The sequence below is a fragment of the Callithrix jacchus genome, chromosome 3 (assembly GCF_049354715.1).
Source record: "Callithrix jacchus isolate 240 chromosome 3, calJac240_pri, whole genome shotgun sequence".
NCBI classification, from domain to species: Eukaryota; Metazoa; Chordata; class Mammalia; order Primates; family Cebidae; genus Callithrix; species Callithrix jacchus.
Genome location: NC_133504.1, coordinates 60,979,277 through 61,123,455, shown reverse-complemented (window position 1 = coordinate 61,123,455; position 144,179 = coordinate 60,979,277). Strand labels below are relative to the sequence as shown.

At 34.8% G+C, this 144,179-nt stretch overlaps 1 long non-coding RNA gene across 1 annotated transcript; it reads left to right on the top strand.

Moving 5' to 3' along the window:
• The first annotated feature begins 43,178 nt into the window (after window positions 1-43,178).
• On the top strand, window positions 43,179-120,793 carry LOC144581865 (uncharacterized). The gene is made up of 3 exons (XR_013533282.1): window positions 43,179-43,509; window positions 113,143-113,191; window positions 118,696-120,793. It is a non-coding gene; the product is annotated as an uncharacterized LOC144581865 (long non-coding RNA).
• Window positions 120,794-144,179: the final 23,386 nt, after the last annotated feature.

Sequence of the window (144,179 nt, the reverse complement as noted above, 5' to 3'; positions counted from 1 at the left end):
CATGCAAACACATTTTAATAGTTCCAGTATTTCATATATAAATGTATTTACCTACAGGAACTTGAAAAGTTTCTTTGCTAATATGAAGAAAATATTTACACAATATTTTTTGTCATTTCATCCTTATGTTTTGTCATTAAATTTAGCAATTAAATTCATTTATTAAGAAGTTTTTATTTCAGGAAGCCCACAGTATTTGACAAGGCATGCAATATTCTTCACTTCCGCTTTTGAAACTGTGAAGTATATTGATCCACTCCAGTAAGTTCAATGAGAATGTCAGGACTTGTTATACATTGTCTACACCAGTTAAAGTTTGGCCAGAACAATAGAAACAACCTCAGGAATCGCAAGGAGGAGGAATTTCATTTTAAGTCCTGGAGGTTTACAAATCCACTGGGGAAACTGGGGAAGCAGGAGACAGTGAGTTGGTGATGAGTGTTCAATAAATCAGTAAGTAGGAATCACGCAAAACTAGTGATGGTAACAATGACTTTCTGCGGCACCTCAGTGGCTGTTTCTCAGAAGGAAAGTAAAATGATACTAGGACAATGTGACATTAACCACCTGACAAAACCAGGTCTGCTTCCCACCAGGACTGAAATAAATAAAAATGGCCTCGTGTTGTCTTCCTCTGTTCGCATTTCACAAAATGTGTCCCACCAGCAGAAGTGAATCTGAGAACCCAAAACATGTAATTCCCAGGTTTAGCATCCATTGCACAGGAAAGACCCACAGGGTGAAATGAGGCCAAGTGGCTAAGAGAGAAGCTAGCGCTGTCCAACCTTTTGGCTACTATGTGTCTGTCTAGTCCTTCTACATTTATGAACTTTTCAGAAATAGCAGCCAGATAGATGCTTCTACCTAATATAACAGGAATAACTCCTGTAAAAATACTGAGGTACTCACCCTTTTCATCTGCAAATAAAAAAACCACTTTTTTTTTAATTTCTAAAAGATACTCTTTTTTTTTTTTTCGGTTTGGCCTAATACACCTTTGATATTCTACGCAATGAAGAATAAATTATGAGATTAACCACTCAAAGCTCACCTTATAAAATATAACAGTATAGAAAAATGAAGAAGAAAAGTAGAATTTGGTTTATTAAAACAAATTCAGAAAATATGGACAGCTGCTATGATCTTCAATTTCTTCCACTTTTCATAAGACCATTTATAAATTCTTATACTACATTGTTCATCACATTGTGCCTGCAATTAGCACTTCAAGAAGTTACAAGTTTTCCTTACTTCTCCCATGTTTTACTTATTTCTTTTCCTGATTTATATGTCAATGGGGTTAATGAAATATTTTTCTTTTAGACACTCTTACTATCTATCATAACCCTATTTCCCTTCCTTCCTTCCTTCCTTCCTCCCTTCCCTTCCCTTTCCTTCCTTCCTTCCTTCCTTCCTCCCTCCCTCTCTCTCTTTCTCTCTTTCTCTTTCTTTCTTTCTTTCTTTCTTTCTTTCTTTCTTTCTTTCTTTCTTTCTTTCTTTCTTTCTTTTCTTCTTCTCTTTCTCTCCTTCTTTCTATTTCAGATATTACAAACCTTTCTTTCTTATTTTAGGTTTTGCAAAGATAATGGTGCACACAAGCTTTTAATGTGTTTCTTTCTCTTTCATTTCCTTCTTTCCTTCTCCCTCCTTCCCTTCCTTCCTTTCTCCCTCCCCTCCCCTGCCCTCTCCTCCTTCCTTCCTCTTTCTTCCTTCTATTTTTCTTTTTTCTTTCTTCCTTTTTCTTTCTTCTGTCTCTCATTCAAGAACATATGAACACTTTTATGTTGTATTTTTTCAAAAACTTGTATTCAGTTTTTCTTAAGTATTTTAATCTTTGTTATATTAACATTATTTGAGTGTTTTCTTGTTTAATTAAAATTAAAAATATAGCTTCACAAACAGTTGTAGAAAATGGTCCTGTGATAACTGGCTAGCCATATGCAGAAGAATGAAAGTGGACCACTAATGTATTAGTTCATTCTCACACTGCTATGAAGAAATACCCAAGACTGGGTACTTTACAAAGGAAAGAGTTTTAATTGAATCACCGTTCAGCAGGGCTGGGGAGGCCACAGGAAAGTTACAATCACAGGGAAAGGGGAACAAACATGTCTTTCTTCACATGACTGCAGCAAGAAGTGCATGACAACTGGCGGGGGGCGGGGGGGGGGGCCCCTTATAAAACCATTAGGTCTCATGAGAACTTACTACCAGAAGAACAACATGAAAGGAACTGCCTCAATTATTCAATGACCTCCTACCAGTTACTTCCCACAACATGTGGGGATTATGGGAGCTACAATTCAAGGTAAATTTTGGGTGGAAACACAACCAAATCATGTCATCTCACTCCTAGCCCCTCCAAAATCTCATGTCCTCATCTTTAAAAACAAAATTATGCCTTCCCAACAGTCCCTCAAAATTTTAACTTGATCCGGCTTTAACACAAAAGTCCAAATCCAAAGTTTTGTCTGAAACAAGGCAAGTTTCTTCTGCCTATTCCTCTGTAAAATCAAAGGTAAATTAGTTTGTTCTGAGATACAGTGGGGATACAGGCATTGGGTAAATACACCCATTCCAATTGAGAGAAATTGGGAAAAACAAATGGACTACAGGCCGCATGCATGTTTAAAATCTAAAAGGGCAGTAATTAAACCTTACCATTCCAAAATGATCCAGTGTGATTCCATGTGTCACATCCAGGTCATGCTGATGCAAGAGGTGGGCCCCTCATACCTTGGGCAACTCTGCCCCATGGCTTTGCAGGGTACAGCCCCTGTCCCAGCTACATTCACGGCCTGGTGGTGAGTGTCTGCAGCTTTTCCAGGTGCATGGTGCAAGTTGTCATTGGATCTACCACTCTGGAGTCTGGAGGACAGTGGCCCTCTTCTTTTTCATAGATCCACTACACAGTGCCCCAGTGGGGACTCTTTGTAGGGCCTCCAACAAAGAGATGGAGCACATCTCGTCTTTGCTGCTCTAGCAGAGGTTCTCCAGGAAGCAAAATTCTGCCTGGACATCCAGGCATTTCTATACATCCTCTGAAATCTAGATGGAGGTTCCCAAATCTGAATTCTTGACTTCTGTGCACCTGCAGGCTCAATACCAAGTGGAAGCTGCCGAGCTACCAAGCTTTGCATTCTTTGAAACCATGACCTGAGCTATACCTTGGCCCTTGTAGACATGGCTAGAGTGACTGAGACATAGGACACAAAGTCCCTAGGCTGTACACAGCAAAAACACTCTAGGCCTGGCCCACAAAACCATTTTTTTCCTCAGGATCTGGACCTGTGATAAGAGGGACAGCTGCAAAGGTCTCTGAAGACATTTTTCTCAATTGCGTTGGTGATTAACATTCAGCTTCTTGTTACTTATGCAAATTAAATTCATACACTGTTTATATGTCATTGTGCTTGTAATTAGCACTTTGATAAATTACAATTTTTTTTAACTTTCCTTACTAAGATTTACTCATTTTTTTCTGTTTTGTATTTCAAATTGGGTTAATAGAATAATTTTTAGGCAATCTTAAGATCTATCATAAACCTTTCTCTCCCTCTCTTTCTTTCTTTTTTTCTTATTTTAGGTATTGCAAACCTTTCTTTCCTATTTTAGATTTTGCAAAGAAAATGTACAAACACATTTTAATGTGTTTCTTTTTTTATATTTCCTTTTCTTATTTATTATCTTCCTTCCTTCCTTCCTTCCTTCCTTCCTTATTCCTTTATCCCTCCCTTCTTCCTTTCCTTCCTCCCATTTTTTTCTTTCTGTCTTTTTTTCTTGTTACCTGTTTCTCTCTCATTCAAGAACATATAAAAACATTGCATAGTATTTTTTTCAAAAATTCATATTTGATTTTTCTTAGGTATTTTAATCTTTGTTATATTAACTTTATTTGAGAGTTTTCCTTTTTAATCCACAGTTAAGATCATTGCAGATTCATATACAGATCCAAAAAATGGTGCTGGGATAACTAGCCATATGCAGAAAAATATAATTGAACCTTTAAATTTCTCCATATAGAAAAGTTAACTGAATAGACTACAGATTTTAATGTGAGTCCCCAAACTATGAAAATGCTGGAGGGAAAACCTGGGAAATATTATTCTGGACTTGAGTTTTGGCAAAATTTTATGAGTAAGCCCCCAAGAGCAATTGCAACAAAAATAAAAACTGATATGTGTGATCCAACTATGGAGCTTCTGTACAGCAAAAGAAACTGCCAACAGAGTAGACAGACAACCTAAAAAATGGGAGAAAATATTCATGAACCATGCATGAAACCAAGATTTAATGTCCAGAATCTATGAGAAACTTAATAAACAAAAAATAAAATAAAATGAAAAAAATCCATTACAAAATGGTAAAAGGACATGAACAGACACTTTTCAAAAGAAGACCTACATTCAGCCAACAAATATATAAAAAATGCTCAACATCAATAATCTTTAGAGAAATGCAATTTAATGCCACAATGAGAAAACCAACTGCACCAGCCAGAAAGATTATTAATGAAAATTTTAAAAACAATAGATATTTGGGAGATTGCAGAGAAAAGAGAGCATTTACAGCCTTTTAGTGAGAAGGCAAATTAGTTCAGCCACTATGAGAAGCAGTTCAGAGATTTCTCAAAGAACTGAAAACAGAACTACAATTTGACCCAACAACCCCACTATTGGGTATCCACCTGAAGGAAAATAAATTGTTCTTCCAAAAAGACACATGCACTGGTATGTTTATCACAGCACTGTTGGAAAAAGCAGCAAAGGAAAAAGGACTTACAGAGTGCCTACGTTAATGGGTTATGAATAACATATAAACAAGGAACAACAGACTCCATAAGGCCACAGGAGGCCTCTGAGGAGGAAGGCCTCTCCATGCCTCATGTTCCAGTGCAGGGTGACCTTGGCTCTGTTGCGATAAACATTGTACTCAAGGACGTAAAACCCTTTCATAGCACTATGACGTAGCCAGACTTGTAGGCTCCTTGCAAGGCCTGTGTTCCATCAGCTGTACATAAATAAGCTAAAGATAACCACATGTTCTTGTTCTGTGAAACTCCCAAACCACCACTGTTGTGAATTGTTAGGATGATACACCAGTTCCGGCTCACTGATTCACTTCTGGCTCACTGATTCACTCCACCATCACTCCACCCCTACCCTGTAGATCAAAGTGATTGTAATCAATAAATAGTGTGGATGATCAGAGCTTGGGACCTTCACTGCCTCCTCCAAAGTAATAAAGTGATGGCCCCCTGGTCCCACTGTCTCTCTTAAACTGTCTTTTTCTCATTCCTTTGTTACCACTGAACTTGAGGTACCCATGGGTGATGTAGGGCTGGCACCCAATGTGGGGCTCATGGATCCCTACATTCTGGCACCCAGTGTTCTCTGATCTACTTACTTTACTTATAAACACAGGAATTCAGTTATCTATAATTGAAACTCTGTTATTCATACTTGATTTCTGCCTTTTTCACTGTTTTCCGACTTCATAATCTTCTGTGAATTCTGTCTAAAATTCTAAAACCTATTTTCTGACTATTAACTCTGATTGTTATGTATATTGGCTCTACTCTGTATCTCTTTTCAATTTTATAATGTTTTGATGTTACTTATGTGGTAATCTCTATTTGCATTTCACTTGTCCCCACATGAATAGTTTGAGTTATGACTTCTTAATGGAATACATACTGACATGCAAATCCAGCTGTTATCAGTAAGGTTATTCTAACTTCCACTGTTTCTTTAGAGGTAGGAGACTTAAAGGAAATGCTTCTGTTTTGTATGAACTATCCTATACCTAGAGGGTTCTGGATTTTTCTAGCACAAGGTTGGGTTTTTAATATAAAGTTAACTGTACTATGTTTCCTCCTTTATTATTTTTGTTTCATTGTTACTCTTGTTGATTTTATTAAGATTGTAAGGTATGAGACTTTTCAAGACTTTATTTATTCAATTATGCAGACATATTTTCTGTTAAGGCATATTATGGGATTTGTTATATATTATACATATATGCAATACAGATTATAATTTGTAAGCATGTTTACAAAATACAGGAAATGAATAACAAACACTGAAATGCTCATATATGTTTAACTATATGTCATTATCTCTGCATACAAATTTATGAAGTTATAAATTGTGTGCAGAGATGAACTGACAGACTGAAATACTGACATTATAATAAGACCCTTTCAATAGAGTCAACTAATGTGTTTCTAAATGTGTAATTAAATAGTATAGAGTTCTGTTCTCCAAATCTTGAATCCAGAAAAATAAACTGTATGAAGATGGTGGGAGGTAACAAAGGAATGTATTCTCTTCCCAGGTTCACAAGGGTGTGTAGTTTCAAAGGCACGAACTTCCCAGCACCATACCTCAATCTCCAACTCTCCATCCAGGGACTAGAGGTCTTTGTTTAAACTTTCACGTGTGTGGGAAAATAATCAGTCACTCCAGTGGAAGTTTAAAGGAACTCCTTTCATAGGAAGAAAAATTTGAATGGGGTGGGAATTCCTCCCAGGTTAAAAGTCTCCATCCCCTACAGCTGAGCAGACTCCATGTCTGGATCTCCTTCTACAACCTCATGGAAGCTTCTCTTTCTCTTTTCTATTTCTGTCTCTTTTTTTATCTCTCTGCCTTAATAAATCACTTTCTGCAAAACTCTTTGGGGTCTAATATTTACTTAATCATTCACTGTACCTGGTGTCATCCCCTCTCCCATTCTTGGGTAAGTGAGGGACCAAGGGCCTGGAAGAACACATCCTCTTGGGGGAGCTAAACCTCCCCAGGTTCCAGAACCCTGTCTCAGTAATACAGAGGAGGAAATGAAAAGACTCTGTCGATGTTTAGTAACTTTTGTAAACACTGAAACAAGTGAGATTTTGACTTTTTATAAAGAATAGTTAGAAAGAAAAACATAACTCCATGCTAGTGTATTTTTTTACAGCCTGGAGAAACTTTTCTATTTGCATTTTATTATCTACTTGTATTATCAGGGAGAATGTTCCTTTAGTCTTTAAAAGGGAATGTTAAATGCAGTTTTTCTCAAGAGAACCACATCTCATGTTCCTTAGGAGTACCCTGAATAACATATTTGATAAGGAAAAAGAATTTTTCCATGTTGCTTTTATTTCTTCACAAACATGTACTTCAATTTCCAGTTTAGAATCTTCTCCGAACAATTCAAGCTAGCCATAGTCAATATGTGTAAATATATTTAAAAACGTCATCAGAAAATAAAGCAACAAAATAGCTTTTTCAATTCAGTGTTCCAAAGGCTTTCCATTTTTGACAGTGAAGTATTTTGAGTATTCCAGTAATTTTATTTTTATAGAAGAAATTTTATACTTTTAAAAACTTCACTCTTTAAGTTTTGTTGTTTTTTTTTAATCATCAGAGAAGAGAAAGATGATGGAGTAGGACAATCCAGTGATCATTTCTCCAGAGAAACATCAATTTGAATAACTAATAACTCACAAAATAACCTTCATAAGAGCTATGGAAACCAGGTGAGAGACCACAGTACCTGGGTGCAGCAAAACAATAAGAAAAGACACATTAGATGGGGTAGGAAGGACAGTTTAAACATTTCCATGTCACCACTCCCCTAACACCAGGCAGCATAGCAGAGTGAGTGATACCTTCTATTTGGCAGAAAAAGAAGGAAGTGAGCTCAAGACTTTGCTGTGAACCCCAACACTGGGCCTGCCACATTCAAATTCAGCACTAGGACAACACCTATGGCCCCACTACTAGGTACATATCCAAAGAAAATAAAATGAGTATATAGAAGAGCTATCTGTACCCCCAAGTTTATTGCATTGCCATTCATAATAGCAAAGACTTGGAAGCAACCTTAGTGTCCATCAACAGATGAATGGACAAAGAAACCGTGGTACCTATTATACTTCATAAGATCACATTACACGCAGCATATGGATATAATTTTATCTGTCAATAAAAACATTAATTAAAAATGAATTTTGAAAACTTATTTTCCATAGTCCAGAGCCACTGAAGTCAGCCCCGTGGTGGTCTGGGCCTGAGCTCCAGTCTGTCACACAAGCCGAAAGCTTGGAGCTCTATGATCCCATTGGTACCAGAGAAGGTCTAGAGGCTCAGTTTGAGAGATCAGACCTGGAATATATGCACAATGTAATATTATTCAGCATAAAAAGAAAGAAAATCTGTCATTTGTGACAACATAGATTAATCTGGAGGACACTAGTTCAGTATTTAGTAAACCTAACTAATTTTGCTAGCTTGTGATGAAGATCACTAAGGGAAAGTGTTTGTATGAACATAAAATAGAGTTCCAAAAGGGGAGGTAAAAATGATAATAAATTGTATATTGACATTCAGTAAAAAATGAAAATAATAAATTATATATTGGCACTCAGTAAGAAATGAAAATAATAGCACATTAATTTGCAAGTCTTAGTTTTCTCTAAGATAGCTTACTATCATGCTAACATGTATAACTTTTACAGTTAAAAAATTCATAAACTGTACTTTATCTCACAAAGAGGTTAATGAAAAAAATCACTCAATGTAAAATGAAACTATTCAGTGTCGACTAATGTGTAAAAACTGAGTATTGAAGTATTATTTAATTATAAAGTTATATTTTCAACACTTCTGTTAGATATTAGTTTCTGTTGTCACTATTATAAATAAATCTTTTAACTTTATATTCTAGAAGTATGGCTTGATAGATATTCAGAGAGTTGGTAAGAAAATAAAAGCGTCAAATTTTAGCAACATCAACAAAGCTTCAGTTTATTTCAGGACATAAGTAAACCACAGCAAATGCCAAACTTTATCTGGTGGCTCAGAGGTTTACGCTTGTTTGTTTCTGCTTTTTTTTTTTTATGTTTTATTTCAATATAATTTCAAAGTTACAGAAAAATTGCAAGACCTTGCTTAGTGTCATAATTGCTTAGGGTCTACGACAAAAAAAAATAGAGATTAACTCAAGCCCAAGATAAAGTGCTGCAATCAAGAGATGTGCAGAACCCCAAGATGTATGAGCCCGCTGCCAGCGTAACAGGACATACTCTTGTATAGTAAACGTTTTTTGTATTAGTGGAAGGCGTACACTCTAAAATAACAATACAAAGTATTTCATAGTAAATAATAAACCAGTAACTTAGTTATTAATTCTCACTGTCATGTATGACACACTGTATACTTCTATATGACTGGCAGCACAGTAGGTTGTCTACCCCATCACTCCAAACATGTGAGTAGTGCCTTACCTGACGATGTTGTGACAGCTATAATATCACTAGGTAGCAGGAATTTTTCAGCTCCATTATATTTCATGAGACCACCCTCATATATGTGGTTAGTCATTGACTGCAACATCCTGTGCACTGCATGACTGTATTTGTTTTTATTATACTTTATGTTCTGAGGTACATGTGCAGAACCTGCAGGGTTGTTACATAGGTATACACATGCCATGGCAGTTTGCTGCATCCATTCCCCCATCATATACATTAGGTATTTCTCCTAATCTTAGCCCTCCCCAAAACCCTCACCCCCTGCTATCCCTCCCATAGCCCACCCAGCCCCTGACAGACCCCAGTGAGTGAAGTTTCCCTCCCTGTGTCCATGTGTTCTCAGGGTTTCACACCCACATATGAGTGAGAACATGCAGCGTTTGGTTTTCTGTTCTTGTGTCAGTTTGCTGAGAATGATGGTTTTCAGCTTCATCCATGTCTCTGCAGAGGACATGAACTCATCCTTTTTTATGGCTGCATAGTATCCCATGGCATATATGTGCCACATTTTCTTTATCCAGTCCATCTTTGATGGGCATTTGGGTTGGTTCCAAAACAGTGCCTTAATAAACATTTGTCTGCATGTGTCTTTATAGCTGAATATTTTATAATCCTTTGGGTATATACCTAGTAATGGGATTGCTGGGTCAAATGGTATGTCTATTTCCAGATCCTTGAGGAAAGGCCACACTGTCTTCTACAATGGTTGAACTAATTTACGCTCCCATCAACAGTGTAAAAGTGTTCCTACTTCTCCACATCCTCTCCAGTATCTGTCTCCAGATTTTTTCATGATTACCATTCTAACTGGCATGAGATGGTATCTCAATGTGGTTTTGATTTGCATTTCTCTAATGACCAGTGATGATGAGCTTTTTTTTTTTCTTATGTTTGTTGGCTGCACAGATGTCTTTTTTGGAGAAGTGTCTGTTCATATCCTTTGTCCACTTTTTGATGGGGTTGTCTTTTTCTTGTAAATTTGTTTAAATTGTTTGTAGATTCTGGTTATTAGCCCCTTGTCAGATAAGTAGATTGCAACATTTTTTTCAAAAAGTTTTCTTATGCCCTTTTCCAGATTTACAGATTGTTTACATTTTAGCCCATTTTCTTTATCATTCTATCTTATGGATTTATCAATCTTTACATTTATCTGAATTGTTACATAAAATTATTACTAATGAACATTGAGAGCAAGGTGTAGGTAACACAACTGTTTAATTTGAAATACTTCAATATGTTCTTTCCAAAATATTCTTATGTAAAATCACAGAACAATTAAAATCAGCAAAATAATATTTATACAACTCTATTGTCTAACCTACAGTTTATTAAATGAGGTGAAATTTAGTATTAAAAAAGCTATAAGGCTAGTAATTTTTTTAAAGCAGGCTTTAGATTGTGACTATCTACAAACCAAACATCCAAGTACCTATGACCATAAAGCATAATTATCTGATAAAATAAATACAAACATGATAATGGTAGAATATTTTAATTTACTTTTTTCAGATAATGACAAGGTAACTAAAACATAGCAAGACAAAACAAATACAAAAACTCACACATATACAAAGCAGAAAATATGGAAGAGCTATAAAAATTAAAACATAGAGGTAATTACTTCCATATAAAATTTGGATTCTGAAATCAAGAATGACGTTCTGTTTAGGATCTATGAAACATAACTAAAATTGGGCCAAAAATAAATTAAAAACACATGATACAAAAGTAGACATGATACAAATACTATTTTCTCATTATTATGCAAGAAAAAAATAAGATCCAAAAATAAAATGCAGAAAAAGAACTACAAGAAAATCTATAATAAACTTACTTTTCTAATTGTGTACCAATATAATTAGGCAATCAAGCTCATTATTTTCCCTGAAAATATAATTGGGTAAACTCTATTCTGGAGTTGAGAAATAATATACATAATAATATACATGTTGCTGTGTAGAGAATAATCAGAAAAATTTGATTGCCAGTTATTCCCTAAAAAATTCTAGGCAGCCTCAGACAGCTTCATACAGCTTCATACGCATTCCAACAGAATCATTAAGAACAGATAATTCCAACCCTACTTAAACTATTTCAAAGCATACAGCAATTAGTTTGATGCTTGAGGAATGATGGTGCTGTACCTGACCTGGTTTGACTAGCTACTAGTAATCCAGGTCAAAATATTTTTCACCTCTCCCTCGTTATCCCATTTTCTGTTAATCCACTCATAACTTAATATTTCTCCAATTAGTCCAAATCCATTCAACAAATTCCAATCCTCTTTGAAACTTATTAGCAAAAATTTTAAGTTAGATCCAGTTTTTTAATAATACGTATCAAATCATTCTATTTGTGGAAGCTCCCATAAACCCTCTACTGTAAGCTCTGCCTGACCATGAAATGAGATTTATCCTTCTTTTGTTTTGGGATCTAATAGACATTACTTTTTTCCTCTTTATTGTGCTGGATATAAAGATCCTATCGCATTATATTTGGATTTGTATTGGTTTATCAGCACCTATAAAGCCAACATTTCCAATTTTCTAGTGCACTTCTAATGAGCTTTTCTAGTGCACTTTTAAAAGAGCACTTGTCTATGGGGTTAAAATAAGAAGAAAGTATTTTGTATATTTTTTATGAGACAGTATTTGCATGATAAGACTTTGTCAGTGTGTTTAGAAATGTTACATGGTTTTTTGGAATAATTTCTGTAACATAATTCAGAAAATGAAGTATACTGTTTCAAAAATGTTTAGTTTTTTGGTTTTTTTTTTTTTCCCTTAGAGAATACTAAATACTGTGTCGAAAACTAATCAGCATCTGGCAGTAACTAGTGACGAATAATGGTCATTTAGTGTGGTAATGAATTCTTCATCAATGATTCTACAGTTGAGACTTAAAATTTGCCATAACAAATATTGCTTTTACTTGAAATGTACTCAGTATGGACGCTGCTGTCAATAGTATTAATATTATCATATAGCAACTACTCTCATTTTTTTATGCTTGCTTAATTAAAAAACAAATAATAAGAGTCATAGAATTAGAAAATTGCAACAGATGAGCAGGCACATCTAGTGAGAAATATACCCAAGATCTTAGCCAATTAAACCTCTCTTGAAAGGAAGACTCAAAAGAGAAATTACACTCCTTTAAGAAAATAAGAAGGTTCTGGGACCACAAATTTATTCTCGCTACCTTTACAAGTAGAATTATTTGGAAGCCTTAGGGTTTTTTGAGTCACAGGCCAGCACAGTCCTTTGGTTTACTGATCAGAATTTGACACACAAAGGTTATAAATTTGGGCACCATCTCATAACTAACTACATTGTAAAACTAAGCTAGATTTTAAAATAAGAGTTTAACACAGATTTCCAATAACTTTTTGAAATAGTAGCTTTCAGTAACCCATTCATGTTTCCACTACATCACGAATGCTTTTGTTCCCCGTATGCATCTACCCTGCCAAGTTATATTATTGACTAATTTACAAAATGTAGCTTGTGATCAATATGTTTGCTGTACATATGTTTTGGGTAAGACTTAACTAATCTGGGTCTTTATTCTTCAGTAATTAACACATACAATTTCATTTGCAGTACATTGCATGGAATGAGTCTATATTAAAAGTTAAATTTATGTTCTTAGAAATAACAAATTGTCAATACATTCTTAAATAATAGGTAAATATGGAAAAGACTTTTTAGATTATGTTTTGTATGTAATGTATGTTTTATAGGCAAAGCATTAAGCATATGCTATTTCAAAAAGAGATTATTAGATATTAAAAAAATATTTTAAAAAAAATAAATTTAACATGTAAAAGACAGACGTAACTCTATTCTGCTTTTGCCTGAATCTATGCAACCAAATTGATTATTGAGTTTTGAACAGAGAAAGAAATTGAGTAGGGATGCTTTGTACATTTTGTTTCTAAGAAATATTTTTCAATCAACATAATACATATCAAAAGTTAAGATTTAGTATTTGTTTTCTAGGTATCATCTCTAGTTAATTCTTTTTCACTAAAGGAATTGAAGTTGTTATTTATAGCAATATTTTGATATCAAATTTGGTTCTAAAATGTTCTCTTTACTGAAATCACAATAAAGATACACAGTAACGTATATTTTATTTCTGATTTTTTTTCTTACTCTATTTGCTATTATTGTTTCTCCACACAAATGTTTTGCTTCTGAAAGCCAAAGTCAGACTTCTGCTTTTCTAGACTTCCTGGTAAGTGGAATAGGCAGTCATTGACATCAAGATCAATTTAGAATGCCTGAAAAGAGTTTTATCCGAATTAACTTAAAAAGGAAACCATGTTACCTTCTAAAATTAGGATGTTTGAAAACTTTAAAAAAAGTTTTCAACATTAATATGTCCTTAAGAATATATTTATCAAGTTGCTACATTACATTAAAAATTATAATGAAGTAACTTTTTATTTTTTAAAGAATCAGATATGGAATGCTGTATTTTTCTGTATACTGTCAGATAGTTTGCAGCCTACTAATACTTCCACTTCAAGGTGAGGCTATCTAAATCTATAATGTCTCAGTTTTCCGTTCTGTGATTCTGTCTGATAAGGGTGCATATATCAATAAATTATACTTATTCACATATGGAAACTTACTGTGCTTTTGATAGATACCCAGCAACGGAGAGAACAACAACAAAAAAAAACTTGACAGTTAACTTACTTGTATCTTCAGCCAAATAGTCTGTCTGTAGATCAAAGTATTCTTTATAGATTCATTATATAATTATTTCACCCAAGAGATAGTCCCAAAATAACTCTATGTGCTTTATAGCTATAGCATAAACTGAGTTATTTTGTGTTATTTGAATATGATGGATATGAATATAAAATGAATTAAAGTATTATTGATAATAATTATTCTATGTAGTTTACATGGCATAAAATTAAACATGTTAATCACCATTCACTCAAAATAATTTTAAAAATCAAGTAATTCCTGAAAAATTTACATTAAAAGATGTTGTAAATGTGGAGTAATATCCTATCATCAACTTAGAAATTCCTCAAATTTTCATTAAAAAAATATCACCTTTTTAGAGAAGAAAAAATTCCAGAAAAATACATACACAGAAGCATAATAACCATCGACTAGAGTCAACAAAAAGATATTTCTTTTTTATTACCTGCCAGATTTTTTCTAAAGTTGTATTTTTCTTCCAGGCTGAATTTTTCTATGAAAATGTTTGTTTATTTCCTCTTCTGAGTAAATTAGGAAGCAAGTTCCCTGGCTTAAAATCTGAAGCAACCTTATCAAACTTAGACATTATATTTCTGAATGCCAAAGGGCTATTTCAGTGCTTGCACACAAGAAATAAAATTTGAGGAAGAAATGGGGTAAGTACACAAATATCTCTGAGAAATATTTTTCAAAAGTTAAAATAACAAAAATAAAACTAAACTCATTTGTATTCAAAATGTACATCAAAATAACAGATTAGAGATATTTTATTTTCTTAACATAGAAGCTAATCAGGAGGGTCCTGGAATTGGTGGCAGTAGTGGACTGCCTGGGGCAGCCACTGCCAAGATGCCTGCTGCAGGAGTAAAGGTGCGGTTGGGCTGCAGGCTCCACAGAGCCAATGGGAGCCAGAAGTAGGCAGGAATCTCTCCCACACACACCCGCGGCAGCTGCAGCCTCTCAACCACAGCTGCAGACCAAGGCGTCTCCGAACCACTGGGAGACGCCCTGCCCCCAAAGGCTTGGAGGTGTCTATTCCCGCTGCCTTGCCTCTCCCTGGTTCCAGTGCCTGTTCCTGGGTACTGTCACTCTAGTTGTATGTACACCTGCTCAGGACAGCACTGATATGCCAGCCTCCTCCTGCCTTGGTATCCTCTGGACTCTGGACACCAACAAGCATAGGAGTGAGGCAAATGGGATGCTGAGGGCAGCTTGGCACTGGCCTGCAGGTGCTCCTCAGCATAAACAGCCTGAGTGCCAAGAACAGCAGCAAGAAGAAGACAGGCTCTCAGGTGGAAATTGGTGGGTCTCCCGTGAGGCCTCACCTTCAAGCTGGGGAAGGCCTGAAGCCTAGCACCCAGGCTGCCAGTCCCTCTGACCTGAGTGGGAACTTGGTGCTTTTTCCCAGCCTGCCCATGGCCACCCATGGACCAATCAGAGCATACTTCCTCCCCTCTGAAAACATAAAAACCCCAGACTCAGCCAGACTCAAGGAGATGACAGGATGACATGCCTGCAGAGAGAAGCTGCCAACTCCAGGGTCTTCTCTGTGCTAAATGCTGAACACTTGTTGGGACATCCTGCCTGTGAAGAGGAGCTACCTAATTTGGGTCTCCTCTGAGCCATTCAATCACTCAATAAAGCTGCTCTTCACCTTGCTCACCTTCCAATTGTCTGCATACATCATTATTCCTTGACACAGGACAAGAACTTTGGACCTGCTGAACGGTGGGGCTAAAAGAGCGATAACACAAACAAGGCTGAAACATGCCCCTTGCTCGCCACATTGCAGGTGACAAGAAGGAGAGAAGAAAGAAGGAGAAAAGAGGCCAGGCATGGTGGCTCAAGCCTGTAATCCCAGCACTTTGGGAGGCCAAGGCAGGCTGATCATGAGGTCAAGAGATCGAGACCATCCTGGCCAACATGGAGAAACCCTGTCTCTACTAAAAATACAAAAATTAGCTGGGCATGGTAGTGTGTGCCTGTAGCTCCAGCTACTCAGGAGGCTGAGGCAGGAAAATTGCTTGAATCTGGGAGGCAGAGGTTGCCATGAGCTGAGATTGCACCACTGCATTCCAGTCTGGTGACAGAGTGAGACTCCATTAAAAAAAAAAAAAAGAAGAAGAAGGAGAAAAGAGCTGTATCCCTTCAGGGAGCCCAAATCTAGAATCTCCCCAAGCCAGGGCTGTGACACCCTCTTTTGGGTTCCTGGTATCTCCAAACTTCCAGGCATCCCCATGTTCCCTGGTGCTAGCCATGGAGCTACTTGTGGCGTGCCTTATCCAGCTGCTGCCTCACAGGGGTCCAGCACCCATTCTGGCTCCTGGAGCTGCCCACATCACCACAGCCAGAGTGCCTTCCTGTGCACAGTGGCCAGACTCCTTGCTTGCTTGTTCACAAACCCCTGGCTGCTCCTCTCACCCTTGGCAGGCATGAGATCCAGTCCTGTAGCATAAGCCAAGTGTAGCCTGCCAGTCTGAGTGGACAGAACAAGCCAATGGGCCCAAGCATAACTCAGGCAAAGGCACACAGAGGTTTCTAGCCAGAGAAGCATCATCCCAAAAATGCCAAGACAGAATGATTCAAATAGTTAACAACTGTCTGATAAAAGTAAATGTCACAAGATATTTTATATCAGGAACAAATTAGCTATTGAGAAATATTGGAAGAATGGTAAATTATCAGTAAAATTTATGGTAAAATATAGATATTTTCCCCCTACAATAATCTATATTTTTCTATCTTAAATTTTCCATTACTACCCTTGGATCCCCAGCTCATCAGTGTCATTGATGTAGTATATAAGGATCTATTACATGTTAGAAATAAGAGAACACAAAAGGTTTCATGCAGTAAGCATTGTTTTGTTTTGTTTTTTTTTTCTTTTTTTTTTTAATGGGCTCTTAGCCTACCATGGCCTACTGAAGAGCTTCTAAAACCAGGAAAATAATACCAGTTAAAACCGGGTAAATCTAAACCAGTTTAGATTTACTTTGAAAAAGTCAACAATAGTTATCAAACAGTAAAATTAAGATTATGCATAATACCAAAGAAGTTAAAATAGTAATCTATCAAGAATTACTTTCTATTAATTTATGATAAACATATTTCTAAAATGTAATCATATTAATATTTCTTAATGTTTGACCCAGCAATCCCATTACTGAGTATATATCCAAAGGATTATAAATTGTTCTATTATAAGGACACATGCACACAAATGTTCATTGCAACACTGTTTACAATAGCAAAGACCTGGCACCAACCCAAATGCCCATCGATGATAGACTGGACAGGAAAAATGTGGCACATATACACCACAGAATATTATGCAGCCATCAAAAATGGTGAGTTCGTGTCCTTTGTAGGGACATGGATGAATCTGGAGAACATCATTCTCAGCAAACAGACACAAGAACAGAAAAATCAAACACCGCATGTTCTCACTCACAGGCGGGTGTTGAACAATGAGAACACATGGACACAGGGAAGGGAACATCACACACTGGGGTCTGTTGGGGGGAAATAGGGGAGGGACAGCAGGGGGTGGGGAGTTGGGGAGAGATAGCATGGGGAGAAATGCCAGTTACAGGTGAAGGGGAGGAAGGCAGCAAATCACACTGCCATGTGTGCACCTATGCAACAATCTTTCATGTTCTTCACATGTACCCCAAAACCTAAAAGCAAAATGTATATATATATTTCTTAAGAATAACATTTTATTTATACATCGTATATATAATAGGTATTAGTTTTTTTTTTTAACAATATAGCATCTCAAAGATGCTATATTCACAGAAAGACGATTTTCTTTGTGGCCTCTATACTGAAAGCAACTTAATCATTTGATGAGTGAATAGTGTATGAGTTATTTTCCATAAGTGATGTAGAAAACAACTAATAATATGATTCTAAATATCTCACCTGGAACCATCTTGTAATAATAACTAGGCATTGCATCTTGAGAAATTGAGAAATATGTATTTTTCAAAGTCACATTTTTAAAAATGTGATATAAAAACAACACTAATATGCTTTTCCACATAAAGAATTTATACAGGAATAATTAAAAGAATTGGCAAAATTCTGGACCAAGCAAGACTATGCAAATAAATTAGAAAAATATGGGATTCTTTTAAGCTAGATTGACATCAACATGCTAATGACTGTGTTCTGATTTCTAGAGATTTTATTATAATTTGAATCCTCAATTTGGGTCCTTTTAAGCCAAGGATGCTAAAACATTTTGTTTAATAGCACAAACTCTCTAAGAAGACCTCTCAGGTTTATCTCCCACATCTTTCACATGTCAATTATGTGCTTATGCACAAGTTACCTAAATTTTCTGTGCCTCAAACAATGGACCAAGAAAGTTAATTCTAATGCAATACTTTAAAATTCAATATCAAAAAATGGATCAATAAAGTTAATCCTAAAGCAACAATTTAAAATTCAACACTAAAACAAATCAATTACATTATTTCAATGACGTTGTCTTTCTATTATAAGCCATAATAGTTCTTTGATCATTGAAGAGGATGATGCATTCTTACTGATAAATTTAGCCAGATTATGTAACAAAAGGAAGGAGAACTAAATTTTTCTAGGAAATATGAGGCATACTTTAAGTAATATATTTAATTTGCTCTTTCAAAATCTCTGTAAGATAGATAATCATAATTGTAATATTAAAATTGTGTATCTCAAGTACTATTTATGGACTCCTTGATGTATTAGACTTCACTAAGGGAAGTCTAGTATGCACAACAAATAATTGATCTTAATTAAATTAATCAAAATTAATTAAGTGATTAAATTTAATTGATTTTAATTAATTTAAATAATTAAATATTATTGCATTAAATATGTTATAATACACATTATGCATTATTATATAATATTCTTACAACAAATAATTAAATATATATTATTATTTACATTTTAAGGGTAGGAAACAGTGCTTCAATGAGTTTTCATTGTTTTTTGATGCTAGTTCAATGGTAGGACATGAATCAAAGATTCCAAACTCTTTAGATTTGGATGCAAAGCACCCCACACTGTGCTTTTGAAGAAGATCAGGTTGTCTTGCTCAAGAATGAACAGCTTGACAATTCCAGAGTTGAAGCTAATATACCTCATTCCACATGTGGAATCATAGTTTCATAGAACAATAAAATCAATCAATTATTTTATGTAACTACGTAAAGAAATTAAGGAATAAAATAAAAGGCAGTATGTTAGTATTATTTAAATATGAGAAAATAATTTTCATTCATCACTTTCTGTTTATATCTACAATTATTTTTACAAAATTAGCCATGTTCCAAGATATGCCTTTGAAATATGTATACATAAACTATAAAGACTTTGTCACAAATTAAGGTAAAATAAGAATTATAGACACAGGCAAAAAATAAGCATTATTTTGCCTGTTTAAAAAAACACTGTTAATTGTGTCTATAATTCTATCAGTCTTTGTGTTCTAGTCTTGCTGAAGCAAAAGACAATTTATTTTTTCAAAAGAGATCCAAGAAAGAAGAAAGAAGGCAGGGAAGCGATATTACTTAATACAGCAGTTCTTTTATGAGAGAGAAAATATCTTTTCAATCAGTCTCTAGTCTTCCAGGATTGACAATAATGTATCCACTCGCTGTGATCTTTTCACTGATGCTTTTCAATTCTCTCATTTTTTATAAAGCATCTGAATTGTTTTTTCTTTCTCCTTTACATTCTATTCTTTTTATTTAAAATGATTTTAAGTTTTAAATTTTAGCTACTTTTCATGTTGTTTTATATATGTTATGATGTGTTTTGGATCCTCTTAATCTATTATCTCTGATTTAGGATAGTGTAACAAACTTAATCTATTATCTCTGATTTAGGATAGTGTAACAAACTTTGTCTGTGTTTCTCAAAATTTTATGTGTTGAAACCTTAATTCCAGGTTGATATGCTGAGGTGGGACTTTGGGGAGGAAATTAGAGCGTGAGGGTAGAGCCCTCATAAATTGGGTTAGTGAGTGCTCTTTGCTAAATCTTTGTGCTTAAAAGAGGGTAAGGTACTTATTTTCTGCATGTGTAGGAAAAGTACTAGGTTAAGAGCAGCTGTCTGATCTATTGAGCTATTTCTAAATTCATTGTCAAGCATTCTTAACTTTGTGGGTGCTCAATGTTAGACATGTACAGCTTTGCAAAGGGAAGAGGGAGTAAATTATTCAGCAGTTTGATTTCAAGGCAGCCATTCACTCAAGTTCTCTGACTCCAGTCTGTCCAACCCTGAATCCACATTTCAGACCAACTAACCTGAATCTACATTTTCAGCACCAAGTAACTTGCAGACTGTTGTTTTAAATCATTTTTTGTTTCCCTTGCAATAACTAATCAATAAAAATGTTTAACAAAATCTTCAATGAATGTATGTATTCCAATATTAATATAAATGACTGGCTTTTCCCAGAATGCAAAATCTTTTGAAAGCAAAACTTCTTTGGATTTGAGCAAATCAAAAACCTATTTGAAGGATGCCCACCAGAAACATAGCCATAAATCAATCAAATATGAAATTAGCAGACATGAACTTGTTAGGAGAGAAAATCTGCAAAGGGCATGCACATCCCTGAACATCCTCCAGTGTTCCAGACTGCATGGCTTATATGTTTCCCTGTATTGAGCAGTTTCTGTAGCTACACTGACAAATAAGTAGATCAAGGCAAATACAGTATGTGACTGCCATACTTACTTTATGGAAGTGGAAGTTGGAAAAAGTGACTGGGCAGGGTTGCTGTTAATGAGCATGTTTCCTGCTTGCTCAAAAAGTGCTAGGCCCTTCATCTTGGGTGCCAGAAAAATAATGCACACGACAGCATCTGCAGCTGTATACTAATTTTAAGTTATGTCACCTGATCAGCTATAGGAATCCACTTTTATGAAGAAGAATTGAGGCATGCAGCTTCAACTGAGCTCCCAGAAAATACACAGATGCAGCCAACACTATCTTGCTAGCCTGTGAGTGAAACACCTGGACTGGCTTCTGTGCAGTTTTACTAATCCCAATTTGACTGCTCTAGCTAACAACACTTAGAGCATACAAAGCTGTCCCTGTTCAGCCCTATTAGCTTCCACATTTTAAGCAAATAAGTGATTTTTTTATTAAGCCACTAAATATTGGAATTTCTTTTTGCTTTAATTAAATTTTATTTTAAGGTAAGTGTATATTCATATACAATTCTAAGAAACAATGCAGAGATCTCGTGTATACTTAACTCAATTTCCTCCAGTGGTAAAAATAATTGCTAAAACTGTAGCACTATGACAGCCAGTAGATCCACAATGATGGAGGCAAAATAGAGAACATTTCCATCGTTACAAAAATCCTTTGTGTAAAACGTTTAGAGTCACATACACCTCTCTCTTTGAATGCTATTGCTGACTTTTAACAACCACCAACCTCTTCTCTATTTTTATAATTTTGTCATCTCAAGAATGTTATATAACGAAATCATACAGAATCCAACATTTTAGAATTGACTTTTTTCATACAGCATAATAATCTGGGCACTTAAGTTATTTTGTGTTTCGATAGTTGGCACTGTATACTGCTGAGTAGTATTTCATGGTGCGGGTGTTCCAAAGTTTTTAAACTATTCAACAGTTGGAGGATAGTCGCATTAATTTCAGTTTTAGTCTCTTTAGTACAGATTTTGTGGTAAATATAAATTTTCATTTTTCTGGCATGAAGGTGCAAGAGTAAAATTCCTGGGTTATATGGAGCTGCTTTTTAATTTTACAAGAAACTGGTAAAAATTTTTAGTCATTCTCTATTCCCATCAGCAATGTGAATGATCAGTTTCTTTACATCCTCGTATCTTTTGGTTATCAAATCATTTTTAGGATTTTAAATAGGTATGTTAAAGGGTGAAATCTCATTGTGTTTGTAATTTATGTTTCTCTAATGTCTAATTATGTTCAACATTTTTTTAATATGGTAAATTGCCATCTGTATGTACTCTAAGTGAAATATATTTTCATATATTCATTATCTAATTATATTTTTTGACCTGTAAAGTTTGAGACTGCTTTATATATAGTAGATATATGTATTTATCAGATATGTGGTTTGAAAATACTTTCCATCATTCTGTAGCCTTTTCTTCCATCTTAACAGAGTTTTTGTGAACCAAAATTATTTCAGTGTTGATAAAGTCAAATTTATAAATATTTTATAGGTTATGGTTTTACTGTTATTAACTCTTCATATAGTCCTATGTCCTGAGTATTTTTTCCAATTTTTAATTAATTTTGACATTTATGCTTTATACTTTTTATAAATAATGCATTTTGGATTGGTTTTGTTATGTTTATTTAAGTTGAGAGTTTTTCTGTTTGTTTCTTTCTATTTATTAATTTTTCTTGTCTTCTTTTTTGTTTGCTTTTTGTCACTGTTGTTATTTTGACTTACGGATGCCCAATTTTTGTACTACTGTTTGTTGGGAACAATGTCATTTTTTTCATTGAGTTTCTTTTCAACTTTGTCAAAAAATTAGTTGGGCATATTTCTGTGCATCTGCTTCTGGATTCTCCATTGTTTTACACTGATCTTTGCTTACATACCTCTGTTAACACTACAGCATTTTGAGTAGACATACTTTAAATTTTAAAACTGAGCAAACTGATTTTTTCCACTTTGTTATTATTTTACAAAATTGTTTTATGCATTTTAATTTCCTTGTATTTTTCATTTACTCTTCAGAATAATCCTCTTTTTATCTTGATGGACTTTTGATAGAAATTTGAGTAAAACCGAATTTCCCAGTTTTATTTTAAGTTTTCTAAATGTGTGTGTTCTTAATAATTATATCTGTGACTCATTAGCCATATTCAACTGAGCACCTTAAATCCTTTTCATCTGTTCTTTTTTCCAATTTCTGGAACACATAGGTCTCCTATCCTCTAAGTTTTATTTATTTCCACCTATCATCGTCATCTTTTTGGGTATTGTACTATGATGTCTAATAATTCACATGTTTAGACAAAGTAATTTGAGATATTGTACTCCAATATACAAGTTACTTGAGGAATTGTACATCATAATACAATTGTGCATCATAGTACAAATAATCAACACAAAAGTTGAAATAAATAAGGGAATTTAGTGTATATCATACATGTTTTTCAGTTTTTTTATTTGATTATTTCTCCAGTTGAGAAATTTAGTTATTTTTCTAAAAATTTGTTTTAATTGCCAATTATAATATATCAAAGTACTTTCAATTAAATGTACAAAACTAAGATATTAGAAAAGTGTGAAGAAGTTAAAAAAATACTATTATAGTGTTAAAATTTATTAATTCTCTCTAAATATTGGACATATCTTGAAGGCAAAAGAAGACAAAAATGTAGAGGAAGTCAATATTATGTCCCAAAATTTATATATGCACATACATCTTTTTAAATGACCGTGAGATATAAACAAAATTTATTATACAGTTAGAGTACTAAAGAAATGTTAACATTATATTTTAAAGTAGAGATTTTTCTAGAAATTAATTCAGATTATTCTTCCCAAATAAAATTACAAAATTTTAAATTTACCAAAAAATTTTAACTATTTTAAAAGTAAGAAATATTCCAAAATGTGTTTTGTATTAATGAAAATTAAAAAGGAAATAATAAGCTTTCTAGAAACAATAATTAATAGAACAGTTACTTACAAAAAACATGGAGTACAGAAAAACCCTTTCATAAAAAATTTGTAACTCCATAAAAATTTCTAACATCTTTTATATCTTCTTTATTAAGAAATATATAAATAAACTCATCCTGAAAAATTAGAAAAGTCACAGGAAAGTAACTGAATAATCAACTAAGAGAAACAAATGTAACAGTAAAATAAATGTAATATAAAATGAATAAAGTTAAAAATAAAATATAAAATAAAACAATAGCAATAATACAATTTAAATTTGTTCTTTGAAAATAAATTTTAAAAGACAAACTGTTCAAGCATGTACTTAAGATAAAGGAAACTGGACGAGAAAACAAACATCTAAATTTTGTGTGAATAAAAGCTGTACAAAAAAATAAAATAAGAAAATACAGAAACTATCCAACCAGAAAGCTTAAGAAAGACTTCATCATCACAACTGACTCATACAGGAAAAGTATGCTGAAAACACCAATTAGAAGAGAAGATATTGGATGGCAGTAAAATATCCACTCTAAAAAATCAAATTGGATAAAATTAGTCAAGCTATTTTTTAACCAGATTAATTAATAATTCAAATGTCACTTCACACCAAAGTAAATAATGGAATCCTCACCAATATTTTATGGAGCTGAAATGAGCTGAAACCCAAACTCCAGGAAATAGTGCATGTAACATAATCAGCACAGACTAATCTCATTTATGAATGTACATGCAAAAAAAATGTGCTAAACATATTAATGACACATTTTAGCAAAATCATATATATATACATGTACATGCTAAATGTGTTCCCTATCAAATATCCAGAGGTACAAATACTATCAATATAATATTTTACCTCAACGATTCATAGACAGAATTATTGATACTACCAATAGATGGTAACACATAATTTTATAAATATAGACTGTATTCTCACATAAACTCTAAGTAAAATGGAATAGATGGAAAGTAATTGAATGATTATGTTCTACTAAACAACTGCATGTAATATTCTGAATACTGAAACAATGAAAAAATTTCCAGCAAATCAGAAACCCGACAGGGCTACCTACTACTACAATTTGTATTTGAAATTGTTTTGGAATTTCTAAAAACATAAACTTCTGGAAGAAGAGAGAAAAATTATGCTTCAGATAGTATAGTTATACATTCAGGAATTCTAAGAGACTCAAATTAAAAAATATTATTTAACTTATAGAACTAATAACAAGATTGATTTTGTTTGATGAAATTTAAATTTAAAAATATTAATAAATGTTCTCAATTCTATTTGTAGGATAATATAAATGCTTCTATTAACTTCAGCAGCAGAAATATAATTATAACTTTAAGACGAAGTGAATTACTTCATACAAAGGAACTAAGAAAATCTTGCTGAATCATAGGAGGAATATCAGTCTTTATAACTATGGGTATTGCAGATTATACATAAGAGAGGAGGAAGGGGGAAGACATGTAATTAAATGACTTAAGCAATTAAGTTTCTCATATTTTATACACAAATCTTTAATCTGAACATTTAAGGGTGTCTGATGACTCACTAAATTTCCTTACAACCATTGCTGTTCACACTTCTTCCAACAGCAATAAATAAAGATGACAATTTCTGTCACTTAAGACTACCCACTATAGCTAATGTCATAAATCAGACACACCACTAAGTTCAGAGACTATGCCTCCATGAATGGGACCAGTGATTTCACAAATTAATACTTTATTCTTAGAGGAGATATCGACAGCAATACTAAATTTTAAAAGGATAGATTCAGACATCTCCCTGGACAAACAACAGGATGCTCCCCCAACCACTGGCCTTTGGAACAAGTTACCTATTACAGGTCGTACAGCCAAAACTATGTGTCGGTGCCCATTCAACTTCTCATAAAGAAAAATTTCAAAGATCCTGGTCCAGTGTTTTTCCTGTTTGGAGGTCCCTTCCTCTAGTATCTCCAGGAACATTTCTGTCTTTGGCCTTGTATCAGACTTTTTGCAAATTATAGTAACTATATCACTAACTTTGTACAAGATATACTCTGGGCAGAAAAAAAAAAGAAAAAAAACTAAGGACAAGTACTCTTTGTAAGTATTTAACTAAAAGCTATTCACAAAACCACTCATCTAACTATACCCTAAAAGTAAATCCTATATTAAGATGTATCTATTCCCATGGTTTGTTCACTAAGATGACACCATATTTCTTGATCAATATATCTATATTTAACATATTAAGTGTACCACAGTAACAATTTTTTTGATGATTATATTTTACAGCAATTTCAGAAATATAGAAAAAATGTGCATGCAGGGAACAAAATGTTTCCTTCCTCTTCTACTCACAGTTACTATTATTATTAATGTTTTGTATTAGTGTAATACATTGGTGTGATAATTTGTACCACTATTAATAGTAACATTAATTGAAGTCCATAGCTGACATTAGGGTTTACTCTCTATGCTATGGGTTTTGACAAATGTCTAATATGAATAGACCATAACAGTATCATAGTGACTAGTTTCACTGCCCTAAAAAAACTCATTATCCCCCCTCCATATTTCTCTTCCCTATCCCTTAAACTCTGGTAACTACTGATATATTTGTACTTTCTCTATAGCTGTGTCCTTTTTCAGAATGTCATATAGATTTAATCATACAGTATGGAGTCTTTTAGACTGGCTTCTTTCACTTAGCAACATGCACCTAAGGTTCCTTCATTTCTTTTCATGACCTGATAGTTCATTTCTGTTTATCTTTGAACAATACTCCATTTTGGAAATGTTTATCTACTCACTTATTGAAGAATATTTAGTTGCTTCCGGTTTGGGCAATTATGATTACAACTGCTATAAACATTTACTTGTAGTGTTGGAATTCACTTGGGGTGCCTGGAAAAATATTACAGAGAATATTTATAGAAAAATATAAATTATAGTCTCAAACATTTTGGAAGGCTGAAAAGTTTTACTGGGACAGGCTGAAGGTGGCCAGCTTGTCCATTAATTTAGGGAGAAGATAGGGCCAATAAGAGGCCTTTCCCAGTTAAGTCTGTTTACCCTACAACTCTTTGTCTCTAGTTTGTTTACTCATGTTAACTTTGTTCTGTATAGCCCTTTGAGGGGGAGATCAAAGGAGAATTATCTGTTAATAAAGTTTTCTCTGGGCTAAGAACCTGAAGCTTTTATCATTTATAAAACCCCTCTTTTAACCACGTTAATTATCCACAAGGGTGTTAACTTAGAATCCCTGTTGTAAAATATTGAGGGAATAAAAGTGTGGATGGACAGAGGGTCTGGGTCAATTGGTTGCATTTTGCCCTCTAAAAGCAGCCAACAGCCATCCCTAGCCCACTTGTATCACTGAAATGATGTGAGAGTGCATTCACTCGTCGTCATTGAGTCAGGGTCTGCAGGTCAGACTTCTGTAGGTGGTGACCGACATTTCATTGCAGGTTTTTGTAGAGTTATAAATTTTCAACTTATTTATGTAAATATCTAGAAATGTGAATCCTCTATTGAAAGCCTGTGTTTAGCTTTGTAAGAAACTGCCAAACTATCTTCTAAATTGGTTGTTTAATTTTGCCTTCCCATACTGATGAATGAAAGTTCCCATCACTTCTTACCCAAATTCAGAAAAGACTCAACTTGGAAAACCACAACAAATAGGAGAAACTCTAGAGTCAAGACCATGTTTCAGCAAAAAAATGAGGATGATGGAAAGGATAACCAACAATCACTTCATGATTAAGTCATGCATTAGGGAAGTGTCTTTAGTTATCCAGCTGAGCACTGCATTTTGGAAATATAAACTAAGTACAAACTAAGCAATAAGTTGAAAGACTTGGAAAAGGTTATTAGCTCTGTATATTGGAAAGAGAGCAGAAAAAAATGCTGAATTTAACACAACTTTACAAGTAAAATGTTCATAAACATGTACAGTTAATTTTTCTGAAAAAGAAGCATTCACTGATTTCTTTGTATTTTATTGAGTATAAATATCTAACACTACATCATGAATCTAAATGAAGCAACAGAAGCGTGACAAATGGTACATTTTCTTGCATTTAAAAATGCATCTGTATTTCTCTCATTTATTTAGGACATTTTGGAAATATAATACCCATTTTAGCAGTAATACTATGGACACAGACAAATTGAATAAACTTTCAATTGAATAAGCAATAATGTCCTGGAACAGAAATGCAAGATGATACTGTAATCATTCCTTGCAATTACTAATAGTCTCTGCAAATTATATTAACCTGCACCTTATTAGAAGACTCAAAAGTATACTCTATCAAATAAAATTCATATACAGTCTATTATATACCTGCTAGAAATATTTTTGTTAAAATTGATCATTTATGCCTATAATGACTATTGATAGTTAAACATAGAAAAGAGTATGGCTAAGGTTAACAACTAATAGTTAAGTTTATCATGAATTGATAACCTTGTGACTTGAAAAAATAGCTTACCATCAAAAGAGTGTAGGTAGAATCTTCGTTAATAAGAAAAATCAATATTTAAGGAAATATTCATCTTTGTTTCCTTTTTAGTAGATTTTATCTACCTTCAATATCTTTTGAACCAATAAACAATGATTTATTCTTGGAGTTCCCAATATAAAATCAAATAAATAAGTTTATTTGTACTCATTAGGAAAATTTTAACATTATATTGATGCTGCTGGATAGCAGTTTAATACTACTAAGAATGAACTGCCGTATTTAAGTAGCAGGTAGGAAATTAAGGCAGAAGAGTTTAAATTCACAATTGAAAGGTAAATGAGCGAAAGTTTGCAAATCACTAAAGTTTTAATTTCCTTTTAAATATATCTCAGTTTAAGTCTTCTAGATTTCAGTGAGTTTCAATTTAATGTGGTATATGTTGAAATAATGAGATTTATAGAAGAGTTGTATTATCATTTTTAATAGTTATGCTGAAATTATATTCTCGTATGTAACTGTATCTAGTTAAGCATTTAAATGGTGAACCAAATGAACTACTTGGTTCTCAGAATAGATGACAGTTCATAAATCACTTATTACAATTTCAAAGTAGCAAACAGAAGTTAACGTCCTTTCAAACTAAGCAATAAGTTGAAAGACTTGATAAAGGTTATTGGCTCTGCATATTGGAAAGAGAGCAGAAAAAAAAAAGAATTGTGAATTTAATGCAATTTTACAAGTAAAATTGTCATAAGCAAGTACAGTGAAGTTTTATGATAAAATGCATTCACTGATTCGTCTTTGTATTTTATGGGGTATAAATAATATTTAACACTACATCAAGAATCTAAACTGAACCACAAGAAGTGTGACAAATGGCACATATTCTTGCATTTCAAATTGCATCTGTATTTCTCTACTTTGTTTAGAACATGAAACCACTGATATACTGGGCAGCACATGAGTCATCTAATGGGAACTCCACAAAATTTGGAGGTTATTATATATAGCTACATTTTTGGGAATATATTTATTTTTTCTTTCATCCCCTGTACCTACAGTTTATGAGCTATTCTCCCATTTACATCCATCAGTTGTTTACATCAACTGTTGTCTTTATTTATTTATTTTGAGATGGAGTCTTGCTCTGTAGCCCAGGCTGAAGTGCAGTGGTGTGATCTTGGCTCAATGCAACCTCAGCCTTGTGGGTTCAAGCAATTCTCCTACCTCAGCCTCCAGAGTAGCTGGGACTATGGTCATGTGCCACTACACTTGGATTAATTTTTTGTGGTTTAGTAGAGATGGCATTTCACCATGTTAGCCAGGATGGTCTCAATCTCCTGACTTTGTGATCCACCCACCTTGGCCTCTCAAAATGGTGGGACTACTACTGTGAACCACCATGCCTGGCCTGCTATTTTTAAAAAGCATTATTGATTAAATGAAGGCATAAATTTATGCTGTAAGCTTAGCCTATTGACAGAGGATGATTAATGTGGATTAGAAAATATTAACTATAGAGCATAAGTGAGGGGTTGTAGAAGTAAGACTGATGATCTTCAACCATCCTTCTTACACATCCTGGAGCCCCTTGGCCCCTGGTGAAAATTCCTTACTGAGAAGCTACAACCCTGATCAAAGCCCTCACCACTTCATTGGCTTGGGCTACTGACGCAGCCTTCTGACTAACCTATCCACAATATTTACTTTTTAGTGATTCTACAGACTGCAAAATATGTTTTTAAAGCTGAATATTTAAAAAAATAAATAGATTATCTGATAATGAAATAGATAGCAACACAATAATAGTGCAAGACTTCACTACTCCACTGACAATATGTGACAGCTCATCAAGACAGAAAGTCAATAGTAAAACAATGCACTTACACTATACACTAGAGCAAATAGACTTGACAGATATTCATGGAACGTTCTACCCAACAGCTGCAGAATATACATTCTTTTCTTTAGCACATGAAACATTTTATAAGATCAACCATATAAAAGGCCACAAAACAATCTTAATAAATTTAAGAAATTCTAAATCATATTAAGTATCCTCTGAGAGTACAGTGGAATAAAACTGAGAATTAACTCCAAAGGAAACTCCCAAAAGTATTCAAATGCACAGCAATTAAATAATCTGCTCTTGAATGATTTTGGGTGAACTATGAAACCAAGATGGAAATTTTAAAATGTTATGAACTGAATTATAATAGTGCACGAACCTCTGAGATACAACCAAAGTGGTGCTAGGAGGAAATTTCATGGCATTAAATGCCTACTCAAAAAGTCTGAAAGACCACAAATAAACACCTAAGGTCACCCCTCAGGAACTAGAGAAAAAAGAACAAATTGAACTTAAACCCAGCACAAGAAACGAAGTAACAAAGATTAGAGCAGAACTAAATTAAATTGAAACAAACACTGAAAATAAGTGAAACAAAAGCTATTTTTTGTAAAGATAAACAAAACTGATAGAGTATTTGTGAAATTAACCGAGAAAAGCAGAGAGAAGGTCCAAATAAGCTCAATTAGAAAATAAATGGAAGTTATTACAACAAATACCACATAAATATAAAAGATTATTCAAGGGTACTAGGAATGCCTTTATGCACATAAGCTAGAAAATCTAAGAGGAGATGGATAAATTCCTAAAAATATATAGTCCTCCTAGATTGAATCAGGAATAAATAGAATATCTGAATAGACCAATAACAAGTAAATAACGACAAATAAAGAAAATCCCAATAAAAATAAATCCAGGATTATATGGATTTATAGCTGAATTCTATCAGACATTTAAAGGGAAATTGGTACCAATCCTGTTGAAACTATTACAAAAAGAAGAAAGAGAGAGAAAGAGAGAATAGTTTCTAAATTATGAAGTCAGTATCACTATAATAACAAAACACAAAAGGACATAATAGAAAAAGAAAACTAGAGACCGATATTCCTGATGAAAATAGATATAAAAAATCCTAAATAAAAACTAGCTAACTAAATCCAACAACTATCAAATAGATAATATAGCATGGGCAATTGGGTCTCACACCAAGGAGGCAGAAATGTTTTAATATACACAAGACAACAAATGTGATCTTCACATAAACATAATTAAAAACAAAAATTACATGATCATCTCAAATGTTGCAGAAAAAGCATTTTACAAAATCCAGCATTTCTTTGTAATAAAAACCTCAGCAAAATTGGCATAGAAGAGACATATCTCATGGTAGCTGTGACAAGCCCACAGCCAAAATCATACGAAATGGGGAAAAGTTGAAAGAATTCCCCTGGAAAATTGGAACAAGACAAGGTTCCCACTTTCACCACTTCTAATCAACATAGTACTGAAAGTCTTAGCAGAGAAATCAAACAAGAGAAAGAAAATAAATGGCATCCAAATTGGTAAAGTGGAAGTCAATCTGTCACTGTTTGCCAATGGTATAATTATATACCAAGAAAACCCTAAAGACTCAACCAATAAAATTCTAGATCTAATAAATTAATTCATTAAAGTCTTAATATACAAAGTTAATGTACACAAATCAGAAGCACTGATATATGCCAATAAAGACCAAACTGAGAATCAAATCAAGAACTCAATCCCTTTTATACAGCAGCCAAAAAATAAAATACTTAGAAATATACCTAACCAAGGAACTGAAAGATCTCTACAAAGAAAACTACAAAACATTGATGAATGAAATCATAGATAACACACACACAAATGGCAACACATTCCATGTTTATGGAGGGATAGAATCGATATTGTGAAAATGACCATACTGTCAAAAGCAATCTACACATTTAATGTAATTTTCATCAAAATACTACTGTAACCACGTTTTGGGATGCACAGGGGAGGCACAGCTCCCCAGAGAGAATGTTGTAGGTTCTTGGTCTCTCACCCTCTCAAGAATGAGAGAGGGAACCATGGCAGGTGTGTGGTACACTGGTATTGATTTTATATACCCAAAAAAAGTGTTGCAGAAAAGTGTTTATTTAGAGAGATAGAGACAGGGGAAGAAGAGAGAAAGCTTCCATTAAAAGGGTGGAAGGGGACTCCACAGGGAAAATCCAGGAGAAAGAAAGACATATTCCACAAGAGAGTTTGTGGAAGGGGATACAAAGATGGAATCCAAAGGGGTGTGAAGGAATGGGACTTTTAACCTGGGAGGAACCCCCACTTTCTCCAAGATCTCTGGCCAATGAAAGGAGTTTCTTAGAACTTCCCCTCGAGTGACTGAATTTTTGATCCTTCCTGGGTCTTGGAAAATTAAAACAGAGAAGTTAAATCTCCCAGATGGAGAGAGATGGGAGAGGGCATGGTGCTAGGAAGTCTTGTTCTTAAAACTACGCCCCCTTGTGGACCCAGAGAGAGAACACATTCCCTCAGTATTAACATTTTTCACAGAACTAGAAAAAAAAAATTCCTAAAATTCATGTAGAACCAAAAATGATCCCACACTGCCAAAGCACAGCTAAGCAAAAGAATAAATCTGGAGGCATCTCATTTCTGGATATAGTTTGGCTCTGTCCCCACCTAAATCTTATGTCAAATTGTACTTCCCAGGCTTGGAGGAGGGGCGTAGTGGGAAGTGATTGAATCATGGGAACTGACTTCGTCCTTGCTGTTCTGGTAATATCGTTCTTACAACATCTGGTTGTTTGAAAGTGTGTAACACCTCCTCTTTCACTCTCTCTCTTCTGCTTCACCATGTTTGAATGGTGCTTTCTTCTACAACTTTGGCTATGATTGCAAGTTTCCTAAGGCCTCCACTGCCATGCATCCTGTAGAGCTTTTGGAATGATAAGGCAATTAAATGTTTTTTCTTCATAAATTACCCAGCCTCACGTATGTCTTTATAGCAGTGTGAGAACAATCTAATACAAAAAATTGGTACTAGGAATTAGGGCATTGCTATAAAGACACCTGAAAATGTGGAAGCAACTTTGGAACTGGGTAACATGCAAAGGTTGGAAAAGTTCTAACAAGTCTAAGAAGAAAAGAGAAAGATGAGGAAAAGTTTTGAACTTCCTAGAGACTTGTTGAATGGTTGTGACCAAGAGGTTGGTAGTGATATGGACAGTGAATTCTAGGCTGAGGTAGTCTCAGATGAAGATGAGAAACTTATTGGAAATTGAAGTAAAAGGTCAGACTTGCTATGCTTTGGCAAAGAGACAGTGGCATGTTGTTCCTGCTCTAGAGATCTCTAACTTTGAGCTTGAGAGACATGATTTATGGTATCTAGCAAAAACTAAAATAAAATAAAATTCTAAGCAGCAAAGCATTCAAGAAATGTCCTGTCTGCTTCTAAATTCCTATGATCATTTTTATAAACAAAGAAACAAACTGAAACTATAACTTATATTTTAAAGGGAGGAAGAGCATAACAGTTGGGAAAATTTGCAGACTGACCATGTGGAAGAAAAGAAAAACTCATTTTCTGGAGAAGAATTCAAGACTAGAAATTTGCATGAGTAAATAAGAGTGGAATGTTAATAGCCAAGACAATGAGGAAAATGCCTCCTGAGCATTACGGAGACCTTTGCAACAGCCCCTTCTGTCATAGGCCTTTAAGTCTAGGAGGGAAAAATAGACCAGGCCCAGGGACATGGCACTCTGCATCCCAAGTGCTTAAACTCCAACTGTGGCTGGAAGAGGCCAAGATATGTCTTAGACCACTGTTCCAGAGAATGAAAGCCATCAGAAGTCTTAGTAGCTTCCACATGGTTTTGGGTCTGCAGGTGGGCAGAGTGCAAGAGTTGAGGCATGGGATAATCTGTCTAGATTATAGAAGATGTATGGAAATGCCTGGTGGTCCATACAGAAGTCTGCTACAGTTGTCCATAATGGACAATTTCTGCTAGGTCAGTGCAGATGGAAAATGTGGGGTTGGAGACCACACACAGTCCCTACTGGGGTCCTATCCAGTGGAGCTGTGAGAAGAGGGCCACCATCCTCACACAGCAGAGCCGCAGACAACTTGAACCATGTGTCAGGAAAAGTTGCAGGCACTCATTGCCAGCCTATGAAGGCAGCTGTGAGGTCTGTACCCTGCAGAGCCACAGGAGCAGAGCGACCCAAGGCCTTGGGAGCTCACCTTTGCATTAGTGTGTCTTGGATGTAACACATGGAGTCCCAGGATTTTATTTTGGAGCTTTAAGATTTATTGGCTGCCCTGCTGGGTTTTGGACTTGCATGAGGCTTGTAGCACCTTAGTTTTGGCTGGTTGGTTTCTCACTCTTGGAATGGGTTTATTTACCTAATACTTCTACCCTCGTTGTATCCAGAAGTAACTAACTTGCTTTTTATTTTACGGGGTTATAGGTAGATGGTCTTGCTTTGTCTTAGATAAGACTTTGGGCTTGGAATTTTGAATTAATGCTTGAGAGTTAAGACTTTGGGGGACTGCTGGTAAGGCATGATTGTGCTTTGAAATGTGAGAAGACATGAGATTCTGGAGGATCCAGTACAGAATAATATGGTTTGGCTATGTGTTTCTACCCAAACCTGATGTAGAATTGCAATTCACAGTGTTAGAGGAGGGGCATGGTGAGAGGTGATTGAATCATGAAGGCAGACTGCCCCCTTGGCTGTTCTAATGATAGAGTTCTCGTGAGACTTGGTTGTTTGAAAGTTTGTAGCACCTCCTCCTTCACTTTCTCTCTTCTCCTCTATCAATTGATCATAGGAAACTCCACATTAATTAAACCTCTCTTCTTTATAAATTACCCAGTCTCAGATATGTCTTTATGGCACTGTGAGTATTGATTAAAACATTTCTCAACTTCAGACCATCCTACCAGGTTGTATTTACCAAAACAGCATGGTACTGTTATAAAAATAGGCACATAGCCCAATGGAACAGAATAGAGAACCCTGACATAAAGCCAAATACTTACCACTAACTGATATTTGACAAAACAAACAAAAACATAAAGTCGAGAAAGGACACTCTATTCAACAAATAATGCTGAGATAATTGGCATGCCACATGTAGAAGATTGAAACTGGATCCTCATCTCTCACTTTATAAAAAAAATCAACTCAAGATTGATCAAAGACTTAAATGTAAGACCTGAAACCATAAAACCTCCTGAAGGTAACACTGGGAAAACTTTTCTAGACATTGGCTCAGGCAAAGAGTTCATGAGCAAGAACCCAAAAGCAAAGGCAACAAAAACAACAATAAATAGAAGGTACCTAATTAAACTAAAAAGCGTATGCATATCAAAAGAAATAATTAGCAGAATAAACAGACAACCAACAGTAGTGGGAGAAAATATTTACAAACTTTGCGTCTGACAAAGGACTAATATGCAGAATCTACAAGGAACTCAAATCAACCACAAAAAAACTAATAATCCCTTCAAAAAGTTGGCTAAAGACATCAATAGACAGTTCTCGCAAGATTTACAAATGACCAACAAACATCTGAAAAATAATCAACATTGCTAATTATGAGGGAAATGCAAAATAAAACCGGAATGAGATGCCACCTTACTTCTGTAAGAATGGGCATAATTAAAAAATCAAAAATAATAAATGTTGACATGGATATGGTGTAAAAGGAGCACTTTTATACTGCTGCTGTGAGTATAAACTAGTACAACCACTACAGAAAACAGTATAGAGAATTCTAAAAAAAAAAAAAACATAAATTAGAGCTACCATTTGATCCAGCAACCCCATTACTGGGTATCTACCCCAAAGAAAAGAAGTAATTATATGAAAAAGACACTTGCACATGCATGTTTATAGCAGCACAATTCACAATTGCAAAAATACGGAACCAATATAAATGCTCATCAAATAACAAGTGAATAAAGAAAATGTGATATATATGTGATATATGTGTATGTGTGTGTGTGTGTGTGTGTGTGTGTATATATATATATATATATATATAAAATGTGGAATACTACTCAGCCATATAAAGGAACAAAATAATGGCATTTGTAACAACCTGGGTTGAGTTGCAAATCTTTATTCTAAGTGAAGCAACCCATGAATGAAAAACTCTATATGGTATGTTCTTACTTTTAAATCTGACCTAAGCTATGAGGATGCATATTATAAGAAGTATATATTGGTATTCAGGATTCAGAAGGAAGGGTGAAGGTGGGTTGAGGGATAGTAGAGTACACACTGAGTACAGTTTACACTGTTAGTGTGACAGGTGCACCAAAACCATAGGGGAAAAAAAAAAAAAACACTAACGAACTTATTCATGCAACCAAAAACTACCTGTTCCTCAAAATCTATTGAAGTAAAATAAAATAAAAATTATGCCAGTATTTTTCAAAAGATGCATCTATTATTTATGTTGCATATAAATGTTCATTATGAATTCTTCTCATTTTCAGTACTTACAAAATCTCAATTCAATTATTTTATTTTATTTTACTTTTGAGACAGGGTCTTGCTCTGTCATCCAAGCTGGAGTGCAGTGGTGTGATCTTGGCTCACTGCAACCTCTACTTCCCACATTTAGGTGATTCTCCTGACTCAGCTTCCCAAGTAGCTAGAATTACAGGCACAAACCACCAGGTCCAGCTAATTTCTGTATTTTTAGTAGAGACAGAGTTTTGCAGTGTTGACCAGGCTGCTCTCAAACTCTTAAACTCAAGTTGTCTGCCCACCTCGGTCTCTCAAAGTGCTGGAATTACAGGCATGAGCCATTGTGCTGGCCTAAATTTAATTTTGATTGAAATGAGGGGTTCTTTTTACTTTTATATAGCAAGTACGCTAATTTCTCAAGCTTACTTCTAAAATCTTAAGAACTTGATTTATGAATGTCTAGTCATCTTCTACATTAGAATCAAATTTGCTATGGAAAATGAATTTTGGTAGTTAGTTTCTATAGAACTCCAAAACTTCTTTCACACCAATGTGTATATGCGTATTTCTATTTGATTTAATCTTTATACAAGTTTTCAAAAATTTATTGTGTGGGATATAATCATTTATATAAACTGTTTCAAATAAATTGTCAACAATTATACAAATAAAAATTACAACCTTAATTTCTTTGAAACAAGATGATTTCCATATTTCTATTTATATTAATTGATTTACTCTGGAATTTAATATCACATATTCTCTCTACATTTCCAAGTCAACATGGTATACTTCTCAGTATTTATTTATGTATGATTTGAAGGCCCTGCACTGAATTCCATTGGCTTGTCTCAACCTTACTTCAGTTTTCAAGCTCAATTAACTAATAATTTTTATAGTCTTATTAACCAATTTATTTTTCCTGAAATTAATTAGTACAATGTAAGCAGAAATAATATTTCTAATACTTTTTTTATTAAATACTTTTGAAGGAATTAATTTCATCCATGTCGACTTTTTTCAAAACTTCTCTAGATAGGCTCTCTGTATCCTTTATACAAGCTATCCCTCTATACCTGCTCATCCATATAAGCAAATTCATGTTAAACTTCGAGGTTCAACCTAACATTCATGCATTCCATTAGGCATATCTTTCATAAGCATGACAATCATTTATTTCTATTAGAAGAACATATAATCATATTTGCATATTGGTATTCCGATCTCTTTTTAATTATATGCATTTTATTTTCTCCTATTGCATTTTTCCTGGTATATTTTTTTGTCCACAAGGCTACATCTTGCTCATCTTTCATGGCATTGATTATAAATTGCCTTTAATTCCGCATAAGGTTAGGTTAGGTGACTTCTCTTTGTAATTGCAAATCACTCTCTGGATATTTCTCTTGTTGCATTTGTAATGATTTATAATAGTCTATTTACTGGTTTATCTTCCCCACCAGAATGAATTTTCTAACCACTGGGTACATGGTACTATTTTTTGTTGTGTTGAGCCTGCTACTCCATATGCATTAAACAAATGTGTGCTAAATAAAGTGATCTGTGAAAATTTCTTGTGTATCCATAGCAAAGTAAAAAGAATATGCTCTTGATAAACTAAGATAATATAAAGATATGAGTTTTGGAGTAAGTTATCTTGTGGTAGAAATCTGACTCTGCTACTTACAAAGTGTGTTACCTTTGGCAAATATACAAAACATTGTTATCATCATTCTTATCATCTTCAGTATGCAAGTTATTCTATTTACTCCAATTTTTATAAGATTATGGAATAGTACAAGTAAAATGCCTGTGCAGTCTAACAAACTTATAATAATTACAACCTGGGAGAAAATTCTAAGTATTTACATCCAATCCAAACTGAATTAATACAGATAAGACAGGAGTTTATATGGGAAGTATATCGTATTTTTCAATAGAGGGGTGGGAAAAAAGAATTTCACAACATGTAACCCCTGAGTCTAAAGTAAAAGTTGACATTAATAAAATAATTTCAAAACTTGTTGTACTTATTCATCAATATGCATCAAATATGGATCATGGTAACAGGATCTGTGTTATGTCATAGAGAATGGGGTGGGGGTAAGGGTAGGAAAGACTCATTTAACTCACTAAGGTAACAATCTTTCCAAGATAGCCAATAAATAATTGCCCAGATTGTAATTTAGACATAAGTATGTTTAAACATAACAATATGATGAGAAGGACACAACTTTATAATGTAAGAAAAACAGATGGTTGAGCCTAGTCAGAGGAGGCCTGGAGATCCTTCCTAGTGCAGCTTAAGTTGAGATTTCTTTTTTTTTTTTTTTTTTTTTTTTTGAGACAGTTTTGCTCTCATTACCCAGGCTGGAGTGCAATGGTGCAATCTCAGCTCATGACAACCTCCACCTCCTGGGTTCAAGCAATTCTCCTGCCTCAGTCACCCGAGTAGCTGGAACTACAGGCTCGCTCCACCATGCTCAGCAAATTTTTGTATTTTTAATAGAGATGGTGTTTCACCATGTTGACCAGGATGGTCTCGATCTCTTGACCTCGTGATCCACCAGCCTTAGCCTCCCAAAGTGCTGGGATTATAGGCGTGAGCCACTGGGAACGGCCTGAAGTTGAGATTAAGTGAGGAGCACTGGCTAGGTGAAAGGAGAGAATGGCCTGTGGGTAGTGCAAACTACACACAAAGACAACACTAACCTATAGATTGCAATTCCCCAAACTTTTGAGGTCCTTTCTGAAAATTGTCTGAATTCTTGGGACTACTGGGGGACTATAGGGCCTCTCCAGTGGTGGTACATATGAGCCCTTCTGTGTGCTTCTTCTCTTGAGTTCTCACTGACCTTCTTGGTCATGGGTCAACTAGATGTCCTAAGGAACTCTGGATCTTTCTCCTATGGAAGACACAGTGGCTTGTGGCTTCTCCAGTTTCCAGAAGGACAGCCTTGTGAGGAAATTACTCCTTTGGCACGTACAGAATTTCTTGCACAGGATGTGCGGCAATAAGCAACAGAATGGTGCTGACCAACTGACATGAGGTACCTCAAATCATGTATATAGATGAGAGTATCATAAAAAATATTTCCCTGGCTCAGCACTTCCTGGGGACAGCCCTGTGTTGAGGAGGTAGATAGCTTAGTGAATTGGAGGAAGAAAAAACAAGTCAGGATGTAAAATTAAAATGATTCGTACTATATAAACATATTAGGGGTTGAATATTATTTACATACATCTGTTATTTTATTTTTTTCTGATGGACTAAGTTAAAGTGTCCTTAAATTGATTCAAAGCTTACATAATTTTCACAAGAAGTTAAATATAAAATTTTACATCTATAAATGCTAAAATAGATGTCAAAATACCCACATTTGTTCAACACTGAAAAAAACCAAACTTTTATAATCTTGTAAATCTTTATTAAAAATGTACTGAGATGAGTTTAATTAAATGAAAATGTGTTGTAAAAGAAACATGTTTTAAATTGAAGCAATTTAAAATAACCAAGAAGACCTTACTTATACCCTTGGCTTGAGTAAACTTTAGAAAGATTTCTTCCTGATACTAGGCACCTGATCACCCTTTTCTTAAAGGATTTATTTTAGAAATCTTGTCATTGTAAATTCTTTCTGTCTTTCAAAAATATAAATCTTCACCCAGCTTTTTGCCAGTTTCACAATCTAGGAATGTACTTTTTGGAGACGGAGTTTCTTTCTTGTTACCCAGGTTGGAATGCAATGGCGCAATCTCAGCTCACCGCAACCTCCGCCTCCTGGGTTCAGGCAATTCTCCTGCCTCAGCATCCTGAGTAGCTGGGATTACAAGCACGCGCCACCGTGCCCCCCGCTAATTTTTTGTATTTTTAGTAGAGACGGGGTTTCACCATGTTGACCAGGATGGTCTCTATCTCTTGACCTCTTTGAAAATTAAAAAACAAAAATAATAGCGATACTATCTCAGTTTCTGTAGCAGGGTAGAGGCCTAATATCAGCGGGCACCTGGATTCAAGTTGTAAAACTACCTCCTGTTATACAGATAATGAGAAAATTAACTTTTGTATTGGCTAAAGCCAATAAGCAAACACAGATGGCCAATGATCTTCCTCTCACACCAGCCTTTAAAATCTCTACTGCCTTTGGCTGAGTCAGAGTTGAGTTCAGACTTACTTCTGGCCTCTGTTTTTTTGTTGCAATAAACTTAAGTAAGGGTTCCCTTGCCTAATTAATGTTATTCAGTGCAATATTTATTTTGAAAGAAAAGATGGCATTTTGTGAACTTTTATTTTTCAGGAGTACAGTGTTGAAGGCCCAAATTGGGCAATTTCAGTCACCAATGAGTATGTGTTCATATTTTATTCAGTTAATTTGACACTCACCTAGGAGACTTTCTTTTTATTTTGAAAATTAGTTTAACTCTCAAAAAATTAACAGTTTTTACCTAATTTCTTATCCTGTTTTGTTATCTGTTTTCCAAAGAAGAGACAGATAGATAAATTCATATGTAAATACACTAAATACACTCATAAATAGATAAGCAATGAATGCAATCTGCCATTTATATGAATGTTCGTTGTCAGCGTGTCTGGGGCACAGTGCCTTTCATGGTGTAAATTTCAAAATTATACTTTCCAGAAGTACAAAACATGTTGATAATAAATATATGGCCCTTATAATTTTACATTTTGGTAGCAGTTTCCTTTCTGAAGACATTACCCCTTTATGAATTCATATGTTATTTATTGCTTCTAATTTTATATTTTTATAGACATTGTTGAGGTGAACATGCATATATTTGGAAACAGTGTGTGAACGCTAATTATTAGTTGTAAGTTGACCTCAATTTCAGAGACATATTATTTTTAACTTTAAAATCTCCAGGGTGCAGTTCTGTTTATAAGGCTTGGACACTCTGAGTATTTTTGTGTTTTGGTAGCATATGGCTTAAGATATGAGGGTTGTGTGTTGTTTCCCCAACTTTTCAGGTTTTTAAATCTTATAATTGAGCATAAAATGTTAATAAAAATAAAACAACCTATCTTTATATCTTTTTTCTTATTCCATAAAATTAATTGTCCTTTCATTACTCCTATCTCCATTCTTCTACACCTGGATTTCCAAAAAAAAAAAAAAAGGGGGAAATTTGGAGGATTTGGGGTAGAGAAATATTAACATAGGTGTGCAAATTTTATTTGCACATTAAGTAGGACATAACAAGTATATATAACAAGGGAATATAAATACATGTTGAATCTCTTGAAGGCATTTATTTTTTATATTTAAAATTAAATTCTCAAAGAGTGATTATTACAAACATAATTTGGCCAACATAAATTATTTTCATAGAAAGTAATTCTTGGAAAATTTTTTAAATTTAAAGATTGTATAAAGTATAATTTTTCAACAAAGATTAAAATGATGAAATGCGTGTTTTGTTTAATTGGGCATTTTTTTGAAATATTAAAATAAAAAACATTAAAATTTATTTACTATCAAGGGTTGAGTTATATTTGCATAACATAAACTATTAGAACAATCTTTATATGCTCATGTATATGCTGCCAGAGCTCATGGGACTTTAGCCAGGATTGTACTGCTGGGGTCAGCTGTTCTCAACACTTTAAAGAGAAATTTATTCAAAGAACTCTGTTGTACATTTCTAAGAGAGCAGTAGAAATTATTTCATTTGGCTCTAGAGTAAATGTTATTGTTCAGAACAATAGAAAGACCAGGTAACTGTAATGTCTGTCTTCAGGTACTAGAATCTCAAGTGATTCTTCAATATCAGCTGCCATTATGTTATGCCTGGTCGATCAAATTGCCATACCCCTGGCTTTTTTTATTGTAAACCCAGTTCCAACGTAAGGAGCCAAAGTGTAGGCAAATCGATGTGAATCATCACTTTCAAAAGTAAAGAAAAACAATTAATACATGTTATTCTTTGTTTTGCTTCACTATTTCAGAGTATAAAATGTGGAAATATAGAAAACTTCCTTAACAAACATAAAAATGTTAATTATTTGGCATGTTAAATAAACTACATTTCAAATCCTAGGGTCTGATCATACTTCATTCAATCCTTGAATGTATGTTCATTTTAATTATAATTTTATGAGCTAGTTTTCATGGTTGAAAAAATTCGACATACTTTTTTGATTATCCATTTTTAACCTGATAACATATAAATTATTATACAAAAAATTACAGATACATTCTATTTACCTTTGCATTAAAGTGTTGTTGGTTCTGTGACATGGTAAAAGCCCCATAAAACTGCATACCTCAACCATACCTAGGCTTTCTGTTGAAACTGCTCTCTGTAACCCTAATGTGACAGGCAAGGAGTCCAAATCCATGCCATCTTGTCCCCTGTGACTTGTAATAAGTAATGAAGGTCTGTGATTTCCACCCTACCCAGACAATGTGTAAACAAATGCTAATCTTGACTTTTGTGAACCACTTAAGTAACAATCAGAATGTCAAAAGTCCCCTGGCCCTAAGAATGGCTGGAGCCTCTCACCCTCATCTCCACCCAGGAGGTGGTTTACAGAATCCACTAGCCCTCTGAAAGTCTGAAACCCCTCATCCCCACCCCCGCCCCTCACCCTCATTTCTGGTGGTTTTTACAGATATAAAAGGTCTTGACACCCTCCTATCAGGGCTGCAGGTTGGAGAGACCTGAGTCCTCTGTGGCCGCGGGCAATAAAGAGCCTGCAATTTGGCATACTTTTGTCTTGGTGTTGACCTTCTATGCTCGAGCCAGTAGAACATTTTGGAGGTCCCACTGTGAGTTATCTTCATCCATCACCAGACAAAAGCCATCTCAGAGTCTCGCCCCGGTGGCTACTCTCACCTTGGGGACCTATAGGGGAGGCCCCCCCTTAGATGCTCCAGAGCCCTAGAGTTCCAGCCCCATGGAGGATGAGTCACTACCTGGTGGACACTCACCAAAAATTCCTCAGGGTACCAGGAACCTCTGGAGGTAAGTCAGGTCTGGGGACTGGTCCATCTGTGGGGGGGCCTGAGTCAGGGGACTGGATGCGGTCATTGCAACTCTGACCAGGCAAGCCTACTATGAGGTATCACTAGAGGTTCAGGTTGCCTCAATGTAGGCTCAGGTTGCCTCACGGGAGGCTCGGGTTGCCTCACCGGAAGCTCGTGTTGCCCTTCTGGAGGCTCAGGTTACCTTGATGGATGCTCAGGTAATTTAGTTTTCAGTTGTTTTCCATAACTTCAGTGTGAGTGAGAGAGTGAGTGTGTATATATGTTGTCCCATGGCTGGAAGGCTACAGGGCTTGTGAGGGCCTTCACCAGCAGTTCCACGGGGATGTCATAAGGCATAACAGTGATTCATCTCAGGAAAATTCTGAAGTAACCAGGCCCGAGGTTTATGCATGCACATCTTAGCCAAGACACTCGGAAACATCCCTCTGGGGACATGGCTGGACAGGCATCAGACTGGTCTCCCATCTTGGGGGCACCCATCCCTTGTCTGTCAATCCTATACGTGGTTCTGTCTTTACTGTAGATTCACCAGTTTTGTTAGACTCCTGTTGGCTGATATACAGTGGTTTAGACCTATCACTCTTGAGGTGGATGTATTCTCCATTGGCTAAGTGACCATTGACTTCATGGAACTCTAATTGAATTTACACCCCTGGAAATACTTCTGTTCTCTTTCCTTTTCCTCTTCTTATTCTATTATTGAGGCCTCATTCTTCCTTTTTCTCATGTCCAAGAGAAAATTCTGTCCCCGACGAATTGGGTGTAGTTTTTTTCTCTGTCTTAGGGAATCAAACTTTAAATAAGAAACTACCAGCCCTCTTTGCCTGTTTAGGGTAAAAAAGGAGTAATTGTCTCTTCTGTCAAAAGAAACAGAGATAGGGAGGGAAAGAGGAGAGAGGACAAGAAAATAGGGGAGGGGAAGAGGAGAGAGGAGACAGAGAAGAGAAAGAGAGTAGACAGAGAAGAGAGAGAAAGAGAGAAAGTAGATAGAGAGAGAGCGGAGAGAGGACAAGAAAGTAAGAGTGGTGAAGAAGAGAGAAGAGACAGGGAAAAGAGAGAGAGAGCAGACAGAGAAGAGAGGAGAAAGAGAGGAGAGAGGAGACAGAGACAAAGGGAAAAGAAAAAAAAGAGAGCAGACAGAGAAGAGAGGATAAAGAGAGGAGACAGACACAAAGGGAAAAGAGAGAGAGCAGACAGAGAAGAGAGGAGAAAGAGAGGAGAGAGGAGACAGAGACAAAGGGAAAAGAAGTGAAAAAGAGAGAGAGCAAGAGGAGAGAGAGACAGGGAGAGTGGAATTCAATGCTTTTTAGGGTCCCTGTGTCAAGGCGACCAAAAGCTGCAGGGGCGGGGAACTAGAAGCTGGCCCAGTGGCTGGGAGCTCAGTGCTAAACTGACATAAAAGGCGTTTTTATCTTTCTCTGCCGGCCGCCAGCCCCACCCAGCTTTCAGGCAGGTCAGACTGCCTCAGGATGCAGTATCTGCATCCAAAATATGGCTTTAAAAAAAGCCAAATGTGGGTGAAGGGGAGGAAGGCAGCAAAACACACTGCCATGTGTGTACCTATGCAACTATCTTGCATGTTCTGCACATGTACCTCAAAACCTAAAATGCAATTAAAAAAAAAAAAAAAAAAGGAAAAGCTTTGTAACTCTTTGTAATGCAAGTGACCTGTTAGCACAGTAGTTAAGGTATAGAACCTGCAACTGCAAGGTTGTTGGTTCAAATCCTCAGTGAAGCCAGTCTTAAATTAGTAAAATCTCTTGTGGGAAATTCAAAAGCTGAAGGAAAAACCAAATGGGGTTGTCTAGCTCCCGGCCTCATATCCCCCTCCAATGCAAGATGACCAACTTCAAGTTTGGGTTTTCAGGACAATATGGGTTAAAATTAACCCCTGGAGAATTCTGCTCTTTATCTAAACTATAATGGCTGTCTTTTGGAATTGGGTGGCCTGACACTGGGATCTACGACTCAAAAAAAAAAAAAAGAAAAAGAAAAAGAAAAAGAAAAAGAAAAAGAAATTACCCAGGCTGTATGGAAAATGATTGCAGGAACTCCTGGACATCCCGACTAGTTTTCATATATTAAACAATGGTTGGATTAAGTCCAACAACCCCCCTTCACCCTGCCGGGGTTGAAACACTTCATAAAACAGGTTAGACTTCAGGTCATGTTAGCCAGCCCAAAGAAAGCCCCTTCTGGGCCAGCCATTCTCCGCACCACAGAGGAGGATTAGGAATTACTTCCACCCTACTCAAGGCACTCTGAACCAGGGCCTCAGCAACCCCCTGGACAGTACTAGTAACCAAACCTTGTCCCCCCTGCACACCCACAGCGGGGCTCCACACTCACCAGTGTGGAGGAGAAGGCAATTGGGATCGCCTATTCTTTGTTCACATTCCCTTCTTGTCAAGTGAGTTATACAACTGGAAGGTGATAGAAATTAAAGACAGGGCCAAAACACCAAGTGCTGGGAAAAGCTGCCAGGCTGCACCCAAAATTGGCACGCAGCACCCATGATGTGGCAAAGGGGATTTTTATGGCCTGCAAGCTGGCAGATTCATCCAGTGTGAGAGGCTGTGCAGGAGGGGAGGTGCTTGGGAACTGCTGAGTTTAATAGTTCCTGGGAGGGATTTATGCGGGCGGGGGGGGGGGGGTAGTCGAGGGTAACTGCTAAGATGGCAAGAGGGGGAGGGTTAAAAACCTGCTAAGATGAAAAGTTCTCCAGGAGGGGATCATGCTGAGAGGCTGGGGGAACTTAAGGCCATGGCTGTGGCGGGGTTTTACAATGGAGTAAATTCTGTCGGAAAGCTCAACATCCCCCATTTTCTGAGAAGCCCCAGGCTTTGAAAGTGCTCTTAAAATCTGTACTTCAGACTCATCACTCCACTTGGGACGACTGCCAACATTTATTACTGATTCTGTTCACCACAGAGGAAAGAGGCAGAATTAGACAAAAAGCCCTGCAAGCCATCATAAGTCCAGGGCAAGAAACAGTAGGAAAAAAAAAAAAACAAAACAAAAAAACAAAAACAGGACTGAATTAAAAAGATTTTTCCCTCTACCCAAACCCAATGGGACCCCAACACCTTGGGAGGTCACGAGGCTCTGAACACATTTCACCAGTATCTTTTAGAGGGGGTTGGGGGCAGCCCACAAGCCCACTAACCTCTCCAAGGTAGGGACTGTAACTCAGAGTCCACAGAAGTCGCCGGCTGTCTTCCTTGAGCGTCTACAAGACACTTACCGCACCTACACTCCTTTTGACCCTGAGGCTCTAGAAAATCAGTGGACCATCAATCTGGCTTTTGTTTCCCAGTCAGCCCCAGATATTACAAAAAAGTTACAGAAGTTACAGAGATTCCAAAAAATAAATTTAACCCAATTGCTAGAAATTGCCCAGAATGTTTTTAATAACAGGGATACTCCTGGAACGGTACAAAAAAAAAAAAAAAAAAAAAAAAAAGGTTACTAAGGCAGTAATAGCAGCACTTCAGAAGACACAAGTCATTTCACGAGGGCAGGGGACCTTATAAATTGGGCCCTGTGGTCTCTGGCCCCATTAGGAAGAAATCAATGTGTGTACTGTAAAGAAGAGAAACATTAGAAAGAATAGGTGCCCCAAGAGAAGAGGAGTAATGGCTCAGAAAAAGCCACTGAGGGCTATCCTCAATTTAGATGGTCAGAATTGATGGGGCTGGGGCTCTTACTTACTAAGCCCCCATGAGCCCAGGGTTACTTTAAGAGTTGGGGACAAACCTGTCAGCTTCTTAGTCAACACCGGGTTGGCCCACTAGGTCCTTAGCCTCTAGGACCACTATCCTATAAAAAACAATTATCCAGGGGGCTACAGGAAAAACCAAAACAAGCCCTTGGAACACCAACTGACTCATTGATCTGGGTAATGGCACCATCACCAACTCCTTCTTAGTCATTCCAGGGTGTCCGTGTCCACTGCTAGGATGGGACTTACTTCACAAACTTCAAGCAAATATTTCTTTCTGTGAGAGTCAGGCTTACCTCTCAAGTCCTCCTCCCTTGGCATTAGGGCCACCTCAGCAAATCCTCATCACCTGTTCTCTGTCAGATGAGTATCTCTTGCAGGAAGCTCTATCCTCAGAGGCAGATTAATCACCAATATCAGATCTCCTCCACCAGTTCCAAAAGAATGTACCCGAAGTATGGGCTGAGACAAATTCCCCAGGCTTGGCAAGTCGCCATACCCTAGTCATGGTCCAGCTATTGGCAACGGCAACTCCAGTCCAGGTACGACAATATCCCATGAGCCAGGAAGCCAGACGGGGAATTGCTCCACATATAACCAGACTCCTAAAAGGAGGAATCCTTACTACCTGTAAGTCCCCCTGGAATACCCACTTGCTCCCCGTCTTAAAACCAGGCACAAAGGACTATTGGCCTGTACAGGACTTAAGGGAGGTAAACAAATGAAAGGAAACTTTCAAATCTGTATAACCTCCTAAGTCTTGGGCCCAGAACGCCACCATTACACTGTCTTGGATCTCAAGGATGCATTCTTTTGAATTCTATTGGCCCCTGTTAGCCAGCCCATATTTGCTTTTGAATGGACTGACCCCAATACTGGGGTCTCAGGGCAACTCAGTTGGACAACACTGCCTCAGGGGTTCAAAAACTCCCCTACTCTGTTTGATGAGGCATTAGCCAAGATCTTGCCACCTTCTGAGCTGAGTTCCCCGAGCATACTGTATTCCAATATGTGGATGACTTACTCTTGGCTACAAAAACCGAGGAGGCCTGTAAAGAGACCACCCAGTCATTATTAAAGAACCTACAGACTTTGGATTACTGGGTCTTAGCTAAAAAGGCCAAACTCTGCCAACCAAAAGTTACTTACCTGGGCTATATCATAGAGAAGGGCAACTGGGCACTGGCACCAGCCGAGTCCAAGTGGTGCTGCAAATACCCACCCCCATCATGAAATGCCAAGTTTGAGAATTCCTTGGTGTAGTAGGGTACTGCAGGCTATGGATTTGGGGATTCTCTGAGATAGCCAAGCCCCTGTATGCCTGCACTGGAGGAAATCAGCCCTTGACATGGACAGAGATAGAGCAACAGGCTTTTGACAAGCTCAAGACTGCCCTAACTATGGCCCCAGCCTTGGCCTTGCCAGATGTCTCTAAACTCTTCCGGTTGTTTGTGCATGAAAACCAGGGAGTCCTGAGGGGGTGCTCACCCAGATGTTGGGACCATGGTCCCAGCCAGTCACCTGCCTTTCAAAAAGTCTTGATCCCATAGCCCCTGGGTGGCCAACTTGTCTGAGGTCGGTGGCAGCTACAGCTCTGTTAGTCAAGGAGGCCGACAAACTAACCTTGAGAGAGGAGTTAAACTTAGTAGCACCCTACGCAGTGGAGTCACTACTCCGTGGAGCTCTGGGAAAATGGATGTCAAATGCCCACATAGTTCAATATCATGCCTTACTTTTGGACCAGCCCCACATAAAGTTTTTAAAGGCTACAGTTTCAAACCCCGCCATGCTGCTACCTGACAGTCAGCTGGAAGAGCCCATACACGACTGTCAGCAAACGATGGACATCATCCACGCGGCTCCACCAGACCTCACTGATGTCCCCCTGCAGAACCCAGAGGAGGTACTGTATACGGATGGCAGCAGTTTCATGGTCGATGGAGTCGGGTATGCCGGGGCAGCTGTGGTCACCCTAGAGCGAGTTGTCTGGGCCCAGCCTCTTCCGCATGAAACCTCGGCCCAAAAGCAGAACTCATTCCTCTGACAAAGGCCTTAGACTGGGCAGAGGTAAAGACTGTTAACATCTACCCAGATAGCCGGTATGCCTTTGCTAAGGCTCATGTACATGCCGCCATTTATAAAAAAGGAAGACTACTTACCTCAGAGGGAAAAACCATCAAAAATGAAGAAGAAATCCTAGCCCTACTAAAGGCTATTTGAAAGCCCAAGGCAGTGGCATGAATGCACTGCAAAGGACACCAGAAGGGGGATTCACCAGAAGCAAGGGGAAATAGGGCGGCTGACCTGCAAGCCAGACAGGCAGCCTCGGGGCCAGTAAAACCTCTGCCTCTTCTTGTAACTCTGTCTGCCCCAACACTGCCCCCTACCCCTACATACTCACCTGATGAAGAAAACTTTGCTAAAGAAGAAGGGGGCACACAAGATTCCACAGGATGATGGATTATGCAGGACACAAGGATTGTAGTTCCCAAGGCTCTAGGATGGGCCCTAGTTAAGGACACACACCGGGGCACTCACTTAGGACAGACCAAACTAACTGAGCTGCTAAAAGCCAAATACTACCTTCCCCACTTTCATGAACTTATCAAGAAAATTACTACAGTGTGATGTATGTGCCCGAGTAAATCTGGGAGGGAACAGGTCTAGCCAGGTAGGAGTAAGACTCAGAGGGACTAGCCCTGGGGAGCACTGGGAAGTAGATTTTGCTGAAATAAAACCCCCAACAGATTGGCATAAATACCTCCTGGTGTTTATAGATACGTTCTCTGGATGGGTTGAAGCCTTCCCCACTAGGTCCGAGACTGTCTTGGTAGTCACACACACAAAAAAACTATTACAGGACTTTGTTCCTCGGTTTGGCCTCCCTCTAATGCTGGGATTGAACAATGGGCCCACCTTTACTGCACAGATTTCTTAGGGCCTAGCCAAGGCCCTGGATATATCCTGGAAATTACACTGTGTCTCTCATCCCCAGAGTTCAGGGCAAGTCGAACGAATGAACCGGACCTTAAAAGAAACCCTGACAAAGTTTATCTTAGAGACCGTTGAAAACTGGGTCAGCCTGCTTCCTTCTGTCCTCCTTCGTGTCCGATGCATACCCTATCAGAAAGCCTTCTCCAATATTGCAATCATGTTTGGTAGGCCCCCTCCCATACTCCCCAGACCTGCTTTCTTCAGTTCTTACAGGTGCTTCAGTCTGTTCAATCCCAGATACACCAGCTCATTAAGGACACCTGTCCCACCCCACTGGACCTTGCAGACCAGCCAACGCACCCCTTCCAGCCCGGAGACTCTATCCATGTTAAAAGATTCGCTACCTCTGGCCTCACTCCCCTTTGGAAGGGACCCTACACAGTTATCCTGACCACACCCACCACACTCAAGGTAGATGTACTAATGGCCTGGATTTATCACACCTACATCAAGACTGCCCCACCCAAAGGACAATGGAGCATCAAACACTCATCCCCATTCACTAAAGCTAAGACTGGTGCACTCCTCGAGGTCACCACTCTTGCCACCCTAATCCATGCTGTAAATCCCTATAGCAAACCCTCCTAGAACCCACCTACTATCAGTGGGTCATCACTGAGGACTCCACTGGAAAAATATGTTAGTTCCTTAACTGGGAAGGGATTCACCTTAGTCAATTTAACCCTGGAGTACATTACAAAGAACCGCATTGCCTTCTCCCTAGACGTCTGTGCCCTCCTGGGCCCCAATGTAAATTTCAGAACAAGTGGAGGTGTAGCTGGCTGTGGCAGTTTAGGGGCAGAGGAACAACTCCAGACCAAGGGGTTTTATCTGTGCCCAGGATCCACCCCACAAAAAAAGATAGAACTGTGGAGACTTAAATGAATTATTTTGCCCCCATTGGGGTTGTGAAACTATCTCCACTGTATCAGGGTACACCAAAAACAAAGACTAATGATATTAAGGTCTCAATAGGAGCCCTTAGAACCAACAAACAATATGAACCTGTTGGAGAAATCAATGATTTAATTCCTGTAAATAAAACAAAGGGGGAGTGTGACATGATAAAAGCCCCATAAAACTGCATACCTCAACCATACCTAGGCTTTCTGTTGAAACTGCTCTCTGTAACCCTAATGTGACAGGCAAGCAGTCCAAACCCATGCCATCTTGGCCCCTGCAACTTGCAATAAGTAATTAAGGTCTGTGATTTCCACCCTACCCAGACGATGTGTAAACAAATGCTTATCTTGACTTTTGTGAACTAGTTAAGTAACAATCAGAATGTCAAAAGTCCCCTGGCCCTCAGAATGTCCGGAGCCCCTCACCCTCATCTCTGCCCTGGAGGTGATTTACAGAATCCACTGGCACTCGGAATGTCTGAAGTCCCTCACCCCCACTCCTGAGGTGGTTTTATGAGTATAAAGTATCTTGACACACTCCTTTAGGGGCCACGGGTTGGAGAGGTGCGAGTCCTCCATGGCCACTGGCAATAAAGAGCCTGCAATTTGGCATACTTTTGTCTTGGTGTTGACTTTCTATGCTCAGCCCAGTACAATAGTTCCATTAATGGTACTAATCGAGCAACATTGTCAGTGGGAAAGAAATACAATCAATCTTGTTGTTAAAGTCTTCAATCCTAGAATTGTAAGAGATGAAAGAAAAATCTGAACGGAAAACTCGATAAACTAGAGGAAGCTGGCCGTTTTGGTGGAAGTCACATTGTTTTTTAAATGCTCAGGTTCAAATTTAATTTGATTTAGAATGAGACTAGAAATCTGATGTATGGAAGGTAGTTTTACTTTTGTTAAACAATAGTCATGCATTTTTTTGAAAGGATGAAACATTAAAAGATCCTAGATAAAATATTTAGATGATATGTAACTTTTGTTCTGACTCTTTGAATGACCAACATATTTTTACCCACTCTATCATCTCACATATTGAGAACTAAGTGCATAGTATTTCAGTTTTCTCTGAATTTGCGATACAATATTTATTTGAATTTCCAAAACTAAAGCTTAGATTTATGCATATTTTGAAGTCTTAAAAATGGGATGTATGCATTTAAGAGAAAGTCACATATTTTCCATTATATGGAGCATGACCCTTGCATTAACTATATACATTTTTCAATAATCAAAGCCACACATCTACACAAATCCAAGCAGAAAGATGAAACTTCACTGTTGGTAATTATCATAATGTCCTCTGTATAATTTTATAAAAGCCGTATGAGCAGTAATGCTGTATGTTTTCCTTAATTAGCTCTCAACTGATGATCATATTTTCAGGCAACATGTTTGGTATTATATGCCATTCAATCTCAAAACATAGGCAAACATGTAATAAATTATTTATTGGTATTACCTTATATGAAAAAGTAATATTAATGTTTCTGAGGGAATGTGTTCTCTTTCCCAGTCCACCAGGGGGCGTAGTTTTAAGAGCAAGAATTTTCCAGCACTATGTTCCCTCCCATCTCTCTCCATCCAGGAGATTTAATGGTTTATGTTTGAATTTAGTGGGTGCTGGAAGAAACTAAGAGTCAATCATCCCAGTGGAAGTTTAAAGGAACTCCTTTCATTGGCCAGAAGAACTTGGGAAGGTGGGAATTTCTCCCAGGATAAATTCCCCTGCTCCTTCACCCACAGTGGATTTCCAGCTCTCTGGAATCCCCTCCCAGATGGTGGGAACTCCCTTTCTCCTCTGGGATTTCCCCTCTGGAATCCCCTTCCACACTCTTTGTGGAACTCTTTCTTTTATTCTCCTTTTCTTCTCTGTTCTCTACCTAAATAAAATCACCTTTCTGCAACACTTCTTGGGTCTGATATTTACTTTCATAAGCACATGGCACACTGCAGTGGTCCCATTGCTTATTCTTTAAGAGATTGGAGGCCAAGGACCCTCAGCATTCTCCCGGGGGGAACTGTGCCTCACCAGTAACTAAGAAAAAACCTGGTTACATTTCCATGTTTTACTGCCACCCTGATATTGTTTGGCTATGTCCCCACCCAAATCTTATCTTGAATTGTAGCTCTCATAATTCCCATGTGTCCTGGAAGGAATCTGGTGGGAGATAATTGCATCATGGGGGTGGGTTGTTTCCTAGGCTGTTCTTGTGATAGTACGTAAGTCTCATGAGAGCTGAAGGTTTTATAAAGGGGAGTTCCCCTACACAAGCTCTCTTGCCTGCTGCCATGCAAAATGTGCCTTTGCTTCTTGTTTATTTTCCACCATGACTGTGAGGCCTCCCCGGACATGCTGAACTGTGAGAACATTAAACCTCTTTCCTTCATAAATTACCCAGTCTCGGGTATATCTTTACTAGCAGTGTGAGACTAGACTAAAGTCAACTCTCTCTCTCTCTCTCCCTTTCTCATCCTATATATATATATATATGTACACACACACACTTAAATGCAATTAAAGGTCTATGCCAAGTACTCTTGAGTTGTCTCTTATTGAAACATAAAAGTATACAATTCAGTATTTTGAAGACATTCTTTAGTACCAAATTTTTCTTTTCAGATATAGTAAATAAAAATAATATTCTCAGTGATTCTACTTATTTTAAATAAGTTAGCATTTATCATCTTTAATCAATTACTTTCAAAGTTTCAGTATTTTAGAGAAAATATTGGTTTTCTTTGTTTTAAATGGTAACATTTTATTTGTACATGTAATAAAACATTCACATAAAAATATGTAACATTTCAAATGATTTAAATTATTAAAAACAGAATCACCTATGGTATATTATCCTACTTTTGTCATATCTTTGTTTTTTTAAGTAGAGACAGAAGAGAATAGTACTGTTGGGCTTGACTCTGTATTTTGAAGCCACATGAGTCTACATGAGATTATGGCAGTCCATGATGTCAGATATAGATTAATAAGTAAAATCATTTTACTCATTGAATAAGACAGGTGAAGAAACCAACCAATTGAAGTATAATTAATGTATTCTTTTTGGGTTTCTCAAAAAATTAGCATTTACTCTCAACATTTTTCTCATATTTGCCATGCATATATACACACAAACAGGTTAAAATTTTGATATTTCAATGACATTTAAATGAAAATGTATTAATAACCAGCAATGTCATGCTACCCTACATATGAATTGGTTTCTACCTAATCTTTTTACATATATATTTCTCTCTATACACACACACACACACACACACACACACACACACACACACATATAGGTTAACATTTTGATATTTCAAAGGCATTTAAACGGAAGCGTATTAATGACCAGCAATGTCTCAATAGCTTGGAATATGAATTGCTTTCTATCTTATCTTTCTCCATAGTAACTAAGCTAATCTTCCCAAGTAATGATAGCAAATTATGACTATAAACAGTGTAACTTCAGGATTGGGAGAGAGGTCTAAGTCCAACCTCTGCCAACCACATCCATTCTGTGTCCTGGAACAGGGCTTAGTTTGCCTCTTCCAGATCTCTTTGATTATGCAATACCCTGCAATGCCTTCTTCACTTAACAGAACTTCTGTAATCCTTTCCTGGTCTTTCTAAATAAAGAAATAACAAAACCAATATATTTATTCTTTCTGTATTCCTAGAGCAGATGTTAACAATTATACATATTTGAAATTTATTTAAAACTAGCAGTAATAGTGTGTGCATATATTATTATGTAACCTCACTTAAAATGTAAAGTCCGAAGGATGAGAAGCGTGGCTTCTATTTCAACACCTATGGAGCTTTCCACTATTATGTATGACATAGTATTGTCACAAGAAAAAGATTGTCAATCATTCAGTCTAAAATTTGCAAGATCTGCACGTGTACCCCAGAACTTAAAGTATAATAAAAAAACGAAGTTACCAATGAATAATGTTATGGAAAAAATGAGTGATATATTGCATAGTAAAAAGGGTCATAAAATAGTTTCTATAATATATTCATGTTTTGTTAAAAATGAATATATATATATATATATACACACACATAGATGAGAGACTGTGTACATATTAAACTATTAACAGTGGCTAGTGTGAAAAGATTAGCATAAAGTTTTATTTTCTTCTTTGTAATTTTTTTGGACTATCTAAATTTTCCTAAATGATCATGTATTTTTGAATAAAAATTTCTTTACACAAGATAAAATAAATTAAATCATCCTTTTAAAAAAGTGTGGGAAAGAAATATGGCAGAAGCAATCAGTAGATACGCTGTGGGTTGCCAATTCTTGCTTTCAGATTTTTTCTTTGTTCTCATGGAGGCATTGTAGGATAATGTGCACTTCATCTATTGATTGAAAATGCATCTTATTTTGAAGGAATAACTTGTTGGACAGGAATCATTTATGTCTATGCAGTCATGCATCAATTGTACCGCTCTTGTTTAAGTTATTTATTGTGAATTAGAATTATGATTAATCTCTTCCTAAATGTTTTTTATGTACAACTATTCCCTTGCCACTTGCAAAAGCCTATGTTTTAACTTCGAAACACCTAAGAGAAGGCAGATTACAATAGTGTTGTTAGGTTTTTACTAATATTGAAAAATAATATAATTGTCAACATGTGGCACATTAGAAGAAAAATACATTTAGACTGCATATGTGACTCACTTACATGCTTTTCCCTTCAGCTTTTGGTCTACTCCTCTCATATTTCTTGTTGTTATACCTGTTGAGATTTGTATTGTGGAGAGGAAGTTTCCTTCTCCACAGCTACCTTTGGTCAATAGAAATGTATCCAACAAAGCATTAATTCTATTCTCAAAAGAGAACCACTCATGAACTTTCATGGATACAATGAGTCACTAATTATCATTAAGAATGCAGAGAATGAGGCAATGCCATGGGCCTTGACAGACATATAAGCTACCTATTCCAGAACAAAATAATAGTGATAATATGGATAATAATAACAATAAATCTGATAATTGCACATTCTTAAATTTTTATAATTGTGTATCTTAGAAACTGATCATTGCATATGTTTAGTGAAATATATGATATAGACACAAATATTCAAAAGCCAGCAGTATGTATGGTCCCAAATCTGCCACTAGAACACACATCCCACTATTTTCAAGTGCTCTTTTTTAATAATTTAATGCACACTGAAAATTATAAAACTTTGCTTGTAGCTTATGTGATAATCACAAGCTGCTTGAAGAAAATACTTTTAGGGGACTGAATAAATAAATTGTGACATCACCATGCAAAGTAATATTACACAGTGATGAAGATGAATGAACTCAAGTCATGGGTATCAACAAAAATGAGTTTTACAAAAATAATGTTAAACAAAATGCAATTTGCAAAAGTATACTGAGAGTACACTTAAGTTACGTCATTCTTATGAAGTTTGAAACCATGTAAAATAATAGTAAATATTGCTTAGACACATACCTATAGTAGATATATGTAAAATGTCTATACACTAGCTGTTCATTGTCTACACATTAGCTGGACATGAGTGATGATAAATCTCAAACTCAGCAGAGGGGTTCTTGCTGAGAGCAAAGGGTGAAGTACATTTGAGGAAAAGTATACAGAGGGCTTTTAATTTATGGGTAATATTTTAATTCTACAGTTGGTTGGTGAGTGAGATAGAAATTATGATTTTATTTGTATACCTTTCTATATGACTCAATTATGCTGTAATAAAATTCTGAATTAAAAATTAAATAAAATTTGATTTTACAAATAAAATTAAGAATATAGATATTAAGTGACTGACTCAAGACACATCAGTAATGCAAAAACAATGAGCATTAGTATTATGAACAGAAATCTGGCTCTCAATACAGTTTTATTTTTTGAAGTGCACTCCACTGATTGATATTGCTTAACAGATATAATAGAATAAGCTATTGGCTTGAATTAATTCAGATCTCCTCATCTAATTTTTTGTTATATAATGTGAACATTTCTCAAGGAGATTGTTCTCTTTAAATTTGGTTGATATATATATATATCTATTTTTGCATTTAGAGAGTTCTGGTACTTGAAGGACCCAACTTAATATTACTTACCTTTTACATTTTTAGTATCACCTTGCCATTCGGATAATAGAAAACTATTCATGTATATTATTCTCTTACTTTTCTCTTTTTATTTTTCATTTTAATTATTCTATAATAAAATCATTTTGATTTATGGTGTCAAATTAAATAACGTATGTTCCAGATATTAAAATAATTTCTGTAGTCATTGACTCAGTATCTAGTTATTGGATAATTACTTTCTCCCCCATTTAAAGACTCTTAAATTTTTTTCAATAAATTAATATGCATTTGATTTTCAGAGTTATTATATTCTGTTCCAGTGATCTTTTCACCTAATATGTTTCTATAATTAAAATTTTAAAGTTATGAAAACTTATATTTTACTATAAGTTTAAAATTGCAATGCACTAGCATGATGGCCACATATTTGAGTTTAAGAGATTAACAAATCCCAGAAATTAGTTATGATAAATCAGAAAATGTTATAAAAATTCTCAAATATACACTTTCTTTAATCTTTCCAAGTAGAAAGAGTAGCTACTGAATTTAGAAATTTACCCTTGGAATTATTGACAAACCTTCAGGTAGACAATTTATTATTTTGAGAATTTTTTTCTGATAATTATGTACATAATTAAGTGTATCTTTAGATAACTGATCCTCCTTATTAACTACTTTCTCCCTCTTCATCTTGCATTCTAAGGGAACAGGGAGTGGCTCTCACTGTTGCTAGTAATACAAGGCAACTATTCCAGTTTTTCTATTATCCATGTGTTGTAACATTCCTTCTAAGGGTTAGGATGGTCACAGAAAAAGTTTTTCTGACCTATACTCATGTAAGTACTATCCTATAGTAATATTTTTGCTGCAGCTATTATTCAAAATTCTCACTTCAAATGTAATTCTTCTTACAATACATTGTCTATTTTTCCATTCTATTTGCCTTTTTCTGGAAGTCAAAATCAATAGGTAGCTACGTTTTTATAGTTGGATGAAAGTTCACAAAAGCCATATGCTTGCTCATTCACAACATCATTTTAATATATTAAATGTAGACATAACCCTGCAAAAAACAATTTTTAAAAATCTATATTTTTCAATGTTATATTTGCCTTTATCATATTATAATAAACATCTTGAACTTTTTCTGATTTTCAAAATTGCTAAACCTGGGTCTTTGTAAGTGTTCATCCTTATAAAAAAATTGCAAAGGCAATAGATGGGACACTACTTTTTTAATTTCTTATTTAATTCTATGTTTACTAACTTTAATGCTCTATTTCGTAAATAATAGCAATATTGGTTTTTGTGTCAAAGCTACTTTTCACTCTGTAGTGAATTGAAAATAAATGTAGATTTGTTTATAAGGAAGCTTGTATATTAGATATTTTACATATATTTATTAATTTAGTAATCAAACTAAATTTTTATGTCCATTTCTAATTGCAACTTTGAAAGTCAAAATTGTTTTGTGACTTATCTAGATGTAACGACTACGATTTTGAAAAGTCAAGATCTAAACCTAAGTTGGTCTAGCTTCAAATTCACTTAACTTCATATCACATTATAGGGATTTTAGCTGATGCTATGTTTCACAGTTTTAAATTTTCTTAATTTTACCCATGAGTTTTAGACATCAAATGGACTATCATGACCAGATAAAAGATTAAAATCAGAGGAAATCTGAATGAATAAGGATGGCAAATATATTCTATTTTTCAAAGATATTCTGCCTTGATTTTGAGTAATTTGGTTATGACAATTTTGATACCAATTTTGGCAAGATTATAGGTTAATGTTTTCCATTAAAACCTTTTGGCCGGGCGCGGTGGCTCAAGCCTGTAATCCCAGCACTTTGGGAGGCCGAGGCGGGTGGATCACGAGGTCAGGAGATCGAGACCATCCTGGTCAACATGGTGAAACCCCGTCTCTACTAAAAATTACAAAAAATTAGCTGGGCATGGTGGCGCGTGCCTGTAATCCCAGGTACTTGGGAGGCTGAGGCAGGAGAATTGCCTGAACCCAGGGGGCGGAGGTTGCGGTGAGCCGAGATTGCGCCATTGCACTCCAGCCTGGGTAACAAGAGCGAAACTCCGTCTCAAAAAAAAAAAAAAAAAAAAAAAAAAAAACCTTTTTATGTGATGTAAGTAATAAGATTTTCAGCCCACGGTAACAGTTGTTCTTGAAACTACTTATACGTAACTTTTGAATTTTACTTTTCTAATGGCCTATTCTTATTAATATAGAAAAGATAAAGTTTCCCTATCCTAAATTAGGACAAGCTTCTCTTTCAGTTAATCCTCAGAACAAAACTGTATTTAGAATGTTGGCCTATACTTTTCTTTATAAAATTAACAGAAATTTTATTCAGGCGTATACTGCTCCAAGAGTGAGTATTTTAAGATGTACAAATTCTCTGTATGTAAAATACTTCATAAAGTAGGTAATTAATGCCTTCTACCTATATATGTTACAATATATCTCAAAATCCAGAATCAAAACAGGAAAGGAAGGATGTAACAAGAAGAGAGATTTTGTGTAACAACCTTAAAACTCCGTGTTCAGTTGTTTTCCCTCCACACCTTTGTTATTATTTTCAAACCAGTTTAAATAATACGGGGGAAAAAGTCTTGCTATATATTTTATTGCTTTAAATAGTTGATATTAACAAAATAAGAATTCATAAAACAAGTCTTCATAGTTTGTATGATGTTTACAATTTCCAGAATTTATCACTCCTTATTCTAGATCCAAATTTCCATCTGGTATTTTTCTTCTGATTTTATTTATTTTTATTTTAATTTTTCTTATTTTTAACTTCTGTGGTTATGTAGTAGGTATATATATTTGTGGGGTACATGAGATGTTTTGATACAGAAATATAATGTGAAATAAACACATCATGGAGAATGGGGTATCTATCCCCTCAAATATTTGTCCTTTGCATTGCAAACAATTCAATTATGCTTTTTAAGTTATTTTAAAACATACAATTAAGTAATTATCAACTATATTTACCCTGTTGTGCCATCAAGTAGTAAGTTTTATTCATTTTTTCTAATTTTTTACTCTTCCTTTTTTAGTGGATGTCTGCTAGTAATGAATGATTTCATATTTTGCATTTCTAAAATACATGTTTCATGTTTGAAAAATATTTTTCTGGATTAAGAACTTTTGTTTCAGTGTTTTAAATCGTTGCTCCATTGTGCTACACCTTGTGTTACTTCTGATGAAAAATCTGATTTCTGAATGCATAATGTCATTTTCTCTGTTTAATTTTTAAATTTCGTATTTTCATTGTTTGTTTAAAGCAATTTAATCATGATGTGACATATTGTCATTTTATTTATATTTTTTGAATGGGGTAGTTTGCAGTATTGGTGAGCTACTTGAAAATGTGAGTTTACAGTTATCAAATTTTATAAATGTTGGCTATTATATCTTCAATATTTCTTCTCTCTTTTTTTCTACTCATCTTTTGAGAAAATACTGTTATATTGGCTGGTTTCAATTACCCTACAGTTCACTGATGCTTTCATTTCTATTTTTAATTGTTTATTCCTTTTATTTGCATTATTTCTATTTCTGTGACCTCAAGTTTACTTATCTATTTTTCCACAATGTCTAGTCTTTCATAAGTCCCACCCAGTGTATTTTTTTCAACCATTGTAATTTTATTCTTCATATCTTTTATTTTATATCTTCTATACTTCTACTTAATATGATTCATTTAGTTTCTGAATATATAGAATATAGTCATATATTTTTATATCTATGAATACTTTCATCTAAACCATTTCTTCAAATGGTTTTTACTGAATCACTTTTTATCATTACACCTTGTATTTTCTTTCTTATTTTTGATTAGATGCTAGTAATTGTAAATTTTACCTTGTTAGGTGGAAGATAGCTTTATATATGAATAAATATTACATGTTAAATGGTGTTAGGTTCTTTGGAAACAGTCAGATCTTATTACATTTTTATTTTTATGTTTGATTAGAAGAGATTAGATCTGTGTTTAAACGGTATGCATCTTTTTTTTTTTCAGGTATTTTGGAAAAGATCAGCAGTCTTTAAAGAATAACATTTTTATAAATAATTACTTTGGTTCTTACTATTATTGCTACCTTTTCTTTACTCATTTGGAATCACTGGCTTATCTAAGCATTAGCATATTATTTCTGATACGTACCCTTCAAATGTGGTTTTGCACCCTGGTAAATGGGTTTTTTAAATTTCATTTTCTTTTTTATTTTTTTTTAATTGAAAGTTGAAGTCCAGGGTTACATGTGCAGGTTGGTTTTATATGTAAACTCGTGTTATTGAGTTTGTTGTACAGATTATCTCATCATACAGGTATTAAGCCTAGCACCCATTAATTATTTTTCTGGATCCTCTCTCTTCTCCCACTCTCCACCCTCCAATAAGCTTCAATGTGTGTTATTTCTCTAAATATGGTCATGTGTTTTCATTATGTTGCTCCCTCTTATAAGTGAGAATATGCAGCATTTGGTTTTCTGTTCCTGTGCTAGTTTGCTAAGAATAATGATGACCAGCTCCATCCATGTTCCTGCAAAAGATATCATATCATACATTTTTATGGCTGCATAGTATTCCATGGTGTATATGTACCACATTTTCTTTATCCAGACTATCATTGATGGGAATTTGGGTTGATTCCATGTCTTTACTATTGTGAACAGTGCTGCAATTAACATACATATCCATATGTCTTTATAATAGAATGCTTTATATCCCCTTGGATATATACCCAGTAATGGGATTGCTACGTCAAAGGGCATTTTTGTTTTTAGGTCTTTGGAAGATTGCCACACTGTTTTCCACAATAGTTGAATTAATTTACACTTCCACCAACATTGTAAAAGTGTTTCTTTTCCTCTGAAACCTTGCCAGAATCTGCTATTTTTAAAATTTTTAAATAATAGCCATCTGACTGGTGTTAGATAATTTCTTAGGTAAATGCTTTATATTGGAGCATTTAGTTTGAAGGGTAAACCTGACAATATACATTAAAATAAATGTGTCTTTTAGAATCTATCTAAGTAAGTATTCTTGTAGTAACACAGGAATGCATATTCTAGGATGTTCATTTAATTGTTATTTATAATAACAAAAAAGTGGAACCTCCTTAAATATCTAGAGACTGGGAAATAGCAATGATAATCGCAGTATACACATACTATGGAGAAATATGTAAGAGATAAGATAATAAGTCAGCTAAAGAAATTAACAGGTAGCCAATTAGTATAAAGAGATGCCTTACAGAATTATAGGAATATTATATCACAATTTATGTTAAATATTTTTGAGGTGTTTTTTGTAGAAATACACAGAACATTGATAATCACTTTTTAAAGAACACTGGAATGTAAATAATCCATTTTGAATGAGAGTTTGAATGATTTTGAATGAAAATATATTATGTATTTCTAGTATGGTCAAACATTTTTAAAATAATTTACAGAATTATATTCTGTATTTTAAGAATTAATCAAAATAAAACATTTTTCTCTATAAACATATCCATAGGTTTAGCCACAAAATTGAGAAATGTGGCAAAAATTTTATTTTTTCAAGTATGTGACACAGAGAATTTTACTATTTCTCTACCAGCCTATCACCTAATCAGATCCACTTCATTATTATTATTATTTGAAGATTATGTTGATGGTTTCTTCCAAATATAAATTAAACTAGATATAATAGTAAACTGGTTGATCTAAATTTAATTGTTATATTTTGGCTATAATGTTGATAGGTTAATTTTCTCATTTACCTAGTAACCAGAACTGTACTAACAGTTCTTGTGTATTAGAGAAATATGTATTTAGCAAATATTAACAGTACTTGAAAGGATATATAAAAAATATTCAAACTGTAAACATGCAGGTAAAACTAATACCTTACCTTTTAATGTTTAATTCTTAATTTGTTTATAATACACATGGAACAAATTAGGTTTAATAACATGTCAGAGTCAGTATTTGTGTGTCTACACATATCTTTATTATTACTAAATAATAGAAGTATAACCATGATACAACATCAGGTTCTATACTGAGAATGAGAAAATACTACGGCACAAAAATGCTGTTGGATTCTAAACCAAAGCAGCCTTTCACAATGATTTTGAATATGACATCAGATATTGAATTCACATTTAAATCAACAATTTAGTTTGTAGTTTGTATTAACTAGTTGTATTCTTCATCTAGAATTTTAGGATTAAACATTATAGCTACAATAACAAACTATTAAATTGACATTTACTATAGAGAGGCAATTAATAATTTTACTTTTAAAATAACATTTGGTTTGAAAATTTATTTTGAAATAAATTTTGTCAAACTAGCTAGGAAATTCGAGGATATATACAGCCTTAGACTTATTTGTAAGTACAATATTATGGTATAAAGTGTAGGTTACATTTAGGGTGGGGCAGAGAATCTGATGTTGGGCCATGGAAGATAGATACATAGAATTTTCACACATATTATTTAAAAACAAATATTTTAATTTTTCTACGTAGTAGGTTGCTGTTCATAAATAATATTTCCTAATTTTTAAAAGATCATTTTTCAAGTGTCTCTCTTTTTCCAGAACTAGCGTATTTTAGCTATTCATTACTGAAAATATGAACGAAGTATGCAGTATAACAAAGGTCAAAGCATAGGCTAATGTCAGCAAATGTAACACATACACACAAAATAATTTGTTCATATAATAAACATTTTTAATAACTACAGTAGACTGCTGACTTTCACCCTTAAGATAATTATAAGACTTTGAAAACTGAGTGGAGCTAAAGGTTTAAGAGCTAAGTTATAATATTTCTATGGCAATATTGGATTCTCCCTGTGCTTCAGATGCTTGCTTGGGAATCAGAAGCAAAGCAGAGGTCGCTTGAGTCTACTAAAATGTCAAAGCAGCCCCTACCTAGCTCAATTATGGAAGAAAATGAAGAAAATAGGCCCTTTATGGAGAAAAGAAGCAATTGTCTAGAACTTCTATTGTTTTTATGTACACAGCGCTCAATTCAAAATTTAAAAAAAAGAAATACCAGATATTTATTTAAGCAAGAACATGTCTCATTTCTAACATATTACAAATAAAATGATGAAAATATCATAATAAAAAGTGTTAGGAATGATCTAGATGGCTAGTAAATACAATAAAAGGATATGGAATTTGCATAAGTCCAATGAAAGTCTTTAAAAATTATAAAAAATAGTTGGCACTATTGAGAATTTCACAACAGAATATGAACATATTAAAAGACTCTTAAAATACACTAGTTCATACTTAGAACTTAATGGATGAGTTTAATTAAATATTGGTAATGGGACATGGAATCAGACAGAGAAAGATAAGAAATGAGAAAATACAGAACTTCAAGTACGGAGAGAAATTAATTAAAAAAGAAGCAAGAGATTTGGAGTATGGTGGTTCAAATATTCTAATATTGGTACTAGTGGAATTAAGAAAAAAGAGAATAGACTATGGGAAAGAAACAATACTTAAAGAAATAATGATCAAATACTTAGGAGAAAGAGTCAAGCCACATATTCAGGATGATAAACAAACCCTAAGAAGAGCAGATTTAAATACAACCACACCTAGCCTTATTATAGTAAAACAGATCAAAAGCTAAGATAGGAGAGAATATTAAAAATATCCACAGGGAAAGAAATGGCACATTGCCTTTAAAAGGACAACAGTAACACTTACAACAGGTTTTCAAAGCACAGAAGCCAGACATCAATGGGATGATCTTTTTAATGTCTTAAAAGAAGTTTATACCCAAGCAAAAATTATCCTTTATAAATAAAAGAATTTTGGACAACTGAAAACAGACAAGGTATAGCCAGATTTGTTTAAAAGTGAACACTAAATGGAGTAATTTAATTTTATAAACATAACCTCTGAGGAAACCAGGGATATGGAAAATAAATGAGAAGAGAACAAAGCATAATTTTTCTAAGCATTTAAAAAAGCAATTGTCATAAACACTTTCCAGAAAATAGAACAGTAGGAACAATTTTGCAATTTATTTTATAAAACCAACATAACATTGAAACCAAAACTTGACAGGAACATTATAAGGAAGAAAAAAGAAATTACAAGCCAATCCCTCAAAAAAGCAAAAATCTATATAAAATACTAAAACTGTGAATTAAAAGAAAGATTAAACATCAGGACAAAATTGGATTTATTCAAGAAATTCAAGGTTCATTAAACCTTGGAAAGTCAATCAACATAATTCACCATAACAAAGGACGTGCAGAATGATTATTTGCTAAACTATAAGAACCCAGTTAATGTCATTACTCCTAGCACACTAGAAATAAATCATTCTCTTAACCTAATACATTGTCTACAAAATTTGGGGGAGAACAGTATAAATAGTAGGATTTATTAATATGTTACTAATTAGTGTTTACCACTATGAACTAGATGAGAACTTCACAGTGATATTTCTACTTCTATTCAATAATACACTGAGGTTCTAGATGGTACAATAAGGAAGGAGAATAAGCAAAACACATAAGGTTTGAGAGTAAAACCATTTTTATAGATGACATACTTGTGTATGTAAAATTCCAATTAATCTACAAAGAACTTATTTGAATAGATAATTGCTTTTAGGAAGGTTGATAGATTCAAGGTTACCTATAAAATGTATTGTTTTTATATACATTAACAAATAAATACAAACTACTATTTAATGTCAATATATTTTAATAGCATCAGATAGCTAAAAATAAATTAAATGAATAAGAACTTATAAGATCTATACAAAAAACTACAAATTATTAATAAAAAATAGAAAAATTAAAAAATTAATGGAAGGATATATTGTACTCATAGATTGCAAACAGTTAATATTATAAAAAGTATCAGTGGTCCCTATAATGGTCCATAATTCTGAAGCATTCCTCCAAATATGTGAAAAAACTTTAAAAGTAAAAGAACCAGTAGTAGTCTAAAAGGTGCTCCTTGTCAATAGTTACTTGCAGCATGAAGACTGAAATCAGAATGTGATATTAATACATATTTCAAACCTTGAGTAAAATGAAAAAATGTTTCTTGTTAGCTTTTAAAAAAGATAAAATCTAACACTCTTCACAATTCTAACAGGTTGTACACTGGGGAGTTTCTGAGACTCTAATATTTTTCTATTTTTTTCATTTAGGCATTGGTTACAATCATTTATTGACTTTGTAGAAATTTATTGAACTCTATTTTCAACATATGCAATTTTCTGTGTTGTTTTATATGTCAATGAAAGCTTTTTAAAAAGATTATTACTATGTGAGATCTAGAGAGAGTGCCACAAAGTAACAATTAAAATTTCAATTTACAAATAATGTACAAAAATATATCTATATCTACCTAGTAATTCAAGCTAAAAGAAAATTCACTTAGAAAATAGGATAGGAAATACAATGTATTTTCATAAAGATTAGTTTTAACATACTTCATAGGAATAGATAGATACTAAAACAAAACAAAAACAATGATATATTAAACTTTGAACAACATTAATAACATTATTGAGGTAATCAATTAGATAAAAGCAGGTTATACATTTTTTTGCTATTTTTGCACTCATTACCAAATTGTGTATCAAATTGAATCTGGTTACACATTACAGTAGATTATGCAAAATCATCTTGGGGATTTATTTTAAAAATCTGATTACAAAATATTAAGGCTGGGTGCAGTGGCTCACACCTGTAATCCCAGCACTTTGGGAGGCTAAGGCAGGTGAATCCCTTAAGGCCAGGAGTTTGAGAGCAGCCTGGCCAACATAGTGAAATACCATTTCTACTACAAATACAAAAAATTAGACAGGCATGGTGATGGGCACCTGTAATCCCATTTACTTGGGATGCTGAGGCAGGAGAATTGCATGAACCCAGGAGGTAGAGGTTGCAGTCATCCAAGATCACGCCAGCCTGAGTGACAGAGAGAAACTTCACATCAAAATAAATAAATGAATCTGACCATAAAATAGTGACACATTTGACAGAATTGGTATCTAGAGTGGCTTATCAAAATATAATTGTCTAAGCTTGAAATACGAAGAAACATACTTTTTCAAACCATTTAAAAAAGACATCACAAAACTCCTGTTAACAAAGAAGTCATAACAAAAATAAAATGTGTAGAACCTGATATGGAAAAGGGTATGTATTAAAATGAGTAAGATAAAAATAGAATAGAAATTAGAGGGCATCCAAATACTGTAAATGCTTATATTAAAAGAAGAAAATAGAGAATTCACAAGACACACATTTATGTTAAGAATTTCTGAAGAAGACAGGATGAAACAATTAATGTATGTAAGCATAGAAATGTGAATACCTTTATACTAAAATTAACTCCAAATTGATTAAAGATTTAAACATAAGACCTAACACCATAAAAGCCCTAGAAGAAAACCTAGGCAATATCATTCAGGACATAGGCATAGGCAAGGGCTTCATGACTAAAACACCAAAAGCAATGGCAACAAAAGCCAAAATATCCAAATGAATTTAATTAAACTCAAGAGTTTCTGCACAGCAAAAGAAACAATCATTAGAATGAACTGGCAACCAACAGTATAGAAAAAATGTTTTGCAATCTGACAAAGGGCTACTATCCAGAAGCTACAAAGAACTAAAGTAGATATACAAGAAAAAAAAACACACAGCCTCATCAAAAAGTGGGCGAAGAATATGAACAGACACTTTTCAAAAAAAGACATTTATACAGCCAACAAACATACCAAAAAATGCTTATCATCACTGATCATTAGAGAAATGCAAATCAAAATCACATTGAGATACCATCTCACGCCAGTTAGAATGGCGATCATTAAAAAATCTGGAGACAACAGATGCTGAAGAGGATGTGGAGAAAAAGGAACACTTTTACACTGTTGGTGGGAGTGTAAATTATTTCAACCATTGTGGAAGACAGTGTGGCAATTCCTCAAGGATTTAGAAATAGAAATTCCATTTGACCCAGCAATCCCATTACTGGGTATATATTCAAAGTATTATACATTGTTCTACTTTCAAGACCATGAATACATATATGGCACTGTTCACAATAGCAAAGATCTGGAACCAATCCAAATACCAATCAATAGTAGACCGGACAAAGAAAGTGTAGCACATATACAGCATGGAATACTATACAGCCATAAAAAAATGAGTTCATGTCCTTTGCAAGGACATGGATGAATCTGGAAACCATCATTCTCAGCAAACTGACACAGGAACAAGAAACGAAATATGGCATGTTCTCACTCATAGGTGGGTGCTGAAAAATGAGAACACATGGACATAAGGAGGGGAACATCACATACTGGGATAGGTTGAGGGGTGGGGGGCTAGGGGAGTGACAGTGGGGTGCGGGGAGAGTCTGGGAAGGGAAAACACCTGGAGAAATGCCTGATGTTGGTGGCGGGGGACAGAGACTGCAAACCACCATGGCATGTGTGTACCTATGCAACAACTCTCCAGGATGTGCCATGGACCCCAGAGCTTAAAGTACAATAATAAAAAATAAATAAATAAATAAATACAACAGAAAAAAGTTACAATGTAAAGTGCTATCAAACCAAAAGATGCTTTTTTTGTAAAGACTAATGATATTACTAAAATTGACTTTAAAAGGTAAGGAGAGAATGAGACAGAGATGGAAGATAACATTTAAAATGAAAAGCTCTAAATTATAATAAAAACAGACAGTATGAAGAATGATAGAGACTAACCAGAAATACCAAGTTTGGTTAAAAATCTACCTGCCAGACTTGAAAAAAAAAAAAAAAAACATAGAACTTCAGGGAGGGATAGCTTAGTTTTCAAAACTAAAATTAAATGGAATAAACACCAGAGAAATAGAGACCTGGAAGATAGATCTGAGGCCCTTAATCAAATTACTGCAAAGTGAAAGACATAAAATGTGGGAAAAAAATTAATGAAAATGTGGCTAGATTGTGAAGGCCTAATATACACTTACTATGATAGCAATAATTCAGATTTTATAGGCTATGAGGCTAAATACAGGAAGATAATATATGAGTAATTTCCAGAATTACTGTATAAATGGAATGCTACAGATAAGTCTTTACTCCTATGTTGAAGGAGCATAGAACTTTTGAGCAAAATAATAAAAACTAGCAAACAAACAAAAACAACCAAATCCACAGCTGCTTACATTGTTCTGAACTTGAAAAGATCAAAAACAAACATGTAAATGTAACCAGTGTTCCAGCTAAGTTGTCATTGAAGAATAAGCAATTACTTCACAGCAAAAAGAGTTTAACATTACCAGATCATTGCAGTAAAAAAGAAAGCAGGACCTTCATAATGCAGAAATCTAATTCCAGGACATACTGAGATGCCAAAAGAATATGCAGAAGAGACAGAATAAAACTAAATGTTTAGATAAATATCAATAAAATTCAAGCTTTTTTTAACTCCACTATCTGTACAGTTAAAAGGGTGTTATCTTAAAAGAAATAATACTAATATATTAGAAATAAATAACATGACAGATTGAAAGGCGATATGGGAATTTAAATTATAGTAGAATTTCAAAGTACTGGAGGAGGATAGAGAGATTGATTGACTTCATGATATTTTAAGCCAAACTTACATGTTAAAAATATAAGAAAGGAGATTAAATATTATATTAAAAGAGTTAACTTCCAAAATTGTAAAACATGGGAAATATTATCTGACAGTAAAAATTAAAAAGCTATCAAAGTAACAAGAAGCAGAAAAGAAGGAAATGAGACTATTTCACACCACACACAAATGAAATGATAAATATGAAATACAAAACAAGCCAATAGTAACAAATCTAAATCATCAGTCACCACTATGAATAAATACAGTTTTAACAAGTTGATTAAAAGAGGAATTTTCAGATGATAATTTTTATAATTCCTACTTTTTTAATAACACAAATCTAATGACAGATAAATTAAAAATGGATTTAAAAATGATTAACCAAAAGAAAGAAAATATTAACAAAAAGGAAGCCAGTATAGCTTTAATAGAGAATAGATTAAACATAAATATGTATTGGAGGTAAACAGTGCTCTGAAATTGCCCTAAAAAGAGTATTCCAACAGTAAGTTACAACATGAAGTAAAAATGAACAGAATTACAAAGAAAGAGGACAGATCTACAGCTGTACTAGAAACAATTTTTGTCAGAACTTATACACAAAACAGGCAAACACACACACACACAAATTGAGTACCTAGAATATATTAGTCCCCTTGTTATTCACAAGGGATACATTCCAAGACCTCTGGTGAATACTTAAAACTATGGACAATACCCAGTACTGTACATACTATGCTTTTCCTGTATATATATAACTATGATAATGTTTAATTTATAAGTTAGGCATAGTATAAGATTAACAACAAAAACTAATAATAAAATAGAACAATTTGTAGCAATATATGGGATAAGACAGGCCTATAATCTCAGCACTTTGTGAGGTCAAGGTGGGAGGATCCCTTGAGTCCGGAAGTTCAAGATCAGCCTTGGCAACATATTGAGACTCCAGACTCTTTAAAAAAAAAAAAGAAATTAAATTAACCAAACACTGTGGTGCATGCCTGTGTTCCCATATATCAGAGAGGCTGAGGTGTCAGGATTGCTTGAGTTAGGAAATCCAGGCTGCAGTGAGTTGTGATCATGTCACTACACTTCAGTTTGAGTAAGACTCTTGTCTCAAAAAACAAACTGACATGTTTGGCTCTGTGTCCCCCACAAATCTCACCTTGAATTATAATCCCCATAAATCCCAAGTGTCGAAGGCTATATCAGGTGGAGGTAAGTGGATCATGAGGGCGGTTTCCCCCATGCTGTTCTCATGACAATGAGTGAGTCTCTTGGGGTCTGATGGTTTTATAGTCATCTGGCATTTCCCCGGCTTGCACTCGCTCTGTCCTGCTTCCCTGTGAAGAAGGTGCCCTCTTCTCCTTTGCCTTCTGCCATGATTGTAAGTTTTCTGAAGCCTCCCTAGCAATGCAGAACTGTAAGGCAATTAAAACTCTTGTCTTTATAAATTACCCAGTCTCAGGCAGCTCTTTACAGCATAATGAGAATGGACTCATACACAAACAAACAAACAATGTGGTCTCTCTCCCTTTCTTTCAAAATATCTTATTTTATTTCACATTTTTGGTCGGCAATTGACAGTGGGTAACTGAAACCTTGAAAGCAAACAATAAATAAATGAGGACAACTGTATATAAAGAACACAATAAACAAAAGTGGTCATAAATAGACCTCTGATCCCCAAAATTAGAGTTACACATTTTTGAAAATATGTGTCAAATTTGATTTTAGATTTACTATATAATGAATTATCTGTTTTAATTCAGAAAAAAAATGAATTATGACCTTAAGCACAAAGAAAGTAGAATTCAATTTGACATTGATATGTCTTAGAGAGATGGAGGAAAAGTATGTGATGTTTTGGGGTGACAGTTGATGAAATGAATATAACTAAAATTTTTCTCTGAGAAATAAATAAATAGCTATAAGGTATAGGTGACATTGGGTAATAGTGTGATTATTAACATAACAATATCTGAAGAAATTTTACTGTGTGCTAAGCACCCTCCTAACCAACTTCCATTAACTGATTCACACAGTCCTATCAAGTAGATTTGCCCCATTTACCATAAGGAAACTCAGATACACAATGCAATTAGCCACCTTGAGGTGACACAGCTCGTAAAACGGAGAGTAGAATTGGAATTTTGAAATTTTGAATCATTACTTAGACTCAGAGTTAGGAGCTGATTTAATGGCTAATTACATTTTACAAAGGGCAATGTAGGGAAATGAAGAAACTACATTTTATTGTCAGTGAATCAAGGTTACATGGTGATTGACTGACTTTAGTGCCATTTCTTCACTGAAGTTTATTTGCATTTTTACCTGAAGAAGAAAACATAAAGAATAGAAACTGACCAGGTGTAATAAAGAGGTTAGCTCTCAATCTCTGGAAATAATAGAAGTTTGTATTAAATAATGTTTTTCCTTTATGTTAGCATAAGTATCCCTACATTGGGAGAAGTAGTCTTCTAGAAGATACATATAATGTAAAAGTGCTACAGATTAGAAGCATGTATTTTTGACCAAATCTGCTGATAGTTATACTGCTTTTATGACTATTATGGTCCATAACTAAGCAGAATATGTAATTTTTAAACATGAGGAAGAAACTACAGGTGACAAAAAATGAGAATATGCTGGCATAAGCCTAGAAGGATTAGAACCAATGATATATTTGTCCCGCAGATGGCTATAAAGTTAAAAATTTCATGGAAAAAAAAGAAGCTAAAACCAAGCCTGAAGTGATCTATTAATAGAGAAAATAAGAATGCCAACTCTCTCACTCGAGCTATTTGAAACACCAATGAAGTTTGGTTTTTACAAAATTACTGGGAGACATAGAAAATGGATTATTTCACAATTTTATTTTTTTAAAGAATGCAAAAGCAAAGATAGGTGATGAAAGGGCCAGATGTCTTAAGTTTCACTACAATAATTTATATTCAGAATTTATTGTTGTTAAAATGTATATTTGTAAGATCTACATCCAAGCATCCTGATTTCATAGGATCTCAAGCAGCAACTAGAATTCTCTATTCTTGTTCAGCAAAAATGGTTCTATTTATCCTCCAGCTAATGACACACGTAGACATTGTTTTAGTGAATAAAAGTGCTCAAAGACAATATACCAAATTGGCATTCATGTATTCTTTCACTTAGCTGATATCTGAGTACTGATTTTGTCCACACTCAATTCTGGGCCTTAAGTACAGAAAAGTGAACAAAAGAAGGAAAAAGATGCTCTTCCCTGAGGAATTCACATTCCAATATATGTGTTTTATCCATCACTTAAGCCAATTTCTCTCATACTCTGAGTGTATGAAATGCCCAACCTACCTCAATCACATAGCATGTGACTGTGTGGTTGTTTCAACTGTGACAGTTATGCCTTATTAAAATTAATTTAAAACTCAATCCAATTAAAATATTAATTTAGCCATCATTATGATGATGATGGTTTTGCTCTACAAAGCATAGTTTTATTATTGTTTGCTTCTGTTATAATACAAGAATGAGGACACTTAAATATAGAATAGGATAATGATGAAGTCGGGGAATCCAAGGTAGGATATACAGAAGTAGGTAGGACAGAGAAAGCACAAAAGTCTTTCACACATTGATTAAACTCTGCTCACTGCTTCAACAGTTTTGCTGCAATAGCATGCCAACGAACACTCTGTCTTTGCCTATGAACTAAAACATAGCTCCCAATCATCAGAAATTATTTTCAGGAAACAAACCGAAAAACCTCTAGCTCTTTGAAACAGAAATGCGTTTAGAATTTCACAAAATCATCAGGAGAGATGGAAATTTGGTGGGTGTTAACAATTGCTCCCACAACTGCACTAATAAACTGGGTTTCCAGGGGAGCCAGGTCCAGAGGGGATGTGCAATGCCTGGAACTGCTGACTTGGGGAGTGTGTTATAGAAGCTGTGATCCTTAGATCGAGAAGCTGCTGTTGACTGAACTGGCTTTCAATACCTCAAAACTGGTAACAGGACACACAAACTCCTCTGCAGAAACCCCAAATGACTCTAGAACCTGGCTTGCCGGCAGGAAACAACCAAAACCGAAAGAAGATGCCAGTGACTCACTTAAACCTTCAAAACCTTTGGTGGTGTGTCTTATTGGCAAAATCTAATTTACAGGAAAAGGATGTTCAGTACACCATTTTTAAAATGGATGCTGAGTACCAATTTATCTGGTCCTCAATAATTCCACTGTGGAAAGCAACTTGAAGAAGCGTTTTGTGGATAAAAAAACTGTTTAACACAAACAGTGAAAAGAAAATATTCCTGGGAATTATTTACTATACCTCCTATGATTAACAGGCATCACTGCTTAGGACTTTTGGCACCCAGCAGATAAGCATTTTTTAAATTAATTAAATGCATTCACATTCCCATTTGAATGATTGATAGACCTAGTCTCCCCTCTCACTGCATTCAGTTGTCTTAGAATATCTAATTAGCATAAATTAATTTCTGATTGGCAGAATGCTATGGGGAAGTTCATGTAACACACATTGTGTGTGTATGTTTATTTCTATCAGACCTGCTTGTCATAATTAGAGTAAGAAATCTGGCAACTTACTTCAAATATATGCCAACTACTTTATAAACATCACAGAAGCTCCAATCATGTTCTACGAGTAATGAATTTCCTGAAGGAAGAAATTTTAAGTGATATTCCTAAAAACACAATTTGTCATTGTCATACTATGTGCTTTGCTAGAGTTAGCCTAATGCCTGTACATCAAAATTAATGTATAATTTCCCCAAACTACATAATGTGAAGTGTATGCCCTGTTCAGAAAAGTAATGTTTGCATTATAATTATCCAAATAAAAGCTTAGCCGTATTTTGTTTCTTGGTTCCAGATCTGCACCTTTTTATGTATATTAATATATGTGCACATTGGTGTCTGCAGATTATGTTACCATTGTTTGCCAATGATAAAATTACAGTTTCAGATACCTTTTAAAAGACATTTTATATAAAATAAGAAATTTTAAATTAATATTAATTATTAATTAGCTAATTAAATGTTTTTCTTACTCAAAAACATTTTAATTTTTTTCTATGTTAAAAATACTATATTTAACACATGTAAAATATTTATATCAGTATTTTTATTACTTGCTTTTATATTTTCTGCAGAATGTTGTATTCACTCATTGGGACTCTTGAAACTATGTAGAAATGTTTCAAAGTTTCAAAACAAAAAAAAAAGCTTTAAGCACAAAACTGAATAAAATATACTTAAGTAGAAAAAGCACACTAAATCACCAACTTCCCACCTTTAAAATAACTGAGCCAAATTCACAGTGAAATAATTTTGTTTGCCCCACAACACACTACAGCTGAGGGGCTCCAAAAGCACTCCACTCAGGGTTTTTTACTCCGGGGTCCATTTGGCAAGCTGAGCTAAAGCACTGCAGGACATCCTGTTCTAATAGGGATGGGAACAGCTTGAGCTGTTCTTACCAGTTTCTCCTTATCTCAGGATGCTTCCTTTCCAGCAATTTTACAGTTATTCTAAAATTACAAGTGAGAAAAGAAGGAGGATTGGTCATGAAGGCCACCCAGGGGCTTGTCCTGAACTTATGAAGATTACATGGATGTATGTGTATATATATATATTTGGATTTATGTATGCCATCTACACAAACATACAGGTGAACCATTTTTCACAGTTGCTGAAATAATTTACATTCCCACAGTGTATATGTGTTTCCTATTCTCAGCAACCTTGCCAACATCTGTTAGTCTTACTTATATATACCATTAATTCATGCCATTTATATTTGGTGCTAAGTTTTCAAGACATGACAAGATTTTTACATTGAAAAATAGTGTATACACTAAGACTACATATATTTTAAGACGTATATTTTGTAATTCATTTATTTAAAGGCCTAATATAGGCCAGGCACAGTGGCTCTCACCTATAATAACAACACTTTAGGAGGCCAAGATGGGTGGATTACTTGAAATCAGGAGATAGAGACCAGCCTAGCCAACATGGTGAAACCCCATCTCTATTAAAACACAAAAATTAGCCAGGCATGGTGGCAGGCACCTGTAATCCCAGCTACTTGGGAGGCTGAGGTATGAGAATCACTTGAACCTGGGAAGTGAAAGTTGCAGTGAGCTGAGATTGCACCACTGCACTATAGACTGGGCGATAGAGCAAAACTCTGTCTCAAAAATAAATAAGATAAAATAAAAATAAAGGCTTAATATATTCTTATTTTAAAATACAGACTGCAAATATTTGCTATTAATTGAGATAATTTAATTAAGGATAATTATTGTTGCACAATTAATTTATAGCCATAGATGTGTGTGTGTGTGTGTGTGTGTGTGTGTGTGTGTGTGTGTGTATGCATCCATACTTTAAAAACATATCATGTATAAATTTTCCTGGAAAAGCTTTTTAGCTTTTGAGAAATTTCATGTAACATATTGAACAGACATAGGGAAAATAAGGAGGGCACATTTATGTAGTTATATGACATATCAATTCAGTTGTGAGAATACTAAATCATCAGTAAGGGACAAATTAGGAAAAGTCCATCACTTGTCTAGACCATGAGCACAGCTTATATAGCGGTCCACAATGACTTTTATATTTTTGTTAAGGTTATTTGTAAGATTTTGTATTTTACATTTTTTGATATGAATGAAAGTCTCATCATATCTTCTAAGTTTTCATTTAGAGGATATGAAATTTAATCTATAAATTATATAACCACATTGCTGAATTGATATTTTAATAAATTTCATTTGACGTCTACTTTAAAAATGTTACGCAAAAATTAAAATAGCTTATCTTTTACTCTATAATCTTGTATTTTATTTGTTCTCTCCTATTGTGTTGGCTAGACATTTCAAACATCTTTAAATTATACTGGTGACAAGATGAATCTAATATTTTTTAATAAACAGGCATATGTTATTGACAATAATTTTTGCTCTTATTTTTATTTAAACTATTTTTAACCACAAAATACTATTATTTCTACTGTTCAGAGTATTTGTCAAGGTTGTTTTATAAATTTTCAGATTTTAATAGATTTATTCCACTGTTATTTCTCTCCAATCATCTTTCTATTATAATCCATTGCAAAACAAAAATCTAATTATAAAATGTAAAAATGATTCATTTAGTAAAATAATTTTTCTACTTTTATTTTAGGTTCAACTTTTATTTTAGGTTCTACAGGTATTTGTGCAGATTTTTTCATGGGTAAAACAGTTGTCACTGAGGTTTGATGCACAAATATTGCTGCAAAGGACATAATTTTATTTGTTTTTATGGCTGTACTGTACTCCATGGTATGCTGTACCACGGTATCATATTTTCTTTATTCAATCCACCACTGATGGACACCAACGTTGATTCCATGTTGTCGGAACTGTGAATAATGCTGCAATAAACATGCAAGTGCACGTGACTTCTTGGGAGAATGATTTATTTTCTTTTGGTATACATCTAGTAATGGAATTTCTGGGTTGAATGGTAGTTTGGTTTAACCTCATTGACAACTCTCCAAACCGTTTTTCACAGTTGCTGAAATAATTTACATTACCACAAACAGAGTATATGTGTTTTCTATTCTCAGCAACCTTGCCAACATCTGTTATTTTTTGGTCTTCTTAATAATAACCATTCCAACTGATGATAGATGATATCTCTGTGACTTTGGTTAGCATTTCTCAAATTATTAGTGATGTTGAACATTTTTTCACATATTCATTGGCCGCATGAATGATATCTTTTGAGAAGTGCCTATTCATAGCCTTTGCTCATTTTTTAAATTGGGTTATTTCTTTTTTGTTTCTTGAATTAAGTTCCTTATAGATTCTGGATATGAGACCTTTGTCAGATACAAAGTTAGTTTAATTAGTTCCCAATTGTCAATTATTTTGTTAAAATTGTAATTGCTTTGTGGGACTTAGCTATAAATCTTCTGCCAATGCCAATGTTCAGAATAGTGTTTCCTGTTTTTTTCTAGAATTTGTATAGTATCAGGTATTACATTTATGTATTTTTAATTCATTTGAGTTAATTTTTGTATATTGTGAAAGGTAGGGGGCCAGATTCATTCTTCTGCACATTGTCAGTCATTTATCCCAAAAACATTTATCAAATAGGCTGTCCTTTCCTCATTACTTGCTATTGTCAACTTTGTTGAATTGGATGGTTAGAGGTGTTTGGCTTTATTTCTGGATTCTCTATTCTGTTCCATTGGTTTGTGTGTTTGTTTTTGTACTAGTACTATGGTGTTTTGGTTACTGTAGACTTGTGGTATAGTTAGAAGCCAGGCAGTATGATACTTCTGGCCTTGTACATTTTGTTTAGGCTTGCTTCAAATAGTTAGGCTCTTTTTTGCCTCTATATAAATTTTAGTACATATTCTAATTCTGTGAAAAATGACATTGGCAGTTTCTGAGAAATGGCTTGAATCTGTAGATTGCATTGGGCAGCATGGCCATTTTAATGATATTGATTTTTCTGTTTCTTAAGAAAGGGATCTTTTTTTTGGATCATCTATTATTTCTTTCAGCAGGGTACTGTAGCTGTTCTTGTAGAGATCTTTCACTTGGTTAAATAAATTACAAGATATTTCATTATTTTTGTAGCTAGCTATTTTAAATGAGATTGTGTTTTTGATTTTGTTTTCATCTTGAATATTATTGATGTATAGAAATACTACTGATGTTTTTTCATATTCATGTTGAATTCTGAAAATTTACTGAGGTTGTTGATCAGTTCTAGTAGTCTTTTGGTGGAGGTTTTGGGGTTTCCTAGGTATAAAATTCTATCATCAAAAAAGAAAGATAATTTGATTTCTTATTTTCCTATTTGGATGCCATTTATTTTTTTTTTATCTTGCCTGATTACTCTTAATCAGATTTCCAGTACTATGCTAAATAGGAGTGGTGAGGGTAGATATCCTTGTCTTCTCCCAGATTACTTTTTCTTTTTTTTTCTAGGTGGAGTTTTGCTCTTGTCACCCAGGCTGGAGTGCAGCAGGTGATGATGGCTCACTGCAACCACCACCTCTTGAGTTCAAAAGATTATCCTGCCTCAGCCTCCCAAGTAGCTGGGATTATAGGTGCTCACCACTACAGCAGGCTAATTTATTATTATTATATATACTTTTTTAGTAAAGACAAGGTTTCACCATGTTGGCAAGGCTGGTCTTAAACTCCTCACTCAGGTGATCCATCTGCATGGCCTCCCGAAGTGCTGGGATTATAGGCATGAGCCATGGTGCCCAGCCATCTTCTTCTAGTTCTTAATGGGAGATGCTTTTAGCTTTTACCCGTTCATGATGACATTGGCTGTGGGTTTGTCATAAATGGCTCTTTTTATTTTGAAGTATATTTTTTGACGCCTATTTTGTGGAGGGTTTTTATCATGAAGGAATATTGGATTTTATCAAAGGCATTTATTTATTTATTTATTTTGCATCTATTTAGATGACCATGTGTGGATTTTTTTTGTTTGTTTTAATTGTTTCTGTGATGAAGCACATTTCTAGATATGCATATGTTGAACCAGCTCAACATTCCAGCTAACTAAATCTAACAGAACATCAAAAAGATAATACATTGCAATCAAGTGGGTTTCATCCAAGCAATGCAGGGATAGTTTAACATCTGCAAGCCAATAAATGTAACATCGCATAAACAGAACTAAAGATCAAAACCACATGATCAAATAAAGTCAATGAGAAATTTGGGATCATGTAAAATAACCAAACCTCTGTGTTACTGGTATTCCTTAGAGAGAAGATGAGAAATTTAACAACCTGTAAAACACACTCAAGGGAATAATTCATAAAAATTTACTTAATCTTTCTACAGAGGTAGACATCTAGATACAGGAAATCCAGAGAACATCTGCCAGAAACTATGCAAAATGAAACACCACTAAGATATGCAGTTACAAGACTGTGTATGGTCAACACTAAAAGAAAAATCTTAAAAACAGCTAGGGAAAAATGTGAGATCACATGCAAAAGGAGCCCCACCAAGCTAAGAGCAGATTTTTCAGCCTAAACTCTACAAGCCAGAAGATACTGGGGGCATATTTTCAACATTCTCAAAGAAGAGAAACTTCATCCAGTAATTTCATACGCTGCCAAACTAAGCTTCAGAAGCAAGGAAGAAACAAAATCATTTTCAGACAAACAGTCACAAGAAAACTATCACCAGCCTCATCTTACAAAAGATCTCTTATCATCTTCTAGACAAATAACTGTCTCTTTAAAAAGGAAGCTTAAATTTTAATTACTACGTTGTATGAACTATGAAAATTAAATCAATAACAGGTTTTGCTGATATCTATTCAGTCCACAAAACACTGTGTAAATAACAGCTGCATTTCAATAGCAAAGACCAACATGCCATTTCCTTCAAAGTTTGTTGGTGATTGGTCACTGCCTATCTGTTACTTGGGCCAAATGCAGGCAACAAAGAATGTTGTGTTGCTTCCTTGATTCCCAGTGATAAGCTTTCATGAAAAAAAAAAAATTAAAAAAAAACTCTAAAGGGAGAAGTGATCAACGAAGATGAAAATTCAGCACAAATTTTTAAAAATAAGACCACTTAAAGTGAAATTCAAATCTGATGTAAAGGAAGTTATGCAGTAGTTGTTCACAATGAAAATGTTGATAATGCCAGTGTCAGAGATTTTCAGTGAAGGTGGACTTACAAATAGACAAGAGATAAATGTAATAACAAAGATAAAGATATCCTACAAGAAATGATGCCTGTAAAATATTTGCACTGAAGGACTTTTCAGAGATATTTTAAGACATTGAATGCACAAAGAATAAAGTTTTTGGAAGTGGATCCAAATTTAGAAAGGAATATTAAAATTCTCCAAGAAATAAAAACGTTGTTTGCTTGATATTGTGTAGGAAAGGGAGAAAGCAAGAACTGCCTAAACTCTAACCTTGGTAAGTTTTTATAAAGAAATAATACACTTACAGCAGATCCAAGATGGCCAAATAGGAACCACTCTGCCTGCTGTTCCCAGTGAGAACAATGCAGAGGGTGAGTGATCATCACATTTCAAAATGAGTTTTTACTGCCCACAGACCAGGAGATTCCCAGGTTGAAAAGCACTACGAGTTTCCAGCACAGCTGTTTCAGCCGGTACAGTGGGTCTTCACAAAAAAAACTCACACAAATCTGGGTGGCCATTTTAACTAGTGGCTGGAATGCCTGGGAGACAGAGCTGCCCATTCAACTGAAAAAAAGAGGGCTGAGACAGGCTGCCAGGTGATCTTGCTCAGGGAGTCCAACGCCCACAAACACCAGCAATCTGAAATGCTCTGGATTAAGAGTTTCACAGTAAGCACAGTTGGACTCAGGACAGTCCAGCTCAGTGGGGAGAAGGGCATCCACCATTACTGAGGCAGTCCGCCATTACTGAGGGAGTCCAACATTACTGAGACAGGATGCCATTACTGAGGTAGTCAGCCATTAATGAGGCAGATCGCTATTACCAAGACAGTTCTAACTGTACCTCTGTAAACAAAACTGCAGGAAGTTCACACAGCATCTGGGTAGAGTCCATGACAGCTCAGCAATGCCACTGCTGGCAGACCATGACTAGGCTACCTCTTTGCTGGTCAGGGCATCTCTGATAAAAGGCAGCAGCATGTCAGGAACTTATATATAAAGCCCCACTTTCCCAGGACAGAGCACCTGGCAAATAATGAGTTCCACTGCAGTAGATTTAAACGTACCTGCCCAGAAGCTCTGAATGGAAGAATGGAGCTCCCAGCACAGCACTTGAGCTCCTATAAGAGACAGACCATCTCCTCAAGCAGCTCTTCAACCCCAATATATCCAAAGAGATACCTCATAAAGGAGAGCTCAGGCTGACATCTGGCAGGTATCCTTCTGGGACAAGGATAGCAGAAGAAGAAACTGGCAGAAAATGTTACTGTTCTGCAGCCACTGCAAGTGATCCCCAGGCAAACAGGGTCTGGAATGGACCTCCAGCACTCCTACAGTAGAGGGGCCTGATTATTAGAAGAAAAAATTAAAAAAAAAAAAAAACAGAAAGAAATAACTTCAACATCAACAAAAATGTCATCTACTCAGAGACCCCATCCAAAAGCCACCAATTACAAAGACCGCAGGTAGATAAGTCCACAAAGATTGGAAGAAACCAGCTCAAAAAGGATGAAAACACCTAAAACCAGGACGTCTCTCCTCCTCCAACGGGTCACAACTCCTCACTGGCAAGGGAACAAAGCTGGATGGAGAGTGAGTCTGATTAATTGACAGAAACAGGCTTCAGAATATTGGTAATAACAAACCTCTCTGAGCTAAAAAAACCATGTTCTAACCCAATGTAAAGAAACTATGAATGTTAAAATAGGTTTGATGAAATGCTAATGAGAATAAACAGCATAGAGAAGAATATAAATGATTTGATGGAGTTGAAAAACACAACACAATAACTTTGTGAAGCATACACTGGTTTCAGTAGCTGAATCAACCAAGAAGAAAGGATATCAGAGATTGAAGATCAACTGCATTGAATAAAATGAGAAGCCAAGCTTAGAGGAAAAAGAGTGAAAAGAAGTGAACAAAGCCTCCAAGAAATGTGGTATTATGTGAAAAGACCTAATCTACGTTTGATAGGTGTACCTGAATATGATGGAGAGAATGAATCCAAGCTGGAAAACACTCTTCAAGATATTATCCAGGAGAACTTCTCCAGCCTAGCAAGGCAAGCCAACATTCAGTTTCAGGAAATACAGAGGACACCACAAAGATATCCTCAAGGAGAACAACCCCAAGGCACATAATTGTCAGACTCACCAGGATTGAAATGAAGAAAAAAATGCTAAGGGCAACTGGAAAGAAAGGTTGGGTTACCCACAAAGGGAAGCCTATCAGACTCACAGCAGATCTCTCAGCAGAAACCCTACAAGCCAGAAGAGAGTGGGGGCCAATATTTAACATCCTTAAAGAAAAGAACGTTCAATCTAGAATTTCATATCCAGCCAAACAAAGCTTCATAAGAAAAGAAGAAATAAAATAATTTATGAACAAGCAATTGCTGAGAGATTTTGTCACCACCAGACCAGCCTTACAAGAGCTCCTGAAAGAAGCATAAATGTAGAAAGGAACTACCAGTACCAGCCACTCCAAAAACATACCAAATAGTAAAGAGCATCAACACAATGAAGATACTACATCAACTAATGGGCAAAACAGCCAGCTAGCATCAAAATGGTAGAATCAAATTCACACATAACATTATTAACCTTAAATGTAAATGGGCTAAATGTTTCAATCAAAAGACACAGATAGGCAAATTAGATAAAAAGTCAAAACCTATTGGTGTGCTGTATGCAGGAAACCCTTCCCACATGCAAGGATACACATAGGCTCAAAATAAACAAATGGAGGAAGATTTACTAAGCAAATGTAGAGCAAAAAAAAAAAAAAAAAAAAAAAAAAAAAAAAAAAAAGCAAGAGTTGCAATCCTAGTCTCTGATAAAATAGACTTTAAACCAACAAAGATCAAAGGAGACAAATAAGGGCATTACATAATGGTAAAAGGATCAATGCAACAAGAAGAGCTAATGATCCTAAATATATATGTAACCAATACAGGAGCACCCAGATACATAAAGCAAGTTCTTAATGACCTACAAAGAGACAGACTCCCACACAATAATAGTGGGACAGTTTAACACTCCACTGTCAATATTAGACAGATCAAAGAGACAGAAAATTAACAAGGATATTCAGGACTTGAACTCAGATGTGGACCAAGAAAACCTAATAGAAATCCACAGAAGTCTCCTCCCCAAATCCACAGGATATACATTCTTCTCAGCACCACATTGCACCTACTATAAAACTGATCAAATAATTGAAAGTAAGTCACTCCTTAGCAAATGCAAAATAATGGAAATCATAACAAACACTCTCTCAGACCACAGTACAATCAAAATAGGACTCGGGATTAAGAAACTAACTCAGAACTACACAACTTAATGGAAACTGAAGAACTGGTTCTTGAATGTTGACTGAATAAACAATAAAATGAATGCTGAAATAAAGATGTTCTTCAAAACCAATGATAACAAAGATGCAACGTACCAGAATCTCTGGGACACAATTAAAGCAGTGTCTAGAGGAAAATTTGTAGCAATAAATGCCCACATGAGAAGCAAGGAAAGATCTAAAATCAACACCCTATTATCAAAATTGAAAGAGCTAGAGGAAGAAGATAAAAAAAAAACCTCAAAGGCTAGCAGAAGACAAGAAATACCAAAAATTAGAGCAGAACATAAAGAAATAGAGACAAAAAAAAAAAAAAGTCAAAAAATAAATAAAACCAGTAGCTGGTTTTTTGAAAAAATCAGCAAAATTGACAGACCACTATCCAGATTAATAAAAAAGAAAAGAGAGAATAATCAAATAGATGCAATAAAAAAGATAAAGGGGATATTACCACAGAGTCCACAGAAATACAAACTACTATCAGAGATTACTAAAAACAACTCTATACACATGAACCAGTAAACCTGGAAGAAATAGATAAATTCCTGGACACTTGAACTCTCCCAAGCCTAAACCAGGAACAAGTTGAAACCCTGAATAGACCAATAAGAAGGGCTGAAGTTGAGGCAGCAATTAATAGCCTACCAACCAAAAACGCCCAGGTTCAGATGGGTTCACAGCCAAATTCCACCAGACATACAAAGAGGAGCTGGTATGAATCCTTCTGAAACTATTCCAAACAATCCAAAAAGAGGGAATTCTTTACAAATAATTTTATGAGACCAACATCATCCTGATACCAAAACCTGGCAGAGACTCAACAACAACAACAAAAAAACTTCAGGCCAATATCCATGATAAACATAGATGCAAAAATCTTCAGTAAAATACTGGCAAACCAATTGCAACAGCACACCAAAAACTTATCCATCACAATCAAGTTGGCTTCATCCTGGGGATGCAAGGCTGGTTCAACATATGCAAGTCTATAAACATAATCCACCACATAAGCAGAACCAAAGACAAAATAACATGATTATCTCAAAAGATGCAGAGAAGGTCTTTGACAAAATTCAACAGCTCTTTATGCTAAAAATTCTCAATAAACTAGGTTTATTTAGAAGACCCCATCATCTCAGCCCAAAATCTCCTTAAACTAATAAGCAACTTCCACAGTCTTAGGATACAAAATATGCAGAAATCACAAGCATTCCTATACACCAATAACAGACTAAAAGAGAGCCAAATCAAGAATGAACTGCCATTCACAATTGCTACAAAAAGAATACAATACCTAGGAAGACAATTAACAAAAGAAGTAAAGCACCTCTTCAAGGAGAACTACCAGGACTGCTCAAGGAAATAAGAGAGGACACAAACCGATGGAAAAACATTCCATGCTCATGTTTAGGAAGAGTCAATATTGTGAAAATGGCCATATGGTCCAAAGTAATTTATTAAGTCAAAGCTATCTCTATCAAGCTACCTAAGACCCTCTACACAAAACAGGAAAAAAATCACTTTAAACTTCATATAGAACCAAAAGAGGTTCTGCATAGCCAACTCAATCCTAAGCAAAAAGAACAAAGCTGGAGGCATCATGCTACCTGACTTCAAACTATACTACAAGGCTACAGTAATCAAAATAGTATGATACTAATACCAAAACAGGAATTTAGACCAATGGAACAGAACAGAGGCCTTGGAGGCAATGCCACACATCTACAACCATCTGATCTTTGACAAACATAACTAAAACAAGCAATGGGGAAAAGTTGTCCTGTTTAATAAATGGTGTTGGGAAAACTGGATAGCCATGTACAGGAAGCAGAAACTGGACCCCTTCCTGACACCTTACACTAAGATTAACTCCAGACGGATTAAAGATTTAAACATAAGACCTAACAGCATAAAAACGCTTGAAGAAAATCTAGGCAAAACCATTCAGGACATAGGCATAGGTAAGGACTTTGTGACTAAAACACCAAATCATTGGCAACAAAAGCCAAAATAGACAAATTGGATCTAATTAAACTCAAAAGCTTCTGTACAGCAAAAAAATAATAATTATTAGAGTGAACTGGCAACCAACAGAATGGGAAAAAAATTTTGCAATCTACCCATCTGACAAAGGACTAATATCCAGAATCTACAAATAACCAAAACAGATTTACAAAGAAAAAAAAAAATTAAAGGTGGGTGAAGGACATGAACAGATGCTTTTCAAAAGAAGACATATGTGAGGCTAACAAACATATGAAAAAATGCTCATCATTCACTGGTCATTAGAGAAGTGAAATTCAAAACCACATTGAGATACCATATCATACCAGTTAGAACAGTGATCATTAAACAATCTGGAGACAACAGATGCTGGAGAGGATGTGGAGAAATAGGAACACTTTTACACTGTTGGTGGGAGTGTAAATTAGGTCCACCTTTGTGGAAGACAGTGTGGCGATTCCTCAAGGACCTAGAAATAGAAATTCCATTTGACCCAGCAATTCCATTACTGGGTATATATCTAAAGGATTATAAATCGCTCTATTATAAAGACACATACACATGTATGTTCATTGTGGCACTGTTTACAATAGCAAAGACTTGGAATCAACCCAAATGCACATCGATGATAGACTAGACAAGGAAAATGTGTCACATATACACCATGGAATACTATGCAGCCATAAAAAGTGATGAATTCTTGTCCTTTGTCAGGACATGGTTGAACCTGGAAACCCTCATTCTCAACAAAGTGACACAAGAACAGGAAATCAAACACCACATATTCTCACTAACAGGCAGTTGTTGAACAATGAGAACACATAAACACAGGGAGGGAAGCATCACACACTGGGGTCTGTTGGGGGAAAACAGGGAGGGACAGTAAGGATAGAAAGGTTTGGTAGTGATAACATGCCAGGTATAGGTGACAAGGGGATGGAGGCAGCAAACCATATTGCCATGTATGTACCTATGCAGCAATCCTGCATGTTCTGCACATGTACCCCAGAACCTAAAGTGTAATAAAATATATATATTTAAAAAATCAAAAACAAACAAAAAAGAAATAATATGCTTTAATTCTGAATGTTTCTGTTATACGGTATACTATAGAAATATTAGTTTGGATTTTTTCCATGTCTCTATACATTTGTAACTGACAGTATTACTTTTAATATTTAGCCAGAATATTTTTTTTCTATTTTTTTTTAATAGGGAGTCTCACTTTGTCACCCAGACTTGAGGGTAGTCGTACAATCTTAGCTCACTGCAACTTCCACCTCCCCAGTTCAAGTGATTTTCCTGCCTCAGCCTATCTAGTACCTGGGACTACAAGCACATGCCACCACAACCAGTTAATTTTTTGTATTTTTAGTGGAGACAGGATTTCATCATGTTACCCTGGCTGGTCTCCCACTCCTGACCTCATGATGTGCCTGCTTTGGCCTCCCAAAGTGCTGGGATTATAGGCATGAGCCACCATTATAGGCTGACAAAAGTTTTAAAGATCATGAAATAATTGTATTTTTCCAACCTGATTATTAAATTGCTACACATGGTTTTAACTTTCTTAGTCATTTTTATGATGCTTCAAGAATACATAAAGCAAGGATAGTGTGTATAATGAATTCACTTTTCTCAATATTTCCCTCATCTAGGCACTATATCATTCTATCCCATTTCTATTGTAATTTTCAAGATGTGATCATCTATTATCTGAAATAGTAAAACAATTTATTAGATTATTTTTTCCTAAATTTTACATTATGCTTTTGAGAAATCTATTCATTTACAAGTTCTGGTATTTAAAATGTCTGTATAGTTCTCCACTCCTACCAGGATAAAGTCCAAATTACTTAACATGTCATAAAAGACTCTTCATATCCTGGTACCCGGCTTACTCCAATGATATCTATAACCTTTTCAAAATATATGCTCTTTCCCTATTTAATATCCTCCATTTTCTAACTACATTGTAATCTTTTTTTACCTTAGAGGATTTTTTTATCCAGTTATTCCAATAGCATTTGAATGTTTTGCCTTAGAAAATGTATTCATCCATTTATTCCAGTATTCTTGCCTGGAAGCATTTATTCATTTATTTTATTCTTGTAGTATGTCCCAAGTATGTAAAAGATAACAAGTACAGAGGTTTAACTAAAACTTAGTGAATGAATCCTAATCCTTACACTGTGGTTTAGAAGTAATTAAACAAAGAATCAATATATAATTTTATACTTATCACCATAAATATGTGGTGCTTTGAAAGAGAATAATTAAGAAAGTTGGGGATGGGTCAGATGAAGCTTCTGGGAAATACTGAATGGTATTGAATTTGCAGACTTGCTTTAAGTGGTCATGAGGGAGGCTGGAGAGAAAGGTAGAAGTTAGCATTTTAAACAGAGAAAAACATACATGTAAAGGGCTTATGTAGCACGTCTTGTGCAGGATTACTTTGTACTTGAAAAATTAAAAGCAAAAATCAGATTGAGGAATGGGGACAGAAAATGAAAAACATAAAATGATAAATGGCATAGATATAAAGATGATCCTTGATGAATGGCAAAACCTGGATGTAGGCATGGTAATGAAATTCGTTCTATCAAGAACTTTGGAAGAGAATCAGTATTGGTTGGGGATAGTATTATAAACAAAGGGACTGAGGAATACTCCAATAGATACATTAAGAATGCAGTTAGTTTCATACAATTGAAACTCAGAGGCCGAGTCTTGACTAGAAATAAAAAAATATCAATATTAGCAATTTTTATATAGATAAATACTGGTGTTCCAGCATATTTGATACTTTATTTAGGAAGCAAATGTGGAAGCTGAGAAAGGGTTTGGTCCCAGTCATCAAATTATCCCAATTTTTAATAGACAGGAAGTAAGAGAAACAGTGAAAAGTAGATTCAGAAGGTGGGATGAGAAGCAGTAGAAGTGTAGTAACACAAAATTCTGGAAGAGATATCATTTAAAAAAACAGTGAATATCAGTTTTAAATACAATTTTGATTTAAAATTAGTTTAGAAATGGGAATATAATTTGGCTTTAGTGATACTGAGATTCCTGGCCAAAAGCTAGAAAAAATAATAAGGAAGTGTCTGTATGTATTCAAATTTGATTATAGAATAAAGATATATGGCACCGAAGCAAATTTTGTATTTGTCTTATCAGAGCAGCAATTCCTTTTTTGTAACAGAAGGGAGCAGGGAAAAGATAAATGCATATCACACAGATTTTATTTTCTGGTAGAGGAAAGCCAGAAAACACCCTAGCTGATGGCTTCTTTTTCCTCTTTCATACAAATAATATCCAATGAACTTACTGAGATTTTAGGAAATTTTTAGAAAGATTTGACCAAGGGGGGAAAAAAAGAATGATGTGATGTGGAGCAGAGGAATTCGATCAGAAAGTTAAAGTTTTGGATAAACCAAATTATACACACATCACAGACAATGGTGCCAAGTATGAGATGGACAGTATGACATTAGACCAAAGGTCGAAATATTTGATTCAATACAGGACAATAACAGATTACAACAAGAAAGGAAGGGAAGGTAATGTCATATCTGAATATCATGAATTTGCAAAAGAAAGCTTTGTATCGTGATGGTGAATGACGATTTAGAAGTGGTAGCAGTGTCTGGGAGTGCAGTCAGGAAGACAGTAACCTAACATTGCAACACTTTTTAGTGATGCGTGTCCTTGTTCTTCAACATTCTAAATGTAGATATTAGAGCCTTGCAGTCTGTTAAACAGAGAGTCAGATATACAGCAACTGTTAACAATGTAAATACCCTGTTAAGGTGGGGTCAGCCAGTAAATCTTTTAATTTAAAAGATGGCGTGGTAGGAACAACTCGGGATTGCAGCTCTCAGTGAAGGCGCAGAGGGTGAGTCCTAGCCGCATTTCCAGATGGACCTTTGTTGCCCAGAGAACAGGGAAATTCCCAGGTGTAGGAGAGACACGGGAAGCCACCACAGCCCTCCTGGCTAGCGTGAGCCGTTTCGGCTGGCACTGCAGTGCAGCGGCACTCTGCACAAAATGCGCTGATCTGAGTGCCCTGTTAAACCAGCAATCTGAGATTTGGGAGGGCAGATCAGCATATCCATCTGATTAAACGGGACTTGGACAGTGAGTCAGACAAAAAGATTCCCGGGAAGTGACATTTGAGCCAGTGCAGTGGGCCCCTGCATGGGAAATCACAGAGATCCCAGTGCCCTACCAGCAGGCGACTAAAACACCTTCAACTTAAAAAAAAAAAAATAAGAGGGAGAAAGGCTCTGAGGCAGGCAGCCAGGTGATTAGGCTCAGCAGGTCCCACCCCCACAGGGACAAACAAAACAGTGATTGGAAATGCTTGGGGTTGAGAGTTTCACTGCCCACACAGCTAAATCCAGGACAGTGCAGCTCCTTAGAAGAGGGGCGTCCGCCACTACCGAGGCATTCTGCCCCTACTGAGGTACACACCCATTGCTGATGCAGCCTGCCATTGCCAAGGCAACCCGCCACAACAGAGAGACTCTGCCAACAAGGCAGAGCCCACAACAGCAGGGCAGACCCCACGGGCAACAGGGCGGAGCCCAGGATGGCAGGGCGAAGCCCACAGCAGCAGGGCAGAGCCCACAGCAGCAGGGACTGGAGTGGACCTCAGCAGTCGTACAGTGGAGGGGCTAGACTCTTAGAAGAAAAACTAAGTAACAGAAATACTTCATCATCAACAATCTGGTGGACACTCAGAGACCCAATCGAAAAGCCAGAAACTACTCAGATGACAGGTGGATAAATCCACAAAGATGGGAAGAAACCAGTGCAAAAAGAAGAAAAACAACCGAAACTAAAACACCTCACCTCCTACAAAGGACCAAAACTCCTCACCAGCAAAGGAACAAAGCTAAACGGACAAGGAGTGTGACGAAATGACAGAATCAGACTTCAGACGGTGGATAATGAGAAACTTCCGTGAGCTAAAACAACATGTTCTAAATCACTGCAAAGAAACTAAGAACCTCGAAAAAAGATTTGAGGAAATGATAACAAGAATGGACAACTTAGAGAGGAATATGAATGAATTGAAGGAGCTAAAAAACACAACACGAGAAATTTGCGAAGCATGAACACATTTCAACAGCCAAATTGACCAAGCAGAAGAAAGAATATCAGAAGCCGAAGATCAACTCAATGAAATAAAACAAGAAACCAAGATTAGAGAAAAAAATGCAAAAAGGAATGAATAAAGTCTCCAAGAAATGTGGGACTATGTGAAGAGACCTAACCTGCATTTGATAGGTGTACCAGAATGTGACAAAGAGAATGAATCCAAGCTGGAAAATACTCTTCAGGATATTATCCAGGAAAATTTCCCCAACCTAGCAAGGCAGGCCAATATTCAAGTCCAGGAAATACAGAGAACACCACAAAGATATTTCACAAGAAGAGCAACCCCAAGGCACATAATCGTCAGATTCACCAGGGTTGAAATGAAGGAGAAAATACTAAGGGCAGCCAGAGAAAAAGGTTGGGTCACCCACAAAGGGAAGCCCATCAGACTCACAGCAGATCTCTTGGCAGAAACTCTACAAGCCAGAAGAGAGAGAGGGCCAATATTCAACATCCTTAAAGAAAAGAACTTTCAACCCAGAATTTCATATCTAGCCAAACTGAGCTTCATAACTGAAGGAAAAATAAAATCCTTTGCAAACAAGCAAGTACTCAGAGATTTTGTCACCACCAGGCCTGCTTTACAAGAGCTCCTGAAAGAGGCACTATACATAGAAAGGAATAACCAGTACGAGCCATTCCAAAAACATACCAAATGCTAAAGAGCATCAACAAAAAGAAGAATCTGAATCAACTAACAGGCAAAACAGCCAGCTAGCATCAAAATGGCAGTATTAAATTCACAGATAACAATATTAACCCTAAATGTAAATGGGCTAAATGCACCAATCAAAAGACACAGACTGGCAAATTGGATAAAAAGCCAAAACTCATTGGTGTGCTGTATCCAGGAAACCCATCTCACATGCAAGGATACACAAAGGCTCAAAATAAAGGGAGGAAGGAAGATTTACCAAGCAAATGGAGAGCAAAAAAAAGCAGGAGTTGCAATTCTCATCTCTGATAAAACAGACTTTAAAGCAACAAAGATCAAAAGAGACAAAGAAGGTCATTACATAATGGTAAAAGGATCGATACAACAAAAAGAGCTAATGATCCTAAATATATATGGACCCAATACAGGAGCACCCAGATATATAAGGCAAGTTCTTAATGACTTACAAAGAGACTTAGACTCCCACACAACAATAGTGGAAGACTTCAGTACTCCACTGTCAATATTAGACAGATCAACCACACAGAAAATTAACAAGGATATCCAGGGCTTGAACTCAGACCTGGAACAAGCAAACCTGATAGACATTTACAGAACTCTCCACCCCAAAATCACAGAATATACATTCTTCTAAGCACCACATCACACCTACCCTAAAATTGACCACATAATTGGAAGTAAAGCACTCCTCAGCAAATGCAAAACAACTGAAATCATAATAAAGAGTCTCTCAGACCATAGTGCAATCAAGTTAGAACTCAGAATTCAGAAACTAACTCAGAACCGCATAGCGTCATGGAAACTGAAGTGGCTCTTGAATATTTATTGGAAAAACAATGAAATGAAGGCAGAAATATAGAAGTTCTTCTAAACCAATGAGAACGAAGACAAAATATACCAGAATCTCTGGGACACATTTAAAGCAGTATCTAGAGGAAAATATACAGCAATAAGTGCCCACATGAGAAGAGTGGAGAGATCCAAAATTGACACCCTATCGTCAAAATTGAAAGAGCTAGAGGAGCAAGATCAAAAAAACTCAAAACCTAGCAGAAGACAAGAAATAACTAAGATCAGAGCTGAACTGAAGGAGATAGAGACACAAAACCCCTTCAAAAAATCAATAAATCCAACAGCTGGTTTTTTGAAAAGATCAACAAAATAGGCAGACCACTAGCCAGACTGATAAAAAAGAAAACAGAGAACAACCAAATAGATGCAATAATAAATGATAAAGAGGAAATCACCACAGATTCCACAGAAATTCAAACGATCATCAGAGAATACTACAAACAACTCTATGCACATAAACTAGTAAACCTGGAAGAAATGAATAAATTCCTGGACATCTGTGTCCTCCCAATTCTAAACCAGGAGTAAACCGAAACTATGAATACAACAATAACAAGGCAATTAAGAGCCTACCACACAAAAAAGCCCAGGTCCAGACGGGTTCACAGCTGAATTCTACCAGATACACAAAGAGGAGCTGATACTATTTCTTCTGAAACTATTCCAAATAATCCAAAAAAAGGGCATCCTTCCCAAATCATTTTATGAGACCAACATAATCCTAATACCAAAACCTGGCAGAGACTCAACAAGAAAAGAAAACTTCAGGCCAATATCCATGATGAACATAGATGCAAAAATCTTCAATAAAATACTGGCAAACCGATTGCAACAGCACATCAAAAAACTTATCCATCATGATCAAGTAGGATTCATCCCGGGGATGCAAGACTGGTTCAACATACACAAGTCTATAAACGTAATTCACCACATAAACAGAACCAAAAACAAAAACCACATGATTATCTCAATTGACACAGAGAAGGCATTTGACAAAATTCAACAGCCCTTTATGCTAAAAACCCTCAATAAACTCAGTATTGATGGAACGTATCTCAATGTAATAAAAGCTATTTATGACAAACCAACAGCCAGTATCATACTGAATGGACAACAACTAGAAGTATTCCCTTTGAAATCCGGCACTAGACAAGGATGCCCTCTTTCACCACTCCTATTCAATATAGTACTGGAAGTTCTAGCCAGAGCAATCAGGCAAGAAAAAAAAATAAAGGGTATTCAAATAGGAAAGGAGGAAGCCAAATTGTCTCTATTTGCAGATGACATAATAGTATATCTAGAAGACCCCATTATCTCAGCCCAAAAACTCCTGAAACTGATAAGCAACTTCAGCAAAGTCTCAGGATATAAAATCAATGTGCAAAAATCACAAGCATTCCTATACACCAATAACAGACTTAAAGAAAGCCAAATCAAGAACGAACTGCCATTCACAATTGCCAAAAAAAAAATAAAATACCAACGAATACAACTTTCAAAGAATGTAAGAAACCTCTTCAAGGAAAACTACAAACCACTGCTCAATGAAGTAACAGCTGGAGAAACATTCCATGTTCATGGTTAGAAAGAATCAATATCGTGAAAATGGCTATACTGCCCAAAGTAATTTACAGAATCAACGCTACCCCATCAAGCTACCATTGACTTTCTTCACAGAACTGGAAAAAACCACCATGAACTTCATATGGAACCAAAAGAGAGCCCACATAGCCAAGTCAATTCTAAGCAAAAAGAACACAGCAGGAGGCATCACAGTACCAGACTTCAAACTATAGTACAAGGCTACAGTAATCAAAACAGAGATATAGACCAATGGAACAGAACAGAGGCACCGGAGGCATCACAACATATCTACAACTATACAATCTTTGATAAACCTGACAAAAACAAGCAATGGGGAAAGGATTCCCTGTTTAATAAATGGTGTTGGGAAAACTGGCTAGCCATGTGCAGAAAGCAGAAACTTGACCCCTTCCTGACACCTTACACTAAAATTAACTCCAGATGGATTAAAGACTTAAACATAAGACCTGGCACCATAAAAACTCTAGAAGAAAATCTAGGCAAAACCATTCAGGACATAGGAGTAGGCAAGGACTTCATGACCAAAACACCAAAAGCACTGGCAACAAAAGCCAAAATAGACAAATGGGACCTAATCAAACTCCACAGCTTCTGCACGGCAAAAGAAACAGTCACTAGTGTGAATTGGCAACCAACAGAATGGGAAAAAAATTTTTGCAGTTTACCCATCTGACAAAGGGCTGATATCCAGAATTTACAAAGAATTCAAACAGATTTACAGGAAAAAAACAAACAAGCCCATTCAAAAATGGACAAAGTATATGAACAGACACTTTACAAAAGAAGACATACATGAGGCCAACAATCATATGAAAAAATGCTCATCATCACTGGTCATTAGAGAGATGCAAATCAAAACCACATTGAGATACCATCTCATGTCAGTTAGAATGGCAATCATTAAAAAATCAGGAGACAACAGATGCTGGAGAGAATGTGGAGAAATAGGAACACTTTTACACTGTTGGTGGGAGTGTAAATTAGTTCAACCATTGTGGCAGACAGTGTGGCAATTCCTCAAGGCCTTAGAAATAGAAATTCCATTTGACCCAGCAATCCCATTACTGGGTATATGTCCAAAAGACTATAAATCGTTCTACTATAAGGACACATGCACACAAATGTTCATTACAGCACTGTTTACAATAGCAAAGACCTGGAATCAACCCAAATGCCCATTGATGATAGACTGGACTGGGAAAATGTGGCATATATACACCATGGAATACTATGCAGCAGTCAAAAACGATAAGTTTGTGTCCTTTGTAGGGACATGGATCAATCTGGAGAACATCATCCTCAGCAAACTGACACAAGAACAGAAAATAAAATACCACATATTCTCACTCATAGGTGGGTAAGGAAAAATGAGAACACATGGTCACAGGGAAGGGAGTACTACACATAGGGGTCTATTGGGGGGAATGGGGAGGGACAGTGTGGGGGGGGAGCTGGGGAGGGATAGCCTGGGGAGAAATGCCAAATGTGGGTGACGGGTAGGAAGGCAGCAAAACACACTGCCATGTGTGTACCTAAGCAACTATTTTGCATGTTCTGCACATGTAACCCAAAACCTAAAATGCAATAAAAAAATAAATGAATAAATAAAATGCAAATTTATCCTTTAAAAATAATTAAATAAATAATAAAAGTATGCATAGAAAAATGACAAAATGATATGGATTTTCAACAAAATTTTAATATGCTTAAGTTACCTATAGTTTAACCGAGAAAGGTACACAGTTGCACTAAAGAAATATAGCAAATATGAGAATTCTATCTATACAGGAAGTATAAATAGAACCATCAGCACATGAGTTGGTCATAACAAAATTGATAAGAAGCTGATGACATTGTTATGAGAATTACTTTGTCAAAATACTCACAGACTGAAGAGAAGAAAACTATGAATACTTGAGACTTAAGATTACCCTGTGCCTTCCTATCTGTGGACAAGAAGTAAACTGAAAAATCCGTTCCACCCCCAAGACAGTCATTTTCCCTGACGTCTTCATCGCAGTTGTCAGAGAAAATGAAGGAAATGAATCTTCAAGAGGAGCCATGAAGAATAAATAACAGGAGAGCCACATTTAGGGGATCAAATTAAACTGGTTTTAAAAACTCTGTTTCATTGGCAAGAATTTATCTATTATATAAAGGATGCTCCGAGTTGTTCCTTACCTGTACTCTTTCTATAAAAAAGAAAACTGATCAAAAGGAAACTAGAAGAAGGTGTGGACATAGAAAGAATCAGGAGAATGGGGGAATCAAATGTAGAAGTGGGAGCTCAGCAGCGATGCCCTAACTTAGTCTTTCTGTGGCTAGAAGACAGACAGCATTTAGTGGAGTGTATGATTCTCTTTCTTAACTTCTAATTACTACCACGTGGTGGATCCCCTTTCTTCTCCTCCTACCTATGACTTCTTTGAATTAGTTAGATCAGGTGCCTTTCCCTTAATAGCACAGAGCCAGAGCAATCATCTTGATGTGCCCATCTATAGTGATGAGACTGGTAATTTGAAGTGAAGCTGCACTTTGATTACAGTTGAATCTAGATAAAATTAAACCAGATTGCAAAGATATGTATATATAGACATACACACGTGATTTTTTTAATGTGATGTATCTAAAATACTCTATTGATTTCACTATAGCTATATTTAAAACATTGAATTTTCAGGACATATAGATTAGGACAGAATAATCTATGGTAGATAAACTAGGCAATTACCTATTGTCTAGTTTATCAATTGATAGTCATTACAAGTGTAATAGTTTAAATTACTGGTGCTATCACTGTAGATGGGCACATTGATGATTGCTCTGATTCTGTGCTATTAAGGGAAAGGCACCTGATCTAATTAATTCAAAGAAGTACCAGTTAAGAGGAGAAGAAAGGGGATCCACCACGTGGTAGTAATTAGAAGTTACTTAGAAGTTAATCAATTAATAAACTAGACAATTACTTACTGATTAACTAGACAATTATTGTCTAGTTTATCAAAAATTGATGACAATTATTGTCTAGTTTATCAATTCTTTAGAATATAATTTAGGTCTTTAATATACATAGATGGTAAGGAACAGTCCTTAAGAACTTTAGATTCTAAATGTCAACTTTAGATAACATTTAGGCAGAGATACTGTGCAATAGTGGTAAACACGAAGGCTTTAGGGTTAAAGTGGCAATTTACCAATCTTAGTGTTAAAAAATAAAGTTCTTGGTGGCTTTCTGGAAGAAAGAATAACTGAAATAATTAACAAACGATGGGAAATAATTGCACATATATATATAAATAGTGGGAAAAGGTGGTGTGTTGTGAAGATGGGAGGCAAGATAAGATTATAAGAAGAGAATATTAGCTCAGTATAATGCACAAAAAAAAATAAAGGTAGTAGATGATGGTAGAGAGCTAGTTAGAGGTAAGCAAGAAGAGAACTTATAATATTTACTAGTGTGTATTTATTTTATTTTTAAGAATTTGGGGAATATTAAGAGATTGCATATAGGATATATATTGATCGTATTTGTATTTAACATATCCATCAGTTGAGGCCACCCTGGGATGTGTCTTGCATCCAGAAAGGTATCTATTTACTTGAAGCAACAATTTCTTCCTGGTATGTGGATATGGGTTACATGGTTGATAAGTTATAATCTAAAAATCAGGCTAAAGAATAATGTCCTAATTTATGAAAAGGGAAAATTCTGACTTTAATGTGGAGCTTGTTTTGTGTTTTTCTTTAGATATGATTCAGACTTTTCTTAATTAAAGACTAATTATAACTTCCATTTTAAATACTCATAAGCCATTATAAAATGGGAAGTGTGTGAAGACATTAGCCATTGGACCAAAATCGAAAAAAATGTATATTTTGTCTACTCTTCAAATCTTACTCTTGTCATGTTTTCATTTTGAAAGGAGTGATAAGTTCATTTACTGATTATAGTTAAAAGGCAGAAAAGTACTTACCTTTTACCTGAGATTATTACATGTAAGAGATTCCCCTCTAATAGCATAGTAAGGTAACTTTTGTTGTTAACTTTTTTGTTCCAGATAATTTTCTAAGCACTTTATCGTTACTTACTTCACAGGCTAATAATATAAAGTTAGATTTTTAAAACAGTTATATTTTGTTAATCACTAAAAATCCTGTTTGATTTTGAAGCAAAACATAAGTAATAAATGTAAATAGTGTTTCACTAAAACAAATTCATCTCATTTGAGATCAAGGCATCATACCTATAGTGAACCTAGTAGCCACCAACTGCTTAGGCAGTGACTAGAAACAGTGTCAGTGAGCTTGAGACCACAAAGGAGATTGAGCTCTTGGCAGAGAAACAAATACTTTGGACATCAAACCTGAGTAGTAACAGTAGTGGAGCCAGGCCTGGGTATAAATCCCAAAGACAAAAACTAAGTCTGTGAATTACATAGACTGTATCTTTCTGCCTCATTTTTAAACATTGGAATCATAATATATTTTGAATAACTGGAAGCACTAAATATATAAAAGCATCTATCATAATTCCCAGCACATTAGATCCTACTGAAAGTTCATTTCATTCCTTCAATTGAATATATATGTTTAAATGTATTTCTGTATGTTTTTGTGTTTATCACTGTGTGTGCACACCTGTGCCTTTGATTGTGGTGAGCAGTACTTTTCAGCGCATGTTCTGGATTGAAAGCTTTTATATTGCTCTTTCTTTGTTTGTTAACTGACCACAGTAAGTATATACTATATAATATATATATATTCTTATTACATATATTATTACATCATATAGATGCATAAAATATAATTATTCACAAAATAATATTTCAATACTTTCTTGGGAGATGCTCTCTAATCTTTAATTTTCTATCCTAGTCTACTCTTTTTTATTTTAATTTAAAAATGACTCTGGTTTCCACACTATTCAAATATCTTCACTAAATGGATTATACAACCATTAAGAAGTCATAATGTGCACATTGAAAGTACTGTCCTAGATAACTTATTCATTCCTCATTAGTGTGCAATGAGAAAAATAAAAACACTCTATGAAAATGAGAAGCAATATACCTTTCAGAGGTTAGGAAAGGCCTTTACAGGCCTATCTGAATAGAAAATCATAATTGTCTTAAACCTGTGAAGATACCAGATGCTAGCTAATAGGCTGTTGTCTCCTTATAACTTGACTCCTCTCTGTAAAGCCTCTGAACATAACCGACACAAAGAGAGGTAATGAAACCTGAATTTTAATAAACAGCATTGAGGATAAGACTTCCTTATTGTGACAATTCAGTTTTAGAAAATAAATTTTGTTTCTCCAAAAGCACTCATCAGCTATTAACTGAAAAGGAGTAGTCAGGCAACACTGCAAAAACGTACACAGCTGCCTAATATATTTGCACTTCAAAAACCTTGGCCAAGATCTTGACCAACAAGAACTAGTAAATTAGAACAGATAAAAGAATATATGGATTGCTGAAATATGACACACATCTTTCCCAAAAAAAATCTATTAGGAATTTTTCATCATAAAATATTGACATATTTTATTCTCTGTTAAAATAGTTAAATACGGCACTTCTTGAAATAGATAAATAGGTGATGATTGATAGATAGGTAGACAGACAGATTCATGTGAAAGAATCTCTAATTTATTTTTAACATTTGATTATAAGATTAAAAATGTGTGGTACAAAATTTTCAATCATCTGAAGAATTGTTATTTTATATTTAACACTAAATACACGATGTATAATCATGGCCCTGAAACAAGCAGAATGTGAACTTTCATGCTCAGTAAACTCATCAGCTATTATCATGCACAGTAAACTCACTGTGATCAGGGCATAACCTGAAAATTGGACACAATTGTACCAGAAAAGTGGTCTATTTCCACTTCTGTATAAATCCTTTGTGATTTTTGGTATTGACTGGACCAAAAAGCATGTATTGAAAATTTTAATGTTTGGCTGTTTTAATGCTTAGCTGATCCTAGTTTTTAAATTAAAGATTTAGTAAATTTTTAAAATAAAATATGACTGTGAAACTACTGGAAATAACGTGTTTAAAGAAAATAGCCTCAGGGCAAAAAACTAATATTAATCCTTTGCTTGCCAAATCTTACTGCTGTCAAAACTTGAATGGAGTAAGAAGCCAAATTATTCACTTATGATAGATTACAGAATGCAAAGCAGAAAATTACTTAATTGTTTACCTTAACTAATTGCATTTAGAGGTAAAACAAGTATTTCCTGCCTGTTATGTCAATCTATTTTCTAAACACTTTACAAGTATTTACTTCACCAGTCAATGAAGTTGAAGTTATTTTTAAGCAATTATTTTCTTAGTGGTTAAAAAAGTGTACTGTTCTATTTACACTCTTAAGAATAGAATGTTTTATATTTTTAATAATTAAACATTAAGCTCAAGTATAATACGAGAAGGTATTCAGTAAGTTGTATTTAAATTTCAGGAAAAATACATGACATAGTCCTCGAGTTACGAAATTAAGCCACCAACTCTTTCTTCATCATAGAGTGTCCTTTTATGGGGTCTGTCTTAAGCTGGAGGAAATAAAATGATAATAATGAACAGTGTATTTTCAGGCTATCTGAGACCCAGGAGATACCTCTTGTATTAGTCTGTTCTCATTGCTGCTAATAAAGACATACATGAGACTGGGTAGTTTATAAAGGAATGAGGCTTAATTGACTCATAGTTCCATATAGATGGGGAGGCCTCACAATCATGATGGAAAGCTAATGAGGAGCATAGTTACATTCTACATGGCAGCAGGCAAAGAGAGCTAGTGTAGGAAACTCAAATTTATAAAACCATCAGATCTCCTGAGACTTACTCACTGTTATAAACACATCATGAGAAAAACACCCATGATTCAATTACCACTCACAGGGTCCTTTCCACAACATTTGGGAATTATGAGAACTATAATTCAAGTTAAGATTTGGGTGGGGACACAGTCAAGCCATATCACCCCTTTTAGTAGCAAAGGTGTTTTACAGGTCCCCGAAATACTCTGAGTTCATGCCTGTTTCTCTTACTCAATAAAATGAACAGGCAGAGTCATTGCTACAAGTATTCAAGGCATACCGAATTATGTATTGCTTTTTTGTTATGTAATCAAACTTTTCAGGGGACATTTGAAACTTACTCTTTGTTGATTAAAATGTTTTAGAAAAGGTAAATATGGCCAATAATTTCTGAATTTGTAAATCTACCTATAAATCATCCTTTACTGCAGCATAAAATATTTTATTTGTAAGCCTCCCCCACCTTTCACCTCACCAATTCATTCATTTAATATTCTTTTCATCCTTTGGGGAATTTTTAAGTCTAATATGAGTATTATGGACAAGAATGGTTTTGCTTCATTTTGTAAACCAAAATGTATCTCAGACAGGCTTCAATCAACTCAAAAGTTCACTTTATCAAGGTTAAGGACATGTCCAGAAGAAAAAAACACATGAGATTAAAAAACAGTCTGTGATCTGTGCTCTTCTCCAAAGATAATTTTGAAGCCTTCAGTACCTAAAGGGGAAAAGCTGGCTGGAAGAGAAAGAAAGAAGGTATGATAATCCACATGTTGCAAAGGAAAAAATAGGAAATAGTGGAATAGCTAATTATATATTCCTTGTCTGGAGCTCAGTAAACTGAAACTTTACATTGAAGTGAGATGAGCATAGAGTAGCTACCTGTGGAGATATTTACCCTTTTATCTGTAGCTATCTGCTTAGGAACAAAAGGAAATGCAGTTTCTTGCATGACTTGGCTTTCAGCTTTTTTTCCTTTTTGGCATAGAAAACTGGGGTCCCAATTTTTTTTTTTATTTTTCTTTCATAATTTTATTTATTTAAAAATTTTAGCTGTTTCTACGCTAATGATATCTTTATTTTGCCTTTTTGAGTTTCTTTAAGTGACTTCTTTATTTACACACCTTCTGGCTTATCTTGCTTACTTTCCCTCTAACGGTTTTCTTGTTTCATCTATGCTTGATTTTCTAGTACGTTTTTGAGAACACCCCAACTGCAGTTTTATAAAATATAAGAAGCCTAATTACGAAAATAACCAAATTGTAGTTACTTTCTTTTAAACTTATTACTTTGCATGTTTAAAATTTTTACTGTAAGGGCATATAAAAATGCCTCAAAGCCTATAAGTGAGTACAGCAGGTTAAATAGTCTTAAAGTCATTACAGTAGTAGAAGAAGTATTGAAACTCTAAATTATTTACGGTAAAAAAAAAAATCAAGGATATATGGTGACCTGAGCTTTAAATATAACCAAATACGGGTAACATGTCATATGAAAGAGAGACTCATTTCTTCTGTGGAGACAGAAGAAATTCTTAGATCTTACAGCAATGTAAACTTAGATTCAGTTAACAAATATATTGTATTATTTCATTCTTCCACTGCTATAAAGGTACTACATGAGATTGTGTTCTTTGTGGTTGGTGACTTTCAGGTGGGATCTCTGTGTGGACATCTTTTTTGTTGCTGATGTAGTTATTTCTTTCTGTTTATTAGTTTTCCTCCTAAAAGTCAGGCCCCCCTTCTGTAGGACTACTGGAGGTCCACTGCAGACCCTGCTTGCCTGGGGATCACCTGTAGTGGCTGCAGAAGAGTAAAGGTTGCTGCCAGTTTCTTCTTCTATTATCTTTGTCCTGGAAGGATACCTGGGAGTATATCTTTGGTTATATGAGGGTCAGAGAGCTGCTTGAGGAGACAGTCTTTCCCTCATAGGAGCTCAATAGCTGAGCTGTGAGCTCTGTTGTTCGGTTTAGATCTGTTGGGCAGGTACGTTTAAGTCTGCTTCAGCAGAACTCATACCGCCTTTTTTTTTCCCCAGGTGTTCTGCCCTGGGAACATGGGGCTTTATTTATAAGTTCCTGTCATTCTACTGCCTTTTTTCAGAGGTGCCCTGCCCAGTGAGGAGGTAGCCTTGTCACAGTCTGCCAGCAGCAGTGTTGCTGAGCTGCCATGGGCTCTACCCAGCTGCTGTGTGAACTTCCTTGCAGTTTTGTTTATACGGGGTATAGTTAGAAATGCCTTAGTAATGGCAGTCTTCCTCAGTAATGGTAGACTATTTCTGTAATGGTGGACTGCCTCAGTTATGGTGGACTGCCTCAGCAATGGCAGACTGCCTTGGTAATGGTAGACTGCCTCAGTAATGGCGAACTGCCTCAGTAGTGGTGGACTGCCTCGGTAATGGCAGACGCCCTTTTCTTCACAGAGCTGGACTGTCCCATGTGCAGCTGTGTTTGCTGTGAAACTCTCAATCCAGAGAGATTCAGATTGCTGGTCTTTGTAGGGGTGGGACCAGCTAAGCCAGATCACCTGGCTCCCTGTTTCAGCCCCCCTTTTTTCAGTTGAATGGGCAACTCTGTCTCACAGGTGTTCCAGTGGCCAGTTGAAACGGCACCCAGATTTGTGTGAGTTTTTGTGCAGACCCACTGAACTGGCTGAAACAGCCATGCTGGAGATTTGTGGTGCTTTTCCAACAGGGAATCTCCTGGTCTGTGGGAGGTAAAAATTCATCTGGAAATGTGTTGATCACTCACCCTCTGTGTTTCTGCTGGGAACTGCAATCCAGATCTGTTCCTATTCAGCCATCTTGGATCCTTCTTCTAAATCTTAGATGTTAACCTATAGTTAAGATTCTTGGTGAAACTGTTTTACTTGACAGATATATATAGAAAAAGAGACAGCCAAATGCAGCAAACAACTTGAAGTATGAGGGAATGTAAAGTGGAATTTGATTTTTGAGGATTTCTTTACATGCTACTGAACTCAAGATTACTTTAAACATCAAATACTGTGCTAGTTCTTTCTTTCTATTTAATATATCACAGATTTATATGGAAATCATGAAGTTAAGGAAAATCCTTTTTTTTTTTTTTTTAATTTTTTATTGGATTATAGGTTTTGGGGTACATGAGCAGAGCATGCAAGACAGTTGCGTAGGTACACACATGGCAGTGTGCTTTGCTTTTCTTCTCCCCTTCACCCACATTTGGCATTTCTCCCCAGGCTATCCCTCCCCACCTCCCCCTCCCACTGGCCCTCCCCTTTTCCCCCCAATAGACCCCAGTGTTTAGTACTCCCCTTTCTGTGTCCATGTGTTCTCATTTTTCATCACCCACCTATGAGTGAGAATATGCGGTGTTTCATTTTCTGTTCTTGTGTCAGTTTGCTGAGGATGATGTTTTCCAGATTCATCCATGTCCCTACAAACGACACGAACTCATCATTTCTGATTGCTGCATAATATTCCATGGTGTATATGTGCCACATTTTTCCAATCCAGTCTATTATCAATGGGCATTTGGGTTGATTCCAGGTCTTTGCTATTGTAAACAGTGCTGCAATGAACATTCGTGTACATGTGTCCTTATAGTAGAACGATTTATAGTCTTTTGGATATATACCCAGTAATGGGATTGCTGGGTCAAATGGAATTTCTATTTCTAAGGCCTTGAGGAATCGCCACACTGTCTTCCACAATGGTTGAACTAATTTACACTCCCACCAACAGTGTAAAAGTGTTCCTTTTTCTCCACATCCTCTCCAGCATCTGTTGTCTCCAGATTTTTTAATGATCGCCATTCTAACTGGCGTGAGATGGTATCTCAATGTGGTTTTGATTTGCATCTCTCTGATGACCAGTGACGATGAGCATTTTTTCATATGATTGTTGGCCTCATATATGTCTTCTTTCGTAAAGTATCTGTTCATATCCTTTGCCCACTTTTGAATGGGCTTGTTTGTTTTTTTCCTGTAAATCTGCTTGAGTTGTTTGTAAATTCTGGATATCAGCCCTTTTCAGATGGGTAGACTGCGAAAATTTTTTCCCATTCTGTTGGTTGCCGATCCACTCTAGTGACTGTTTCTTTTGCCGTGCAGAAGCTGTGGAGTTTCATTAGGTCCCATTTGTCTATTTTGGCTTTTGTTGCCAATGCTCTTGGTGTTTTGTTCATGAAGTCCTTGCCTACTCCTATGTCCTGGATAGTTTTGCCTTGATTTCCTTCTAGGGTTTTTATGGTGCCAGGTCTTATGTTTAAGTCTTTAATCCATCTGGAGTTAATTTTAGTGTAAGGTGTCAGGAAGGGGTCCAGTTTCTGCTTTCTGCACATGGCTAGCCAGTTTTCCCAACACCATTTGTTAAACATGGAATCCTTGCCCCATTGCTTGTTTTTGTCAGGTTTATCAAAGATTGTATAGTTGTAGATATGTTGTGTTGCCTCCGGTGCCTCTGTTTTGTTCCATTGGTCTATATCTCTGTTTTGGTACCAGTACCATGCTGTTTTGATTACTGTAGCCTTGTAGTATAGTTTGAAATCCGGTAGTGTGATGCCCCCCGCTGTGTTCTTTTTGCTTAGAATTGACTTGGCTATGCGGGCTCTCTTTTGGTTCCATATGAAGTTCATGGTGGGTTTTTCCAGTTCTGTGAAGAAAGTCAATGGTAGCTTGATGGGGATAGCGTTGATTCTGTAAATTACTTTGGGCAGTATAGCCATTTTCACGATATTAATTCTTCCTAACCATGAACATGGAATGTTTCTCCATCTGTTTGTGTCCTCTCTGATTTCGTTGAGCAGGGGTTTGTAGTTCTCCTTGAAGAGGTCCCTTACGTTCCTTGTGAGTTGTATTCCAAGGTATTTTATTCTTTTTGTAGCAATTGCGAATGACAGTTCGCTCTTGATTTGGCTTTCTTTAAGTCTGTTATTGGTGTAGACGAATGCTTGTGATTTTTGCACATTGATTTTATATCCTGAGACTTTGCTGAAGTTGTTTATCAGTTTCAGGAGTTTTTGGGCTGAGGCGATGGGGTCTTCTAGGTATACTATCATGTCGTCTGCAAATAGAGACAATTTGGCTTCCACCTTTCCTATTTGAATACCCTTTATTTCTTTTTCTTGCCTGATTGCTCTGGCTAGAACTTCCAGTACTATATTGAATAGGAGTGGTGAGAGAGGGCATCCTTGTCTAGTACCAGATTTCAAAGGGAATGCTTCCAGTTTTTGCCCATTCAGTATGATATTGGCTGTTGGTTTGTCATAAATAGCTTTTATTACTTTGAGATACGCTCCATCGATACCGAGTTTATTGAGGGTTTTTAGCATAAAGGGCTGTTGAATTTTGTCAAATGCCTTCTCTGCGTCAATTGAGATAATCATGTGGTTTTTGTTTTTGGTTCTGTTTATGTGGTGAATTACGTTGATAGACTTGCATATGTTGAACCAGCCTTGCATCCCTGGGATGAATCCTACTTGATCATGATGAATTAGTTTTTTGATTTGCTGTTGCAATCAGCTTGCCAATATTTTATTGAAGATTTTTGCATCTATGTTCATCATGGATATTGGCCTGAAGTTTTCTTTTCTCGTTGGGTCTCTGCCGGGTTTTGGTATCAGGATGATGTTGGTCTCATAAAATGATTTGGGAAGGATTCCCTCTTTTAGGATTGTTTGAAATAGTTTTAGAAGGAATGGTACCAGCTCCTCCTTGTGTGTCTGGTAGAATTTGGCTGTGAACCCATCTGGACCTGGGCTTTTTTTGTGAGGTAGGCTCTTAATTGCTGCCTCAACTTCAGACCTTGTTATTGGTCTATTCATAGTTTCAGCTTCCTCCTGGTTTAGGCTTGGGAGGACACAGGAGTCCAGGAATTTATCCATTTCTTCCAGGTTTACTAGTTTATGTGCATAGAGTTGTTTGTAATATTCTCTGATGATGGTTTGAATTTTTGTGGAATCTGTGGTGATTTCCCCTTTATCATTTTTTATTGCATCTATTTGGTTGTTCTCTCTTTTCTTTTTAATCAATCTGGCTAGTGGTCTGTCTATTTTGTTGATCTTTTCAAAAAACCAGCTCTTGGATTTATTGATTTTTTGAAGGGTTTTTTGTGTCTCAATCTCCTTCAGCTCAGCTCTGATCTTAGTAATTTCTTGTCTTCTGCTGGGTTTTGAGTTTTTTTGATCTTGCTCCTCTAGCTCTTTCAATTTTGACGATAGGGTGTCAATTTTGGATCTCTCCATTCTCCTCATATGGGTACTTATTGCTATATACTTTCCTCTAGAGACTGCTTTAAATGTGTCCCAGAGGTTCTGGCACGTTGTGTCTTCATTCTCCTTGGTTTTGAAGAACTTCTTTATTTCTGCCTTCATTTCATTGTTTACCCAGTCAACATTCAAGAGCCAGTTGTTCAGTTTCCATGAAGCTGTGCGGTTCTGGGTCGGTTTCTGTATTCTGAGTTCTAACTTGATTGCACTATGGTCTGAGAGGCTGTTTGTTATGATTTCAGTTGTTTTGCATTTGTTGAGCAGTGCTTTACTTCCAATTATGTGGTCAATTTTAGAGTAGGTGTGATGTGGTGCTGAGAAGAATGTGTATTCTGTGGATTTGGGGTGGAGAGTTCTGTAAATGTCCACCAGGTTTGCTTGCTCCAGGTCTGAGTTCAAGCCCTGGGTATCCTTGTTGATTTTCTGTCTGGTTGATCTGTCTAGTATTGACGGTGGAGTGTTAAAGTCTCCCACTATTATTGTGTGGGAGTCTAAGTCCTTCTGTAAGTCATTAAGAACTTGCCTTATGTATCTGGGTGCTCCTGTGTTGGGTCCATATATGTTTAGGATCGTTAGCTCTTCTTGTTGTATCGATCCTTTTACCATTATGTAATGGCCTTCTTTGTCTCTTTTGATCTTTGTTGCTTTAAAGTCTATTTTATCAGAGATGAGAATTGCAACTCCTGCTTTTTTTTGCTTTCCATTAGCTTGGTAAATCTTCCTCCATCCCTTTATTTTGAGCCTTTGTGTATCCTTGCATGTGAGATGGGTTTCCTGGATACAGCACACTGATGGGTTTTGGCTTTTTATCCAATTTGCCAGTCTGTGTCTTTTGATTGGTGCATTTAGTCCATTTACATTTAGGGTTAATATTGTTATGTGTGAATTTGATACTGTCATTTTGATTCTAAGTGGCTGTTTTGCCTGTTAGTTGTTGTAGATTCTTCATTATGTTGAAGCTCTTTAGCATTCAGTGTGATTTTGGAATGGCTGGTACTGATTGATCCTTTCTATGTGTAGTGCCTCTTTTAGGAGCTCTTGTAAAGCAGGCCTGGTGGTGACAAAATCTCTGAGTACTTGCTTGTTCGCAAAGGATTTTATTCTTCCTTCACTTCTGAAGCTCAGTTTGGCTGGATATAAAATTCTGGGTTGAAAGTTTTTTTCTTTAAGAATGTTGAATATTGGCCCCCACTCTCTTCTGGCTTGTAGTGTTTCTGCCGAGAGATCTGCTGTGAGTCTGATGGGCTTCCCTTTGTGGGTGACCCGACCTTTCTCTCTGGCTGCCCTTAGTATTCTCTCCTTTATTTGAACCCTGTTGAGTCTGACGATTATGTGCCTTGGGGTTGCTCTTCTTGCAGAATATCTTTGTGGTGTTCTCTGTATTTCCTGCAATTGAGTGTTGGCTTCTCTTGCTAGGTGGGGGAAATTTTCCTGGATGATGTCCTGAAGAGTATTTTCCAGCTGGGATTCATTCTCTTCGTCCCCTTCTGGTACACCTATCAGACGTAGGTTAGGTCTTTTCACATAGTCCCACATTTCTTGGAGACTTTGTTCATTCCTTTTTGCGCTTTTTTCTCTGATCTTGGTTTCTCGTTTTATTTCATTGAGTTGGTCTTTGACTTCAGATATTCTTTCTTCTGCTTGGTCAATTCGGCTATTGAAACTTGCGTTTGCTTCGCGAAGTTCTCGTATTGTGTTTTTCAGCTCCTTTAATTCATTCATATTCCTCTCTAAGGTATCCATTCTTGTTATCATTTTCTCGAATCTTTTTTCAAATCTTTTTTCAAGGTTCTTAGTTTCTTTGCATTGATTTAATACATGATCTTTTAGCTCACAAAAGTTTCTCATTATCCATCTTCTGAAGTCTAATTCCGTCATTTCGTCACAGTCATTTTCCGTCCAGCTTTGTTCCCTTGCTGGTGAGGAGTTTTGGTCCTTTCTCGGAGGCGATGTGTTCTGGTTTCGGGTGTTTTCCTCCTTTTTGCGCTGGTTTCTTCCCATCTTTGTGGATTTGTCCGCTGGTCGTCTGCGTAGTTGCTGACTTTTCGTTTGGGTCTCTGAGTGGACACCCAGAATGTTGATGATGAAGTATTTCTGTTGCTTGGTTTTCCTTCTACCAGTCTAGCCCCTTCGCTGTACGACTGTTGAGGTCCGCTCCAGACCCTGCTTGTCTGGGGTGCACCTCTAGTAGCCGTGGCACAGCGAGGGATGCTACCAGTTTCTTTTTCTGCTCTCTTTGTCCCAGGATGATGCCTGCCTAATGACAGTCTTTTGGATATAGAGGGGTCAGGGAGCTGCTTGAGGAGACAGTTTGTACTTTATAGGGGTTTAATTGCTGAGCTGTGCACTCTGTTGTTCATTCAGGGCTGTTAGGCTGCCATGTTTGATTCTGCTGCAACACAGCTCATTAAACAACCCTTTTTTTTTTTCTCAAATGCTCTGTGTTGAGGGGTTTGGGCTTTATTTTTGGATGTCCGATCAGGTGTCCTGCCCAGCTCAAAGGCAGACTAGCCACTGTTTGGCTGCCGAGGCTCCGCCCTGCTGTTTTGTGATTCGCGCTGTTCCTGCCGGCTCTGCTGTGGTCTCCGCCACGCCCTGCAGCGGAGTCTCTTCATTGTAGCATGTTGCCTCAGCAAAGGCAGGCTGCGTCAGCAGTGGGCGTGTATCTCAGTAGGGACGGGTTGCCTCGGCAACGGCTGGCTGCCTCAGCAGTGGGCGTGTATATCAGTTGGGGCAGGTTGCCTCCGTAGTGGTGGACGCCCCTCCCCGACAGAGCGTCTCGGACCGTCTGCCCGGGATAGTTTGAAATCGCGGTTTTTTTCGTCCCACTGGGTATCCCAAATGATCTGTCCCTGCAATCCCCTGGGCTGGGCTACTGTGCAAGTCTCGTTCAGTCTCAAGTCCAGCCCTCTCAAGTCTCAGATTGCTGGTTCAACAAGGCACTCGGACAAGCGCACCCTGTGGGGATTGCTGGGTAGGGCCGGCCGCCGCCGCCCCGGCTGCCGGCTTTGCCAGGCAGACCTACTGCCTGGCGTCCCGTGTCTTTTTATACTTGGGAGTTTCCCCGTTCTGTGGGCAACAAAGATCAGTCTGGAAATGCAGCACTGACTCACCGTTTGCGAATTCAACGCGGGCTCCAATCCTGGGTTGTTCTCACAGCGCCATCTTGAGTCCGGAAAATCCTTTTCATGCATTATGTTGTAGGTGTGATCCTACTTACCAGGGCCTAGGGACCTTTTCTCATGTTCCACATTGCAAGGCCCACCACACAGCCCAGATATGCAAGGGTGCATAAAGCAATAAAAGTCATCTCAGAATAAGCTGAAAATGGTGTTCACAGTTGTAATTTTTTTTTTTACATTTTAACAAATCAAATAATCATATTAGTTTTATATTGATTAATAACTCACATAAATAACTATTGACATACTTTATAGTGTATGTAAGTATAATTGCAATATTTTCCTCACTTTCTCTTCTCTCCTCTGACTTTGAAATGCTTTGCTACTAAGTAATCTGAAGGAGTTAACACACTATACCCTGAGAGGCCTTCCATATCTGTAGCAAAAAGCTGTTGTTCCTTCAGTGCCACATCTGATTGGAGAACCCACAAGTGTACCATAGAAGATAGCTTATCATTTCTGCAAGAGCTATTGAAACATGCAACTAAATCCCTGCTTGCAAAAATTGGCCTTGATGTGTCCCTGAATTCTAGCAAATTGAAAATACTGTCTTTTGTAAAATGTATTATCAGCTGGGTATGAGGTCAGAAAACTAGGAAATGGCAGAAAGCAGTGAATCATATTCTAAGAAGAAGCAAATGGCATTACACTTAGAGCTAATATTCCCTTGATTTATAAAAACTATAACATATATTAATTATAATGGAAAAATTGAATGTGAAACCAGCAAAAATTTAGTTATCTTAAAGTTAAATATTGCTTAATGGTCTATTGCATAATGAATATTAAAAAAGGCAAGGTGAACTAGAGATAACATATCACAAAATTTTATGAAATTCCATTGATAAAAACCAAGTATTTAATGGCAAATACAATATTTCCTCATGTTTTGGTGGTGCTGATTTTAACTGCTTTTTTTATTGATGTATTAAATAGACTTATGATTTCTAGTATACTTGTCTATTTAATACATCAAGTATATTTGTAAGTCCCATGAAATAGGTTCAACACCTTCGTGTACCTCCTCACTGTGCCTTTCTTCAAAGTCAAAGCAGACAATTGCAAATACAGCTAATTATCTCCTAAATACAAAATACCATAGGTTAATCAATTAAAATCAGGTTATTATTCCTATATTAGTAGGGAAAATATAGTTTGTATGCAAGAGATAAATTTTCCAGGCAATTTGTGAAACTTAATGAAGCAAACTATATCTCATATACATGAACACAAAACTGTTCAGCTTTCTCTATAGGAAGCAAAAAAGTATTGGTTCATTAATTCATGACTATTTCTTTTTATAAGCAGTATAAATCCTACAATTTTAGCTCTTCCAATCTATGTTTTATTTCTTATTTCTAAAGCTTCTATTATTATAAACTTTAGATGATTCTCTTCTATGTGTTGAAGAAAATAATGCAATAAGTACATTGAATTAACGTGGATAATTACCTCTTCTTCACCTAATGTGTTTAGAAGCACACTGCCATCTTAAAGCTGGAGATGGAGAAAAAAAACTCACTGAAACCACAATGTAATGGGTGGAAATGAAAAAGAACTGTTCTTAATGCTATGTAGTAAGTGTTTTTAATGCAGGAACAACAAAAAAGAAACTCTAACATTTTGTTCATAGCTAAGCCTAGATTTCATTCAGGTAGGAAAAAATGGTAGTTTGATGGATGATATTTTTACAAGAAAAAGCTTATATTTTCCTGAAATAAAATTTCTCCATACTAATTTAATACACAAACGAACTAACAAATATACAGTGTAAGTGGCAAAACAGACAGTAAATATTTGATGAAAAAGTCGTAAGAGATTTCTGAATTAGGGGCTAGTACCTCAAACTTTTCTCCAGCATCAGATAGATTTTGTTTGCAGGCTATGATGCAAACAAAAATATCGAGCATTTGAAATATAAGCACAAAAAATGCTTGATAAAATATTTATCATTAGATAAAGGATTCTGGAAAGTTGGCAATTAAAAAAATATATTTTATTCTTTCTCTAAAAATGGAAATCTTTCTGCTTCTCCTGAATCAAGTTATGTTTGGATTTTATGGGTGACAGAGTGTAAACAATATATTGGGCTTTATTTGGTCATGAAAAATAGATTTGATGTGGTTTTTGTACATAATGGACTGTGTAAATACCTCTATCAAGGAAAAGCAGAGGTGGGACACCAGATATCTCGGTCCTCCTGGTAGAAAGACCACATGACCAATTGACCATGTCTGTTGTTCTTGGCCTTCACAAGGTTATTAAATAAAGCTCAAAAAGTGATTTCAGTTACTTTTGTCTAAGATTTAGGAAATGACAGAATAAATTATGATGTAACCATCCTATGAACATCTATAGAACTCCTAAAATAAAAATCCTGACAGTTGACTTGAAATTATTTTCAATAGGTATTGATGATCAAGAAGATAAAATGCAGTGAAGTGTGTTTATTGAATATCAGTTTGGGAAAAAAATAACCTCAATTTTCTTACATATGTATATCTGTGTTAGTTCATATTTATGTACATTTTTGATATTGTACACTCCTGAAGAAAATGTTGAAGAATATATTTTAGAATATATTTCAAACCTTAACATTGTTTTTTTTTTTCTGGATTAGTGTCTGAGTAAGGATGTATATAAGGAGAAGAAAGACAGCATACATCCAGGTAATATAGAAAATTACAGAAAGACAATGCAATACAAGTTACAAATTCCTGTACCCATGCAATTCAACTCTTTGGACATAAGACTATATTTTTAATACATGCTTCAGGGATTCTTGTGCATAGCAAGGATGTATAAACTGTTTCATATTAAAAGGAGTAGGAGAAGAAAAATTTAACTGTGACTTTAAATCTGCTCCCATTTCTAGGGAACATGTTCAATTATTCTAGAGAATAAATCAATTTCTCCTCTCTATAAGGTTTCCAAATGAAGACGTATTTTAATTGTCAGTGACAATAATAAATGTACATTTTCAGCTTCTTCGGTTCAGTTTTGAGATCCAGAAAAAAAAATGCCACTGAAAATATATTAGTATATCTCAACATAAACATATGTTATCTAGATTGTGACTATAATTTTTCTAATGATTTCCTCTGCTAATAGAATGTAATCTAAGAAAAGGGTGGATTTAATGAGTGTTAATTCATTCACATTCTTGTTGCTGCTTATTTTTTATTAATATTTCTGCTGATTGTACAAGAGCATGTAGACGTTTAACAATAATACATACAAAAAAATCGCACAAAAATAAGAATATTATTTTAGTTATTTAAACAAATTTCTAAGCCCAAATGCTATCTATCATAAGAATTACTATTATCACCATTTGACTGTCTTCCATAAAACCTCTGGGAAGCGCCGGGCGCGGTGGCTCACGCCGATAATCCCAGTACTTTGGGAGGCCGGGTGGATCACGAGGTCAAGAGATCGAGACCATCCTGGTCAACAAGGTGAAACCCCGTCTCTACTAAAAATACAAAAATTGGCTGGGTATGGTGGTGCGAGCCTGTAGTCCCAGCTACTCGGGAGGCTGAGGCAGGAGAATTGCTTGAACCCAGGAGGCGGAGGTTGCGGTGAGCTGAGATCATGCCATTGCACTCCAGTCTGGGAGTAACAACAGCGAAACTTCTTCTCAAAAAAAAAAAAAAAAAAAAAAAAAAAACCTCTGGGAAGGCAGGGACAAGGGGACTCGGGAGTAATGTAAATACTAATTAACAGTTCATTGTGTTCAGTAAGTCTAAAACCCACCTCCATAAGCCTTAGAATCTTTTGTTTTCAGCTCTTGAAGCAACCACATTCTTTACTGTCTTAAAATTCCATAGTCTAAAATTGACTTTTCTTTTTTTTTGAAATTTCAGAGGAGCAAAATAATTTTACTGTTTCAATGGCAAGTTCCTCACAATGCAAGAAAGTCGGAATGAAGAGAAATTCATTTAATAGTGAGGAGAGAAATTCAAAATGTTTCTCTGCAACTAATACTCTAATGTGATAGTGCCCACTGCTCATCTACAATCACCACATTCAGTAAGGGTAGATGTTTTATAAAATAAATTTCCTGTCTTGTGATTTCACCTAATTGATCATAAAAAGAACAAACAATGTCATTTCTATAATAATTCTTTTCTTAATGTACATTAAATTTTAGTGCCCAACACCTTCTAGAAAATAATACTATTGTCTTTATTACATTTAACTTGTACATTTAGAAGCATAGTTTTGGACCACTAAAGATAAGTGCTGCCTAACATATTTATCCAACCATTTTAGTTTAACCTGTTTCTTATTATATAGAACTGGATATAATTCTTAAGAGTCGTACTTTTGCAAAAAAAAAAAAAATCCCCAAAATTATATAATTGATTTTTTATTCAATATGCTATTTTTGTGTCATACCAATAAAGTGTTCTATTTTTTTCTGCACACTCAACCAATATTACTATTTGAATTGAGGAAATGTTTTGCCAAAGTGATAATTGTCTAAGTTTCTGAAGATAAATTTAAAATATAGAGTGATTTGGTAAGGTATTGTTTAATACACAAAATAATCAACATTTTTGGAAGAAAATTAGAAATGTTCAGCTTCTTAACTATGATCACTCACCTTTCTTAATAAGCAATTTCTCTCATTTGCTGAATACTACGGGAAAATAAATAAATAAAACACTCAGTGAATAGATTAGAAATTACCTACACATATAGTCTTCAGTATATTTTTTAATTATTCAAAACTGTTAAAAATCTAAAAGAGAAAAAGAAATAATTGAAATGAAGAAAAGCTAATTACTAAATAACAATGAAGTGATTTGCCATTGGGGCAATCTCTTTCGCTGCACAACTAAACTCTTCAAGTACGTTTAATACATTTTAAAAATTCATTAGGTTTTTGAAGATACTGGATACTTAGCAAATAATTCTATTTGTCTAAAGAATAACTATAATCACAAAGAGATATAATCACTTTAAGGTCTTTAATTATTGTAGAAATGAGATCACAAACTGCTGGAAGCCACATCAGAAAGCCATTCTATGTCTTAAGCTGTGCTTACGCTGTCATCAAACAAATGATTATAATATATAATTTTCATTAGGTCCCAGAGGCAACAAAAAAATGTGTTGAACATGACATTAAAAACTGATTTTTATCCAAAATATTTTTCAAAATGAATGTTTAAGCTACCTATTTGGGGAACCTAAAATATAATAGACTATTAAAACTAAATTATTTTGTAAATCACTTCTGAGTTTGTCATATGTTTGAAACTTATTTCTTATATTATCTAGGACATTATAATCAAGAACTATTTAGCTGAATTGCAATTATTTCATTAGGTGCAAATCTTCTCTAATAAAATATAAGCTATGTTGGAGCAAGACATATGTCCCAATTATTTTTTATATGCAAATAAATTTCTATAAGGAAGGAAAAGCCTGGGGGTAATAAAGTAATATTTGTTGAGTATATTCCATGATTCTCCAGTGTACCGAATTCACAAGATAATAACTTACTTTATTTTTACAGTACTACAATATTCCAGTGTTGTTATCACCATAATACAGAGACATTATATAATTTCCCCAGTATTATACATTGCACATAAATTAATTAATTAATTTATCTGTCTTTTACAATTCTGGGTGCCACATTTAGAGTACAAACTTACAAATTAAGACAGCATCCAGCGAAGAGTGAAGAGGATGTTGAGTAGTTTGAGTGACAATACATGGCATATGTTTATTCAGAGAGTTGGAGGATTGGTGCAATTTGCCATGTTAGAAAGTTAAATCACTTGAAGGACTAGCATGTAGAGGCTGTGTAGTCACCTCCTGATGTCTGTGCAGATTGGACTATAATCAGTCAAGATTTAAAAATCAGATATATTTTAAAACATGGAAGTTTTATTCCAACTAATAGTGTCTTCCATCCATGAAATAGTCTGCTACAGGAAGTATTCTAGTTCCCTGCAGTAGAATTATTCAAGAAAAGCCTGAATGGGCATCTGTCAGACACAGAATAAAAGACATAATTCATCAGCTGGGAGTTGAACGGAATGTCAATGTCCTATATGGCCCTCTTTAGCCATAACAGTCTGTGATTTTATGATAATCATCCAAATTCCAAATAATTACTATGATACTATGACCACAATATATTTCAAACTATCTTTCAGAAACTGAAACTGAGCACAATTATTTATAGGATTATAATAATTATGAGTTAGAACATGTGTCAGAAAGTTTTTCTCTAAAGGATTAAGAGTGCATATATTAGGTTTTGCAGGCCATACAGTTTCCATCACTAGTACTCAAACTGCCATTGGAAAGGAACCATAGAAAACAGGCAAAGGCATGAGCATAAACAGGCATAGTTGTGCTCTAATTAAACTATATTTAAACACAGGCACCGACTGGCTTTGGCTCCATGGACCATATTTGCCAATGGCTGAGTGAGACAATTACTGCAGTAGGGGTGCAAATTCCTCAAAACTGCCTCTTAAGAAGCCTTAGTTTATTCTTGTCTCTACTAACATCTGGGCTAATCAGGCATGAAATGCTAATTTATATTTATGTAAGAATATTTCTATCAGAGCATCTCTAAATTTTCTACACCACTAACATTTTATGACTGTGGACTAGTATTTATTTATTACAAATTGTTTGTATAATTCCATCTCTTTCGTCTTCTAACACTCCCTATTATTCACGAATAATGTTTACATATTTCTTAAGCAAATAAACTACCTCAGATTCAAATGAACAAATTAATCATAATCCTCAGTAAGGAATAATTCAGTTTTGAGACACAAGATGTGTGTGATGGACACAGCCAGCAAAACTGAACATCTGGAGCAGCAATAAAATATATGCCAGAAACAACAGGCCATGACAGCAGTGACACATCTGGTTAAACCTACTAAGAGCTTAAAGCCAGAGAAATTTAGTCATTTGAAATAGAGCATGAAGATGCACAGCTTTTATTGGTCTAATTTTGTCGGTGCTGAGTAAGTCAGACAGTCTTGCACACTTGCAGTTTCCTCTTTGGAACTACAAAATAAGATGGCTGCCCTCCAGGCATTCACTGGCACTACTACTTTTTATGGATTTTTGTTGCCTTGGAGATGCTTGAAAGATATAAGTGTTGAAAGGATTGATTTATACTTGACATAAAGCTAAGGTTTCTAATGTTATTCTGACAGCATTTATGAGCACTATTTTCTTTAATAATGTCTTCATTCATTTGGAAAGAGATCACTATAGTTCCCTGAAATGGTTTCCAGCTTTTGAAACTTGTGAGTATTATAATTTTATAGTTTCGTAAAGATAACAAGTAGACTAGATGTCTTCTCAACTTTTAAATATGTGTCTGACTGAGTTCCACTTATTTTTTTTTATTCTCAGCTTAAATATAACATTTTCACAGTGTCCTTTCTTGAGTTCCATGGTATATTCCACCTAAATATATTTGTGTACACACATTTAAGTGTATCTGTGTATGTGTTTCATGTTTTAATATATATCGCTTTCTCTGTGCCTGTTTGTGTACTGTAAGAAAATTTACATATTTTTTGTCATTGTATGCACAGATTTACCATACAACCCTTGGTACTTAGCAGGCTCTTAATCAATAATTGCTTAACTTGCAAATATATGATTAAATAAATCATAATTGAATAAAGACAAAAATATGAGATGCAATAACTTCATTTTGATATTATTTAATATTGCTATGGAAATTACTTCTACAATTATTTCAGTGTTCTGATCAACTCAAGGGTAAACTAGTGTAATAAACAAAACAGATTTTTTAATGCTTATTTTATGTTCACAAAATTAAAATATAATTTTGGGAATAAGTATCGTTGTATAGTTTAAAATAAATAGAATTTGAATGTCATAATATTAGTTTTGGGCTCCTGGTTTTCTCATTGTAAATGCTGATGGGAATTACTTATGAAATCCTATTCCTGTACATGCCTGCTCTTTGCACATTCCAGTTATGTGTGCATGTGTTGCTTAATGCAGATGTTTGTTTGTGCATGCGTGGGTCTACTTGCACATGATAAAATAATTTACTTTGGGGCTTTCATAAATTTGATCTAGTTTAGTTTTCCATGTCTCATTTTATAGTCCAACACATCATCAGTGTCTACCTCTTTACTCCTTGCAGGCTTACCCTTGAGGAAAGAAGAGAAACAACAAGACATAAGAAGAGTCAAGATTTGATCTGACACTGAGTTTCTTTTCCTTGATTTTTAGGAATACCATGTAAATTTTGTAATTATTGCAACAATATGACTTTGAGAGATAAGAGTCAATTGAGGAAAAAAATGGCAGTTACATAGTGAGATAAATGAATAAAAATTTTGGACATAATGCTTTGCAAAGGTTAGGCAAAATTTTACATACAATAACACTCTTTAGATACAGCACACCTAAACCCAAGTGAAATTTTTTAAAAAGCTATTTGAAGTCTAGGGAGGTAACGACTAAGACTGATTAAGTCCTATTAACATCTCAAATATCAGGAGACCACTGGTAATGACGGTGGAAAGGTTAACTTGGAATATCTGCCCAGTATGGAGGAGAAAAGGGTAAGAGTGATAGGTAATAAGTATATACTTCTGTATTTAAAAGCATTTTACTTCTCTAATATGATATTCTGCAATAATTTCCAAGCATATTATTTTAAAATTACTCTTTTTAGATTTAGTTTTTTAAAAGTAGCAAATGTAATAAAACATGTTCCACTGATAGGTGTAATGGTATTTTAAATATTAAGAATAGTATCAGCAGTAGGGTTTTTTGCTGTATTTTAGAATAATTTCAAAAGTTGATGACATTTGTGCTTTAAAACAATTCAGTGAGAATAATAAAGAGAATAGCACAGTATTCCAAAGTACTGATTTTAATTATCGTGTGGTATTCAGGGGGCAACCATGGATTGATTTTTTTAGGGTCTGTAGACTGTAGATCCATCTTTTCTTTCCCCTCTTCATGGATACAATATCAATTTTCTACATTAAAAAATCAACAAAGTTTTCCAAATAGTGAAGACATTCAAACATAATAATAACCTAAAAGTATAGTCTGACAAACAGCTATAAAAGTCATCTAAGCATATACAAAAGTTCAGTCATACTTACTACCTGTAATAATTCTGGGAAGAAAAGCAAAACACCAAGTAAAATGCAAGTATTTCAACAAGGATATTGAATGTAAGATTTTAATAATCTAAAATGTATATTGTCATTTAGAGAGAGTTACAGGGAAGATACAAACATGCCACATTTCTAGTATTGCTGAAATCTACTAAAAATTACAGTAAGTACTGGAAAAAAGCCAAAAAAGGATTATCCAAGCACATCAAAGTTAAAGATAAAGCATTTACACAAATTTCTGTCATATTCTGGTCATTTAAAAAATTTTATTCAAATTTAGAAATATCTTAATATCTACCAAATTGCCAGTCATAGGTTAAGTGACATACCTAATATGAGAGTTTTTTTTGACTATATAAACACTATACACATATACATGTAGCAATGAAATTTATATTGCTACTTTGAGGTACAATATGTTCTAAATATATAACAGAGTGATATTCTAAATGTGTTATTGTTTTTTTAAAATCTGACGTTCATTGTTGTCAAGTTTTTTACTGTGGAATTTTAAAACTTTTGTTTTTCTCATCCTAAACCACTTCAAGTTGCTGATTTTATGACTCTTTATATAAGAGCATGTGAGACAACTGCTATGGCTTATCTCAAATTTTACTCATTCTATGAACATTTATTGAGTTTTTAATTTAAACTAGGTATAGTACTTGATTTTAGAGGTAAACTTAAAAACAAAACATGTCTTTGACCTTGAGTTTAGTCTGAGAGGGTGAAAAAGATATATAATTATATCTATATATCTTTGTACATATATATATGTAGCTATATATTACTCCACATACATAAATGTGCTATGTATGTGTATACACACATATATGAGAAATATAATAATCAGGCAATATAAATGCATATATAATTTAAATTAGTCTGTACATAAACTCTAATTCATTTAAGAAATTTAAGCTATACTACTTAATAACCTCCACTATATATAAAATGTTATGAATGTATACAAAGTACATTTTCTAACATATGATTGTATAACTTTGAAGAGTAAAATCAGTGTCAAAACTGAGCACTCTCCAAAAGGTTAAATAAATTGTACTGCCACCGAATTAAAGCTGTTGAAGGCTCTTAAAGGTCACCTTTCTGTATGCCTTTACTTGTTTACTAGTCCTATTATTTATCAGAGAACTATAAGATATGCTTCACAGATTGGTTAGAAACATTAAGGTATACATGGACAACATAATACATATGATTTAATATTAAGATTGTTTAATATTCTCAGATTCTAATTTTGACATCAGTAAATGATCAGATAAAGACTGGCATCAACAAAAGTTACATTTATAAAATATGAATATATATTTTAAGCTGGGGTTGAATGAAGTTATCTCACCTTACCTGTACATCCACACACTACCACAAACTTTATTGTCTCCTAAAAGAAATGCTCAAAGGCCAAATGGCAAGTTTCTATAGTTCATCTTTGTGATCTATTGCCTCCCCTTCTTTTTTTTCTTTTGGCGATGAATGTTCACTCTTGTTGCCCAGGCTGGAGGGCAATGCCGTGGTCTCAGCTCACTGCAACCTCTGCCTCCCAAGTTCAAGCGTTCAAGCAATTCTTCTCCCTCAGCTTCAGGAGAAGCTGGGATTACAGGCTCCCACTACCATGTCCAGCTAACTTTTTGGATTTTTAGTAGAAATGGGGTTTCACTATGTAGTCCTGCCTGGTCTCGAACTTCTGACCTCAGGTAATCCATTCACCTTGGCGTCCCAAAATGCTGGGATTACAGGCTTGAGCCACTGTGCCCAGCCCTATTGCCTCCATTTTAATCCCACTTATCTCCTAGTAAACTTTTTCACCTTCTAGTCCTAAATTGGTGCATTGTATTAACTGATACATGCTTTATATTTTACTTTTTAAAGGATTTATTGTAAAGCTACTATATTTAAAAATTGTGAAGAGTAAGAGCCAAGGATATACAATGTAATTAGTTTCCATTATGAGTTAGTAAGAAATTTGGGGATTTAGGGAGAATTACATAGCCCCTCACTATTCAGACCATTTTTGAAATTTCCTCTTTTCATTTTTCATTATTTGGAAGAATTATTATTTATAAGAGCAATAGAATATGTTTCTAGAACATATTGGATGCATAATAAAAATGTGTCAAATGAGTAAATTAGCAAAATTGTTAGTTATTATATCTTCAAACATCACTGGAGTGACTTCAAAATTCAAAAAAATGTGAAATTGTTCTTAATTCATTAAATAAACCAGTATTTTAGAGACTTGGCTAAACTTGAAGATTAACATAGAAAAAAATGATTTATGACCTCATGGTGCTCTTAAATCTATATCAGAATAGATATGTTGGCAGAATGAGTGATTATAAGGTTCCAAAATATTTTATCCTGAAAGGGCTTTATGAGGAGCATTTATTTATTTTCAGTAGTGTCATATATTTATTGTTTATTTATCAACATTTATTTTCGAATCAGGAGGTACATATGTAGATTTGTTACCTGGGTATATTGTGGGATGCTGAGTATTGGGATTTGAATATTCTTGTCACCGAGGAACTGAGCATAGTACCTTTAAGTTAGTTGTCCAACCATTCCCCCATCCTCCTTCCCCAACTCCGGTAGTCCCCAGTTGCTATCATTACCATCTTTCTGTCCATGAGTACTCAAAGTTTAGTTCCCACTTATAAGTGAAAATATGTAGTAGTTGAGTTTCTCTTCTGGCTTTAATCCTCTCAGGATAACGGTCTTTTACTGCATCCATGTTGCTGCAAAAGACATTATTTTGTCGTTTTTAGGGCTGCATATATAGTATGTTCCATGGTGTATGTGTAGCACATTTTCTTTATCCAGTCCACCATTGATGGGCACCTAGGTTGATTCCACGTCTGTGCTATTGTGAATAGAGTTAAAATGAACATAGGAGTGCATGTGCCTTCTTGGTAGAATGATTTGTTTTCTTTCGGGCATATGTCTGGTAATGAGGTTGCTGGGTTGAATGGTAGTTCTGTTTTAAGTTCTTTGCGAAGTCTTCAAAGTGCTGCTTTCCATAGTGGCTGACCTAGTTTACATTCCCACTAGTAGTGTATAGCATTTCCCTTTCCACAGCATAAGCTAACATCCACTGTTTTTAAAATTTCTTCTTCTTCTTTTTTTTTTTTTTTTTTTTTTTTTTTTGAGACGGAGTTTTGCTGTTGTTACCCAGACTGGAGTGCAATGGCAGGATCTCAGCTCACTGCAACCTCCACCTCCTGGGTTCAGGCAATTCTCCTGCCTCAGCCTCCTGAGTAGCTGGAACTACAGGCGCACACCACCATGCCCACCTAATTTTTGTATTTTTAGTAGAGATGGGGTTTCACCTCATTGACCAGGATGGTCTCGATCTCTTGACCTCGTGATCCACCTGCCTCTGCCCCTCAAAGTGCTGGGATTATAGGCCAGAGCCACCGTGCCCGGCCTGTTTTTAAAATTTCTAATAAGAGCCATTCTGATTGGAGTGAGATGATATCTCATTGTGGTTTTGATATGCATTTCTCTGATGATTAGTGATGTTGAGTATTTATGTGACAACATTGTATCTTCCTGTCTCTTTTGAGTTAGGAAAATTAGGAGAAACTCACTTAGAAAAGTGAAGATTCATCGTGATTTTTCAAAACTATTCCTTGTGTGTTCTGTCTCAGTTCTTCAGTTTCTCCCCTCTCATAAATAAGTATAATATATAGCGTATATATCATGTGTATGTATATATATATGTGTGTGTGTGTATATATATATACACATAGGAAGCATATATATAATACACACACAAACATGCAAAATACTCAACAGTGACTATTACTTGATGGAAGAAAAATGAGAGTAATGAATGCCGTGTAAAGGTGGAAAAACATCTTGCTTTTAGTCTTAAAATGACCTATGACAAAAACAAATATTCTTTAAAATTAATATAGATCACTTAGGGTTCACAACCTGAATTTCTGAATAATATCTTGATTATTTGAGTCATATTCAGTTTCTAACTGCTAGAGTTTCTCAAAATAAAACTCCTTGAAATGGTTGGTGTGCTTCCCTTGAATAAAATTCCTGAGTCAAATTTATTCATACCGTTAATTTTTAAAATAATTTCCATTAACTGTGATCATTTTATTTCCTCTTTCATCATCAAACTTATTTTCTGACATAAGATGTTCACAGGCTTGCTAATCTCAATACCTTTTTCTTTTTTTCAAATATATTGCAAACTCATGCTATATAAAATGAACATTTTAAAAGGGAGAAATTGTTAAAGTAGAAGAAAATGTGAACTTATTATATTTATGGCTAAATATGAGCAACTATATTAAGCTTTTGGATCAATATAATCCTACATTTCATTCACAATTATATAAAATCTCACTAATATTCAGTTACAACATGAACATGAAGTCAGGGTAAGCATATAGGACATGGAATTCAAAATGGGAACTATTTGGATTCACAATGAACCCTGACAAAATGAGATACTTAAATGCATAGAAGTCATGGTGTTCATTGGTATTATCAAGAAAACTTACGGTAATGGACAATTTAAGTACATAAGAAATTCTACCTTTGTATACACAATTCTCAGTTGAATTCAGTAAACATCTATCAGTTGCCTGTGAAGCTCATTAAATATTTTCATTTCTCTTAGTGCTTTAGTTTGGTTGGGTTTCCCCTTAAGCAGCCTCTGAGACAAGATTTTGCATAAAGGAAATTAACGAGGCTTCTTTCTAGAAGGAACCAGTAAGGTAATGGGAAAGTAGTAAGGACAAAGAAAACAGCCAAGCAAGTGGGAGAGATCAAACATCATAAAGAGAATGACTTTGGCTCCATTCCACAGGGAATCTCTGAAGGCAACTTGAATAATATCTGAAATTATCTCAATCAATGGCCAAAGAGGCAGGGTGTTAATCGCTCCCCACTTCTCAGCCCTTGATTACATTCTACCCATTAAAGAAATATATTCCTGGATACTCCACCTATTCATAAGCACAGACAAAGCATGTTTTAACTGATGGTTTGTAATGAAAACATGCTGACAGCTAGCACCTAGCAGAAACAGAGCTCTGAGGGCATGTGCCTGGAGCACTGACGTGGTTTGAATACAGTTTAAGTTGCATGAAATATAATTTTAGCATTCAAGGAGTTTCACGACTGCTGGGGAAAGTACATAAAACCACAGGTACTTAGAACAAATACTTCTCCACAACGTTAAATGAAACTTGCCTTGAGATCCAGTCACAACTAGTTAGGAGAAAATTAAATTTCTGCATAGTGTTAAACCGTTCCCACCACAGTGGCTTGTGTGGGTTATGAGGAACTTACACATTTCTCAATTTATAAGGTATGGTTCCTGAGGTTTAGTGCACTGATTTTAGTGTTATTATTGTCATGGCATGTCAAGATACATAATTTACTACACCCATTGAGAATAAAAATGTAGAACCCTTTGTTCAAAATGCAGGAAACTATATTGTTAAAGTACCAAACAGGAAATTTTTTTCCTTTTTCCACTATCTTTTTCTTTACTTCTCATATTTTTTTTAATTTGCTATTTAATTTTCTCAGAAAAGAAAAATTAAAATTTTAAATTTTCATCATAAATTTTATCATTTATCTTTGTATAGTGACATTACAGTTTTAAATGCAAATATCAGAGCATTTAACTCATGTGGAATCACTGAAATGACACAATTTATATTTCAGAACCAGTGCATCCATATGTATTTTGTTCTGACCAGAAGCATAAAAACACTGCACAAAACTAACTAAACTTTGTATTTCACTTCTTGAGATATGGAAATTATACCTACAATTTCTATACTCTGTTACTGAAGAATAAAGAATGAGTGAAAGTTTTTAAAAAAATGATCTTTCTTCTTTCCTTCTTCATTTTCAGCTTAAGAGATTGACTTATACCACAAATTACATAGGTTTACAAGTATGTGAGCAGATTTCTCGGTTGTTTCATAGAACACTATTGACTTCTTTCTATATTTAAAGCAATTTCTGATTTGAGCATAAAATGTGATCTCTATGAGCTGTTAATGTCCCATTTGCTGAGTCGTAGACATAGCATGTTACCTTAAACTCATTTTGAGCCTTACTCGAACTCCCACATTTGTGGTTCCATAAGAAATCTGTGTTCAGGGGGTATCACAGATGCCATAGGTGAATGGGGTGCAAGAAATATGGCCCATTTTATCAGACTTCATTCACAAAACACAAGGTCAAAGGTAAAATTACTAAGAATTTAAGATAACATGACAGCTTTCAATCAAGCATGGTGCCCTTCTGAGTTCTAATCCTCTGCAAGTGTTTAGGATGTACATTCATGAAGCTGGCTGTGTGTGCAGGCCTTCTTGTCCATTGACTGTGTTTGCTTTGAGGTTTAATTCTAGACTTACATATAAGAGTACTGGCCTTATTTGAGGGATCAAACATGTTGTATCTGTTTCCTTATGTGCACATAATAGGTGTTCTCCATGAAGATCCTGCCAAGTCTTTGACTCTCTTATGAACCTGAAAGTTTATGGACATTTTTATGGTTGATCTGCAAAACCCTATCTACATTGCAATCTTATAAGACATTCTCCAGACTTCTTCCCATCAGGATTAGTTCTCTGTTTCACACCTAAGCATTGTCATAAACTGGTTACCATTTTTATTCCTCCATACTTCTTAAATCACCTCACGTTTACCCAATCAAAAATAAAAGCTAATTGGAGAACTCTGTTTGGGCAGGGCCAGAGACAGAACTTCCTGGAAACCAGAGGCCAGTCTCCAATTAGCTTTTATTTTTGTTTGGGTAAACCTGAGGCGATTTAAGGAGTATGGTGTCAGTAACATCTAAATAAGTGCAATTTACGAATTATTCTTTCCTTTAGTAGCCAATTCCAGTTATGACTTTTGCACATTCATTTGACATCTTAAACAAAATTTTATGGAAATAAAGTTTTCATTTTAGTTGAGCAGACATAAGAAATATATTAAATAATTTGATAACAAATAGCCATTATTCTTTTATATTGAATGTGGGAGAATTATAACTAAAATTTTTTTCATTTTTGATAGTTAAATATGGTTAGAGTTAAGGTTATTTTTGAGCACCTGTTTAATTTTAGTAGCTATATAATCCGGGTCCTTTTATTAGAAACTATTTTTGAAATAAGAAATTACTGTTTTCACAGAATAACACACTTATACTTTTTTAGGTGTTCATAAGATTTTTTTTCTAGTAAAGTTTCCAGAAATGAAATTTGATTCCCTTTAAAAAAAAAAACTCATTTGTAATCTCACGTTTTCTTTAACAAAAATTAAGTTTACATTGTTTTTTTTCTACAAAAGACTCTACATATTCTCAAGATAATATTTGCTTATGAGAGGAATTTGTAGGGAGAGGCCAAAGGTAGGAATGTCTTTGCAAAATTTGTACAAACAAAGTGAGAAATGAAAGCAAAAACAGCAACTGACCTTAGTTTTCAAGAATAAAAAGAAATCTAGGAAAAGTAAAACACAGTTTTGAATGTCTTTCCAAATTATAAAAATATATAATGAAAATAATGAAATACATGAAAATAATGTGAAAAAATAAAGCCAAAATTATCTTATGCAATCTATCAATGTTTTGGAGTTGAAATCTCAATCAATTTTGTATTTATGATTGGAAGGAAATAAAGTAATATTTACTAAGCATTCAGGCAGAGTCTGTAAGGTACCATGAAAATTATTTTACGTTTCATAATATTTTATTAAATCTTAATGGAAACAATATGACAGGCTCTGATATCCTCATTTTATGAACGATGAAGTTTAGTGTCACTGAGTTTAAGCACTCTCTCAAGGGCACATGGAAAAGCAGTAGTAGAGCTGAGATTCAAATAGCAGTCTATATAATAATTTGTAAGCCAACTGTTAAACACAGCCATTATTTTTAAAATTATATAAACATGATTAAATACATATATTAAAAATAATACATTAAAGAAAAGAAATATTCTGTGAAGGTCAAATAAACACAAGCAGCTTTAGCTTTACCATGTTCATATTAATAGGTCATAGTAATTATGTTTAACCATACAAGTCTCTCTTTATGAACTGATAGCATCCTTTATAGAATTAAAAATAAAATTTACTTTGACCAATTGAATTTTGAAACCAACTATTCAATTATCTAACATTATAACTTGACCTTCTTTAAAAAATGATTTCACCTATATAAGGTGAAGATTATACATTTCAAGCAAATATTGGTTATAGTTGGAATGTACCATAGTATAGTTTTCCTTTGGAAAGTCTGAGATTATACCTGTTACCACAGCCTAATTATTTATGCTACCCATTCCCCCCCCCAAAAATCCTGGTTTGAATGATAAATTATAAAATATCTTAGTTATGTGCAAAGATTAAATGGTGTAAACCAAAGAAATCCAAAAAATTAAAAAAGGTGAAAATGCTTATACCAGAAGGTAAAATGTAAAACCCCCAAATGCAATACTGAATCTCATGTGAATCAAGCCAATAACATGTTAGAACAATAACATTAATACAATTGCAACTATAATGAAGCTTAATTCTACTTAGTTGCTCCAACAATATAAAAGAAACACAAAAAAATAAAATGTGACTTTCAGAATAGTTCAATACCTGCCCTTGTAGTGATGTTTCTAAGTCATGAAAGAAAATACAGACCTTAAAAATGCATTGCTAAATGAAGCAAGAAAATTAGTCTAGCATGTTAACTGGTAGAAATTAAAATTAAGTATGTAATGAATATATAGGAAAAAATAAATGAAAAAAATTAATATCTTACTGATATGTGAAAAATGACCTTTTTGCCTTTTTTTAATTTAACAAAGTTGCTGTTAGTTTGTCTTCATTAAAAATGTTATTTGTAAAGTTTTTCTAAAAGCTATTGATTTTCAAAAATGTGTCTCTAGCATCCTTCACCTGGGTACTCACCTCTTGAGTGTTCAACATGGCAATTATTGCTCTAGTCAAATTTTCCTGCCCTTATGTTTTCTAATATTTCCTCTGTTTCCACTCATATATTAATAGTTTTTGTCACACTCTCATAAAATTGCCTGTTTTTTTTTTAAATTTGCCATTTTTACTAAACTGTAAGTTTCTTAAAGGAAGATATGGTGCTTAGCATGGACGAGTCATGCAATTAATTTGTGTTGAACGGACACATGCACACACACCCCTTAACTTAATTGATGACAAAGAATGGACCTTTATCTTCTAGGTAACATGTTTACCACATGATATTATTGACTGAGAGAATATGATATAGCCTAAAGCATGTCTGAGTACATGTAAAGTTTAGCAATCCAGATATAATTTGTTAGCATTTCTATCCCTTTAATTGTAATAGAGGAATAAAAATAAAATCTTTTTTTAAAAGATGGATTTACTTATTTATACATCCATGTCAATACATATTTGGCATACATGCTTTAATTGCTAAATTTGTATTCTTCATAAATGAAATGATTAAATACAAATACAATAAAAGAAGATGGAAATAAGTACATCTACCACTATTTTTTTTTAAAGTATGAGCATATTTCCTAGAAAATCTAACTCCTTTTGGAGTTAGATCAATGATCTATCCAATATTTCATCTATCTAAATGATAGATAAAATATTGATTTTTAAAACTACAATAATGATTTAAGCGTATTTAGAATTTCTATATGACCAAGGCCAGCATATCTTAGGCTAAACTTGAATTAATCTAGTAACTTAGAGTCAACCCTTAGATCTTTGTGTATTTTGGGTTATACGTTCTTTTAGGTTGCTCGTTTTCTTAGCTAGTATGGTACTAGAGAATATCAGTAGATGAATTTTGAGGATATTCAAAATATTTGCAACTCAGGAACATTTTAGGAAAATAATTTACACAATTCCTCAAACCAGTTGGTTATCTCAAAAGTGGGTCATAATAGTCTCTACTGAAGTACAGTTTATAAGGTTTATCACATTAAGATAATTTTGGATAATGCAAGTGTAGTAATTTTACAAAATACTATTTTTGAACATAGAGCCTTCACTAAATATTTTTAATTTGACTAATCTGCTGTTTTATTATTTAAATTCTAACAAATATTCAAGTGTTTATTTTTAAACATGCTTCCTCACAAGAAAAAATATAGATATCAAATTGTTTAGTAGCATGAACAAAAATATTTCGGTAAGATAATGTATTTTATCTACCTTGTTTATAACTACTCTGTAACTTTCTAAATCTTCCATTGTATCTTAGCCACTGCATAAACATCAGTAATAATCCATGTTTGATAGTCTGCTTTATACGTGGATGTTTTGTATTCCTTTAATTTCTGGCAATATTCCAAAAGCTACACTTCATCTATGGATAAATCTCAAGACATTGAAATTAAACCTTGCCCCTCAGCTTCTTTGAATGCTAATATGTAACTTTGAACAAAATGGAAATGTTCTTCCTGTACAGGCAATGCAGCACTGTTGTAAATTTAACAGTTACTTTTATTTTTTTCTTTCATTCTCAACAGCAGGATTGGCTATAGCTACTGAGTCTTTTTGGATTTTGTCTCATTTATATCTCTAACATTGCTCCTTCCAAGTCTGTATCATCAATTACAGTAAAACATCTTTGAAAATAAGCTCACTGATTGAGCCAAATTCAAAGAGACATTCAGTAACACATTCACATTTGTTTAATAACCTCATCCTCATCTCTAATCCATGAGTTTAATTAAACTCTGTGCTTTCATTTCCAGGCATACATTTTCAATGTTATCTTCCTGAATTCAAACCAACGCTCTGCCCCAGTCAAATGATACATAGAAGAATTACAAGCAAAAGCAACGAGTCAGTGCAAACCATGGAATATAGATTTCGAAGTCTTGTATTACATATTATTTCCCAAGAATGAATTGTACACAGCATTTTCTCATTTATGCCATTTAATTGAAAGTATTATAGGAAAAAAAAAAACTGGCAAGAGGTGGGTCTCTGACAAGAATATTGAAATACAAACTTCTTAACTGAAGACCTGTATGTTAAACTTCAGTTAGCAGAAAGCTACGGTAAATTATATAGAGAAGATTCTTTTATTTGGAATGGAACATTGGAACAGATGTAAATTTAGCCTTCTCTGTGTATATCTACATTTTCTACCACCCATCACATTTGCCATTGTGTTTCGTTGTTAAGTGTATAATAACATAATGAAACCAAACAAAATGTCCTAGTGAGGGACTTCTCTTCCCAATCCACCAGGGGTATGGTTTCAAAGGCAGAAGTTTCCCAGCTCCAGGCCTCCACGCCTCCACGCCTCCAGGACTCCATCTGGGAACCAGAGGGGTTTCAAATGTAAAGTTTTTCGTCTAGGGTTCCCGGCTAGCAGGCTAGGTGGGTAAAGCCCCGAAAACTCTGGTAGGAGGGAGCTCTGTAGCTCAGTTATGGACCAAGCATCCAATCCGGTATCAGAGTCGAAAATCACTCACTCCAGAAGAAGTTTGAAAGAACTCCTCTCATTGCATGACAACATGAATGGGGAGGAAATAACTCAAGGGTTAAAACTCCTGTTACTCCTTACTTATATGAATTCATTCTCTGTGTCCCTTTCCACGGTCGTGGCATGGGAGCTGTCATTTTCTCTCTCTGTCTAATAAATCTCTTTTCCACAAAAGTCTGTGGGTCCAGGATATTTATTCAAATGGCAAACTCACCATGCCTCCAGGGCCCCTTTTCCTGTTCTTCCTGGTTAGGGAGGCTAAGAACCTCTTTGAATCAGGGAGCTGGGGATGCTGACGCTCCCCTGGGCACGTTAGGCTACTTAACACATTGCTTTCAACTGCGAAGGAAAATTGTAAACCTGACTAAATAAACACACAAACCAAATCCCTAAGTTGCTTAAACTGTGGGATTTCACCCTCGCAGTTCAAGATGGAAGGTTCCCAGGAAGACCCAGACTTCCCAGTCAAGAGATTCCTCAATAAACTCCAGTCCCCTTCAGGTTCCAGTAAGATAATTCGTTACCTCTAAAAATTTGCAAGCATTTTTATTTTCTCTAAACTTCAAACTGGTTAATTTTCAGGGACATTTACCACAGGATTTGATGGATTTAATAGGGTTGCAATTGATTCTTCTCACGAATGCAGTTCTCTTGTGGGATCAAGATTTAATTCGTGCTCCCAGCTGCGAAAACACTCAGGAAATTGGTGTGATGTCAATTGTAATTTTTTCATTTGGGGGAAAAAAAAAGATATATTCTTTCTTTCTTTTTTTTGTTAATTTTTTTTACCGTAATTGTAACAAAACTTACATATGCTTTTAAGCATGGCTTCAAACCATACACACGTCAAACATCCTGTTTAGTTGGTGCAGTATTACTTTCTTTTTTCTCATTTCCTAAACTTCTTTTCTGGTTTTGGTTTATGAATTTTCTTTTTCCCTTTTACTAGAATAGAGTTTTCATTTTTCAGGCAAGAGCTGGGCCTGAGCACTTCAGAGCTGTAGATGAACTGATTGACACTTATTCTGAATTTTTTCACTTTGTATTTCAAAATCTTACTTTACCTCTTGCCTAACTACAAGCACCAAAAAGCTATTTATTTCCCAGGCATTTCTTCCCCAATGTTTTCATTCATTTTTAGTATCTGTTGCTTTAGAATTAAAGTTGCAATTCTACTTATTTTATTCATCTACAGAGTAGTAATGAATTAAATCTATTTAAATAAATAAATATATAAGTAAATAAGAATAAAGCTACTAAATTTACAAAGAAAACAGTTGCCATAAAGCTTATGCATCCATACTGCATGTATTTTAATCAGATTACTTAGACATCTGAAATTTCGTATGTGTTAATCAGGATTTAACACAGGAAATAGCACAAGAGTTGTTTTAAACAGAATGTGATTTTTATTGGGTAAAAAAAAAAAAATCTATTGCAGGAGCTAGAGAAATTGAGTCCTGCCTAGTCATACCTCAGTTACTCTCAGCATGTGGCAGAACTAACTCATTCACTTCTGCAACATGAGATGCCTATGAAATACAGATATCAAACAACATCTTAGTTAAGGTATAACACTCAGGAAGCTGCAGTTAGGAAAATGCCACCATTGTTCCTGCCTACAACAGAGCTATCATCACGACTGCAACTGACTCTCTCAATAATGGAGAAAGTCAAAAGGTAGATACTGGATATAGACTTCAGGAAAAAAAATTACAGAAACAAAGATCAAAGCAATGTCTCCACAGCTTGGTCTGATGCATGCAATTATCTGAACTTGAGGCTTATCCACAGCACTATCTTCAAGAGAGTCACAGAAATGTACAGAGTTATGTCTTTCCATCATAGAAAGGCTCACGAGAACATGTGACAGAAGGCAAAGTGCTTAAATACCTCATCTTATTTAATACTTAAAATGAAAATTCCTGACATTATTTGGTAGAGGATAAAGAATAATGACTCACTTAATTAATGTAACAAAAGACTCGTTAAAAACATGAAATCTCTGAATTCAAAAGTAATGAGAAATATAAGAAAAGGAAACACAGACCTACTCGTCACATTAATTTAAATATTATCATTCCATGACAACTTTATAAAATAGTATTTACAAAATCAAGGCAGTCAAGGAAGCTGTAACCCATTCCTATGTTTGGAATCAAAGTTTCCAGTCAAAGGGGGAATTTCAGGGAAAAGACATTGCAACATAGATTTTTAAAAGAGAGTGTTTTTGTTAATGTTCAGTGTTAGAAGCAGTTCTCTAGATCCTTGAAGGAATCAGAAGGAAAAAATTAAACCTCTTTTTAAAAAAGGGCTTGCTTTTGAAATAAAACAAAACTATTTAAGCTACCTACTAATTCAATGGTTATCAATAGATAATTAATGTTTGAGATTCATCATGAAAGCCACAGTACTTTGCAGATTTTGAATGACTGGGCTGGCATTCAGTAAATGTTTGATTAATAGATGAATACCATTTAAAATGATTGATTAAATCAACAAGAAAAAGCTATTGTCTTTACTATATAATGAGTCAGAAAACTGTGTCATAAGTTTCTGAAAAATTTCTAAGAGAATTGTTATCATTAAAGTTTCAGTTACTTATTGGGAGAATTTCAATCACCTAGACAACACAGGTTTGTGAAATAGCTCATTTGCCAATGATGCCAGATAAAGAAAGCAGAATTACTATATTAATTTCAAACAAATATTCTCAATTTAGTTTTTTAAAAAGCTGACAGTTATTCTACTTTTCTGTTTTAGTTCAAAGGTTTACATTTTATTCACTCTGCTTCTCTTGTAATACTAGAAGTTAAAATAAATATGGAATTTATCTGTTATGTTAATAATTTATGATTAAATAAATTAGACATTGAACCTGATGTTACTTAAAATGTCATCCCTGTGATTATAACTTTCAAGTAAATATTTTGTCAATTCTGTAATCCCGAAATGTAGGATATCCTAAACATTATATGTTACTGCCAAGTCCTCTGCTAGGAATGATACATAATTTTAAGTTTATTTTGTTTTTTATAAAATAAACCTCTATAGAAATTTGCTAAACATAATTAAATGTTTTTAAACAACTATTCTCTAAATGTGAAGTAGAATTTACAACAATTTTGACTTTTATGATTTGTAATTTTCAATGTATTATAAAGAGTACTGGAATTTTATATTGATATACTTGTTCTGCATGCACAAAGATTTATTAGGTTGGTGCAAGTGTAACCGAGGTTTTTGTTATTACTTTTCATGGCAGAAACTGCAATTATGTTTATACTAGCCTAAGAGCTTAAGTGTAATCTAGAACCTAGTTTTGGCCTTTACATCTAATTTACACTACAATTCATTAAATATGCCATGCAAGTTGATCACATTTTTTTATTAGTGACTTAATAATTACAGATGTGATATATATATATATAATCTTAATTAAATATATAACATTAATTTTGGTGTAAAATATATTATGTATTACACATATAATTTTAATTACCAAAATATATGACATCAGGGAAGGAAATTATAAGGATATTAAGAATATATTAGAGAAAAAGAAACAAGAACAAGAAAGAAATAGGTCTACTCTCCATGTGTGCTCATAGATACAATGGTAAAATATATGATATTCAATTCATAAAAATAAAACTAGATCTCAGAGTTTACTGTTTTGAAATTCAATGCATTACACAGTGTGTTTATTATTGGATATTATTGAAAACCTCAGTGTGTATTATGATTTTATTGACATGGATATAATAGATACAGTTAATTACTAGATCTCATTTAACACATTTTTGCTCTTTAACTGATAAGACATTTTTACTGTGACCAGCCTGAGCAACATAGCAAGAAGCTGTCTCTGCAAAAAATTTTTTTTAAACAGACATACTTTTATATTTCTCATAGCTATTCATTGTAAAAATAGTTTTCTCCTTGTTGAATGTATAATGAGAAATGCCTGGTTATAGTCTATCTGTGCTAGCCGTAATTAGGACAACTGTTTTGAAAATAACTAACTATTGTTAGATAAATAGACTTATTGTCTAACGTATATGTGATCAATACATATACTAATGCTTCTTTTCTAAATATTACTCATTTTCATATTCTGAAACACCTGTTTCTTATGGTGCTGAGTGTTTTTGAAGTTATCTTCTCCCACTGGAGAGCATCAGTTCTATCAGGCACACTCATAGAAGGATTTGCTGAGCCCTTGACTCTTAGATAAATGGTCCTTTATTAGTGGCTGTTTTCTTAAGATGTTTCCCATACATTTCCAATTAATCTCCTTTAGCTTCCATTAGACAAAGTTGGTTTCTGTGGCTTTCAAGAAAGTTCAATTAATTGGTTCCACTGATAGTTAGAAAAACTGATTGAGAACAACTGCTATAATCTTTATAAATTTTGCATGGTCATTTACTTTTGTAGCTTATTTCACTGTTGTTAGAGGCACTTGGAAGTGATAAAAGTAAATTAAAAAGCGATCACATTTTGTATTGATACTAAAACTATCTTTACATCATTTTCAAACTTTAGATAAATTATTCACATGATGACATTTTACAGCATTTCATGATAATTCTGACATACAACTTCAGTGAATATTATCTATTAAAAATGTATTTCATAGAAATACAAACAACTAAATTTATTCTTTGGAGGGTTATTGAAACTGCTCTCATATAAGCAAAATTTGGTCATATGTACAGTGTTAAATTGGCCTTTTTTATAACTTTGTGAATATTATGTTATTTGTTTTACTTATCCTTTAATTGTACACTATTCTAAAAAGTAAATTATTTCAAATAGATGTAAAACCCCACTCAAAAAAATACACAGAAACTTACTTTTACACATTAGGTAACTTTTTAATTTATTCCTTTAATGCTGTCTTCTCTCTTGGGCTTTCCAGTTTAACTTTATACTCATATCAGCATAATGCTATATGTAGGAGCTTTCATATCTTTGTTCTATCACATACCCATCATGTGATTTTTGGCAAGCTGCTTAATCTCACTAAGCCTCAGTTGCTTCATATATATATCTATATCCATTTCTAATTTTTGTGATTAAATTAGAAAATTTATCTAAAATGCTTAGACAATTTATCTACAATGTGACTGATGCAAATTAAGGATTCAACAAATTCTAGTTAGTTCTCTTAGGTGGAATTTTTAATTGATGCCAACTGATATAATAAGTGATATGTTTAAATGAATGAAAATAGAGATAACTGAGAATTGATTGGAGTTATTCTCTGGCTATCTGGGGTGAAATAAAATATATTTTGAGTGCTCAAAACTTTTAAAAATCTCTCTGTAAAGTAACTGAAAAGATAGTAAAGATTATATACTACAGTGGAAAAACTGCTTAAGAAAATATTGTTTTTCCTAACTGTCTATGTGACATTTTATCGGACATTTTACCTGAATAGTCTTCAGGAGATACAAGAACTGACTGTAATTTAATGCCATATTTTAAAATAGCATATATATTTATAATGGCTCAATAAGTAATCACTTCACAGAACTCTTTCCACTCAGAGTTTGATTTTTTTCTTATATGATTGAATTGCTTTAAAAATAAAATTTGGGAACATAATAACATTTTCTAGTATAATATAAAATAATCTTACAATCAATAATATCAATTATGCTACTTTCTAGTTGTGTACAAAACTAGAAAGTTATTAAGTAGGAGATATTACATTGATTATCTTTATAGTTTTACATATAACATTAATTCTTTGAGACAAATCTAATTGTAAAAGAACAAAAATCTTAATATTTCTCAAAGTTTCTGTTGTCATCTTTGAATAAAAACAAAAACAAAAATAAATAAATTTTATGAATCCAAAAAGAACCAAGAGTAAGAGATGTGTAATTTTGAATCTGTGGTTCCTTTATGGTTACCAGTGCCATGCGTGATACAAACAGTTCAATTTGAAGAAAAAAGAAACACACTTGGCCCTCAGTTGCTTGCTATTAAATTTCTTTGTACAGGTTTTCCTGGTTCATTTTCTGTCATTTCATTTTGCAGTTGATCACATATAATTTTATATATATCTTTAGAGTCTTTACAAATTTAACTAGACTCAAGGCACAAAATGTTTATAACTATATAATTTTAAATATGCTAATTTGTTTTTCTCACAATATTTCACTTGGAAAATGTAGTCCTTTCTTATTTTGCTTTATTTTTTAAATTATGCAAAGTAAGTATGTGACTAAAACCCGGAGCAAAACTCTTCTTAAGTTATTGTTACAAGATAAGAATGGACTAAATGGGCATGTAGGAAAAGTTGAGTACCCTTTAAGAGTTAGTCATTAATTTAAACATATTAATTTTATCTGTAAGAAGAAATGCTAATGTATTTGTGTACAAAATGCTCTACATAATAAAAAGCTAATAACCTTCAGGATATCCATTCACCCTAAAAGTAATTTCACACCTAGTCTATTATGTAATGTGCTATGAAAATAGCTCTTTGCTTCAAGATATTATTATATTAGCTTGCATGTACAAACTGGGTTTGCCTCCCTAAAATGAAGATTGCAAGCATAGTAATAATCAAACACTTGGACTTGATTGATGAATTTATTCTTATTTTCTATGTTTAGAAAATTCCTGTTTCTGTAGTAACCCAATCATAAGAAAGTAAATAGAGGAAGAAAGAGAAAACTATCTCTTAGCCATACATGTCTATGTTAGATGGGAGGGTAGAAATAATTGACCTTCTTTCCCAGATATTTCCTTTTAGCAATTTCTGACAAGGTATGTCCCATAGGAATTTTTTTTTTTTTTTAAGATGTCGCCCATGTAGGAGCACAGAGGGCCGATCTCGACTCATTGCCACCTTTTCTTCCCAAGTTCAAGTGATTCTCCTGCCTCAGCCTCCAGAGTAGCTGGGATTACAGGTGCGCGACACCACACCATCTAATTTTTGCATTTTTAGTAGAGAAGGGGTTTTGCTCTGTTAGCCAGGGTGTGACCTCTAATGACCCTCCTGCCTCAGCCTCCCAAAGTGCTGGGATTATAGGCATGATCCACAACACCTGGCCAAGAATATTTGTTAGTAAAAACATCATCTTACTCTGACTACATGCACTTTGACACTGATTGACAGTTAAGCAACTGAGAATCACATTGCAATAAAATATATATTTTGAAAAAGAAGACAGTTAAATAAAATAACAAAAGCCTCACGTAGTACCTAAAATGTTTAATTTTGTATATCAGAGTTCACCATCTGAATTTTATTCACCTAATATTATTATAGAAAGCTTCTGCCAATTCTGTTAACAGTCACACTAAGGAAACACAAAAAAAGAATTTTTTTTTTGACCAAGAGAAGATCCTCATTTTCCACTTTTATTTTTATTGATTTTTTGGGTCAGTATTCTATTTAGATTAGATTGGATTAACTGGTGATTTGAAAACTGATGTGTACTGTTGCAATGCCTTGGTTAGCAAGCTTTTTCTTTTTTTACATATCCATGATTTACTGTCATATCAGGAAAAAAGAGAGAATAAAAGGGAGAAAAAAAATCCCTCTGGAATCTTTTGAAGAAAAGCTGATGAGTATAAAACAACTTAAAGTCTACTAGATACTACCTCAAGTTATGCCACATTACTTAAATTTAAAGTATTTTACATATGTATTTATATATATTTTTTAGAGACAGTCTTGCTCTGTCACCCAGGCTGGAATGCAATGGCACAATATCTTGGCTCACTGCAACTTCCCCCTCCCAGGTTCAAGTGATTCTCCGGGATTATAGGCGTGTGCCACCACACCCGGCTAATTTTTATATTTTTTGGTAGCATCTGGGTTTCACCATGCTGGCCAGGCTGTGATACACACACCTCAGCCTCCCAATGTGCTTGGGTTACAGGAGTGAGCCACCTCACCAGGCCAAATTTAAGATTTTTATAAAGCATTAACTGTACAGTTTTATAAGAAAAGGTGTTAATAAATAAATATATTGTACTTTGTAGATGAATTTATGTCCACAACATTTTTCTTGTATATGTGTCTATGATTCCTTAATATAATTAGATTTGTAGTGGGATGCAGTGGCTCACACGTGTAATCTCAGCACTTTGGGAGGTGGAAGCCAGCGGATCACCCGAGGTCACGGGTTTGAGACCAACTTACCAACATGGAGAAACTCCTTCTCTACTGAAAATGCAAAATTAGCCAGGCTTGGTGGTGCATGCCTGTAATCCCAGCTACTCTGGAGGCTGAGACAGGTGAATCGCTTGAACCCATAAGGCAGAGGTTGTAGTGAGCCAAGATGGTGCCATTGCACTCCAGTTTGGGCAACAAGAGCAAAACACCATCTCAAAAAAAAATAAAAGAAATAAATAAAATAAAAAATTAGGTTTGTAGACAAAACCTGTGACAAAAAAAATAATTTTAGGTGGAATATAATAATTTTATCTATATTCAGATACTGTGTTGATTATTTTTATTGATCAATGTTTATTTGTATTTGTCAATTATTTAATTTGGTAATGGTAAATATGAAACTTGATAGCAGGCTCATTATATCATTAAAAATTATAACTTTTGACTTGTAATATTTTAGTGTAATAGTACAAAATGCTTCATAATATTGGGCTCATGTTAGCTCCCAGTACAACCATGCAAATTATTGATAACAATATGCGGATATTTATAATCAACTTTCAAAATTACTAAAGAATGTAATGAACTAAATGATTACATTTCTACCTTATAAAATAGAAGTATGTTTCTGAATCTAAAGCTTTTCAATTTATATTTCCAATTTTTTTTTGGAAAACATTAGAAAAAAGCACATATTTTGACGATATTTAACATACATATTAAATAGAAAAAAGTAAGCACAATTATTTAAAGATAATAAATCAGTAACATCTGACAACCTAGATTATTTTTCCATTAAAAATCATTAGGGGAGTAATATTGGGCTAGGTAATTCTGACTACAAACCTGTAAAGCCAAAAAGAAAATCTGGCACAATATATCAATTTACTGATAGTCACTTAAAATATCAACAGCCCAATCAAAGAGTAAAACAAAAAGAATTATGGGACAACAATTTAGGGGAAGATGGAAAAATGAAAATTAAACAAGCATTTTGGAGCATCATATTCTTTAAATCGGCCTGCTAATTCTCAGAGATATCTGTCAGGATAATATGGGGAAAAGGCCTTTGAAATAGTCAAAGCCTAAAAACACACAAAAAAATTGCATATCAGGTTATGTCAAGTAGGTCCTGGTAAATCTCTCTTACTTTAGGCTTTGACTCTCAGTCTCTACACTCAGAAATCAACTGTTGCTATGTAGAATAGTTCTTGAAGGAAATTAAGTTTAACTTTTAATCCTCTTAATTTCTGAAATCGAAATAAAGATAATCCCAGAGAGAAATATAAATCCTTTTTTGAAAAAAGTATATCATCCTAAGCTTCTCATTATTTCTACATTTTCTTAAATATAGTTTCAGTCATTCAATGAAATAAACTAGGCAGCTACAATTATCCAAACCAAGAGTTAAAAAAGGAAACAGAAACAAATCCATAGAAGTTTCTAAAAATTTGACTTTTTCAAGCAAACTCTAAAAGAAGGCCCACAAAGCACAAAGTAATAAAAATGCAATAACAAGGCACATCAGAGTAAAACTGCTGAAAAGTAAAAATATTGAGAAAATCTCATAAGTAACCAGGAATAAAGATGAATTACACTCATGAGAGCAATAATTATATCAGCCTTCACAGAAATAACAGAAATAAAATAAATATTGAAAAGAGAAGACAGTGGAATGATGCATTCAAAGTGTAAAAAAAATGTTATCAACCCAGCCAAAATATTTTATAACACAAGTGAAATAAAGTCAGTTTTAGAGAAACAAAACATTAGAGAATTTGTCACCAATTGGCACACAGAGAAAAAACGATAAATGGGATTTTTCAGGAAGAAAAAATAATGTCCAGATGATACTACAGAAACTTAGAAAGACATTTGAAGAGGTTAAATATTTAACTAATCTAAGAGAATATTAACCTTATAAAATAAAAGAGGTACGTATGCACGTGTTAGAATTTAAAACTCTAAAATAATTGTGTATAATTTAAGTTTTAAAGAAAATCTGTTAAAGACTTTGTGTTATCTAAGAAGAAGGCAAAAGAGCAAAGTAATATAGGATTTTCTTAGCCAAGAAAGTATGATGCATTCTGTACACTAACACTGAAAAACAAAGTTGAACATACAGACACATATATACCACAACCTGCCAAACTAATTATAGAAGTAATATAGAATAATAAAGCATATCAATTCATCAAAAAGACAGAGGAAGATAAGGATTGAATAAATAATGCAAATAAGTCACCATATAATAAGTTAGTATAATTAATGTAGATTAGAAATCAGGTTAAGTGTAAATTAACTGCTCAAATATAAAGAAAAATAATTGACAGATTATTTAAAACTATGTACTATTTGTAAGAAACCTATATAAAATGTAAAGGCATAGAATGTAAGTTGAATGATAGACCAAGATATGTCAGGAATAGCAATCTCTGAGATGGCCAACAATGATTTTCATCTCCTGTTCACATAATATCTCATCTGTAGGACAAAATTAGGTTATTGTATTTAATAGAGTTGACCTGTTTTACCTGTAAAATTTTGAGGCAATATCAGTGTTTCATCATCTAGATTATAAAATACATTGTGAGTTTTACATTGTCCTCTCTCAGATTGCTTATTCTGGAGGAAGGCAGCCTTCATATCACAAACACCCAAGTAACCTGGAGAGAGGAAAACTGGAAGAAATTAAACCTGCACACCAAGATTCAGCACAATTATTATAACCATGTTGAGAATCAGCTTTGAAACTCATCCTCTAGCCACTGTCAAACCTTCAGATAACTGTAGTCCCAACTAATAACTTGATTGGAAACACACCAGAGACACTGAAATTGGAAAAGTCCAGCTAAGCTAAGCTGCTCACTCACACAAATTGTGAGAAATAATAAGTGTTTATTATTTTTTAAGCCACTTAGTTTGGAGATGTATTGTTACACAGCAACAGATAAATGACTTACCATATAAATAAACAACAACAACCTACAATGAAATAATGAATACATCTACTGATAACTAATAAAAAGGCTTTTAGCCAAAAACTATTACTAGAGATAAATAGGGGCATGCCATAATAATTACAGGATCTACTTACAATAATATATAAAAATTCTAAATATCTATGCTCCCAGTAATAGAGTTTATCTGTAAAGCTAAGGGATGACTGCCTCTCAATCCAATAAAGCTACCTATTCACAACTAAATGTTACCTGCAAAACGCCTACATGTTTAAAAAATAATACATAATAAGAGATCTGAGAGACCAAAATAGACAATCCTTTATCAATTAAGATGGACCCTAAGGTTAAATAAACAAAACTTGCCTAAGAGTAGAAGGTTCAGGGCAGATAGCATGGAAACTCCTTAAGATCCTATGGCTACAAAAAAAAAAAAAAAAAACCACACTGTTGCTAAACTTCCTAACAATTGGAGCTATCAGGCAAATTATCAGAACACTCATAACCCTGATTTACAGCCCAGACCACTACAACTCTGATTGGACAAAGGATCAGCCTTTCAACCCTTCTTTCTTGTTTTTTTAAATAAGCATAAAGCCAGTTTCAGCCTGTTTATAGGGGTTGCATGAACTGTCTTTATGTCCTATAGTTCATTCTCAGAAATAAAGAAAAATTCCAGCTTATTTAAATGCTAAACCCTGCCCCAAAGTGAACATGAAACTTACGTTACGTATATGTTTACCCATTGTGCATGTGCTGGGCTCTCCTCATAAATATGTATGTTTTTACCCTAAGCCTGCTGAATACGTATGAGTCTCTTGTAAAATAAAGACTCTGTGAGGCATAAAACCCAGCCCGCCCTTCCTCTCTTCAAAAAAAGAGCAGCTTCGGTCCATGCCGGAGACTCTCTCCTCCTGATTTTCAACCTAATTTTCATCAATAAAACACTCTTTTTTATTATTTAACCACAGTGGTGGTCTTTTGGATGACAAACACATATTGTATGTGTAATATAAGATATATATACATATAATACCATGTCATGGGCCAGTGATAAAAATACCCTAGAAATTAGGTTAGATTTTGCACTGTGTGATATGGGAAATGCTACAAATCAAAACAGTATTAAGTAGTTAAAGCATCTCCAGAGAGAAATACATAGTCATAAATATATTATATATGAAGAAAAAGAGACCAAAAACTTTAGGGTATATTTAAAGAAGGCAGAAAAATAACACTTTATTAAACCTACAAACAGAAAAAAAAATATTATTAATAAAATAAAAACATAAAATATGTATTATCAAAGAACAAATTGATTCTTTATAAAATGATAAAAATTTTAACTCCTTGGTAATACTAAGAAAAATAAAAAATTAAGGTGCAATAATTATTGACAGAATAAATAATAGGTCATCCTTATAATCCTGTGGACAATCAAAAGTCAATAAATTAATATTATAATAAACATAGTACCAAAATAAGAACATTTAGATTTCATAGAAAAATTGCAAGAAAAATACAGCTTAAAGACCTGAACAAGACAAATACAATATCTGAATATTGTATTGCTCTTTAAGAATCTAAAATCTTAAATAAAATTATTTCTACAATCAAAACTAGAGGCACTAAAGCCTTCACCAGACAATTGTAACAATAATCTATTTAAAGGAGTGATTTTCAAAATACAAAAATATTTTCAGAAAATGGAAAGAGTGAAAACAACATCATCTCACTTTTGTGATACCAAAACCCGACAAGAATATTAAAAGAAAAGATAATGAAAGTCAATATTCAAAATTAAAAAAAATAGTAAATGGAAATTATTTTATTAGACAGTAATAAACTAATTTCCTCAATTTTATTTCTGCAAATAATGAT